The sequence below is a fragment of the Sipha flava genome, unplaced genomic scaffold, assembly GCF_003268045.1.
Source record: "Sipha flava isolate LNK unplaced genomic scaffold, YSA_version1 134_pilon_pilon, whole genome shotgun sequence".
NCBI lineage: Eukaryota > Metazoa > Arthropoda > Insecta > Hemiptera > Aphididae > Sipha > Sipha flava.
The window spans coordinates 2,525,685-2,669,863 of NW_020271760.1; the positions used below are offsets into that span (position 1 = coordinate 2,525,685).

The 144,179-nt window shown below is 28.0% G+C and overlaps 4 protein-coding genes and 1 pseudogene across 7 annotated transcripts in view; 4 read left to right on the forward strand and 1 right to left on the reverse strand.

Moving 5' to 3' along the window:
• The first annotated feature begins 1,263 nt into the window (after positions 1–1,263).
• Positions 1,264–100,855, forward strand: LOC112679383 (GTP-binding protein Rhes-like). 2 transcript variants are annotated; one of them, XM_025549170.1, is made up of 6 exons: positions 1,452–1,500; positions 38,724–38,820; positions 89,022–89,257; positions 99,136–99,311; positions 99,419–99,613; positions 100,664–100,855. In XM_025549170.1, the coding sequence occupies exons 2-6, from the start codon at positions 38,756–38,758 to the stop codon at positions 100,787–100,789; spliced, it is 798 nt and encodes a 265-aa protein (XP_025404955.1). In that variant the 5' UTR covers positions 1,452–1,500; positions 38,724–38,755; the 3' UTR covers positions 100,790–100,855. The 2 variants fall into 2 exon arrangements, with proteins under 2 accessions (XP_025404956.1, XP_025404955.1); XM_025549171.1 differs by lacking the exon at positions 38,724–38,820 and having other exon boundaries at positions 1,264–1,500.
• LOC112679405 (tigger transposable element-derived protein 4-like) lies at positions 22,262–24,013 on the forward strand. The gene is made up of 2 exons (XM_025549194.1): positions 22,262–22,670; positions 23,892–24,013. The coding sequence occupies exons 1-2, from the start codon at positions 22,262–22,264 to the stop codon at positions 23,939–23,941; spliced, it is 459 nt and encodes a 152-aa protein (XP_025404979.1). The 3' UTR covers positions 23,942–24,013.
• Positions 100,856–112,632: 11,777 nt separating the features above from the next.
• On the forward strand, positions 112,633–113,658 carry LOC112679378 (annotated as a pseudogene).
• A 4,566-nt stretch (positions 113,659–118,224) lies between these two features.
• On the forward strand, positions 118,225–135,451 carry LOC112679293 (ATP-binding cassette sub-family D member 3). 3 transcript variants are annotated; one of them, XM_025549040.1, is made up of 13 exons: positions 118,225–118,450; positions 118,566–119,086; positions 119,252–119,291; positions 128,114–128,377; positions 128,449–128,475; positions 128,560–128,630; positions 128,686–128,866; positions 128,930–129,142; positions 130,538–130,607; positions 130,689–130,783; positions 133,926–134,434; positions 134,517–134,832; positions 135,310–135,387. In XM_025549040.1, the coding sequence occupies exons 2-13, from the start codon at positions 118,959–118,961 to the stop codon at positions 135,385–135,387; spliced, it is 1,992 nt and encodes a 663-aa protein (XP_025404825.1). In that variant the 5' UTR covers positions 118,225–118,450; positions 118,566–118,958. The 3 variants fall into 3 exon arrangements, with proteins under 3 accessions (XP_025404825.1, XP_025404826.1, XP_025404824.1); XM_025549041.1 differs by having other exon boundaries at positions 118,956–119,086; XM_025549039.1 differs by lacking the exon at positions 118,225–118,450 and having other exon boundaries at positions 118,959–119,086; positions 135,310–135,451.
• Positions 135,452–136,382: 931 nt separating this feature from the next.
• LOC112679294 overlaps positions 136,383–144,179 on the reverse strand; it is a 32,681-nt gene continuing 24,884 nt past the window's right edge. Inside the window, exons 2-3 of the mRNA XM_025549042.1 lie at positions 140,293–140,752; positions 136,383–136,870 (exon numbers count right to left, since the gene is read on the reverse strand). Of these exons, the coding sequence (XP_025404827.1) occupies positions 136,668–136,870; positions 140,293–140,749 (660 nt within the window). The 5' untranslated portion in view covers positions 140,750–140,752 and the 3' untranslated portion in view covers positions 136,383–136,667. The remainder of the gene's footprint in view (positions 136,871–140,292; positions 140,753–144,179) is intronic.

Here is a 144,179-nt window from a genome sequence, read left to right on the forward strand (position 1 = left end):
CATATGCATAGTTATCTGCTACTACGGATCACGTTTTGCCACACAAAATATGTGATGAGTCATCACAGATGACATTGATTTAAATAATAATATTGGTGATTATGTCAAAGAAAAATGTGCTCAAATATCAGACTACAATAAAACCAAAATATTAGAGCTTTTTAACATACCTGCGAATAATTTTGTATACCTATTTATTAGACACATAAAGAAAGGTAAAGAAGAAAAGTGATACATAAATAGAACTTATGTTGAAACGTACAAATGGCTAGTTTATTCTCTCAAAAACAATGGTTTATATTGTAAATATTGTGTTCTGTTTGCTGGTTTGCTGACAAAGGAGGAAAATGTAATAACGTGGTTTTACAAAAATTTATTGTTATTCCTTTATTTAAATATGCAAACACATCGTGTAAAAAAGGTGACTTGGCATTTCATAATAGCAATCAGTACCATGCAAATGCAATTACAACAGCAGAATATTTTTTATTTAACCATAAACACCCACTAAATGAAATTATTAACATGGTTAGCACCCATAGAAATAAGCAAATTTTAGAGAACCGAAAAAATAATTTAAAGAACTTTAATGTTTATTAACAATAAACCAACTAATTTATAAAGTATAAGATTTAACTCCTCATTTTTTAAGCCTTAGTCATTCTGAAGAACATTAATTTCCCCCAGTATGATAGCCAGGAATCATCCAAAGGAGGGGCTTAAATGCATATAAAAAAAAACTTAAATTATATATAAATTATAATTAAAAATCCTGATATCCTTTTTTTTAGGAAAATTTGGAAGGGGAGGGGGGTAAACTTTTAAACCCTCCCTGGCAATTCCACTGATTGACCCCCTCCCCTCCTCTTGTTTGCGATCGTACGTACGTAATCACCCCCGTCGTACAACGGTTAAGACGACACGCGTATCCGCCGCCTCCACCATCACTACCGCCGCCGAAGCCGCCGTTACGACCCCTACACCAACCTCCTCCCCGTGCGCTACGTCACATCCCCCTTACACGCTTGGCCACTACCATCACGTAATCCAAGGCCGGCCGGGTCGTGGTACGCGCGCGTACACTACGATTTACGTCGAAATGTGTAACGCGTACACGTGCGCGCGCAAGTGAGTAAAAAATAGCCGCCGCAGCGGTCTCCTCTTGGCGCGCGCGCGCGCGCCCGACCGCACAACGTAACGTTTGTTGAGCAGGAGCGTCATCGCGTGGCCAGTGGGCCGAGCGGAATAGGGTTTTCGCCGCCGCCGCCGACGCCGCCACCGCTGCTGCTGCTACTCTCTCGGATTTCCAGTAAATTGGCCGCCGCTACCCGTCAGTAGTATCGCATTCGTTTCGCCCGCGTTCTTTCGCTCACTCGCTCGTTCGTCCGTCCGACTCGCAGAAGCCGCCGCCGACCCTTCGCCACCGCCAACAACCCTTCTGCTACGCTCACCGTCTTATCTACACTCGTGTGCACATCTGCCTCTCGACGTCTTCGACGGGTGAGTATTTTTTTCTCCGTGTGATCCAATGGGCAACGTAAATAATATTAAAATCGTCACGACCGCGAACCGTTTTATAGTAAACCACCGTTTTCCACTGCCCGCGGTGCCTCTGGGGTACGCGAAAAAAAAATTAATGTTTAACGGCAAAAAAATGACGTTGGATTTGATTTCTCTAAAACGGTTCGTTTCCGTAATTTTTGTATACATACGCTTTTAAAAACGGAAAAGCTTTTATCACGCAAACGAAAACCGTTCACATCAACAAGTATTGTTTAATAATATGATAAAGTTAAACGAAAATTTTTAAATTGCTAAAGCGCATCGCTTTTTATTTCTCAACTTTGTGAATAATAACTCGATGAGAGCTTTTAATTCAAAATCGGTCGTACGATACACAAATTATAATACTCCAAATTTTGCGAGTGTTATTTATTTAAATTAGTCATCGTACAATTGTACACAAATAAACATATGTGATTTTTTTCAACTGTTCATACATTATTACAGGTGAATATTATAAAGTAACAAACGAAAAAAAAAATGTCTGGGAAATACCACCGATGAGTGGTCAATGTTAACGTGAATGAAAAAAAGAATAAGAAACACTTATAAAACGAAACCGTTTTCGATGCGAATTTGTAGGGCCGGAATAATGGGAGAGGACAAAAAGGGTATGTTGCTCAAGGTCACAGATTTTAGGAGATTGGCAAATTTTTATATTTTCAATTTGTTTATCCCTACGTACTACCTATTTTTTATTATAATTTTTTTCGTAGCCCTTTCTAAATACAGCTTAACCAATAGCTTCGATCAGTAAGGCTTGGCTCAGTTTTAGTATCAAGAACTTCTTTTGAGACCGTACAGCTACTGCGCAGTATATTATAATAGCTGCTTAAATAACTACATGCACGAAAGAAAAAAGTCGCATTACAGTATTGCATATATACAGCGAGATCTCGTAGTCACAAAGTCTTCCACGAGTTGGATAACAAAAAAAATAAAACGACATTTATGGTAACCTGGCTAAATTCATTCTTCAAAACAATTACCTGATGGTTATAATAAGCATTACATACTTTTATTGTCGTGTATTTGTTTTTGTTCTCTAATAGTGAATCGATTAATGTACATTATTTACCATAAACACCTGCTGTACTACAGAGACGAGGGTAAAATAAACAATGCGAACGCTACATTCGACTTTCGACGCGTTATTACCGTTTCGTGCTAACGTGCTCAATGTCCTTCTAGCGTTGGGTCTTTTACAAATATTCCGTGGACCGTAATAAAACTTCAAAAATAGCACAAACTTCACCTCGCAATAAAATTTATTGGTTTTCGATTGGTTTATCCGTAGTGGGATATAAACTAGTTATGAAACCTCTAACGTCATAATTGGAATTGTCCAGACAAATAATGTAAAACCCTATATTACGCGTATCACTCTGAACCGAAAAGGATATTGACGTGTTTTTAGTAGTATAGTTTTAGATAGATAGCGGTTTATTATTCCATGGAACAACGCAATCACGAAGTGTGTTTAACATCTGAGATGACCGACTTGAGACGAGAAAAATAACTTCCAAACCAATGGATTTCTAGGAAGTCTATGGAATATTTATAAAGTCTATAAAAAGTCTCTTGGAAGTCAAAGAAGTTTCGGAAAAGTCTTTTTAGTAGGAATTTCAGCGTACATATAAGTATCCGTCAATTACTTTGGCTTCCAAATTCCAAAGCGTTTTTGTGGACCTACTTGGCCTATAACAGTGAACAACGTACGATGATGAGAAATGATCTCGAAGAGGAAACGGTGAAAATCGTTTTTCCCACCAACACGAAAGTTTCAAATAATCGGATAAAACCATACTTTGCGGCATCGTAGAATAAGCCGACAGGCGCGAAGACACGTCAATTATAAGTATAATGACGTGGTTAATTTTTGTTCATTCGTATAGTTTTGTAAAATCGATTAATCGGTGCAAATTACTTTTATGGAACTAGTTAAGAGGGGGGGGGGGGGAACACGCTCCGTGACGTACCTGGTGTAAAATTATTATTTAAATTTTTTCCCGACCATTGGTACGGTTTTTATATTAAACAACAAGGACATCTGAATAAACGTACACTCTAAATATGACTATAATTACTTTAATTTGTTTTTCCCATTTTCACATCAATCGTGGTTAGCGTATACTCGTATATATAGGCGTATACCTTGATATTACTTCCACGTCGTAACACAAATACGAAGGAGTTGAACCGAATTAAAAGTAGCTGATTACAAAATAACATTTCCTACAAATACATTGGGTGATTATTGTTTTTCTGACATATTTTCGTTTAACTAACTTTTTCGGTCGCGGGAAAGTGTTTTTCTTAAATGTTCGGTCTATAGAACTAACACGACTCGTTTCGTCCGATCTGACATATTCTTTAAGAGAATGTCAGCTCTCAGAGTGATTGAATCGAATACGTCATTCTACTTTCATTTTGTTGTGGTTTTCCTGCCGAAAAATTATAAAATAATTAAATAGGCTGTACTATATGGTTTTCATAATTATAATTTTATTTTTTTATAATAAAAAATGAATCAGCACGGTTACAACAAATACCACAATATACGAATATTATAAGCTATTGGAAAAAATGATATATTATAATATATGATATAATATAACAGGGAAAATTAACTATCAGGATCAAGTAGTAATAGAGAACATTAAAAGTCCATAGCATATGTCTGTTTTTTTGCAAAATAAATGAATTTATGATAATACGATTGAATGATATAAAATAGGATAAATATTAGATTTCTCATTTAATCAAATAAAAGGCTTTAAATAATACATTTATTTCAAATAAATAAATCGAATTTTTATTTCAATATTATAAAAACAGATTCTTTAGATAAGTTATTTATTCCACTATACTTAAAATATTATAAAATAATAATATCATTATGCAAAGTCGTGAGATTTTTATAAAATCAATTGCATTATATATACTGAATACACTATTATACACTGTTATACTGTACTCTTATTTTTTTTTAGAAAGCTGATGTTTCGATAGAAAATCAGTTTATATAATAACATTTAAAGTTTATTTCAGTAGAAATAAAGAAAATACTCGTCGAATGGCTTTGTGATACTTTATCAAATATTTAAAATTTTTTCTTCAACTTAAACTGTTTTCAGATGTCTCATTGTTTTGAAATTTATTGTTACGAAATTTCCTAACAAATTGCGATAACAATCTTGATTGAAATATTTTCATATTGACTATCCTACCATATTACAAGTTTATTTTGCAAAAATGAAATTATTTCTTTGGAATATTGTCTTTTTCTCGAGATGGAATGTTCTTATATACTCCATAATTAACTTAAGCGTTTTAAATATAAAGAATTTCTCCGGTTTAAGGATTAAGTAATAAAAAATATTCATTAACATGCTCTTTGCATGAATCGACGATTTATCATCAAAAAATATACTGTACAAGAATATTATTTTAAACATTTTTTAATTTCATATTAAGAACAATCGAATATCAATTTAAAATATAATATAAACTTATTCTCAATCTTCGTGTTTAGAAACCATATACTCGCCATAACTGTAGATAGTTTTGTATAAAAATTAAATTAATAAAAATATATCAAGCATCGGACTTATTACTTATTTATTACATTGAAAAAACAATACTCCATTACAATAGTAAAGCGTGTTAAATTTTTAAAAATTTCAAGTAAGTAATCGATTTAATCGTACTTGTATTTTAAATTATAAACCCTGGATTAATTGGTAAACGATTATATTATTTTTCTTTAGACCGTTTGCATTCATACCAATACAATATATTATGAATCAAGAGTTTAATTACTATATACATAGTAATTGTGAAATAATTATCGATTGCAGTTATGTTCTCGTTGTTATTTTATTTGTTTGCTTAATTCGTACGATTTCTAAAGATTACTTGACGATAGACAGTTTGTTCTTTACGATTTACCATTATTATTATTCTGATTATTATTAATTTTCCGAGGTACACATGATTATTCTTAATGCTTCTTTAATCGTACTTCGTTTAGATGGGATTTTTGTAATTTAAGATGTTTATTCATTTATTTATATACCATTGAATCATAATATTTATGTACTATACGTCCTTTAATTTTAGGGTTTTTTCGATCTTACATTTACTCAAAGTATCTCTATATTTGTTTGTATTTATATACTTTGAATATATGTATAAGAACCTTAATCCATATGAAATTTTTGTTATTGATATTCAATTAAAATAGAAGCAAACCATTTAATACAATAAGTAAAAATTAATGTAAATTATTACAAGCGGTTTATTTTAATTTATACGTAAACGTTTATAGAATCTCATTGTAACATTGTATACTCCGCTTCTATATCTATATATATGAATAGGTTTAACGAAAATCAATATTTTTTTTATGTAATCAAATCCTAATCCTATTCAATGTCCGGTATAGTAAGCTCAACTAACCTGTATACGTATCAGCTGATGTCAACTAGTTTTCGTTATAATAGGCCCAAACATTATATATATATGGTTAAAAAGTATACATATATTTTCGTCTTAGTACTTTGTGTTCGTCAACGCGATTCACAGTTACTCCATTTATCGTGTTGTAATAGTATAACTGAAACATGTACGCCTTAACATATTATAATGTTATGTAGTCATGTTTACGACATGCCAACTTTGCCATCTTCTACTCGATCTCGTCACACTTCACATGTGCCCGAAAAATTTTCCCGAACTCAGGATTCCGTTCGTCTGCGCATCTTTGAAGACTTTATACTCGAACATCCGTCCGTTTGGTCGTCCTGCACCTTATGCCAATCCCTAAATTCGCTTTACAAGGATCACATACATGACGAACGCTCTACTTATCTTAACTTGCCATCGCGGTTATTGATTTATCGTATTTTGTATTCATCCCCGACGTCTTTATCGCAATTATATATATATATATATAAGTTGCAACCCGCACCAAAGGAATATCGTGTAACATAAAATTGTTCTTTTTTTCACTTTTCAAACTATAAAATATTTCATGGATCACGGATAATATTCGTCCATCTAGTATAATATTTAAAGATATACACCCGCAGAATAGACGGAGCATAATAATAATATCCCCTTTAATACGTTGTAATTTTAAATTACCTCAGAATTTGACGAAGTAAAAAAGGTTTTTTTTTAGTATTTGAAATCAGTTCTTGATTGTTCAAATAATATCGGAGAATAAAATCATAAGATTATACGTTTATCCTTTCCATTAAAATGTCTATTAAAATAATTGTTCACTGAATATTTGAATACTAAACATTTGCTGATATATGATATTGGAATAGTATGAAATCATTCTCGGTTGATTTAATAACCTTATAGTTTATTCGTTATGATTTAAATACATTTATTATAAAATAACTTGAATTAATATTTGAATGTTTGGATAGTATTTAAAATAATATTTTAGTATTTTTTAGCTTGACCAGAAATGGTTAATGATTTAACATATTTCTTGTTATTTCTTTACAAATCAAAACTAAATTATTAATCTAAATATCTAAATCATATTAAAAATAAAGTAATATTGAAATGATGTAGTATTTAGAATTTTAGGTTAGATTAAATTCACGAAGGTAATATAAATATTTATTAAATATAGGAATATCTATTTGTATAAAGCAATAAAATAAATTATTTTACCAATCAATTTTTATTTTTAGATCATATACGTTCTATATTTTATTTTCATCATTATACTGATGCTTTTTAAAATTTTCAAATAAAATATTTTCTTAAATTATTAATGATTAAATATGTAATGAACTATTTGCTTGATTGGTGAGTAATGTAATGATATTTTTTAGAATGTCTATTTCATACTTATAATTTAATTATATAAACTTTCTAAATAATTAATAATTAATTCGTTAAGTATTTGATTTTAAATCCTTATGATAAATAACGATTCATAATTATAATTGCAGGTAAAATATTTCTTTTTCTCATGACTTTAACTACTATATAATACATTTTTAGAACAATAACACGTAAATCAAACGTAAAAATGTCTAACTTTAAATAAATCATTCTGCACATACTATTATTTATATATGTACAGTTATGAACATAACCAAAAAAGAAGAATAAAATGAATTCTCTTTTCATTTTGGTATAATTTGCTGGTCGGCTGAAATGGGAAATTTAAAATTTATTCAGGTATAATTATTGCCTATTGTTATATTTGTCATTATAATATCAAAATAACGCCAAACGATTGGTCAAAGATATATTTTATTAATTAAAAAAAATAAATAAATAAAATATTATATATATATATATATATATATATATATATATTTTATATGTCTTATTATAATCATTCAACTAATGAAAATGTAATTAAAATTAATAAACATGTAAAATAATAAAACAAAAATTAATTTAGACAAATTTCTGATAAGGAATACTATCAGTTATTTTCCGCAGGCCGTTATTTGGTCACCTTTTTAGTAGAATTTTTAATATCACGGGTCTTTCATTTCAATATATTATTGTATCAAAAGAAATTGTTATTAGAACTAAGTTATTTTATAATATATAAAACTACCCGTGGCAAGATTATCATCAAAATGGTTCATAATATGTTTTGATTCAATAAAATAGTATTGGTACTCAAAAAACGAGTAACATGGCCGCAAAAGAATTTCATGTGAAATCGCATATATTTTTTCATACTTTTGCAATAAGTACAAACTTATATTTCCTTTAATTTGAACACCCGTGATATTTTGTCAAAGTAATAGTTTTTTCGTTTTATTATTAACAATTTGAAACTATTTCAGTAGCGCTCAGTCATACGTACTTGAGAATCCAATAAGTGTAATATACAATCAAATTATTTAAATTTAGTCAAATTAAAATTTTCAATACTATTATAGAACATTTTATTATTATTAAACAGTGAAAATCGTAGTATAAAGTATAAGAATCTGTTCTTAATATGTTCTGTAAGATTGAACAAAAATATCTATACTTGTAGAATTTAATTATTTTTAACGATAAAATTATATGAAAAAGTTCCATGTTGCGATGTTTCTACATCATTGTATTTTATTTGTGTTTTTATGAAAATTACTTGAGGTTTAAATTCATTAGTTATGATAATTCTTCCAAAAAACACAGAACACATGTAGTTATCTAACTAATATAATGAGTATGAGTAGGATTAAGTGATATTATTTTAATAACGTTGAGTTAAGAACAGGATATCGAAATCATATTGGTAAATATCATTAGTACAAGACGTCTTCGTAACTATAGACTACTTATTGTCGGTAATGTAATTATGTTTTGAATCAAGTCAACCCTATCTAAATTCTATCTGTCTAATAAATTCAAGCAATTTCGTTCAAGGATACATCACAAGAGCTTGTTCAATATATTTTATATTAAGATAATTTCGTGATTGATTTAACAGTGCTTAATATTTTTAATTATTTATAACCTTTTCATAGTGATTAATTTATTTAATGTGATTATTTCTTTAATGTACATATTTAGAATATTTTTTTCAACAATCTTATGTACAAAAAATAAAAAAAATCTCTAAAGATTGAAATCTCAAATAACCGTCTGCTAAAAATATTGATTAGTAGTATTCTTTGATTAAATTAAAATTTAACTATCTTTGGCGAACGAAATATATTTTGACAACTCATTAACTTATTAATCATTGAGTAGGTATAATTTAAATGTTAAAATAAATACGAAAACTTATAGGAAGATGTTCTTTGTACTTGTACTATGTAAACAAAGAATGAATATATTTTATTCGATCATATTTTAATTAAATATATCTCATTCTTCCTTCTAAATACTATGCTAATACTGTGAACTCTGTTCATCACTCTCAGCATTGTCTTTTATTAGTTTGCGGATATCCATTGCATCTCATCATCTCATCAGTCCATTCCATCTATGTATGTTTTACTTGGTCATTTCCTTGTTACGCGACCGCATTGATTCTCACATCCATTATGTTATTTCTGAAAGATAGTAAGTATTCTATATTTTTTTTCATTCTTGTACTTATGATACAGTGAGCAATATTCTTTCTCATCTTATTAGTTTGAAAATTAGAGCATTACTCTTATTGTCAGTTATACTATAATAATACCAAATCAACTTTTCCGAATCCACTATCCATTGCTTCTGTGATTTCCTTTCATTTAAATTTTCGGATTTTGATGCTTTAAAACAAAATTCTTTAGATTTAATCCTGATCAAATCTTTATTTGGCTTTTAATTCAAGAATATTGTCAAAGAACAGTTGTCTTTTTTGAGTCGAAATTATTTTTACCGTGGCTATTTGCTGCTGTATTCTGACAAACATTTGCTATTACTAGTTATTATGTGTATGATGTGTTCAATATTACCTTCTATAATTCATAGTAATTGTATTTGATAACTGACTTATGTAAACGTTAACAGGTTTTCTATATCTTAAACCTTGATTATTTAACCCCTATTAATGCAAAACATATTATTATACAAATATAAATATACATTAATTGTAAATATAGTTATACCGAAATCGATTATAATTGATACATGATGACTGGAAAAAGTTGATTTTAAATATACAATGACTTGAGTACAAATAAATTACTCTTATCGTTAAAAAAAAATTATAATTTCTATGTGCATCTGAGAACTGTGTATATGAAAAAATAAAACTATGTGTATAATACGAATAATTATGGATATAAATATTGTTCAATACAAATCAAATTATTCTATTTTATTACCCCCCCCACACACACACACACGCACACACACACACACATACACATACACTCAATTCAGAAGTGTTCTTATTATAGGTCGTAAATTTACCTCAAAGAAAACAAATCTATTGATATAGGTTCTTTTATTAGATTGCATATAATAATATTATAAAATATAAAGAAATAATGCCGTCATTTTTTCGACACTTAAGCTTCTTTTAAATTGTGTTTTATTTTTTGGAATTACATTTTAGTTTGAAAGAAATGATAAAGTGAGCTACATGTATTCGTGTACATATAATTGATACTTTAATTACAACACACTTTTTCAATATTGTTTTTAGTGTATGCCGACTTTACATAATTTCAATTATAAATACAAATTTAACTTGAATGGATAGAAATATTAAATTGACAGATAAAAAAAAAAAAAGGTCAATAATATACAGGGTGCCGATAAAAACCTTTCACTTTTGTTTTTTTTTTTTTTTTATAACTCAAAGAGAAAAACGTTAACGAATTTTTTTTTTTTAACGAAAATAAAGTAGAAACATTCCATTTTCACATGATATATTTGATTTTATATTACATATTATTTTTTAAAAATCATATTTTTGAGATGATTTCCATCATTTTCGATACATTCGCGTAAATGTTTTTTAAAATTTTCGAACATTTTAGCGAGCATTACTCTTTCAATCAGGCCCGATTCATGAATAATACTCTCCCGAAATTGTTTCAGAGTCCTCGGCTTGTCTGCATGCATTTTTGACTTGAAATAAACCCATAAATATATATATATATATATATATATATATATAGTTTTTCACAGCAACATTTCCTAGAGTTATGCTCTCGATATCTTTTAAAATCTTTATTTCGCGCTTCTTGGACTTTTTCAGTTATGCTCTCGATATCTTTTAAAATCTTTATTTCGCGCTTCTTGGGCTTTTTCAGTCAACTGTCCTATTGGAAATAAAGCAGATTCAATTATCTCTAGCCCATGAATAAAAAACGAGTCCATTGTGGGTGACATATTGTATCACGTATACTTCTCAACAAAATATTTCGCAGTTTTATATTTATTTTTTTATTTATATATGTATTCTCGAAGCTCGTTGACTTATATTTCGTGTCCACTAGTTACTAATATCATTACTATATGTATTTTTTTTAATTTATTCATCGTCTAATTTTATAATATTAGCAGAGATTTGTGAATTTTGAAAAAAAAAAGTATAGCTGTGTTACAATCATTAGAATTTCCAAATCCTGGTTTGGGTTTATCTAAAAGTAATCCTAATTTTTCTTTGAATTCATTTTGAGTTCTTAGTTTATTTTCTAAAACTATTTTTTTCCGCATCTCCTCTAGCTTGCCATTTCTTGAGTGGTAATTTGTAAGAAAAATGAAGAAGATATTCGATAAAACGAATCCCCCCATATAAAACTGATCTCCCCAAAGATAAATTATCAGTTTTTACCTTTCGTTTAATCATTTCATCGATTAAATTAAACTGTTTGATATTACATCACACAAGAAACATTTAAGTGTAGATATCATATCTGTGAGTGCATTACATATTTTCCCATCAACCATTGCTAAAATCAAATTGTAAATTACAATAATTTATTTATTATCAAAAATCATAGTATTATTTATTAACTATTTATTTGACTTTGAACTTTTTATTTCTCAGCTATAGATGTCTTTATAGATTTTTTTATAAACTCAATTTTTATAGGCCTACAATAACAAGTTGATGCAGGACGTGGATTTCGACATATCATTTTGTCACCGTTTACCAAGTGTAGTGGAACTATACTTGTAATAAATACAGTCGAATCACTGGCTTCAGGACTACAAAAAGTCTGTCTATATGAACTATGTCCAGATCTGCCATTAAAGCCCCATTTCAAATACAAAATAAACTTATTCAATTAATTTTCTTGGAGTAAGACAATAACTGGATTTTGCACTAATAATAATCTTTCTACTGTGTGATCAAGTAATGTTTGGAAAGAAACTTCTGCATGTGTACACTGCTTTTTACTCTCTTGTCCGACTTTGTATGATGGAAATTTATCCAAGGTACTCATCCGAATAATATTATGCTGATGTCGAGATAGCTTAGCATCTACTAAAACAGCTATAATAATAGCTATAACATCTTCACCCGGTAGTTTTTTTTTTTTTGTGCTTCTGACTGCATAAATACTTTTCTATATTTACTTACACGTGTGGGAGTGAATGTAGTTTTTCCTTCAGTCATTTTGCTACTTCAATTTGTCATGATGCCTTTAAGCTTATCTGTGTTGCACGACTTAACAGATTAACAGGCGTATTTCTTAGTTCTTGAGTTTTCTTACGCTTGTTTCGTTCACTACTCATTTTCAATGGAACAACTGGACGACCACGATTATTCTGTTCACGTAAAGATAAAAATCTAATAGAAGCGTTTAATTAGTTTTTATTTTCTATAAGGAATCATTCTTCCACTCTATGTGCCTTTTTCCAACGAGATTTATATTTAGACTTGAAATAAGACAATTTTTTTTTTCAAATCATTTTTTTCACAATTTTTCACTTGTTTTTCTATTTTTATTTTTATTAAATTAATTTTTTCATCAATAATTTCACATCTAGAACTTTTTATTATATCATATTATATATATTATTTTTGTCTGGATATCAAAACATTGTTCGAATTCATTTCAACATAAATATTTTTAAGCTAATTATGACATTTATATTCATCAATATAATATTTCTATAGGTACTATCAAAATAAGCAATAATTAAAACAGATTTGAAATAGTATATAAACTATGTGTTTAAAAATGTTGGAAATGCTTTAATTACTGTTTGTGTATTTTAATGCATACACAGAGAAATAACATATAACACTGCTACATGTATAAAAGGTAAAATATTTAATAAACTCATTAACTATAATATTATATTAACGTTTATCAGTCCCATCAAGTCTAATTAGGACACTTGACTAATAACTTATTATATTGCTCTTTTATTAAAATATTGTACATTTCCTAAAAATTCTTTAAATAATTAGTTACACTAGACCACACACCCACCCTCCGAAATAAAAAATAAACAATTTATTATATATATTTTTTTCAAGTGAAATTTCTGTACGTTGTCACAGTCAGAAGATTTACATAAAATGGGGCATATATGAGCAACATTTTTTTTATCGAATACTCTGTTGAGTATTATATTTTGAAATTTTTAAAGCTTGGAAAGACTTGGAAGTGAACTTAAATTATATATAATTTTTGTGAAATATATATATTATTATTTGTAGTAGTAGTTATTTATACATAAATATTTTTATATATTATGTACAACTCAGTAAAAATTATGTAAAAAACGTTACGTAATCTGTTCTAATGATTCCATAATAAATTGAATTCAATAAACAAATCACTAAGTTACAGAAAAAAACTAAAATTTAAAATAATATTATACTGTTTGATTTTATACTGTAATATGCGGCGGACTTAATTACAACTGCTGTAACTAAATAAATCTAGGGCATAACACGTGCACGAAATCGGTTTCCAATGCTGTATGAACTCCTTTATTGATATATTATATATATATATATAATAATTCGATAAGATAAGTCAAATTCGATTAATGCTATTTTGGTCAGCTTTCGATGTCATTTGCCCTACTATGGGATGTAGCCAGTGTATTAACAAATACGTGTTTTCTACATGCAATAACGCCAATAAAATTGTATTCGTAAATCATAAATAGTAATCTGGTGTAAAACACTAATATATTTTGAAAAACAGAGTAATAACTTTTTTTTAATTATTTTCTTATTATAAGGAAAAATTAATTTGGCATAATCTTGACTAAATTTTTATCAGTATTTATTAGAATAATTTATGTTTATGAATAACTTAAATGTAAAGAGTATATTGAAAGGAAATTCGTTTGAACATTAAGTAGTAAAACAACTGGCAATTGCAAATATTTAAAACTAATTTATGGCGATAATGTATCGAATTCAACACAAGCCACATATTATAACATCGAAAATTTCAAAACTCAAGAACCAATATTGCGTTATGAATTTTCGATTACGGGTTATAAACTAAATAGTCTCGAGTAACTTCATTACAACCCTTACCTATTACTACTATTATCATAATGAAAAAAAAATACTTGCAAGAAATCATACTTTTCTTATTCTAAATTTTTTTTTAAATATTAAACGATTTTTAAACACCATAGTATAGCAGTTATTTCAGATAAATGAATTACGCAAAAACTACTAGACGGAGAAGAACAAAATATTTATATAATGAATCGATACCTATAAATTATAATCCCTTTGTAAATATTAAATTACACATAATGATAAATAGTGTTGTTATTATTAAATGAAGCGACATAATAATTATTCAGCTCTAGACTGTATGTAGCATTAATTTATTGTAAAATAGAGGCATGTCAAGGAATTCATAATATTATAAAAAATTTTTAACTATGAAAAATATTGAGCATAACTTAAACGATAATTTAAGCAAAATTTGTAATTATTACATATTATAATATGAAAGTGTGGAATATAATGCAAGTTAGACGTTCGACGGAATGTCTGCCGTATGTAGCGAACCGATTAAAGATGAAAGTTTTATATTTTTCATGTAGCTATAGCTTTTGTGATTAATGTGAAATTTTAACACTGCAATACTATTAAGAATTATGAAATTGACACTTTTCAAATAACATTCGTATAAAAAAAACATAAAAATAAAAAATAAATTTCTCATTCAATTTTCAATTAAATTCTATTGCTTAAATGAAACGAATGAGTATTTACTTTCTGGTAGGAAAACTGACATAAAGGGGGGCAATCGATACAGAAAAATATTTTAGCGAAGGCATTAAAGAGCGTTAAAGATGGACATTAAGATGTCATCGTAGCGGTGAAAGGATAACTGAATCGAATTCAATCAAGAACAGCGTAGAAAGTATCGGGCCCAAGGGCAGCCAATAAGAATTGATGAGCTCTATTTATACGTGACTGATGTAGATGTAGTGTAATGAATAATTTGTGGAATTTGAAAAATGTTGACGTGACGTAGTTTAGAAAAGGAATTTAAATTGAAATCTGACTATCGATATTGGTTTTAGGTTATTCATGTTCATTTGAGATTTTTATTTTCTGAACTCACCGCTGTGATTCGCGTCTTGACTGTCTCCGAGCGGAGCACATGTAGTCAGGATATTACGCGGTTATCGGGTGAACGGCGATCTTCTCGATTATAGACGTGTGGTTACATCACTGATAATTGTCCTAAATGGTTTCAAAAATGCTATAAAAACCTTGAAATAATACCAACATTCTTCCGGTGATTTTTTATCAAACTTCTTTTAAGTAGGTTCTAAGTTAGGGTGACCATATTTATGAAAAAATAAACGGGACAAATATGTTCTCTAAAAAAAATATTACATTTTTTTAACTTCTATATTATATGCAATAAAAATAATTTTTAATTAGTTTAATATTTTAATAAAACATTGATTTACATTCTTTTTTTTGCTGTGAGATTGAAAAAAATTACTTAAAATATTCTTTATTTTTATTGAATTGATGTCGATTGTTCATAATTTTCTTCATTACATCCTTTGACATTATATTTTTTTGATGAACTGATTGCATTTAATAGTTTTGGTTGTGTTAACAAAAAACCATAAAAATCATTACTGGAATATTTTTTTAAATAATTTTTAAGAATTATTATTGCTTTGACAGTTGGTACGAGAAAACGATTTTTTTCGTTCGTCCATTAAAATATTTTTTATTGAAAATATTCTTTCTATTACTGCATTAGTTAATCTGCAAAAGTACAGTGAACGTATATTTCTTTTTAGGCATTTTAAAAAAAACAATAGAAGTGATAACACTAACGACTCACAACAATTTAAATAAAAAGAACTGATACACAGTGGTTATAGCATTAATAACACAAGATCGTTGCAATGTACACACGTTACTGCACGACTATGTTCGATTTTTCGATTAATATACCTAATATACCTATTATACCGAATATCGTTGATTATAAATAGTACTGTATATTGGTAAACTATTCGTATTTAATATCGATTTCGTTAGAAGTCTCACACATAAGTTCGTAGTACACATATATATATATATATATATACTATATGACATGTCTTATTATTTTTTATTTTACTCTCGGTTTACAATTTTTTTGGAAGTAACGGGATTAAAACGGGACTTTATTCTAAAAACGGGACGAAAAGTGTCCCGTTTAAAGTTTGTCAGAACAACGGGACATAATAATAAAAAAAGGGACAATCCTATTTTAAACGGAACGTATAGTCACCCTATTCTAAGTATTGCATACACATCTAACAAGTTTATTTTTTATTTTTGAACGATTCCTTGAAAATTTTACCCAAACATTTTTAAACTATTTTTTTCAACCTTATTATAACATACCTTGTTTAGTTCTCCCGATACATCAGGTTAATAACTTTACACTGGGTTTTCTAGCCATATCGTTTTATAAAGATGGAAAAATATCACTGAAGACGTGCAGTAAGACATGTCGTACAGGTTATCGGTCTAAATAATGAGATTAGTAGGCGTTAAAACTGGAAAAAATCGCACTTGGACATCAATCAAGGGTGAGATCTTAGTTTTAGACTGCAATAAGTCATTACGTGTAGGTTTTAGTTAACGAAAACGGCAAGTGGGCGTTGAGACTATATGAAGTCTCAATGATGGGCATGTCTCCGTCAGATCTATTGAACACCTCTAATATTAAATTCAGTGGCAGAATTACCAATTTAATAACATATCCCTCGAGTTCATTACTGACAAACTCGATAATTGTATTTCGAGATGAAAATGACTTATTTTTTTTTTTTCGCACGTGTTCCGTTTATCTGCTTCGTTGATCCACAACGAGCTCTTGATAATAATTGACCCGATGACAATAATTATTGATCGAATAAAGCGAACGACCGAAGGTGGATGGAAATTTTTGAATAAAGTCAGATTGATGAAATACTTATACGCCTTCAATTATTATAAACGGTACGATTAAATTTCTATTTCGATTTTGAAATTGTGATTTGTCACGTGTCATTATTTATTCCAATAAGATCGATTAAATAAAGCTGTTAGGTTTTTTTATTTGGTTTTTCGCACGACCATGATACTTTTACATTGTTGTGAATTCACTATTTAACTTGATATGGTTTTCAACAATATGCTAATACGTGTACCGTTTATTTGTTTATTATCGAATTTAATTATAAATAAGAATTGAAATATAATAAGCATAAAGGAACCAATACTAACGGTAAAAACTACAATTAAAAAAACATTTCGAATACTTATATCGATTACCATTTGTGTTTCATTTTTGATCTAATGAAATGTTATAAATATGACACTATTCGTATTTGTACAATCATCCGGAAAGTATAAGTAAATAAAATAATAGAAATAGAAAACCAATACTACTTCGTAGTTAGCTAAGAATCTTGGAAACTTAAAATAGCAAAAATAAAAATAAAGGTGACCATAATATTATTCTTACATATGGCATCATGGATATCTATTTATCGTGCAGTATCAATATAAATAATGTGAACTATAATGAATCTATTTATTACATCGAATTCCAATTGCTTGGCGAAAGCAACTTTTATGCATGTTGTTGACGTCTGTACTTAGTTTGATCATATAATATTTTTTATTAACCAATTGCCATACAACTGACAAGTACTAATGAAGTGCATAACACACTATTGTAATGTAGATAATTAACGTTCAAAATTTGTATTTGAAAAATATGAATTTCCGGAGATTGCAATGGTTAAACGTGTTTTACTCTGCTGTCGTTATTTTTCATTAGTGGTTTATCAAAATACCAATAATTTTTTTTTTTATTATTATGATTATCTCACCGTCGCGCTAGTGTCGTTTAATATACCTATCTTTCACCACTCTCATCCAATGCCGAGTAAGCGTCGTGCAACACCTGGACCACGTAATTGCACTAAAACCGAATACGATTTTACGACCGGGTTACAAAAACTTGTCTGTCAATGCGAGTTCAGTAACTACTGAACATTGTTACGAGTTGAATTGATGACAAGTTTTAATTAAAATGTATACTCGTACTCCAATGGTAGGGATTTAAAAAATAAATTATTACTTTTTATTTAATTATTTTTGTTTACAATATGCGAATAATGTTTACTACTAAGTGCATAAAACATTTTCTTTAATGTTTACACTTCTACATAAAAATCTAATTCCGATATAGACAGTATAGTGCAGTCTGTCCAGCGAGAAAATATGCTGATTCTGCACATGTAAAATGACGATCGAGCCATCATCGAGATCTCATTTACCCCTCTTGGTTACCCGATCATTTAAAATACAGCTGATCGATAATACGATAACGGTCGGTAAACAACCTATTGATTATTGCCATTCGTATAGAATACAAGTGTGCACACAGAAATTATTATATTGTGTCAATAGTATATTATTATTGTTTATCGTTGACGAAGTGGTTTCAATTGGGAAATCTATGGCTAAGTGCGGGTTGGGGATATGCAAGAATGAACTAATTTTGGTCGTGTCGCGGCATGTTCTCTCGCTGGACTAAGTATCAAAGGGATTGTGGTTTTCTTTCCGCGTAACTTGTTACGTGGGTAAAGTTTATTGTGAAACATTATAAAACGATTTTTTTTTTTTTAAACTCATTACCGTTTCTCAAACACGAAAATTTATCACTACCGCAGAATAATAATACTAATCGGTTTGTACTAAATAAAACGAATCGATTTCACAAAAACTCAGTTGGCCTCAGTACTCTGCTACTATAGTCTTTGTGAAACCCTACTGTACAGGTATAATACCTGTACATTAATTTCTTAAAAATCAATATCGTGTACAGAAATAATTCAATAATTTGATGTTTTCCAGGGACACATTAAGGGTGTCGTTTTAGGAGTTTAAATCTCCTCATCCCAAATAGTCTGGATTTTTTTGCTTTACTGTTTATAGAACTATAACCCTAGTTAAATTCCTTCCCTCCAACGATATGTAGGTTACGTACCTGTGTATTTGCGCGGGTATGTGTACAAATTAATCATATGATGAATATTTAATGCACTGCACGATGAGAAAAATGTTTGCATTTTTCGAAAAACCTAGTATTCCATCAAATTACGGTTACAACTTTTAAAGCGCAACTACGCGATAAAAAAATATTATGAATAATATAATATTACCGGAATCATGATTGATACTCATAAGTTCAAACTTCAAAGAATAAATTTTACAAAGTTCCGTTCGACCACATGAGTCCAAATACCAGTGTACAATAATTTATCAATATCTGATGTGCACTCGTTAGTATTAATATCTTGTTATTATTACTCACGTAGGTATTTTGTTATTGAAATATGTAAATAGTTATAATAAACAAACAAATTGTTATTACATAATATCCACAGATTTTAATCGATCATATTAAAATATTTCGCATCGTGCTACCGAACACATACCGACATTATTTACAGTATTAGAATAAATATTTTTAGAAATAATTTTCACCATCACCATTCTCATAATGACAAGTTTAACATCCTTTTTTTTTGTTTTTAATTTTTCATTAAAATACATTATTTTTTAGTTGTTTTTCGATTTATTTTGACCATGAATATTCATGAATATGAGATTTTTTTTTTCAAACACAACTCGGTTTCAATTCCCAATCTTTTTGGAAAAAAAACCTTTTGAGTCTTATATACTGTCCAAAAGGTGGTGTTTGCTAAAAGTCAAAACTGAAGAACATGAAAAAATGAAAAGAAAACAAACGCGATCATAAAGTCAACAGCTCTCCATCATGCATCGCCGAGAATCAAACGTTATCCTATACAATACTAAGCAATATAATAAATCTATAACATATCTGTAGCATGAATTCGTAAATAAATTTGTAATTTATCTAAAATTCGTCTGGCTCAGAATCAAATTGGTATACAACACGAAACAATTTAATTAATCTAAAATAAATGAATGAACAAATATGTTTAAATAAACGGAGCACCTACATTAAGTGCATTAACGTGGTACGCGGAAATTTATTGCTTTTGACGAATTATAATTTATTCCTACATATTTGTGTTCACACATAAATTATATTAGTCTCGTAGCGTTTTAGAATTCAAAAATGTGCGTATAGCTGAATAGGCAGTAGTTGATCCGGTTATTACTTAGCGAAGTAATGCGATAAAAGTTCTGTCGGTGCTCAACTAAGTTATTTGTAGAAAATATGTGAAATAATCACTATACCTAGGATTTTTAATACGTCCGTACGACACCGCGAGTTAACAATTTGTTTAGTTTCCGCAACTTTTTGGACAACCGTTATTATACCGTTCCGCTAAAATCGGGTTCCGCAGTTTCATTTTAAAGTTTCAATTACAACCAACTACTGACTACTGCTCGTCAAAACATCATTGTCGTAATTCGTAAACGATAATTATACTTCACGCGGTCTGTTTCAGTAGGCGGCTAATTACCCAGGGAGTTGCCGCCTCCGCCGTACTTCGATTAGCATAAAATCGCGTTCGCCGCGTTTAGTGATGCATTCTGGTCCTGCGTCTTGTAAATTGATTTAAGGGAAACGTTAAGCAGCAATAGACACAACTCGTATGATATCGATTACACACATGCTTGCTTGGCGGAAACGATTATTACGTATTGTAATAGAACGATAACGAAAAACGATACTGTACTTTTAATTGCACGAATACATTTCGAAAAAAAAAATTGAACTACGCGAATTCATTATTATAAAATTCATTTTTCATGGATTAAATATAGGTATGCAAAATGTGTGGTGTGATATTAATGAAAGTGATTCTTTTTTAAATAAGATTATGCGTTCTTTTTTTTTAAATTTGAATTTGTAGAAAATGTGTATGCATTAAAAGACTTTATTTTCCAATACTTTAATTTTTGTACCTCTTAGATAATATATTTTTTTAGAGTGAGTATCCAGTGACAATATCAACTTTTGTTTTAAGTAGGAAATTTTTTTTTATTTTTTTACAAAAATAATTAATACGCTCATTTTTCATAATTATTTGCGTAAACCAAATATTATTTCCAACGAAAGTTGATATTGCCACAAAATACTCCTCAAGCGTTTCCCATCCTACGGTTCGTGACCCAAAATTGAGTCGCGAAATATTTTTATTAAAATATAATTATATACATATACATAACACTCACACACACACACATACACATATATATATATATATATATATATACAGTGGAACCTCGATAACTCGAACCTCTACAAATCGAATTTTCGATATCTTAAAGGAATGCCTTGGTCCCTGGCTTCCAACATATGATATATGTGATAAATTTTCTCTATGATTTGAATTTCGCTAACTCGAATTTCTCGATAAGTCGAAGTAATTTTTAGTTGAATTTTAGCTTATAACTCGAAATTATATAATAAAATATAACACGTACGATGAACATACCTCGATAACTCGAAGGTCAAATAACCAAGTACATATGTATATATGTATTATTATAAATAACGATAATCGTAATCGAAAGCCGATTAATATTATCAATCTTATCATTACCTACTTAAAAGGTACAGTTATAGATTCAACGATATATGTAATATGTCTTTATAATACGATATAATGTCTATATCTCCGATAAGTTACATTTATTTACTTTATTAGTGTATTTATTACTGGTAAAATTATACGTCAATTGAAATACCAAATGTATACGTCGATATTTAATATAATGCTGACACAGCAAATGTTCAGTTTATTTTGTCAAGTCAAGATGGAAAAACGCAGTTTAAAGTTTCTAACTATCGGCGACAAAATAAAAATTATTGAAGAAGCCAAAAAAGGAGTGAAACGCAAAAAAGATATTGCGAGTGAATTCGGTATTCCTGCAAGTACCTTATCAACTATATTGAAGGATAAAGACAAAATATTCAGAGCAGTTGAAGAAGTCCCCTGCTTACCACGCCGGAAAAGATTTAATGCATCAAGCTTTTCAGAAATTGAGTATGGTATGACGGAATGGATAAAGCGAGTAAGAGATTATAATTTACCCATTTCAGGACCGTTAATTCAAGATAAAGCAGCAGAGTTCGCAAAGAATTTAGGCCTCACATTTCAAGCTAGTTCGGGATGGCTGGAAAATTTTAAATCGAGGAACGGAATCGTAGAAAAAATCATATCAGGTGAGAGTTCTGCGGTGTCTGAAGTTGACTGTGAACATTACCGAACAAACATACTGCCGAGTTTGTTAAAAGCACTGAAAAAATATTACTAGTAAAATTGACAAACTTAAATTGTAGATTATTAACAAATCGAATCATTGTTATATTAACAATTCTTTATCACAATAATAATCCGCCCTATAACGAACAACTATGCATACTGTTACGGCTCCTTATTGCAAGCGGTTCATAGTTTTTCCGTTTTTCCGTTTTGTTCTTTCTCCATTTTTAGCCAGATTGGTTCGAATATCGAATACATAATTATATGAGGAGATATAGCTCATAACGTCAAAGGAAAATCTTGACACGTAGAACAATAGTTTACGCATTACCATCTTAGCATAAGTAACTTAGGATCAAGTAAGTTTGTTTGTGTTATCTCCGCCTGTCATTCGGACGATCATTGACCAATAATCAGGTGTATACATTTGATCACTATATTTTATATATAAAATATAGTTATGTATATAGAATAATATAAAGTATAATATAATATATAATATAGTATATGTATTCATATATAATATATATCATTATGTCACTTAATTTATATTTATACATTTTACGAGATTGACAATTCCTCGGATTCCCGCAAAAGGACTATAAATATTAATCAGGGAACTTAAGAGTATCTAGTGCAGAAATTGTCTAGCAAGCTATATCTAGGGATTTCACTAAATAACTCAATCGGTGGATATTCGCTATCGTCAAAGAATACCGATTAGTCACATTTATATTTATTACTCGTCCACACACTTACGACAACGGATAACCCGAATATGATATTTACTACATTACCCTTATTAAAAAAAAATTCTCCCGTCTCGCCTCGCCATCCGCGTTGCATTGCTGTAATGCAAAATATTATGCGAGTGCGATGAATTAAACATGGATACATATGCGGTAGAGATTTTTAGTTCGTAGTTCGATATTTTCTCGACGGCGTAAACTGTTCACGTAGTAAATGCAGTACGCACCCCGTAACAAAACACCGACCGTCATGATCATAAAATCCAAATAAACGTTTTGCTTCAACGCTAAACACAATAATAGTTTTTTTTTTTTTGTATTGCCATCGGGGATAAGAAACAGGAATTTAAAATCATCGCTATTGGTGTGTTGTCAAGGTTTCGGTCGGTGGTCAACAGTAAAGGGACGAGCAGTGAGAGGATTTTTTTTTAGTTTCAGCCGTATTGCGTCATACATGTAACCGGGCACAACACAAGCAATAGTCCGTGCGAAGTTTCTACAAGATCAACTCGAACAGAATTACGCTACCATTCGTTCCATGATTGCCATCGGCTGTTTTTTTTCCTCTTCTCAATGCTCATTGTTATATTTGTAATAAAACAATATTAATAATATCGTACAGAATTTTCATTTCTAGGTTATTATATTTATTTTATTATTTTCTGTCTCATCCGTCAGCATTAACCCGGGAACAACAATTTCGTACGTAGTTTTAATATTTTTTTGCGCAGAAAATGTGAATGTTTTTGTTTTTTTTTTTTTTTTTTTTTGGATGTAAGCTCCCAGAAAGAAATTTAATTTAAACACAAACATATATACACATGTTGCGCATCATCGAGGAAAAAATCTTTGATAAATTTTCGGCTGGATAATGATAATTCAAAATTATTTGTTTGCGATTAATTGAATTTCAAGTCAATTGCAAAACGTACACAATTTTATGTATTATCCGCAATATATACAATCACTATAATCTACGGTATAATCCGGTATTTTTTCATTTTTTCATTTATCTCTAATCCGAATGCCTCAATAAGTCCACTAATTACACTCCTGTTCTAAATGCACTTTTCGTCAAAAATACTAACTAAAATTGTTTTCTTTTTTCAATATTATCTTATCTATTTATATTATACTTATAAATAACTATATAATATTCATTATTATTTATTAAAATCGAGTTTTAATTACTACCATAGCATTATAATATACTCGTAATATTTGGTTTTTATGACCTTAACTAGTTATTACTTAATATATCTAGTAATATTAATTACTTAATATATATATATTTAGTATATATACTTAATATATAACACGAATTGTATTATTATCTTATTCATTATATATAATTATTGTTAAACTATCATAATTTATACTGGAAGGTATAAATAAAAAAAATCCTTAATACAATTATAATTTATGAAAATAGTGAGCTTATTTATTAAATTAAGACCCTATCTTAATGAACACTAGAAATTTTAAAAAATATAGGATTTATTTTGTTTTTATAAGATTTTCTATGCTCAATATTCATAAAAAAAAAAAAAATGAGCTGAAATAATTTAAATATATCCTCGTACAAAAAGTAAATAAAAATCGCCTTGCAGTGTCCGATTCATTTAAATGAATATCACATAATTTTTTTGATATAAAACAATTCAAAAATAAGGTTTTCACATATCATTAAAATCAATACTTTCTTTGCTCGGTTCAGAATCGAAAATTGATTTTAGAATCCGAAGAGTTTTAAATTAAAATATGAGCCCAAACTTGTACACACGTATGCCCGTTTTAAAATTCAGGTTTTTTGATACATTTTAGTATAAAATCTATTTGAATTCCAAAACTATAAATACTGATTCTCACAATTATAACATTAAAATATATTCTATCTTCATATCTATTTTAACAAAGTTAAAAAAATATATCATGAAAAAAACATTACACACAGTCTCCACTAAAATTAAATTATTTTGGTGTTAAAAAGTTGAATTATTTGTATTGGTGGAATTTAATTTATAAATTCGTATGATTTTAATATATACCATATTGTACTTATTAACAGATAAGGATTTTTTTACAAAGCTGACATTTTTGATGTGTATAAGTTGGAACACTTATTAAATTTTTGTTTTGCTGTTGCAATAGTAATCAAATTTCTTATGTAAGTATAAGTATAAATAATATTTGTATTGCGTGATACGAGTATATTTGAGCTATATTGGCCTAAAACCGTGTAAGATTGATTAATTATTCAATTTAAAATTATTTCATCGAATTTACTTTGAATTAGTTTTCTGATCACACTGATTTATCATTATTTTAAGATAAATACGAATAATTCAACAAAGAAATAAATTTCGAGGGCAGTGTTTTATTTGCATTTTTTTTTTTTTTATATGGTGCTGCCATATTGCAACTAAGTGAAGATGTTTAAGGTTTTTATTTAATTTAGTTTCGATGAATTATAACTAATTTGTGTTGTTTTTCTCTTGGTAATGTTAATGATAAAAATTAAATATAATGCGAGGTATATTATATTGTACGTACATTTTCTTAAAATGCAATAGGTATACACTGATAAATAACAATTTAACTAATATAAGACTATTGTAAAACAATTAAACAGTTATTCTCCGTGCACTCTACATAAAACCTAGTCTTGTAAACATCGTTCTGCTTTTCCTTCCTTTTATCATCAAAATTCTCTATTTAAATAATAAAAATATTCATCTTTAAATCCAATCGTTATTTTCTTTATCGCAACCAGAAAGATTTTATAATTTCATTATTTTATAATCTTGTAACTATAATGTATAGTGTACTCTAGAACTCGAATTATTACAAATTTAGTAAATAATTTTATTTTACAAAGTTAAGAATAAAAAAAAAAATCCATAATTTTACTAGACTATTTTAGAGTAATTTCATAACGTTGAACAGTTTTTAGTTCAATAGAAACTATTTTTGTTCAATGATTTACTTCAAACAGTATTTTAATTTTAATTTTAGTTGTTTTTACCATTTAAAACCCTCAAAGTCCGTATTATTTTATACCATTAGATTGTAATATTATTCTATACCTTTAGATACTAAGTGAAGCGGAAAATATATTGGTCTAACCATGAATTTTTTATTTTTTTTTTGTGTCCGTCTTCAAGATTTTTAAAATATTCCATGTAGTTTATTATTATGCATTATTAGTTTAAAATTATATTTTCAAATCATAATGTATTATCATGTTATTATTAACACCGATATAGCAAGTAAAATGTACATGAGCCTAGTAAACTACCTAATAAGCTAGGTACATAACTTTTTCAGCAGTATATTAGAATTTTTAGAAAAAATCATTACCAATTAGTGAATAGTAACTAAATTATTTTTAAAATTATCTAATTAGCTACCTACTGTGAAATGTAAATTATGCTCTCATGTTTGGTTTAGGCGCCATTTCAGTTTTCCATCAGCTAAAAAGCCAATTATGATAAAAAAAAAGTATATCAATTTTACGTTTCAATATTTTTATAAGTTTTCCACTGACTTCGAAAAAAAAATAAAAAATAAAAAAAATCGAAAATAATATATCGGAGGGCATGGAAAATATTGCCAAATCTAAAGTTATAATATTCAATAGGTGAAACAATATGTTGTGTGTGTACTATATTAGATATTCGTAATTATTACTCATTCATTTTAGATGTACAAATGTATATTTTTTATACATAAAATATTATTACTAATTTAATGAGTATAAAAAAAGTATTCTTATTTTATAACTAAATATGAACAGAAAAACTTTGGATGTTTAAATTTGTTGAAGCTATTTACATTTTATAAAAGAGTAGTGTACCTATGGTAAACTTGAAAGTATTTTTGTTTCTACTTAACCAAAAATATTTATGTGACCAATATTCTTTCATGAACACGGCCTTCATTTACTCACTCACCGACGCACAGTAAGATAAAATGATAATTAGATCGCCAAAAATGTTTGCATATTAAATATAAATTTTAGATTATTTGAACTTGTTTACTTAATATATAATTAATATTATTAAAAAAATTTTGTTTATCACAATAATCATTTATTTTTCATATATTTCTGATTGGGTTACTAAATCACTTGGACAATCACTGTTTTCTTCACTCATATTTGTTTTAAAAATAAGTAGTGATTTAACATCTTCATTAAAGTTTGATATCCTTTTATTTTCAACATTTTTCATGAATAAAATTTTTTAATGAAAATGATTATGTTTTTCTTTTCACTCCTATTCGAATATTAATATATTGAGTTTTTTATGTTATTGTCAATTATAAAAGCTTCTTCTGGACTATAAGGTATAGGTTTTATAGTTTTCAACGAATCGAAATAAGATTTTCATATTTATTTTTTTTTTTTTTTTTGGGGGGAGTCAAGGACATCTCTTGTATGAGTTTTCCTGAAATTCTTTTACGTGAATTATATATTCTATTTTCTTTTGGTGGCATATTTAATTTCAGGTGAAGTGAATGTAATTTTGGTTTTTTTTCATTTTTGATGAATTAGAATACTCTATAAATGTTTTTTTTGGATGAACAACCATGATCTTTGACTTAGACGTTACTTTTGAATAAATATGTTGGTAATTCAAATTTAGTTCGAAACCAAGATTCATTTAAGTTAAGAAATGCCTTTGATTTTCATTTGCTTTCTTTCCATTTTTTTTAAATTATTCTGAATCAGTTCTTTTTAACTTAAATCCAAATGTCCATTTATATTATTTTTAGTTAAAATATCGTACAATAAATTCTTCAGTTGAACCGTTAAAGACATTAAATTATCATTATCTCACAAAAAAATTCAAAAAATCGTGATATGTGAAATGTTTTGTTTTATTTTTTAGAATTGGATGTACCAATTATAAATTGTAATTAATTCCTTGGCAGGTAAAGGCAAAATAACTAGTTATTGTAAAAAACACTTGAATTTTTACCTTAAATTGTTTTTTTTAAATATTAGTTACTTTTTATACTTTTCTATTTAGACAGTCTTAAACTTAAATAAATGATGGAAAATTATTTGTTTCACTAATATATAATATATATATATATATATTGGTTCTAAAAATAAACTACAATAATTTGCAAGACTTACCTTCAAACTCCAAATTTGTACAAACAATTATAACATTACAAGAATATTCAAATGTTGATTTTTTTTAAAAAATAATATCGACAACGAAATGTCAGCGTGTACTGTACAGGTAAAGTCTCATGCAGTTGATAAATCGTAACGTTTACTGATAAGTATTGTAAAATCTATATTCTTAGTTAATTAACCATCATAAAAACATCTAATATATAATTGTATACTTACTCAGAGAATTTATTAATATCATTTTTACTATTTTTAGTGAACTAAATATCATTATATCCCATTGTGCAGCATTTGAAATATTTAAAAATGTTATGAAACAATGCGTTTGAAATATATGTAATAATATTTGTAGTAATAATATAATATATTTTTAACGCAATTAAAATAATTTATACAAGCTTATGAGTTCTAACAATGGTTTTCTGCTATTGGAACGGCATTGTGATACTCTATTGCAAGAACTACAATTTTTTTTTTTTTTTGTATCTGCATGTTAAAATAAAAATTTAATTTTTCATCTTAGCTGTTGTATTATAATATAATTTCAAAATACATACATTAATATCAACTATTAACTGTGACATTTATACTTTACTTTATTTGATAATAAAATGATTGTAATATAGATAAAACCAGAACGAAAATTCCACAATTTGTCGAAGTTATTCGTATTTTGGATGTTAATTTAGGTTCTAATTAACTTCTGTTGAAACTAATAAACCAGAAATTCAATAGTGATCCCCTGGTGGGAAACTGCAAAGTTCTATTGCAAATCGAAACACTTTAAAGCCAAGAATAGCTGTTGATTGTCGGATATACCGTATTGAGTATCTAATTTAATATTGAAATTCAGCTCAAATGACAAAATCAAAAGGGTTTATAGATTTTGTTTTTAAAAGACTGCTAATAAAGAACGTGAAAAATTAGCGATACATCTGTTTTAATATAAAATCTTTGTCTAATTTTTAAGGATAATTGGTGACGTTCCATTAACGAAGAACTGTTACAATACATGAAAGTCCAATGGTACTCGGTTTTTGCCGAAATCAAAGGCGAATTAAGTTTAATAAAAAATTATTTTCTAAAGAAATAGAAAACAAAATATTCACGGAAAACTATTACTTGAAATTAAATTAAATGTGTAAATGTATGTATTCTATACTACCTCAAACTGAGTCAAAATCCATTTGTATAGCTCAGTATGTTTCAACGTTTTACATACATAGTTATTTCACAATTGGCGACTACCATAAAACATTTTTTATATCATTTATTATACCTCGTAACATACTTAGACTTATCCCTCGATACTAGTATGTAATGTGTGAGATAAACATTGGTATAATTATTGTATATTTAGAATATTTCAATTGCCATCTATCCACATTAAGCACATTATACTGTCAAATTGTCGAAATTACAACGTACTTGATGAAACAAAATTAAAAATTAAAAAACTAATGTGACAATAATATATATACAATACGATCACTTAATATTATAATAACAAGTTGCGAGTTTCCGCCGAAATCCTTTTACTAATATGCATCAAAATAATTATTGTACATTTGGATATGATTTAATATAATTTCCAAGATCTTGATTCGTAAAGTATTTGTATTGTATTTTAATCGTTATCAAGAATATAATATTGTCAGTATTATTATTTTTAACGTTTAAAAACTATTCAAATTTTCATAACAACAATTTGTTGATTATGTTACAACATTTTAATTTTAATAATATTCTAGTAGATACTTAATAAATGATCAATTAAAACACTTTTTAACAATTACGTATTTGAACTTATCAAAATATTAGTATTTTTAGTTCTTATTTCTTTAAATGTAAACACACTACTGGTCAGAAATATGACATCAGGATACTAGATGGTATGGAATTTGACATAATTTATTATAGAGTAAACAGTATACTTGTATGTTCCAATATTGGGACGGGTAAAAAATAGTGTCAAGTCTTAAAACACGGAAATTGCTGATTTTATCAAAATATAAAAGCAAGCTCGAAAAACCTCACATTTTTTTTTCGAATATCATGGTGATGTGACATCATATCATAACAGTAGTTCGGTTTGTAACTTATCACCGGGTTGGCGTACACCGGCAGGTACAAGCAGTTGTTTGTCATTTAATGAAACCATGTGACAGTCGTTGTACCCTCAGAGTTTGTTGCGAGACAATATTTTGTTTTCTCTCGGTCACTATCGCACAATATGAAAAAATTATAATGGTTCGTAGCCTCTTTTTCCGTAGTTTTTCCATAGTTAAGCTCCTCTAAGTAATTCCCCCCTAGTTGCATCTATAAAGAAAACATGGGGGTAAGATCATAAGTCAGTTGATATTATATAAAAGTACTTACTAATAAAGGAATATAAAAGGTCCTTAGTGATGATCATTCTGCTATTGCATAACTAAAACTAAATGTACTAATAAATAATAATAATTCGCTGTTTTTTTTACTTTTTTGTACTTACGTTTATGGATATTCTAACCAATAATATTTGGGTTAAACACTTATCAATTTCATGTTGCGTGTCATTGTTTTATGAATTATAATTATTACTGTAAAAATTTTTTAAAAACAAATTTTATAAGTTCTTGGCTAAATAGGCTTAAATTAAATAAAGTATAATAAATAAGATGCATAGAAAACTGACTTTGCTTAAATTTAAACTCCATAGGTTTCCCAGCAGTTATTTAAAAATATATATATTTTTAATTCTATTTCTGTAATAAGAATATTAAAAATTTACAATATTTAGATTGAGTTAGGTGTGTAGGCGTTTTAAATAATAACTACCTGGGAGAACAGTATTTGTTATAATCCTTAAATAATTAAATAACAGTGAGTTTACGATACAGCCTGCATCGTGCAATTACTATCCACCTTCAGTATATCGTATGTATTTACTTATTTCGATAATTTCTACATAATTAAATAATTATATAAGTTAATTATGATAAAAATAATTGTATTTATAACATTATTCTTCCATCATAATATGGATTGCATACAATATAAGTTCTATGCAATAATCTGTAATTGCAGAAATGAATAATTTTTATACATAAACTCATATTTTAAACGGTCACCAGTTGTTATTCTTGCGGTATTCTGACACGTGACTGTTTGCGTTCAATATACGGAACTCTGTATACAAATCTTATTGTTTTTCCGCTGTATTCTTAACTCCCAATTAATAACATTTAGCACTTGTCTGGAATTGAAAATAGTTTGTATCTAGAATAATCTTCTGATTTTAACATTTATTATTACTATCACTATGCACATTTAAATTTTGAACTGAAAATGTTGTTATGCACTACGTATAATCGTTGTAAAAAAAGTTTGCACTTCACCATAGAAATAGAAAATATGAAACAAAACTTCTGTTGATATCGCATTACAGTTGAATTCTAAACTCGACTTAATTTTATAAGCATTAAGATGTTATTATCACAAAAGTTAAATGAACATTTAAACGGAAAATCATTAAAGATGGTCATTTTAAAATTCAATATTATTATACCAGACATTTCGTGTACGAGTTTCTTTAACGGTAAAATAATGTTTTCCATTAAGTGGAAGTAAGTAGCCAGAAACATCCAGATACTCACGGCGTTATTAGTATTACCATGAATTATTTTTATTATTATTTAAAGCTGGTTACATCATTAAATTGTATTTAATACGGTTGATATAGTTGAATATTACTTTAAATATTCAAAGATACATATAACGTACGAATAAATAACATAGTTTAAATAAAACGAAAATCGAGTAAGTAAAAAAAGATAAATTCAAAGAAATTTCTTGATGTTTTCTGTTGCCTGAAATTAAGGATTGTCACGGTTTCCCTTAGCTTAAGTTTTATATGGTTTTGAAATATTAACTGATTAAAAAACGACTCATTTTTTTCGATTGGCAAGTATAATAATATTTAGCCTGATATAAATAAATCTATAGAATGTGCATAAGTACATGTATATACTATAGCATGTATATACTATAGTAACCTGTATAAACGTGTTGACATATTTACAGTTAACTCATTAAACTTTACAGTTATTGATAAATATATGTGAACAATCAAATTGGTAGGGACACAAAGTTTTACATTTTTCATTTCTCATGCCTAATTTACATTTCCGTTTAATTTCTGTCTAAAAATATTTTTTTTGTCGAAAATAATAATATTAAATGTGGTATGATCATATAAGTAAGTAGGTCCAAATATAAATACAAATGAAAACGTATCATATTTACAGACTGTTAGAATACATTCATTAATAATATGTTGTCAACTATTTTTTCAACCAAAACTGCAGTGAATTGTTAAATTTAATATCGTTTGAAAACATTTATAATATTATTAAATCAATCCAAACATAATATAGTAAATACTTTTATATCTAAGTATATTAGATATTATTATATGATACATTGTGATTAGTAAACAACACATTTCATTTAATCTTGAAGACGAAATAAATTTAATATTTTATACCGAGTGTAAATTATATGAGTATGTCTGAATAAAACGACGAGACGAATATAAAACGTATCCTCTGACAACTGATATCGTTGATCATTTAAAATAGTAGTACAAACGTACCCCGTTGGATTACATATATCTATTCGGATTGTAATATATTTATTTCGTGTGTGACTAAAACGTCTACGATACGAAGCATTTAATTAGAGTATTTTATAATAAGTATTTTCGAATAAAAAAATTTCCGATTACAATTAGCAGTCGTTCTTATAACATTTGTTCCAGTTCTACACAAAAGGACTGCATCAATCTCGTATATATTGAATGTTGAACGAATAAATACCATTCAAGGAATAGAAATTAAATCAACGGTGGATCTTTGACATTCTCGTAAAACGATTTCTGACACATTATTCGGTGATTGCAATGATACGTTTCGTATACATCCGTAGACATAAGTCGAACATGACATCATGTGACATGTTATACACCCGTGCGTTACCCGAGCACTAAAAATTTGCCCAACTTACAACTGTACATGGGAACAACAAACCGATCCGTTTTGTTAAAAAAAAAAAAACCTTTACTAATTACATTATTTTATATACTACTATTATTGTTCTCGTGATAGCAGATATATAGTATAATAATAGATCGGATAAAGGATACTGATATGTATAACTAGACAAAAAGTTGTACAACTGTAATATGAAAATATTACAGTTTTCGTACAGTAGCTATATTTTATTATTCGTTACGGTAATATAAGTATGAGTATCCCAGTAGAACATTTAATTGTGAAAATTAAAACTTTAATAGTAATTGTTAACGATGGTACTATAAATACTCGTTTCGAATAATTATTCTTGTGATACTTTTAAAGCCTATCTAGCGTATTATATGATAATTTAAACACATAACAACAGTCATTTATGGCATATTTTAAAAATATGATGCAAAAGAATTTCAATGAAAACATTTCATAATAAGTAAGTAAAAATAATTTATGATTGGTTGTACAATAATGTTTCAATATTAATCGTGGTTCTACACAAAAGTGTATTTTCATAGATAATATTGTTTCGAACATTATTCAACAATTGTTCATCATATTATAATTATGTATTTTGTTACTATACAAACAATTTAATCTCATAATAAGTTATAATGTAATATTATTAATATTATTCGTCTGATTGTATATTTTAATTAAATGTCAAGCTGTAATAGGCTTAAACTAAAAGTTAAGAAAAAAATTCAATATTGCTTTTTATGGACATTTTTACATAAAATACAAAATATTCATTATTTAGTAACTCTTTGCATTGAGAAATAATGCTGCACGTACATTTTAAGAAATTTTCAATTTTTTCGATTGTCTATAATTAAAAAGAAACAGGAAATACTTCTAAATAATCACTCGTACATTGAATTTGTTGAAAGTGTTATATTTTTATTTATTTTATTGAATAATATTTAATTCTGTTTTGTTGTAGTTATTATGTTTAAAATAATATCAGTGCCTTACATATACTTATTTCAGTAAATTGATTTATATTTTTTACCTATTGATGAACTATTGCTTTCATATTTAAAGAAAACTGTTGAAGCGTTGGCCATTCCAGTTTTTATTTTTTTTTACACTTACTTTGAGTGTTGATTAACAATGATTGACTCACATTTACTTTAAAAATTTTTTAAGTTTCAGCTAATAACAACCATTTACAAAAATAATTTATAAAAGCTAACCAGTAAATTTCTATAAATTTAAATATAAAATCAAACGTAACTATAATATGCATATTTTTCTCAAAGCTGTAAGTTCCTCTTATTATTATGTGCTATGACTAGCATAAATATTATCTTATTTCGATTTATTTATTTAGTATGAACGAGTACAAATACATAATTCAAATTTAACTAATGATCAAATATAATATTCAGACACTTTTTTTTTTTTTCATTAAAATTTAAAATTCAAGCTATTAGTTTCTATTGTCTAGTATGTTTATAAATATTTTAAATATAATCTAATTGTTTTGAGCATAACAAATATTATTGTTCGAACCACTAAATTGCGTAACACTATAAACTTCGAATATTATTTGATAACAATTAATTTTACCTGTATTCATTATTCTATTTAAAAACATTATCCATAATGTATATGATATGCAATATAATTTAATGAAATAAATTTCCGTGGTAATTAGTGATCATTATATATATAGTTGTCTGTTTCCAATATATTTTTATTTTGAGAAAATTAATACATTAAAAAATATTGAATTGTACTTACCTATTTTTTAGAACACAGTTAAAATGATAATTTATATCCGTACTTGAGATGAAATCATAAGAGTCTTAGGATTGAACAACGAAAACGCATAATATTGATTTTATCTTAAGATATAAATAACAGAAGTTGATGAGTCATAAATTATGACGTTTCGTCTTAGTATCTAATACATGTACAACAATAACTACACTGTAATATAATTAGTTGTTCAAATTTCTCGTATTTTATAGCCTAAATAAATTTAAAAAACGAAAAATTATGGAAATTATTACTTTTTATCAGTATTTTATTTTTATTTAACACACCATTTAACGTCAATAATAATAACAGTAAATCTATCAATATAAACTAAAAATAAACACATTTACCAGGTTTATAAACATTTTCAACTGTTTTAATTTTTGCACGAAAACTACTGATTGAAAATATTCTAAGAAACAAAAACTGTCATGAATATTTATGAAAACCGTTCCTGATAAAAATAAACCGCCCGTTTAGCAAGTGATTTGTATACACACTTAGTTTCTTCCAATTTATTTTCACGAAATAAGATAAAAATATTGGCGTTTTAAAATTTTTTATCCATAGAATTATAATTTAAAAAGTTTAATCACATTTCGAATCTCATATTTTTTTCACGTGTTCGCGAATCTCAGAGTTTTTGTGTATTGTATTTGCGATGCGGTAATATGTTTAACTCGAATGATAATGTATTATACATTTTAATATACTCCTTTTTTATAAAACTTAAAGAATTCTTGTTACTTTTGGAGTTTGGTGTGCAATAAGCCTAAGACCATTTACAATTTTATACCATTTAGCACTTAGCGGGCCATCTCCTATATCGTCACGGTTCGTCTAAAATACATACATACATACATATTTACAAAATGGCTTATAATGTTTAAATCAACACTTAGCGTCTGTGAACGGAAACGTAGAAAAATGGTTTAAAGCGTTACAAAAAACATTTCCTATTGATCAAAGCTGATACGAGTACATATATATAGCGATGACGATAACAAATATTAGAAACGTATACGTAAAACAATAACTTCACATAGTTTACTTAGAATGCATAGAGTACTACGATGGCACACGTGTTTGGTTGTGATAGTACTTTTTTTCATATATTTAATAGAATTTCTGTAAGAACGACTTATAAATATTGACTTTTCGTTATGAACAAATATTTGTACATGTTATCACGAAAAAAAGTTTAGGTATAAAAAAAAATTTCTCGTGTGGGAATTTAAACTAACCACAGCATCCACATGATATATGACTAATAGTGTTTTATCATTAATTTATTGGGCCCAGGACACATAAAACTTTTCGACTTTTCAAGCAGTTGTCAACTGAATATCAGTGTATTGTATTACAATAAAAAATAATTTTAATAATGAATCCAGACTTTATTATTTACATATTTTGTTTGATTATCGCTATTTTGCTATTTTATATGAAATTACTCCCTCGTCTTCTATCCTGGATAAAAATTAATTCACTCTGATGTAGTTATTATGCGAACTATACGGTGTGATGGACAAAAATAACACATACTACGTACGGTACGTGTCAACATATTAAACATATGGTATTATTATTATTTCACAAGGTAATTTACGAAACTTGAAGCAAAGGTTTTGTAATTAATTAATGGAATTAAAGTGTTTAAATATACACTCGATTAAACGAGGAAAGATAATTTTACTACAGCTAGAGGTGTTTTATGAAATATTAATCATCCACGGTACTCCAAAGAGAAATATCAGAATTATCAAAAATGTGATTGTTAAATTATGTTCTAAGTTGAAAACTAATAAATAATAAATAATAATGTATGTAATTTTATTATTTTTTCATTTGATTCATTTATTATGCTTTTGTTTAACACATACAGTAAATATTTATATTTAATGATTTTATTTTTAATGTTTTTTTAAGTTTTTTCTTTACCTAAGTTATCTTAAATATTTTCCAAATTAAAAATACCCCTCACAAAAACAGTTTTAACAGAAAATAAATAACGATTGAATCGTTTTCGAAATAATAATAATCCTAGCGTTATGGTTATGTCTTAAATCCCAGAAATAATATTATTTGTTTTTAGTGTATAAAAACCATGTCTGCCGTATAATTAAATAATAATAAGCAGTAAATGATCCAAAATTGTATGATACTTATTGTAAGTATACAAAGTAAAATCAAAAATACCTGCTTTACAGGGTTAATTAATATTTAGTTTATTATTATAATATTATTTTAATATGGATGTAATACATAAAAAAATTTATTTTTATGTTCATTATTCACAACCAAATAAATTCGTTTATTTCGGATAATACTTAAATATTTATATTATTTAAGTTGAATATTTAATGAAAACATCGGTATTATTCTTTTAAGAAAAAAAAAGTGGTGAACCCAAAATTATATGATTACATTACAATAACTTAATTTGAAAACATGATTAAGATCAGTCAAAATTTTAAAGATTTAAATGTGAATTCAAACACAAAAACGAATTTAATTCATTCAAATTAAATTGTTCTACCAACAAATTATCATTTATGAATTGCAATCAATAGTTTAATTTGTTGAGTCGGAAATCTTCTGATGCATAAAGTAATTTAATTTTTTTTTTTTTGTGTTTCCATTGAATGTAACTAACATTTTCTTCCATATCCGAATAAAAATCCAAATTTTATTTAGATAAACAATACATTTTGTGTTTAAACAAATATTAGCTGACTTCAAATAAGACATCCACTTTTTGTTTCTATAAATTAATATTTATCCTATTATGGTTATAACCACTAAAACATCAAAAACTTTCTTCTTTTGACTAATAACACTTAAATTTATATAAAACCCTGGTTTTGATATCAATTCATTGCTACTGTGGACGATAAGTACTGTATAAATAATATGCTTTAACAAATTGTAAGAAATTGTTAGTCTCGATCTTCGAAAGGTCCGCAGTAAGTTAGACCATATAGAAAACATTTAATTCAGCATTATCAATATATAGGATGAAAACGAATATTAAATAATATATTTGATTTGTACGAATAAACATAATTAGCTAAGACATAACCTAAAATATTATAAAATTTTCATGTAAGCTTGATAAACATTTAAATATTCAATAATTTTTAACATTTTAATCCAAATAACGTACGAAAAACATTTGAAAATATATGTTTAGGGGGTATAAATATCATGTGACATATTATACTCAATTGATTTTTCGTAATTGTTTAAAATTGCATTACTTTTTTTTTTTTTTATTATTAACAGCCATCAATCGAATCGAGTAAATAATATCAAATATGTCAGTCACACAATGGACCGATCAGCTACAATCCGATGACCAGTCTATTTTATTGGCTATAAGGTAATTTACGAAATACGTATCAGTATAGAATTTATTCTATAATAGTGAATTGGAAAATAATGTTCACCATACTCTCATGTAGAACTAATCTTCCAATATAAGATCAGTTGATAAATAGATACTATTTTAGGTAAATTTATAAGCATATTACAATTCAATTATTCATAATAAAATCTTATAAATCAAATATACAAATAATTTTTATCAATGGCAAAAAAGTATTGTTTATTTCGAATATATCATTTTTTCAACCCTAAGGTCATTGTCAATAATTATTATTACTTATTAGGAGATACATTTGTAATTTATCTTGCTGTCTGTGAGGAGATACGTGTGTGTACTTTGTCACTTTAAATTGAATAGATACTGAATGGAGAACGATGTAAAGCAACGGTTTGGAAAAATATATAAATAATAATAATAATAATACTTTTTCAGTATATGATTAAATAGTTTATATATGAAAATAAATAAATACTATTAATATAATAAATAATGTACTAAATCAATATTAGTAAAAACGAACTATTGTCTATTTTCCTTAATATAATAAGAAAAATTATGTTACCTATCGAAAATTGGGTATATTTTCATTTCTTTATCCGGGTATAAAATCGCTAAATACAGTCCTGGTTCTAATTCGGTCTATATTTTGATTTGTCTAATAAAAGAGCACAAATTACATACAAAATTCGTACTCATGCGACACCATAACGAACAAGGTGTCTGTAGAAATGTATACTGTTTTTTGTCATATAATAAAATGCATTTTCAAATAATTAAATTATTCTTAAATAGTCAGTCTAACGATAACTAGATAATCGAACAAAGTAAATAGATAATTTTATTCAATTATTGTCATAAAGAATTTAATTACATGTACGGCTAGTAAATCAACTAACCTATTCGAGTTGAACCGTCGTCGACGTTGTATTTCTATAAAAGTTAATACATTATAATAATATTATGAGAGCTGAGCACATTCACCGTGCAATTATAAAGTAAAAGTTTTCCAACAATAAAATATACATCTTTTATAGAGATTTGTTGCGATCGTAAGCATAATTTTTGAATCAATGCTATAATCACAGTTAATAAGAGAATTCTAAAAACTCCGAAGATGCATATAAAAACGTACAACACTTAAGAAATTTGTTAAATTTTTACAATATTTAATAAGATTTGATGTTTAAAATACTTATACAATATCATCATTTCTATGATTGTAAATTATGTTTGCTTTACGTTTTTAGATGCCCGTTAATGAAAACAAATTCAACTCAATAATGAGTTTTTATAATTATCCAACATATTTCATCTTGCATTTTCATTAAGTTTATACATAATATAACGTTAAAAACTTAGTGTAATTAATTTTTTTTTTAAAAAAAATTTCACAGTTTGAATAAAAAATCAATAACTGTATAGCATTAGATAAACCATACGCAATATGATTGATTTCTGCAAAACTTTAATTTCGAGTGGACAATATATTTTGCTGTAAATTATGTTAACGGATCTTGTCACCTTATTATTATCGTTAACCTCATATCATATCATACATAAGTTCTTGTAATTTGTCGATAAAAAAAAAATAATAATAAAGTTTATGCTTCTTCTTCTTCTTATTCTTTTTCTTCTGCTGCTGGCATTTATTACTCTTGTCTCCATTTGTCTCCATTCTTCTTTGTTATGAACTATTGTCTTCCACTCTCGTACTCCTATTTTTTTTTGAGGTCTATCTTGTTAGAAAAAGATGGTTGGATACAGTGGAAAACACTGTATCCAACCATCTTTTTCTAGGCCGTCCGCGAGGCCTCTTTCCCGTAGGTCTCCATTTCAGCACCATTCTAACCGTCTCTTCCTCATTTCTGCGCATTACGTGACCAAGCCATTGTATTCGTTGTCCACTTATGAAGCTAATGACTGGTATCAGTTCCAACTCATCCTGTAATTCTCAATTAAATTTTCTTCTCCACGCATCTGTTCTATTATCATAGACAGGACCACAAATTATTCTCCATATTTTATTTTCAAACATCCTTAGTTTCCTTTCTGTATTACTAGTGGTTGTTCAGGTTTCGCATCCATAGGTTAACGTGGGCCTTATTATAGACGTGTACAACCATGTCTTTGTTTTCTTTGAAAATAATTTTGATTTCAAGAACTTACTTAGTGCTGCCCTTTCAGCCTTTGTCATTCTTATTCCGATCTTTCTTGATCAATCATTTTTGATACTCAACATAGCTCCTAAATAATGTTAACTTTTTCAAAAACTACTGCTCTATCATCATCGTCCGTATTCTCTTCATTCTCTAATAGTTTCATTATCTTCGTTTTTTCCCTATTGATTTTTAATCCTACTTCACCGGTTGCTTGTTCCAAGACTTGGGCTGCTTTTTTGGTGTCGTTTAACGAGCTTCCCAAATTTTTTAAATCGTCCGCAAACCCAAGTACCTACATTTTTCGCTCCCCTATTGTTATACCTGTTGGATCTTTCTGAATTTCTCTAATTGTTTTCTCCAATGCCAAATTAAATAACATTGGAGATAGTGCATCTCCCTGTTTTAGACCAGTATTTACCTCAAATGCTTCCGACAATGTATTATCTATTCTTATTTGATATTGTGTATTCTCCATACACATTTTAGTTAAACCTATTAACTTCTTTGGGATTCCAACTTCATCCATTATATTGTACAGACTTTCCCGATGTATACTGTCATAGGCTTACTTGAAGTCGATAAATAACTGCCAAATGTTTTGCCTGTATTCGTACTTTTTCTCTATTATTTGGCCAATTACTGACAGCTGCTCTATCGTTGATCTCCCTTTCCGAAAACCGCATTAAGTGTATGCTACATTTTACAATGTCAATTCGTTTCTGTCGACGCACTACGGTCAAAGTAGAATCCCATGCTACAAATTCTATAGTAATGTTAAGGTTGCTACTATGAGTAAAAAAAAAAAAAAAGGTTATGTTACTGTTTATGCATTTCCTGGAGTTTAATTTTCACCTGGTGTGTTCTGTAAATTGAACACTATATTATTATAACACATTTAATAAACGAACACTAAATGAGTTAAGTAAATTGATGTAAATCTATGTTCTTAATTCTAATAGAAAAATCATTTAAAATTATTTTTTAAGTGGGAAATATGCCCTGTGATTTTTTTGAACCGTATTACTTGTAATTTTATTTTCTATCCCTCAGAACTTTTATTTTTATTTTCAGAGTAAAATGTGTACTTTTAATAATTATTTCTATAATTAATATTCATTAAATATCTGATTAAATTATATGGTTGATCTCAATAATTATAACTGCGCACTCAAAAAGTAAACAAATAAACAAACAAACTAAAATACTTATATATAAAATTATTTATTTTTCATGGCGTATCACGTTATTATATATGTATTTTATATTATTTATATAATTTATATTTACCATAACTGCCTGTATTTACGAATGTTTTGACTTTTTATATTCGCTGAGATATACGTAATAATTGAGTTTATGTTTAAAAATACAACTGAAAATATGATTCAAAGTTTTTCTAAAAAATGAATGTGTACTTCCAAGGATTTGAGAGATCAATATCATCTATGTTATAGAAATAAATTTAAAGCTAAGTAAAAAGTAATTTGTCATCTATGGCTGTCTGACAAAAATAACAAAATATGTGTCAGTGATTACAATTTATATATATTAACATTTTCAGACTGTAAAGAGTGTAAAGCAGATTTAAAAAAAAATGCAAAAAGATCAAATAAATGTGTTTAAATATATTTAAAAGTGGACAAAAAATGCATACCGTATAAAAAGACATTTGAGTTATATAAAAAAGTAATACAAAATGTAAAATGGAAAATACCCAATCAAAAATTTAGGTCACTGGAACAAGAACAAAGAATGACGAAATTAAAGTTCGAAAATGAATAGGAGGAACTGATCAAGTAATATTGAAAGAAAATTAAAAAATATTTAAAATCATTGTCTGTAGAATATTTAGCATTAAATTCAAAATTCAAAATGTCTGAAAATGAAATAAAGATGTTATCAACAAATGCCAGTTTAGTAAATCAGAAAATGAAAGAATTATTTCGACTAATGTTAGACGAAAATTTGTTTGAAAGTAATGAAGATATTTAGGTATAACAATATTGATGACAAAATGATCATCAACAGATATTTTTTGATACAAATAATGATGATAGGTAGTAATAATGTAATACGACGTGTAAAATAAGAATTTATTAATCTTGTTTAATTTATAGCATTATATACTTTATTATTTTTAATTATAATTTAGAAGATTCTAAACTGTTATGATATATTTGATTTTTTACTATTTAACACAACAAATCTAAACAGTTAATATTATTGGTAGGTAGCAATATTTGACCTTTTCGATTCAGTTGAATAGAAACACAATTTAATAAAAAGAAAATTATTTTATGTACATACTAGCTGAATCGGAAATACTTTGCTATTGCTGCATATCATTATATATTGTTGTCCTACCCGTGTATATACATTTACCTCTGTAACATTATAAATTTATGAATTCTATAATTTGTTGCAGAAAAATGCACATAGTATTAATCATAGGCGTGCGCACGGGAGATGTCGGGTATGCTTGGGCAACCCCTGAAATATTGTAAATAGGCCTTATAATTTAAGTCTTTAATTTAAGTAAGGGGCTTGTATTTTAACTGATCTTGTTCAAACCAAATATAATTTATTCAAAAATATTTGGTAAAAAATAAATGTTAAATATTAAATAAAAAATTGAAATTATGTTACACGTTTTGTTGAGATAGGGCCCAGAAGAATAGCAGGCATCCTCTGAAATACAAGTATTTTACTGACTCTGATTATCACAATGTTCGTACGCTTTTTAAACTAAAAAAATATAATTTAACGAAATTGGACACATGCCAAAAAAAAAATATGTATATATAATAATAATTAATAACTGTATTTTTTTTTTCAGTTGCGATTATTTAACCGACACACACAGACGTACGTTATTAGTTCGCTCGCTTATCTGGATATTGTTAATTTACCTCATTATCGTAATATCGAGTTATTTAGTTATTTAGTTGGTATTGAGGCATTCATTAATTCCAATAACTCCCTGTTTTTATGGTCCCTATATATTCCTCCTTCTTCCAACCCTTCTACGGCTTTACTCAATAGCATCTTTCAGCTTTTGGGCACTAACTCCATTCTAGGTGGTGATGTTAACGGCCATCATCCGACCTGGGACAATAATAATCACCTAAACAGTTATCAGCTGACAGTTGAACAGTGAACATGTTACGGCGTTGCTTATTTTTATTTAAATACAAGTGACTAGTAAAAAACTTATTTTATACCTACTTAATATCTTCGGTTTATTTATTTCAATTTTGATCTAATTCGTGAATTTTATCATTATGTCTAAAGTTAATAAATCTCCTATTCCTAATTTGCCTAGCAAAAATGAACCCACATTAACTGATATTATGAAAATATTAAAATCTCAGGATAATAAACTGAGCACAATATCTTCTAAATTAATTATTAATGAAAATAAAACTGATGTTATCATGATCAAACTAGAGGAACTTACTTCAGATATCGCTAAATTAAGAAAAGAAAACGAGGAACTTAAAACACAAATCGACACCTTGCGTACACGTGTTAACGTTTTGGATACATCTACAAATAATAGAAATGGTAAAGATCTAGATCTACAAACCATACTCCTAGAAGTACATGAACGTACGGAAAAGTCGAATAATATTATTATTTTCAATGTTGAAGAAGAGCTTACTAATAGTGAGACCAATCCTGTTAATCGTGCTGATACTATTCTTAAGGAACTTGATTTAAATATATCAATTGTACATACAGCTCGATTAGGAAAAATGTCTTCGAAACCACGTCCTTTAATGGTTAAATTAAAAAGTACATCGGAAGTTATGTCTGTTCTAAAAGCGAAGAGGAAATTACGTTCAATTGATTCACTTAAACATATATTTATCGGTACTGATTTAACGACACTACAACGCACACATTTCAACGATATCAAACACCAATTAGAGGAAAAGCGTAAATTAGGCGAAGACGGATGGTTCATCAAATACATCAATGGTACCCCCACTCTGGCGAAAAAAACTCAGGAAAGTAGCTGCGTTCGCAGCTATACAACATCGTAATATAGTAAATATCCATCATTATAATAATGTAAATAATTTTAATCATAATTATGTAAATACTTGTCACAAAAAATCCATTAATAATTTAATAGGTTATTACCAAAATGTAAGAAGTCTAAATAATAAACTTCGATGTTTAACGTGTAATGTCCCATACAATAGTTATGATTTTCTAATTTTAACAGAAACTTGGTTAAAAGCCGATGTGTTAGACTCTGAACTTGGTCTCTATAATTATAATACTTTTAGATACGATAGAAATGTTCTTACGAGTAAGAGAGGTCGTGGTGGAGGAGTCTTAATATCTATACATAATAAATATGGCTGTGAATTAATCAGCATTCCATATGAATCAGTCGAACAGGTATTCGTATCTGTCAGTATTAATAATAAGAAACTCATTATCGGTGCTTGTTACATCCCAGAGACCAGTCCTTTATCTGTATACGAAATGCACCTAGATACGGTTAATTGGTTATTTACAAAATTTGGTGATAACCTAGATATAATTATTGGGGGGGACTATAACTTTCCTAATACGTTCTTTTCACATGACCACACCGGTCTAATTGTAAACGGACTTCGATCATCGTCAGTCAACGTTATTTTTAACGGATTTTCAACTTGTAATGTATCTCAGTTTAATAATTTACGTAACTCCTTTGGGAATACATTAGATTTAATTTTTTCTACGTTAGATTTAGTAGCGGTTGATTTATGCTCCAGCCCTCTTGTCCCTGTAGATAAACCTCATCCTCCATTAATTATAACTTGTGAATTTACTGGAATTAAAAATTTGCCTAAACTGCCAATGGTTCAAAAAAAAAAAATTTTAGTAAAGTCAATTTCGAAGGTATTTTATTAGCTTTGAATAATATCGATTGGGAAAAATTATTTTCCGATATAAATATTGATATAGCCGTCGATAAATTTTATAATGTGGTAAATTTAATATTAGACAAGTATGTACCTATAATTAATGTATATAAACCAAATTTTCCTCATTGGTTTGACGGTAATTTACGTAGACTGATAAAAAAAAAAACGTGTAGCACATACGATTTATAAAAAAAACCCTTGTCCAGCGACATATGCATTTTTCTCAGAACTTCGAGCGAAATGTAAATATTTCTCTAAACAATGCTATGATCGATATCTATATAATATTCAAAATAATTTGTCTACCAATCCTAAAAACTTTTGGAGTTTCATTAGGGAAAAAAGACAAACTAATGTGTTACCATCCTCTATGTCTTATAATGAAAAAACTTTTGATAACAACAAAACCATATCTAATGCATTCGCTGATTATTTTTCTTCGGTTTACAAAAAATCACAATTTCCTGCTTCTCAGTCTTCCGAATTTATATCTCAATCAACAGTTAATATTTCATCTATACATATTTCGTTAGCTGAGGTCTTTGAGGGTCTTACAAATATGGGTCTAGATAGCACATATGGGCCAGATGGACTACCCCCTATTGTCTTATCTAAATGTTGTTATTCTTTAGCACGCCCAGTGTTTGCTTTGTTTAATAAATCACTTTCTGTAGGTGTTTTTCCAACTCTATGGAAAACCAGTTTCGTAATACCTGTATTTAAATCCGGAAACCGTAATTCAATAAGTAACTATCGCCCAATCTCAAAATTAAGTTCATTGCCAAAACTTTTTGAAAAGCTAATAGAGCCAAAGTTATCATGTTCATTTATTAACATTTTAATAAATGAGCAACACGGTTTTCGACCACAAAAATCAACTGTTACAAATTTGGTAGTGTACCTTAATAATGTGCTCGGAACAATGAAGAATAGAGGGCAAGTGGATGCAATCTATACGGATCTTAGTAAAGCTTTTGATTCAGTTGATCACGAGGTTTTGTTAGGAAAACTAAAAACTCTTGGTGTTAATGATCCTATATTATCATGGATAAGATCTTTCCTTACTAATAGATTCCAGCAAGTTAAAATAATAGATACAATATCGTCTTCTTATAAGGTTAATTCAAGCGTTCCACAAGGGGGACATCTGTCCCCCCTATTATTTTTATTATTTATGAATGACGTTAAAAGTATATTCCGATATTGTAAATTTTCTCTATTCGCTGATGATTTAAAATTATACCTAACAATAAATTCAATAGATGATTGTGTTAGACTACAAGAAGAGTTTCATCGTTTCTCTAATTGGTGTAAAGAAAACCACTTAAAAATTAATGTAAATAAATGTGCGCAAATTTCATTTACCAGGAAAAATAAACCGATTTTACATAATTATTCATTAGACAACCATAAAATCAAAATAGTCTCTTCTATCAAAGACTTAGGTATCATATTATCATCTGATCTTACATTTTCTGAACATATATCATATATTCATAATAAAGCGATGCGCATGTTAGGGTTTATTAGGAGACAATGTTGGAACTTCAATAATATTCAATGTCTCAGAACTTTGTATTGTTCGCTAGTTCGATCAAATATTGAGTATGGGTCCATATTATGGAACCCATCGCAATCTGGTCATATAAATAGTTTAAATAAAATACAATCCTACTTTTTAAGATATTTGTCAAATAAATTTGCTATTCATTGTACAATTGATGAACTTGCGTCAAATTTAGGTTTAAACACCCTGTCTTCCAGAAGAAAATTTTTTGATATCTCTTTTATTTACAAAATATTAAATAATCAAATTAAATGTCCTGAAATTTTGGGGGAAATAGATTGGTTGGTCCCTACTTTTTACTCAAGATCTAAATTAACTTTCAATGAGCCATTCCACTCACAACTATATTGTTTTAATGGACCTATATGTCGTATGCTTCGAAACTGTAATGAATTTAATTTCGATTTTAATTTTGATAAAGAATCTAAACTTCGGCTTTTATGTCTAAGTTTTAAATAGAAAAATTTGAATATAGAAAAATAACTATTAGATATTATTATTTATTATTTATTATTATCATCATTATCATTATAACTTATATTTATAATTTTTGTAAAATATGTGAAACTCAATTGCTCTATATGGGCGTTAATAAACTATTATTATTATTATTATTATTAAACCATCGCGGCGATATTATTTATACCTCTTTTAGCAACTTTAATTTATATAGCCTTAATTCTGGGGCTGCCACACGCGTCAATCGCCCTCTTTTCGCCAATACCGCAGTCGACATAACCATCACTACCAATACCCTATATTGGTCACTTTCCTGGTACCCTCTCGAGGAGCCCCATGGCAGCGACCACTTTCCACTGATAATCGAACATCATGCTCCTTCAACACTTCCCTCAGCTGTTTCAAATCACGACTCCACACCTCCAAAACTCAACTACTCCAAGACTGATTGGTCTTTATTTTCTTCACATCTTGACTCACTTATTAATCCTTTTGTCTTCTCGGACTCCCCACTAGATAATTACGATAACTTTGTTCATATTTTGAATACTTCTGCGAACATTTCTATCCCAACTAAACGCATTTCTGCTAAATACCTAACAACCTCCCCCATCTGGTGGAACTCCACATGTTCTGAAGCGGTAAAACAACGATCAGCTGCTTTTAAAAAATATAGAACTTCGGGTTCATCACGTGACTTTCTTTCCTACCAAAATGTTTGCGCAAAGACTAAACGTTGTCTTAAATTAGCAAAAAAAAACTCCTGGGAAAATTTCTGCTCTACCCTCAACCACTCAACTCCAATACAACACGTATGGACCACCGTAAAAAAATTCAAAAGGTGCGTTAACCGGACCAATTCCTCCCACAACGAGGAATGGTTTCCAACTTTTTGCGACAAAGTTGCTCCCCCGTACGTTCCCTCCTTACAGGAATCTTGCCCAGCTTCCCTTTCAACCATTAGCAACACCAATCATGGTTCTCAATGTTCACATATGCTTTCCGCACCTTTTAGCTCTAAAGAACTCTCTTCAGCCATTTCCTCCCGGTCCTCAATAGCATCGGGTATAGACGGTATCTCTGTAATCTTACTCCAAAACATCTCCAACAAAGCTTCCGATTATCTATTACGTATTCTTAATGACATATGGATCTCAGGCCTAATCTCACACTCTTGGAAACAATATCATGTCATACCCATCCCTAAACCCAATACTTCTCCCACTGCATTTCGTCCAATCGCCTTATTCTCCGCTTTATGTAAAACTGTTGAATACATAATTAAAATTCGTCTGGACTGGTTTTTAGAAAAAAATAACCTCATCCCAAACAACTTATTTGGTTTTCGGCGCGGCTTGGGAACCATGGAGTGCTTATCATTACTTGTTGGCCCAGTTTATAAAGCATTCTGTAATAAAGAATACTTATGTGCTGCTTTTGTAGATATTAAAGGCGCCTTCGATTCCGTACACATTCCGACTCTCATATCTTGCCTTGCTTCTCTACAAATCCTTTATTCTGTTTGCAATTTTATTTCCTCACTTTTTTTCAAACGATTTCTCAAATTTTCATCTCCTTCGGGTATAATTTCAGATAGATCTACATACAGAGGCCTTCCTCAAGGTAGCTGCCTCAGTCCCTTACTTTTTAACATATATATGTCACCAATCTGCCTATCCTTAGACTCGCCGGATTCCCAGGTCCTATTGTATGCTGATGACATTGTGCTATTTTCCTCAAATAAATCTCTCGAATTATCCGCCTTTACTTTAAATAATGCCTTAAAACAACTTTCCATCTCCTTAACTACAGCGTTCTTTACCATTGCTCCCGAGAAAAGCCACTTTATGATTTTTACTCGTAGACAAATTTTAGCACATCCTAATATGATCCTCAATAATCAAGTTATTCAGCCATCGTCAACTGTCACTTACCTAGGCCTCAAACTCGATCCGAAACTTAGATGGGTTTCACACTTCCAATATTTAAAAGGCATAATCTCTCGATGGTCTAACTTTCTAAGTGCCACATCTGGCACTCACTGGGGCTCGCACCCTTCATGCCTCCTTAAAATTTTTAACGCGGTAATCAGGTCCAGAGCTGATTATGGTTCGTTTCTTTATTCATCCGCTTCTCTCTCACATAGGAAAAAGCTTAACTCCATTCTGTTATCATGCCTCCGCACCACAGTTGGTGCCCTAAGTTCTTCTCCTTTAGCAAGTCTAGAGGTGGAATGCGCCTGCCCTCCTATCGAACTTAGAAGTCGACGCCTGGCAGGTAAATTTTTACTCAAAACGTTATCTTCTTCTAACCAGTCGCTTTTCCAAATGTTTGTCTCCATTAAGTCTTCCTGGACTTACGTGGCTAAAACACTCCCTATCCTTGCTTCTGTTGCCTTCTCATTCTCTGCTTTTTCACCACTTGTTTATCGCCCCAGCCTCCGGCTACAGATTTATGATACGCCTTACGCTGCACTCTCGTTTTTTCCTGAAGTAACTGTTTCTCCCAATTTCCTTAGCTATTCCCCAAAAGAACTACCGCGTCTGCCTCAAACTCTGGTTGATTCTTTGTTTAACGAATATATTTCATATAATTTTCCTAGCTCTGTTCGAATTTTTACTGACGGCTCGGTGTCTCCTAACTCTGCCGGCTTCTCCTTCTTCATCCCCTCGCTCAATATTTCTTTTGCTGACAAATTACATCCCCTGACATCATCATTCTCTGCTGAATGTTATGCTATAATTAGCGCTCTGCAATTCTCTTTCACATTAGAATACAATTCTTTTCTTATCTTATCCGACTCGCAATCATGTCTTCTTGCCATATCCTCTGATTCGTTTTTATCTGCCCTCTCTCCTCTTGTTCTCGTCATCAAATCCTTAGTATATCGTCTTATTCTTGCTTATAAAACAGTTAAGTTTTTCTGGATTCCTAGTCATGTCGGTATAGCCGGTAATGAGCGAGCCGACCACCTAGCTTTTTCAATAAAATCCCTCATCTATTTTTCTCCTTTTAAAACACCTGCTTCTGATTTTTTTCCGATTCACCGCAAACTATTGCGCAATGCCTGGCAAACTAATTGGGACTCTCTACCACCTAACTATGCTACATGGCATAGACACATAGTTTCCTCAATTCCCAAACATCCATGGTTTAAAGACCTCGAGATTTCTAGGCACCTAATCGTATCCTTCACTCGTCTTCGCATTGGTCATAGCTTACTTCCTCACCATTCTTCTAAACTTAATCTAAATTCTTCCCCTCTTTGTACACTGCATCACGACGAATCGATATGCGATCTTGATCACATCCTTTTCAATTGCCCTTCTCTCATACCTAATAGACAACTTCTTTTCTCTTTTCTTTCGTCTTTAGGCTATATTTTTCCCGATTCTAATCTTCTTCTTAACTCCCGTTACATCCCTATCATCCGTTCTCTTATCCAATTCATTCATACCGCTGGCTTCCTCATATAACGCTAATATGTAATTACATTGTCTGTTAATTTTTTTTTTTTTCTCTTTATTTGTTTGTTTTCCTTTTTTGATACATAATTATTTTATAATCGCTTTGCTATAATTATTTTTTAATAAAAGGCAATTTTTTTTTTAAAAAAAAAAAACTGTATTTTTTCATCCGGGTTAACTAGGTTACATTATCTATAAACCGGTTTGGAAGGTTTGTGTATTAAGGGGCAGAGTTGGGCAAAATATTATCTAGAAAATTATTTGAACAATTTTTTTACGATTATTTGAATAAAAATGTATTCGAATAATTTGAAAACGACTACAAACACTATTATTCGAACAATTTTCGACCATAATATTATTCATAACACAATATTATAAAATTATTATTTAAATAAATATATTTAATTCTTCACTTTTTTCTATTAATCTATATTTGTTTTATGTATAATATTTTTAAATTTTTCCAAATAAAATAAGATTTATACCATGTAACTTAAAATACAATACCAACTATTGTTTATAAATTATAATATGTGTGTGTTTTAAATTACGAACCCTATGTTTATCTAAACAAAATGAATAAAAATTATTCGAATAACTTTGTTTGAAAATTATTCGAATAAAATGTTATATTAACAATCATCTAAATGAAATTTTATTCGAATAACGCCAAATCTAGTAATGGGTTAGCGAAGGATTAATGATTAGTTAGGATATCCAGATAACGCGGATCATTTTGCAAAAAACCTACACAAAAATTGATCCAGCAGGTTTTAAGTCTATTAATGTCTAATATACAAACATATATAGGAAAAAAGTCAACTTACACCGAAAAGTTTACTACTGTCTTACTAATGTAATACTGATACATATAATACAAGTATATAGTAAGTATATATTACAACAGAGTATTAAATTTTATTTTATTTTTTCTAGAACAAAAATTTTTACAATCTGTAACTCCGAGTTGTATCGAAAAACCTACAACGGTTTAATACACTCGTCTAGTAAAGCATATTTTTTAACTATAGTTTAATAAATATTTTGATAATTGGTCGATTAGCTAAGTAAAACGATGTGTACATCTAATAAAAAAAACGAAACAGTCGCTACGACTCGTTTTCTAAAATTACTAAAACAAAATGTACTACCGCAAATTAAAAATTATTATAAAATGAAAAAAAATAATAAACATTAAAGAATACAATGAAATGTTCATTTGTGGAAATACGTTAAACACATGGTTTATAATTATATCATTTTGAAGCGCATACATTTAGCGCTACAACGAGGTTAAATATAATTGGAAATATACCATGTAATAATTTTGTTTTACTGGTAATTGTCACCTTTTTTTTTCCTTCTTCCCTTGTAGTAGGTATAAAGATAAACGTATCCTCTTATTTCCGTTAAATATTAAAACGATTCTTTAAAATTATTGTTACCCTTTAAAACTTTGTAACTGATTTTCTCCTCTTTCTCTAATTCGATTACGTGCGACAACCGGACCTAGACCAATCGAACGTAAATATTATTTCGGTTGTGCCCTCGTATCATACAAAACTATGTTATAAGTCATTTTTCTTAAATCAAAATGTTGAAAATTATCGGTCTGAATGTTTTTCCCCGCGTAATTTGAATGACCGAACGTAATAGTTGTCTATCAGGTCTTATTTATTCAAGCGCCGCAGTGTTGAACTTATTCAAATACAATTTGTGTCTATTCGACTACTGTTGTTACTAATTGATACAATAACGCACGCTGTATGTTTTTACATCGATACAACGATGAATATTCAGACCGAACATGTTCAGACGGTACAACCTGGAAATGTTTAACAATCACAGTACAGTAACTAACATGAATATAATACCGTTTATATTCATGTCACCGTTATGGTCGCTGCACATCTCTAAGGAGCCGCGTGATGTAGAAATATATCTAATATCGAGTATACACATTTTTTAGGCCCGATACGCATCTCTATTCTGTGACTGCGCGCGGTACTTAAGCGTATGATACACACGTTTCTTCGCCACCTACTAACATGGGTTAAATGTAATACGATTTACGTTTACGTCGCAATATTATATGCTCACTGAACATCTCTAAAGGGCCGTGGTATAAATTATATCTAATATCAAATATGAATTATCTAGACCCAATACGCATCTCTGTTCTGTGACTGCGCGCTGTACGCATATCGTAATCACTTAAACCTGCAGGCCGTTTACCGATTACTCGAACACGTACTTCTGATTAACATCATACCGGTAGCAATATAATTAGTCCTGGATTTTGCGTACAACACGTTTTTTATAACATTTTTTTTTTTTTTTTTGTCACGGTATCGAATAGAACACAATATTTATGTATAACATTTATCCGGTTCATTTGAGTTTAATTTTATCAAATAAGAGGTCCTATTAACGATCTGAGAATCCGCGCAGCCGAAGTAAATCGTTTTATAAAGCATAAAATACCATAGTGCTTGTTTCAACGTAATGAATTTATAATGAACCCAGAGGAATCAAAAACTTTTCACCTTGAAAACAATAGGCGAGATATTTATTACAATTACTGTGGTTACTATCGATGTTTTAATTAACGCTTAAAAATTAAATATGTATTTTTCCGCTTACAACTAAAATAACATCAAATGGTTTCGTAGATACTGAGTCGAAAAATTTAGGGTAGAAAAATATTTATTTCGATTATAGTAATTTATAATCTATAGTAATTAAACATTGTATATTATATGTATATCAGAAGTTTTTTTTTTTTAATATTTAAACATATTTTTTATTTCTAAGTGTTTTATAAGCTATTCTTTACCGTTACAATTGTTGTTTTAATAGGATTGTAGTCATAATTTTCTGTCTCTGTCCATCACATGCGCAATGTAGGAATTTAGGCGTCTTTCTAAAGTGCCTATCCATCAATTAATAAGATATTGATTTTAAAAACTGATAAAAATTGGTTATTCTCAACCAATAATTTTTACACTCGGCAATCTATTTAAAATATATTAATTATTTACATATATTTATTTAATATATTTTATATATATTTTTTTTTTTTAAAGTACCTATCCGTTTCAAAAATTTAATAACTTTTCGTGTAAATTCAATATATTTTAAAAATATATAACGTTTTTTAGACACTTTTTGGTATGCTTGTTATGAAAAGCTAAGAATAACGTTGTTAAAAAAACTTTTATTTTTTTTTATAATTTATGATAAACTATTATTCATGAATTACCGAGCAGGGCTTAATATTATTTTTAAGTAATATTATATGGTTTGTTGTTTGTTGAAGATATCCCGATTAAAAAAAGCACTCAATAGGTTATAATAAAGACACAAAAAACTGTATAAGATTTAGAACATTAAATGCTAATGAAATCAAATATTTCAACAAATTTAGATTAAATGAATGATTTTTTTTTATTGTATTTAAAATGCTCAAGAATATTTAATCTATATTAATCATGAGACTTCGGTATCTCGTCCTTTTTTTAAAAAAATTAATTATTTAATTTATAATTTAATTTGAAAATGTATATACATAGTATATTAATAATGCATTATATTTATTATTTACACTTTATTATTACATCATATTGTTATTGTCTATTATTAATTATGTGTTTGTATATTATTAGAGCTATTTGAAAATATTTAATTATTGGAAAATATAATGTAGGCATAAGTAGTTGCTCATATTATGTATGTAATACGAATATAATTGGTTTAGTTCACTAAAATAATATATTTTTACATCTTATTATTTATTTTTTAGGTTTTAAGTAATTGAGATATATTGGTTTCTTATAATACTATTTTTTGATTTAATTTCAGTATATTCTTTTTTTTTTTTTTTAATAAAATATAGGGAAGTAAAATTGGTCGGAAAAGTCTGTAAAACATCTCATAAAGACTAGAAACTTGATAAAGAAAATATTTTGAAAATCTCACATTTATGTCTTGATTTCTAATGTGAAAGCATTGAAAAAATGTAATATTTTGTAAAGAAAATATGAAAATAAATAAAAACTCAAAAATTTAAATGATAACATTACTTCTACTATTGATTTTTATAATTTATAGTCAACTGATTCATGTATTAAATTTAATTTCTTTTATTCAGAGTTAAAATTAGAAATGTATTATTATTAAATAGGAATTTTACAGTATTAGTATAATTAGTATTATAATATTTTAATTTTGTCGAAAAGAAAACGATTTTTCAATAAAACATACGCATATATCTCAATGTTCTTGTAACATGATTAAAATCTTAAATAATTGCTTGCATTTAATAAATCGGCTACACTTTAAAAAAGCGGTACCAGTTGATCAAGAACAATATCATGTTTATATCATCTGTTCAAATATTTCAAGTTACTAAAATTAATATTTTTCAGAAGAACAATAACACAATTTATTTCGTTGAGATACCAAATTTCGTCAAAATCAAATGTCTAATGCTTTTATTAATGTTTAAAAGTTTTTGAAATTTTTTATTTTTATTATTGACTGCAAAGAGAAACTTATGGGATATCTTATATTAAATATTCAAGAATAAAGTATTAAAATTTAAAGTCCTATAGTGTTAAAAATATTACAGATTTTCATCGAGTTTTGTTAAAATTTTTAAAATTAAAACGCATGCAAAAAAATAATAATAATAAAAGTCTTAAATCGGGTAAGACTTCTCGCTCGGGAGTGATACAAGAATGGGTGAATGGCATTGCTATATTGAACTTCTAAACTTGAAACTCGTGTATTGTTCGAAAATTGAAACACATTGCTTTCAAAGAAAATTCTGAGCAAAAGAAGTTTTTTATAGTTTCTTAATATGGGAGGTTGAACTTTAAGTGTTATAATTTATACATAAAAAAAGACATCTAAAATTTGAATTAATCGAAAATTTCAAGTGTTATAACTAACACTAATTTCCTTAAATTAATACGAAACTACAGGTATTAAATGTTTTTAACTAATTAACTAATATCATTTGATAGAAATTCTTTGAAAAAGCTGATTTTTTTTTTTCAAAATTTCATTTTATATTTATAAATACTTTTTGTAGCTCTTCAGTAATTTTTTTTTTCTAGCTACAAATAAAATCATCAATAATTAAGAGTTTTTAAAGCTTAAGTATAAAAATTGAAAAGGCTATGGGTTTTCAACTATAATAATGTAGCGGATTTTCATAATTTAGTGAATGTGTGCGTTCCTTGAAACACAGATAAACGCTGGAAATGAAACGAATACACTGAAAATATTACTATATGAGTATTCAGTTACGGAAGTTTCGCCAAATATTTCCGTAACAATAAGTCAAGGTTACTATAAGTAACTTTAGTTGCTACTTTAAAGGACGACGAAAGATTTATCTGAAACCACAATTAAAACCATATTAGCTTATTATCATTACTATTAATATACATATTTATAATTTAATAATATATGTAAGTGTATGTCTTTTCACAACAACTATAAAGTAATGACTACGTCTACTTTCTTCTGAATCCACGGTATACTCATATACTACCTATATGGGTACTTATATTCGTGACGATTAATTGTTCTACGTAGCTCATATACTGAAATACAATCGAACCCTACTTACGAACATATAAGTATTACATTTTAAGATACGTAATGGATAAACCTCGGAGACTACTGTTAAGCAGATCTTTCACAATTGATAAATAACCTAAGAAAATAAAAATTAAAAAAATCCTAAACGAAATGCGATTACCTTGCGTTTCAACTATGTGTACCACGGTAGATCCAATCTCGCTTCGGTGGCCGGACTATAAATTCCGAAAACCATCAAAGGATCAGATAGAAATAATAGAATATTGAATAATGACAATTATTCGAAAAACCACATAAAATCAAAAGCGTAACTAACAAAGCAAAAGAGTAATATGCATTATTTTTAAATTAAATATTTACGAACACCCACCGTTGTATCCATAAATTATAATATATGTTTACTTTGTGCACGTATTCAGATTGATTAAAACGCGCTATACTAATAATATACCTTAATATACCTCAAAATACCTTTAAAATATAAATCCTAGGATCGACCCTGACGATTTTTCTCTAGCATTCCATATAAACCACATATTATATACAGTCAGCGGTGTTACCATATGGTATACTACATAAACGCTATATACTCTCAACATTATTTTCAAAATTCAAGGATGTACCACAAATACTATCAAGTCTCGAGCACTTTTATATTGTCGGACGATTAGTGTATTACTATAATTGTTTTGTAATTATTGACGGTGTTCTATAATCGTATTAATTTATTTAAATAATTTTAATTTATATTTTTACAAAAATTTAAAAATGTATGAATTTCAGTTTTTCGTTAATATTTACAACCCTTTTCTATCACCACCGCCACCACCGTCTAAATAATAAAACTTTCCATATTCAGACACTCGTCGACATAGTATACTGTCAACAAAATGGATGGGAACTTCACTATACACAGTTAAACGTCACCTTGAATTATTATTTGGATACATTAGTGCTAGGTACTTACTAGTAGATAAACAGATAATCGATAAAATTAAAAAAAACTAAAAGCTGATTTATAAGTGTAACGAAAATTGTATTTGTACATATTTTTATGTTCGGCGAATAAACACCCAATAATACTGTAGAACTATTATTGTTCTCGTCGGTTATAAAAACACACTAATCGCCTATTATTATGTTTTATTTAATCACAACAGCTTGTTTCAGATTTTTGAACGAGAATATTATATTTAAGTACACCAAGAATATTTGTGCTACTAAGAATCTTAATTTTTTTTTTATTCATATCTAATTTTTACAACCTATAGCAATTTATTTAAAATAAGTAAAATTGATATAATTTATTTATTATGTAGCATGGTTAACTTGAGTTAGGAAGCAAAGCTTGTCAAGTTAGTAATTTTTTCAATTAGTTAAGTTACCTTAATATAAAAACTAAGTTGAAATGTAGGTCGGTTTCTGAATGTTTTTTAATTTATAATTTAATTAGTTGCAATTATTTTTTTTATGTAAAGGTTAAGTAACTTTTTTTTACAGGTAAGAATATAAATGAAAAAAATTGTCTGTTAAAATATAAATAATAAGTTATCTAACTTAAATTATTGATGACAATTGAAAAATGTAATTAAACACCTAGTAATTTAATCAAATATTCCAATTATGTACCTAGGTAAATAAAAAAATATACTACAGTATGACAACATATATATTAAATAATAAACAATAGTACATAAATAAATAATAATATAATACATTACATAGTATACATTACAGTCATTATTTTAGAATATCTTATTCAAAATATTTATTAAACTTTAGCAAAAGTACCACTTCAGAGTTGTCATTTAATATAGATCCACGCCTTTCATCGAACAATTGGCCACCTGCACTAAAAAGTTTCACGAGAGCACTAGAGGGAATACTTGTATTATAATTAATATAGAAATTGTATATATTTTTTAAAAATGCTATGAATGGTAATTTAGAAGAGTTTGAATATTCATTAAATACATTTTAAAGTTCATTTGTTTCTGGATTATGAATAGAATCGAAATGTAAAAAATCATCGTTTGTGATTTAATCATTAAAAATACTGTGAAATTTCTGAATGATAAGTTCAGATAATTTTGCTTTTAAACAATCTTTTGGCTTTTTAATTATTTTTTCTTCAGTCCAATTCCATTTAAGCTTTGGTTCTAAAATATCTTTCCGTGTAGTTCAATACACGTGTAATCGTGACCTCTAATTTAAACCAAACATCTAGAAATTGTGATTTTTTTATTTTTATTTACTTAGATGTGCTTATATTTTTATTTTAAATTTTAATTCAAAAATCAAATTTTGAACCATAACACCTTAATATTCCCCTAAAAAATTTAAAAAATGAATTGAAAATCAAAATTGATAAAAAGTGCAAAACTATGCAAAATTAACTTTCTTATTTTTACTATCGCGTGAAAAGCTTTGAAAACAATTAACTAAATGCATCGAAATTCCAGCCCTACTATAGTAGTATTATAATCATACACCACTCTTAAGTATAATATTATAAACATCGATAAGCCGTAGACCCGATACTGTTTCAGCAAGTTTTTTTCATTCACTTGCAATGTTAAGCCCAGATAAATACATTTAATCTAGATAATGATACAAAAAATACCAAAAAACTATTTAGAAAAAGATAAAAATAACCTCAAGTAAAATTATCTTTATAGAAGTTAATGATATTTATAATTTATCTAGATAAAAAGCAGATACATTTTTAAATAAAAATTATTATATATTAAACGATCAACAAAATTATATGGCCAATCATTAATAATATATTGTATTTTGTATTTGTTTGAGTCGTTTAAAATGTATCCTTATTTTAAAGTTTTTAAAGTATTTCTAAGTTTTTATTTGTTTCGAACAAAACAATTTAGCTTAAAATTTGAAATATATACATTTATTTTCTATATAAAATCTATAGATTGTATATAAAATTCATATATTGTACATATATTTATTTCAAAATCTCATTTAAGTGTTGACACTTTCTATGGTAAGACCAATCGCGTGGGAAAAACGATAGCGAACAGTTATTGGTAGTGGATGGGCAATATATTTACGCATTTGGCCATTTAGTACGTCACGATACTTTACAATTTAAAAATATAAAAATATAAAAATGGACGAAAAGGAAACTACTCCTTGTGGATCAAAGGATTTATTTTCAAGACAATTTTAGTAGTTTTTATCAAAATACGATAGATGGCGTGAAGATGATTGTTAATTAATTAATAATTGTTATCCGTTGCCCAAAAAACTATAATTGCCGCTATTATATATGGTTATTCATGGTGAAGCCCACAGATATATAATACAACTACATTTAGTCAATACTCAGTTGGGTATAAAATTTTTGTTCATCGTAATTAAAGAAAACATATAGGTATTTTTTCAATCATATTCATTTTAAATACTCATTTTCATTATTTTAAATAATTTTATCGCATTTACACTGGAGATGTGCAGCAAAATGTCAAAATTACTCAAACTATTAATTAAATATTTTACATAAAAAAAATATCTAAATTACTAAATAGTAGATAACTAAGATAGATAAAAAGTTGATATTTATTTTAGATAAAATAATAGATAATTAATATTTTTGCCTAGATAAATCTCAACACTGAACACTTGTGAGTTGTTTTGCCCGCGTGTGACTTTTGATGCGAAACGAACATCACGAAACATTGCAGCACTGTATATGTATATGCACATATAGCTGTAAAATTTTTTGTGAAGAATATTTATTATTTTAAGATACTTAAATTTTACAAAAAAAATGTGGACTATTTAAATGTAATAAAAAATAAAATTCTTTTAATATAATAATATTTATATGTAATTTATTAATTGTCTATAGTTGAATACAAACATTTTTTTTTTTTTGAGATCAAAAACAAAAGAGCGGAAATTTTGATTTTGCCTATGTATACATATTGAAATACCAATTTACTGCAAATCCTTCGGACCTTTCATCCTGTCCTGTCAATTCCCTGTCGATCCACTTTATCTAAAACGGTTTCTTTAATATGCAAATCCAACACAACACAGTATGCTGCGATAACATAGGCGCTCACTAAGAGAATGAGAACCCATGTTAAATTACCTTTGTGCACATTTAACGTGCTGCATGATAAAAGCACACGTCATACATATAGAATATAAATCGCGGCACTTATGTTAGTTTGAGCGTATGTATAACGACTGACAAAGGAGTTGCGACTATATGAGAAATCTATAGCTGAAATTCTCGTGACTTTATTAGTCAGTCAAAATAAACAAAAAAGAAACGTGTCGTGCTCTCAAGCCTATAATCTCCTTAAAGTTGCATGACATGTGTTTAAATAGACACCACAATTTATACTTTCTGCGTAACGTGTGACATTACTATGCTACACATTAGATGTAAACAAAGACAACCGAAATTGAACTCACATCATCCTTTTTCGTTTGTTAAAAGTGTAGTTTCGCAATAGATGTGTAGTTTTAATGTTTTACTATTCATAATGAATGTAAAAAATAACTATCCTTTACAAAGAACATTATTAAATGTTTATGTGATGAAGACATTCTAAGATTAACCATTAAACATACTTATGTACGGCAAAATAAATCGATCAACTGCCATTATCCCCGCGGAACCGAGCAAGAACAAAAATATACTGTCGGAAGGATAACGTAAATCTTACCGTACTCAAAAGTTCGTCTTCGGAGTAATACTAAAACAAAATTCCACCAGATAGCTGCTTTGTTAATAAAATATTTTGTTGTGTGTTAATTATTATTTCAAGGATGCCAGAACAACAGGTATGAAGGAGGAAATTTCGCTCATGTGAAAAATGTCTTTGGAGGGGTGGCAAAGAGACCACCATAGCAAAATAAGAAATTTGAATAAAATTCGGATTTATCTTCATAAATTATGAGAATAAAAAAAATAAACAGTCGTGATCCTATTTACCCATTTGACTTTTTCTGTAATATCAATTCATTGAAAATGTATTTTCATATATTTTAATAGTAGTATTAAGTGTTATCAATAAAATAACACTTGTTATAATTAGTGTTAAAATAGTTATAATTTGTTCAGAAAGAATCAATTAGAATATCTAATTCTACTTTTATATACAATACCTGCTATTTCAGCAACACCAGAACGGACTTTTAGTGGATTTCATCGATTGATAACATACTTAAAATCAACTATGAGTCAGAAACGCTTGACACATTTGTTTGCATATCTTAAACCTAAATCCAACTGTACTGTAAGAAGTCTTTTTAGATGACATTGTAAAAGAATTTTTGTGTCTTGCTACAGAAAGAAAATGTGTTTTTGGAATAGTTTAAATTCTTATGAGCTTACAATTTTTTTGAATATAATTATTAATTTTAAGTATTGTTTTATAAATGAAAATATTAAAGATAGTGAGCATTTATAAAAAATACAAAAAACTTATAAAATCAAAATTTAATTAAATTAATGGTTTTTCTAATATATATCCACTTTATTTACCAAAATTTATGCTTCCAATGAAATAATATAAAATAATATTTTTTCATTTGAACTATAACGTCCCTGTATTATTTGTAGATCATACAGATACACTTGTATAATAATAGTTAAAGCCTACGCACAGTGAGACTAATTTATAGACTAAACTGAAGCGCGATCGAGACTCGACTGCCAACTTGGGTCGACAGTTCGACAAGCATTTTCGAGAAATCCTCGGAAACGGCTAAAAATGCTCAAATTTAACAACGGCTCCTAACAGTTTGCATAGTTAGCGTATACTGTGCATTAGTTAGTCGTATATCATGTGTTTGCGCATTTAGTAGTATGTCATATATTGACCTCATAAATGAGAAATGGATTTATATTCTAATGCAAATATTTTTTAGAATAAAATTATTGAAATCTGATGACAAATACTCTTATGCATAATTTAAAAATGTTCTACTAAAATAACACCAATTTATTATTAAAATATTGTTTTACATATTTTTAACTTATTACATTTTTCTTGCGCTTATTTAATTTGTAATTTGATAGCGCATATTTTTGCTCGAATCTTCATATAACAATAAATTAAACTGATAAATATGAATTTAATAGCGAATAAAAAATTTTCTATTTCACATTTTTAAATGACGGTTAACTTTTTATAGACTTACTCAGACCGATATTGTAATTGAAAACAATTTAGAATATTATCGGTAAATATGATTACATAAAAACTATAAATAATGAAGTTTTCGTGCACTTTTTTCCGTATATGCACTTGTGTGCAACAAAGAGTTAATATCTAATAAGTTCAATAATTAAATTATTGTTAAATAATTGTTTTCAATTAGACGTAAGACTTATGCATATTCAATTATAAATGTGTATTTTGTTGCTCCTTTAATTATTTTCAGTTCTTCTTTATGCATGTATCCCTGCTAATGAGTGAGTTGGAGTATTTCATACAAATATAGTGCTCCGGATGTGTAGTAAGATGCTTATAAATATATGTCAGAAAACATTTTCCAAGAAAGGATCAATTCATCCCCCCCCCACTTCAGCACATGTGCTCGTTTGACGATTAAATCATTATCGTAAGTATTATATGAGTATAGTATGCAAAGTTTTGCGGTCGGAAACTTTTATATTTTACATTTATTTATTATTATGTACCTACTATAATATTTGTATACGACACAGTGCATCTTATAATTAACTTATACCATTGGACAAATTAGGTTAGAATCCATTGCTCCTTGGACTGTTATATTAATTTTACATATTATTATTATTATTATTATGACTTACGGACGGAAATATTGTACTTTACATACGCTGTCTACGTTACGAGTCTGTCATAGAATTGCATTCTATGTGTATTTCGTTTTTCATTATATTTTTCGAATGTTTTTTTTTTCTTTAATGGAATACTTTTAATTGACTTCTCGCAATATGCTTTCTCCGTATTTGTCATGTCGACACCTCAGTTCAAGACTGCAATAACTTAAATTATGAAACTACTGGTTCTAGAAATAAACGACCTCTAGAGGTGAACAATGTAACTAAAAATTATTACGTTATAGCAGCAGTTCCCAAACTATGCACCGTGGTGCCCTAGGGGCACCACGACCACTTTCTAATAGCACCACCGTCTACGGTTCATAACAAATAATTTAAAATGTATAAAATTGTTTTTCCTTATTGTTTTCGTAAAAACTTTATAGGAAATAATGTAATATTTTCTATTATATAATCGGATATTCTCATTTTAACCTTATAATATTTTTATATAATAATTATAATCATAATAACAATAATTTTTATTTATCTATTTTTTAAATTTAAAAATGCAATAATTTATAACTAAGTTAAATTTTATTAAAATTAATAAAATCGGTTATCAATAGATATTCTGTTGTTTCTGTCTTTAATCTTATTAAAATCCACGGTGCCAAGGCACCGTGGATAAATTAGGTCCAAAAAAAGGCACCGCGGAAAAAAAATTTAGGAACCGCTGCGTTATAGAATCAAAATCGTCATAATTTTGTAAATAATATTACGTAGATAACTCAATTCTGAATATTTTCAAGGTATTGCAGTGTTGAACTGAAGCGACGATATACATATATAGATATATATATCTTTTATACTCGTTCGCATCAATTTCATGCGAATCTGTTGTTTTCTAAAATACGTTCTTCGGTAAATACCACCGCGATATACTACGTACTTAATAACCATTTTTTCCTTCGTCTATAGAGCGTAAATGTTGTTAAGAAAATCGTGAATGCTTTAAATAAACAAAAAAACATATTTATCTTTGAATTTTGAACATTTTGAATCAGGAAAAAAAACCGTCGATTCAACAATTCTACCAGAAAGACATGATAAAACTTTCAAAGAAAACCACCACTTTTAGTTACTTAATTTAACTAACAAATGGGTAACAATTGACTTGTGTTTATAAAACTGAAATAAGCATTTATATTTATCATATAAGGCAAATACAATCCGATTAGGATTTATTTAAAATAGTAAACGTAGAATTCTATTAATTATTCGATAATTCGAATAAATCGAGTATTGGAATCTAGTAATTTTCCGGCAGCAGCGACACCTTTGATGTAATATTTATGTATACAAATTAATTTTTTAGAACTAATTCTAGGTAAAGATATTTAACAAAATTTAAATTATTATGGAATAAAACAAACTCTTACAAATAACAATACATATGTTAATACAAATCCCGACGAATTTTCAAAAATATGTAAATACATGCATTTATGAAGAAATATGTAAAACAAACCTCAACAAATTTCATTTAGGATCTCTGGAAACCAATTTAACCCTTGTCAATGTTTGTAATTGTACTTGAAAAAATATATATTTACATACAAATCCAAATTCCTACTATCTAATCAACTATTTGTGCATGTTAAAACTTTCAGGTTAAAAATATTTTTGTGAAATCTTTGTAAAAATTACGATTAGTTTTTATTTCAAAATTTTTTCATTCAATGTATAATTGTGTTCCGTTGTTGTGAGTATTAAAAAACTTTTTTACCACAAAAATTTAATTTATTTGAAGGACATCCCTCCAAACACACAAACGAAGAGAGTTGTTTTGAAGGGTGTCAAAAATATGATATCATTAAATCTGATTTATAATGAATAATAAATATATATATATATATATATATATATATAAGAGTAGTCCTTATTTTTCAACTTTAAAAATTTCAAGCCAGATACCCGCCATTTTGTTCGTTATAATCAGTAAGTAATTGGAACTATATTTGCTCATGTGACTTACTCCCTTCCCGTGCCTTAAGAGAGTTAAAAATTTGTCATAGAGGGTAGTTTTGTAGTTTTGTGAATTTAATTAAAAAACTATTGTACTTAGCGAAAAAATGAATAAAAGGTTAATTATATATTTTTATGTTGCTCATAAAATATATATTTAAAAAATCTGTCGAAGTCTGTAATTTTCCAATAAAAATAGTAAAATACGAAATATTTTATTTATTTTGCAAAATAGATTTTTTTATATTTAATCAAATGTATTTGATAAAATATTAAAAATACGATAAAATGTCTTACATAAAAATTTAACAAAATGTAATATCCTAAAGAAGGTGATTGTTAAATTTTCAGTGGATTAACCATTGTATTGTAGTAATATTTGGATTATACAAAATAATAATTTCGGAAATAATTAGCTTAAGCAAATACATATAAGATATATAAGATTTATTCATTTTCAGTAATAAGAATATTTGTTTGACGATAACCATGTGTTGAAAACTATTTATGACTACTATACTTATCATTATCAATATTAGTGTCATTAAATACCTAGGATCACTAAAATGAAATTAGCCAACATGTTTAATTTTCTGTTATTCACCTAGTGTACGGTTATGTGGCTAGACAAATAGTGATTGTAGTGGTATTTATTATAAAATATTGTTTAATATTGTTCTTATATAAAGTATAAGTTTTAATTTACATATTTAATTATGTCAAGACAGTTAATTTTCTTGGTTGGTGTTATGAAAAATCAAAAAACTGGTAGTAAGCTTCCATTAAAAGGAGATATTTTGAGCGTTCTTTTTTACATTATGTATTAAATTAAACTAACATTACACGATAGTAGTAGTTTTGTGTTTGATGAATGTCAAATTTATTGGATAAAAGCGTGTACACCTATTCAAGATCGATCAAATTGCGTAACAAAAATGAAAAAACTTTATGGCCGATTGCACACCAAAAGAGCAAAACTATGTTAAACAGTGTTAGTCATTTTCGTGTGAGTCAACTAAAAACAATTTGTTTTTATAAAGTGTACACTGTTTGGACAAAACACCATTTGACAAAACAAAAATCAGTTGTCATCTTGTCATCTGATGAAGATGTTGCAATTTGCATGTATTAAACGTTACAAGATTTAGAACAGAATCATAAAAAAATTGGTCCTTGTCTTCAAAATGATAAATGGATGGTCTTACATACTAGTATTTCCTCATCACAAGCCATTATGTGATAAGTTTATAATAAATATTATTAAAAATATCTACGAAATATAAAATACACACGAATAATAATTAATAATGATTCTTTCTTATCTAGTTGTGATTAACGAAAAATATGGATACTCAGACAGTATCAGTCATGAATAATTGTGTTTTAAAGCAAAAACGTTTTGTTTTTACTATGTCTTATCAGTAATGCTTTAAATATAAACATTCACGCATATAAACTATTGATAATAAAACATTGTGAAAAAGGATATCATGGATGCATGATAGGTAAAGATTCGAAATTAACCGGTCTTGAATTTCGAAAATTGTCTTTAGAAAAACAAAAAGGTAGACAAAGAAAAACACAAAATCGTATCGAAATAAACAGTTAGTTTATATAATTTAAAAAAATTAGTTGATTATACAAAACATAATAAAAAAAAATAGGAGAAATAGCAATAAAAAAAATGTATTAACCATTTGTGGTACTTAAATGATGAGTGTGCCGTATTTTATATATTTGGTGATAATAAAAAAATCTAAAATGGAAAAACGAATAATGGAAATAAATGAAGAAGAAATCAATGAAAACGACCAAAAAAAACTTTCAAAAAAAAATTGTTTTACATTTTGATGACGTTCAACATTTTTTATGTAATGATCTTCCATTTGAATTAATATTCAATAAATTAATACAGTTTTTTCAAAGATTTCGTATATCTCCGGATTTTTTACATAAGGATCCAAAGTTTATGGAAAACTACCACCGAAAAAAAGAAGCCAAGAATATTATAGGTACATTAAAATTTGTCAATGATAGTGAAAAAAAAGTTGTGAAATTGATGGAGGAGTTTTAACGACAAATATACGAAAAAAGAGGAATAAAAACAATACGTGTACAGGTACAACAATACAGGTAATTTTTTAGTATTTTATGCTCATGGGATAATTAGGAATTTATTAAAATTTATCATTTATAATTTTAGATTGTTCAAGATTATAGGAAGCAATACCCGGGGTTTAGTCGTTAAGTTTTAAAACAAACTTATAATAAATAATTCAAATACATTTAGATATAGAAAATATGTTGTATAATAAAATGGGATTATTAAAATACAATTTTATCATAACTGCTATAATATTAGCATAATTTACAAAAATCCGGCTATTATGAATTATATTTTTTTCAGGAAATTAAATTTTAGACTAATTTTAAAAAATTACAGACTTACGACAAATTTTTCAAATATATATTTTATGAGCAACATAAAAATATATAATTAACCTTTTATACATTTTTTCGCTAAGTAGGTACTATAGTTTTTGAGTTAAATTCACTAAACTACAAAACTACCCTCTATGACAAATTTTCAACCCTCTTGAAGGCACGAGAGGGGGGTGAATTATCATGACCAAATTTAGTCCGAATTACTTACTGATTATAATGAACAAAATGGCAGGTACCTGACTAAAGAATATTTTTAAAAAAATGTCTTCTTCTATCACTAAGGTTCACCCTAATATATATATATTTTTCGTACACTTATATTGTCTTACGGAAAAAATATTTTTCTACATATACATAGCAATATTTAATATATTTTACTGACATTTTATGAATTTTAATACTTTATTCTAATGTGACATTAGGCGGTCGATAAATACAATCTTATTACGCAAATTTTTCATAAACGTTATGGATGCGATGTATAACATTGAGTAAAATGTAAAAATCCCTCGAGCTATTCAAACCATTGATCCAAATTGATTATATTTTTTTTATTAGCAAGTGTGAATAATCAACAAGTTTAATTACTATCGAAAAATGTAATTTTTTCGTTATTATTTTTGTCCTGTAAATTATTTTAATTTATTATATAGTTACTAAATAGATTTGTGTTTTTCCAAACTTTGAATAAAATTTATTACACAAAAATAACTAATCTGTAAATAGATTAGGTACTAATGACAACTCTATATATATATATAATCCCAAAAACTAAATCAACATAACATAATGTACCTAGTAACTTATATAATTGTTATATAATCAGTTTTAAGAAAAATAGTTTAACAGTTTCAATTTATTTATTTAAAAATTTTATTCGTAAGGCTTTAGTCCCAAAAAATATCCCAGACAATATGTACTTGTCTACATTATTCAGTATTCCACATTACGTGCAAGCACAAAATCTATTATTCTGATATTTGATACCAAACACTTGAATATTATAATAACTATAAAATACTTTATAAGATATTTTTCAAAATTGTTTTTTGTACAAATCAAACAAGTATAGTACAACCTTCAAACATTTTTCAGCAAACAATTAAAATACACCTGTCTAAGGAGAAAGTCGACGAAGAACAAGTTTTGATTTCATTGGCCAATCTAAGACTTACGTCCCAAAGCTTTATCAAATACCGAATTTAAAAAAATCCTTAATAATATAGTATATAATATGTTTTATGTAGATTATTATATCTTTATAGTTCTACGAACAGTTCTAATATGTCCCATAATTCTTTAGGAACACTGGCGGCATTTTAGTACATTTTACAAACTAAATTAAACTATTATTATTAGACTTTCAGATGTTTATGCTTATAGAACTGTAAACGTTGGTTTTATAATTTCCATTTTTTTTTTCAAATTTAAAATTATAATCAATAAAATAATTAACATACGACCGATTGAAAATAATCAATATATATTGGACTTATTTCGTGATAAATGAAATTAAACGACGATAAGCTCGATACTTAATCATTGTCATATATTTTCTACGTTTTTATTTTTTTTATGAACCAGCAACGCCAAGATAACTTTTTTTACGGTACAATGCCGGGTGAATATTATTAAAGAAATAAACATTTTTGGTTGTAAATAAACGATTACCATTAAAATAATGGGAACATTTGCGGTGACTTAAAATTAACGTATCCGAATAAAACTTAAAAAAGAAAAAATAATAATAAGTACTTAATCATAAGAGATATATAGGCCGAATCGATCGAATGGCGAGTGTATTATTCAAATCAAGTTTCCTATTCGAGTCGATATCTGCAATGAACACGCGAAGGACTAATGGAAACCATTAGCAACCTACCAATTAATATTTACTCCTCATCGCTGTAGAATATCAGTGCATGTACATAAAAAACTATTGGATCACTGATTTAAGATTGAATCAAAGGGATGGACTTAAACCAATATAACGGAAGCAAAAGAGGAGTTTAAAACTCAGCATATTTAAGATATCGCATTCCCGATCTGTACCATATGGTTTCAAATATATTTTAATTATACGTTTAATTAATATTAATATTAATATATTTTAAATCATTTCAGGTATACTTAGACAGGGCTGCCACTTAGTCACTTTTTCAACTAGAAGTCACTTTTAGTCACTTTTATAAAATTTGATTGATAGTTTTCCTAAAATCCGTGTTTTATAAATATATTATGTATATATGATAATTTTTATTTTTTATATTTTATATCGCTTATTTTAAACTAAGGTGTTTTATAAATGTATTATTGTCAATCACGATTAATGATATAATACCTTAAATCATATTGCCAATCAACAATAGTTATAGATAATAAAAGATAAATTAATGATAAGACATTTAACCAGTAACCACAAAATACATTGTTATCCTGACAACAGTGGAATATTGTTATCAAATATCACTCATTATATTTATTATATTATACTTAACAATGGGCAAGTGTAAATTTCAACATTCGTGGCTTCAAAAAATTGATTCATTGGGATACAAAATATCTGAGTGATGCAAAAATAAAGATGATGATTATGGCTATTGTATTCCATGTGAGAACACTTTAATGTCAATAATGGATTTCAAGCAGTCATGCAACATGTGAAATCCGGAAAATATGAAAAATAAGTAAACACTAAAATGTCGCCACTTCACCTGCGATTGACATCTAGTAGCGAAACCAACGCTGATTCAACTATAAGTAACATAGAAAATGATATACTAATGTACAGAGTGTTTGATTCAACAACAAAATCTGAATTCCTTTGGACAATAAAATCTGTAATTCATAATTACTCTGCGTATTCAGCAGATCAAATTTCAGAAGTATTTAAGGCTATGTTTCAACAAAATTTTCCAAAGTAATTCTCTTTGTCGCTCACTAAGTAAGTTACTTGACTAATGAAGCTTTAAGGTCATATTTCAAGGACATCGTGATAAAAGACGCTCATAAGTGTCTTTATTCTATTCTTTTTGATGAAACTACAAATGCTGAAAACGAAAAAGAACTTCAAATTTGTATAAGATATTAGTCTGAAAAAAAAAAATTACAGTTAAACATTTAGAAACATTTTTTTTTTTTTTAAGACGTGCAACAGGAGAAATATCGTCTGAACATATTCTTAAAGCATTAACTAATACCAATATACCTTTGATAAATATGTTAACGATTGACCATGATGACCCTAATGTTAACAAAACAGTAAAACCAATAATAAATAAAAAAATTTTAAGTGCTACCAGTGCCGGCCCTAGAGGAGGGCAAGCCGTGTGATCGCACTGGGCCCCGCACTTATATGGGGCCCCACAAATTTTGTATTTCGAATATCACTTTATCTATAAATAAAAATAATATAGTCCAGGTACACAAATCGCAACCCGTGTGGTCTTGTGGTTTTCTCAGAAAACGGGTTATTATCGACGAAAATTAAGACGGTACTAATTACGCATAGTTTTGAAGTATTGCACGCGCATGCACTTGTAAAATTGTTTATCGTCGACGACGGTTCGAAATATTAGTTATATAATAACACGAACAAACATAGATTTTTATAAACAATTAATAAATTAATAAATTAATATATATATATATGGGGCTCCGCAAAATTTTGCACCGGGCCCCAAAAACCGGCACTGAGTGCTACCAACTATAATTTTTTAGATATAGGTAGTTGTAATATACATACAGTACATAATGCGTTCCTAAAGGGATTAGAAAAGTTTGGAAAAGAGTCATCTAATCTCTGTATATTCATTTTTCACTATTTTGATGGATTTCTAAGTAGAGTGGAAGATTATGTAAATATTCAAGTTAAATTAAATGTTCCTGAGAAAAAGTTTATAAAACATGTACCGTCTACAATGTAGACAATGTTAGACTCTACATACATGGTTAACACTAAATGATTCTTGTAATAGGTTTATATGATTTATATGACTCTTGTAATAGGTTATATGAACAATTTGCAGCTGTGGAAGAATATTTCTTAAAATTTGTTCCAATGAAACGTCCATCCTAGGATAAGACATCATTTCAAAAAATTCGTTCTATATTGAGCTCTCCGATCTACAAAATACAGTTATTATTTGTACTAAGTAGCACAGAAATTTTTAGTAATTTTAATAAAAATTTTCAAAAATCTAAACCTCTTATCCACCTACTATACGATGAATTAAAGTTGTTAATTCTTACACTCGTCAGTAGAGTATGCAAAAACAGCATTTTGCAAAAATTAAGTAGTTTAGCTTATAATATGGACATTGTGTTCGAAAAAGACAATCTCTTGCCATTAACAGATATTGTTCTAAACGATTCAATAAGAATTCACTTAAATAAACTTATGAAAATAGAAAGATTGGAATTTCTTAATTTTGTGCAAAACCATGTTTTTTGTGCTTGTTGTAAACACTTAGTCAATAACTCTTCATTTTTATTTAATAATTCATTATTAAAACATATGCGATATCTACAACCAGCTGAGCAAAAAAAAAGAACAGTTGTTTAGACATAATAAAAATTGCTCGAGCACTTCCATTTGATGTGCCAATCGATTACTTTTTAGATGAATGGAAATTACTTCAATTAGAGCCCATGGAAAATATAATTGAAACATTTAGAACTGATCATTATTGGAGACAATTTATATATATTGAAGATAATTCAAAAAATTTAAAATATCCTATCATTGCTAAAGTTATAAAAGCATCACTTTCTTTAACACATGGAAATGCTGACGTTGAACATGAGTTTTCTAACTCTGGTAAAGTTCTAACTGAAGACAAAACTTGCATATCATTAAAAATGTTAAATGCTCAATTATTCATTAAAGATTCATTAAAATTTTATTCTAATAAACCAGAATTAGTGCCTTTTACAAAAGAACTTTTATCACTGGCAAAGGCAGCAAATTCTTCATATAAAAATTATTTAGAAAAAGAAAAAAAAGAAAAACTTGAAAAAGAAACTAAAAAAAAAATGAAGATGAAAATAAGTTGAGACTAGAAAAGGAAATACAATTGAACAATAAGAATAAAAAAAGAAATTTGGAAGAAATGGAGGAGAATTTAAAGTTACATAAAAAAGCATATATAGAAAAAATGGTTTACTATTTAAGAATAAATTATAAACATCGCAGTTGAATAATAATTTAAATTACTATTTGTTCCTGTTCATATGTGATACAACAATTTAAAAAAGAATGTTACTAAGAATAAATATAAAATATGTTATTTGTTTGTTGTTTTAACTATTTAAGACTAAATTGTAAATATTACAGTTGAATAATAATATGTCTTATAGTCTTTTTTTAGATTACATACATATTTTATTAGTGCTTATACCTATAAATATATTTACTAATACATCACTGGCCTAGGGATTCTCACCTGCTCTAATGAATGATATCAAAAATTAAATAATAATTTAATAAATTAAAATAATAAACAATTATAATTAAAAAATAATGGTCACATTGTTGTCACTTTTTTTTATTTTATAGTCACTTTTTCAACTATTTTAAATTTAAAATCTAGTGGCAGCCCTGCGTACGGCTAAAAAGGTCCAAATGCTATTGGGTTTTTTCTTTTTTTTGAAAGCTCGAAAGGAAAGGCAATCACCTCGATCACTCTTTCCCGTATCTACCCCTGCATTTAACTGCCGAATATATTTTTGTTCCAGACGACGTACATGCGTTTTAACGGCCGCGTCAAAATCACGAAACCATAGTCGTACGAACCGTCATTGCGACAGACCACGACAGTATAATATATTATAATATCATTATCGTGTTGATGAACTAAAACTTTCCTTTATACAACCGTGGTAATTCATAAACCATTCGAGCCTGTCTACATATTGCGCATCTCAAAGCTTTTTGAAGTAATCCGATCTTCTGAGGAAAAAAATATTTCAATTCAACGTTGCGGAACCAATCGATTCCCAACTCGTTCAGGAGCACTTCCTGTCAAACAACGACAAATTTTTCGCAAATCGAATCCATTTCTCACACGAGTACAATCATGAAGTTCGTATTTACGATGGCATAGTATCTTTCAACCGAATACTTATGTTTTTGTCGAAATTAATATTATAGAGTGCCAATATATTGTTTTTTCGTCATACTCCGCAAACTTTTATTTTTTTTATTTTTGTATATTGTATTGTGTTGCTTTTAAGAACATTTTTATAAACAATAAACAAACATCCATCCAAATGTTACACACATTTTTTTAAAAATAAAATGGGAAAAAAATATTTTTTCCAAATTTATACAAAGTATCTGAAGCGTTAAAAAGACATAAAATATAGAAATTTGTATTATAGCAAATCTTAAGATATGAAATTTATTAACTTTATTAAATTTATTTTATTATATAAAAAATTATTTGAAGTAAAAACCAAGATCTTTCAAAGCTTTTTTACAATATTTTATTCGGATATAAAATAATTTATTAAAAAAACTACTTTTACATCACATACTTAATGAAAATCTGCATGAAACTCAATATTATCACTAGTTACACAAATATTAAAAAATAAAAATATTATAAAACCAACAAAGATATGTTCAATTAAAATTCTAAAATCTAGATGGTAGGTATTTTAAAAGTAAATTTGTGACATTTATTTATGTTGGTCGACGTAATTGGCTTCTTCATTTTTAGAAAGAAGAATATAGTACAATATCATTTATAATAATGCCATTAAAACATGAAATTATAACCAAAAAATTACTTTGAAATAATTTTTATTTATACAAAATTGTTAATTTATATAAGAGATATATTTTCTATGGTTTTATATTGTAATTAAAACAAGATGGTATTTATTTGTTACTTAATACTTTTTTTATTCTGCAAATGCGTTTTCAAGGGTTAGAAATTTAACAATTTACATGCAGTATACATTGATGAGAAATATAACACAAAATGTAGTTCATTTAAAAATTTTAATAATATTTTTTCTCATCGCTTTTGATAAACGAAGAAAAATATTTTAATTTTATATTAATATTTTTTTAAACATTAATCTACGTTCGTTTATTTTATATTATTAGTGATTTCGAGTTGGACGACGTATTTTTTTTTTTACTAGAACTTAATTATAGACAAATTATTGCGGATTAACGCTATCGCACGTGTAGCCATACTTTGCTCAAAATGGTTTCGCATATGAAACGGAATTTTTCGCTTTTATATTCGAAGACATGCGTTCCAGTCATTCACGCACCACTCACCGGATAGCTTTTGAATTTATAAATAAATTCATTGCGCCATATAACCCATATATTTTTCACATTTTTCATTTGTCATTGATCATGATCATTGTCATCTCTATAGATCGAGTGCATAGTTTGCTACCATCAGACGTTAATAGTCGTTTAAAAAGCATACAACTCTTAATACACGAAACACTTCTTTTATATATTATAAATATTATATATGATTTCATTACGAACATTGCAAATCTTATCCAACAATTTCTTACAAATCAATTGATATCTTGGACTTTGATGTTAACCTTAAGGTTTAAGCATTTAATTGTTTTCTAACAGAAATGGTCCACAACTATATTGTATCTTAACAAATACAAATACTATTCATTTATTGAAAAATCAAAATCATGTTCTCGATATTGAATTTGATTTTGGTTGTTAAAAAATCGGACGAGGAGGGGAAATAAGAATAATTGACATCGTAAAATATTTGCTTTTATATAAAATTGAAATGGTACCCCTGCAATTAGGACGATATATCGTTATAAGCCGCTTGAAAATACACGAACATAACTGCTGACGGTTGGACAACAGCTCGTAAGTACACGTCATAGCTATAAATTGGACACCGGTAATTTCGATATCCAAAATTGGTCACTAACAGATTCAAATTTTTAAGTTAATTTATTTAACTAAGTTACCTAATGAGCTATTTTTTTCTATGATATGCAGATATTTGCAATTCATTTATTTCATAATAGTTAAATGAAATAATTGTTTTTTCTAATTTAAATTCCGGTGTTTGAAAATATCAAAATTAATATGTTTCAATTAACAATTTATTCGTAAATTTTGTAATTAAAATTATTATTGTAGAAGTGTTGAATAAATTTTTTTCCGAATTTCAATAGGGGTGATCGAAATAACGTACATAAATTTGGCCGTATTATAATATTTTTCAGTAAACAAAAAACAATTTATTTATAATCAAGTTAAATTACTTTTTTCTATATAACTTGTAATATTTTTAACTTGGTAAAAATAGAAGTATCTTTTAACTTCAAATTCAACCGAAACCTCGCTTAATTAACTTAACGAGTTGGAAAATAAACTAACCGGCCAAGCAATGACAATTTCATAATTTCGATTCACCATTGCAGGACTACAAAATGACACATGTGATGTATTTCAATCCCCTCTGGAAGTGATGAAATCGGCAAACTGTTAACTACACCGATAAAACTTTTTAGCTGACAGCTGTTGGTCGACGTGGGTTGAACCATATGCCGTATATCATTTTGTATTAGTGGGTCGCAGTGTGAATCTTAATGCATATTTTAATTCATTTAAAAAAAAAAATTAATATTTTTAGACGAAACATTTTTAATGGTCCGAATATAGACAATATTCTATACGTCCATTTAAAGTGCTATTTGTTCATGGTAACAATGTATTAGTGCGATGAAAGTCCAAAAAGTGGGGGAAAAAATTCGCCCGGTACCAAATGCCCGACTTTATATTTGAAAATATTCTCAAGTTAACAGTTTTTTTCCGTAGTTTTATTGCACAAAGATTATCGATTAGTAGTATGTTATTTATTTAGCTTACTACCAATTAAAATTTTCTTTATTTTCCGAAATTCATTTTCACTGTAGCGTTTTTTTTAAAAAAAAAATTAATTTTCACCATAATACACACAATAAGCGAACAACTTCGAATAATGTTTTCAAAATTAAAATTAGGCATCCGGTAGTATAGTTTTTTTTCCGTTTGCTTGCCGTTACCGGAACGCATGGAAAGACGGCCAGCATTCAACAGTCTTGTTCATCTGTCTATTATACCATAAATATTGCAATCGTCTTTGTCGAACTTCCGATCGACTCAACCACCGTTTAATGTTGTAATGTACGGGAAACTGTTCAAGGCCAAACTTCAAATCCATTACAATACGCGGCAATCGAATTCAGCGCTCCTCGGGGATGATATTAAATGCATTATACGGCCCGATAAACAATCGCGTTTTCACGTTTTACATCAGCAATGCGACAAGTGTAACGCGGCGATGATTGGTAACGGTTTATTCCGTACACTCGTATTTTCAGCAGTCTTTTGACAGTGAATTTCGTTAAAATTCCTTGTAAGTATTAACTCGATACAAGATCTCTAATCATAAAAACTGTTATAGGTGAGTTACGAACCTTATTTACTAATATTAAGACTTAGGTTAATGAATCGATGCATTTCTCATTTCACTTAAAAATTAAAAATTATTTGTACATAAAATATATTTCAAAACCGAATCTTATTTATAATAGAAATTATTTTTTACGTGATACCTTTACGTTGATTTTTAAAGTGATTTCGTGAATATGATCTTGACCATATAAGACAAAATAAGAAATACTTACACATTGATCTTTTTCATTTCCATTAATTTTTTTGTGTTTCAGCGTAGCATAAACAATAATAAAAATGAAATTATGTCGGATATCGACTTGTGTGGAAGAATTAAATTAGAATCTTTTGTATCGGCAATCATAAATATACATTGGTACAGAATAAAAAGCACTAATTACCGCGTTAATTTATATATACATAGATTTCAATCATTTCGATCTAGAAATTTCTGAAAAAACCAACAGTCTTCAGTCGGTACTTCGAATTTAAATTAGAATTCTTCAATTTAAAAAATGGATGGTGGCTCTTTTGTGGAGAATTTATCTCTACAGTAGAGAATTAAATTGTTATGTGAAGTAAGAAAAATCGATCTGTTAACAACAAAATAATTACCATCTAGTTATTTTCCATTGCCGTTCGATGCAGTCTTTTAAAAAAACGTTGAGATTTTTATAAATAACTCCTCAAAACAAACATGACAGGACTACGATAATTTCTGATTAAAAAAAAAAAAAAAAAACTAAACAGTTTTAACTAGACTTATAGCTTACATCAAATGTAGTTTACATTCAATTATACCAATGAAATAAATACATACATTTTTCTCCAGACATAAGATTATTCAACAATGCGTATTACTGATAAATTCAAAATAAAGGTATATACTATTGTACTATTGTACTATTGTACTATTGTTATATTTAATTTGTTCACGTGAATATTAACAACAGTAAGACTGATACGTGTAAAAAATATATAACTAGAATTTTTCGACATCATTAAAATATGATAGTTTACAAAAATTTAAAAATCATTTTCTCAAATTCTTTAAAAGTCTGATTAGCAAATTTATGATGGATCTGGTTGTTTGATGTATGACTGAATAGTATAATAGAAATAAAAACTCCATTTTAATGATTTAAAAATAGACTGTAATCTCAGTGGGTTTCAAGTTACATTGATATCCTAGGTAATGAAACAGCTAATCGAATAGCCACATCTATCAAAAACATAACTATTCCTTCTTCATCAAAAATACCCACGTATGATTTCCTTCCCATTTTTCAAAAAACTCTAAAAAAAGCATGGACTGACCTTTGGTCTTCCCTTTTCCAAAACTTCGTTACTTGGCACAGATCTATATCCACTTGTATACCTAACTCTCCATGGTTCCGCGGTCTGGACCTACCCCGATCCACAATCTTCTCTTTTTCTCGTCTTCGCTTTGGTCATAATCTTCTCCCTCCTCATTAATTTCTTCTTTCACTTAATTCCTCATCCTTTTGTACCCTCCACAACCATGAAGTTCTTTGTGATCTTCATCACATTCTCTTCTCTTGCCCATCTCTTACTCATCTCCGCAATTCATTACTCTCAGAGCTCTCTTCCTTAGGTTCCACCTTTCCTGATGTAATCCTTTTCCTCAATTCTCGATCTCTCTCCATCATCACTCTCATCATCCATTTTATCTCCGACGCTGATTTCCACATTTAAAATACTTTACTTACCATTAATTGTTGTTATCTAAATAGTATGGTATTAATCATTTATGTTAGTACTACTACTATTTTATTTTAATTGTAATATTTTTTTTTCTTCGTATCTAAATTCTAATAATTGTTATGTTATAATATCGTTAAGATAAAAGCAATTAAAAAATAAAACAAAAATCCAACATAAACCTCACAGACATATTATATTACTAATATAGATATTGTTGCATTTTAAGTAAGTAGTTTTTATATGTTATATTGTACTGTTAAAAACATTATATAAAAAATAAAAAATAAATACTTACCTAAATCTAATAATCTGATACTGTTATATAATTTAGTAATTTATAATTTACCCAGTACCTATATATAGATTATTTATTTTAATGAATTTATAACAGAAGGTATTCACAAGCCACAACAATATAAGTATAGGTAATACAAATTCATACAAATTGTGTTAAATATTTTCGCGAAGGTTAATTTATATAAAAATAAGTGCTGATTTGTTTTGGTTAGATCTACATGTGTATGAAAAAAATGGGGAGAAACTTTCCAAAATTTTTCTGAGTTTGTCCTCAATGTTTTGTCATAACCTCAATTAAATTGTGTTTGCAAACGACTGTTCTTTAAAGTAAATCTTATAAAAACCAAATTAAGAAATAAACTAATGACCAAAACAATTAATGGATTAATAAATACCAGTGAATGTGTAAAAAACACAACTTGTGTAAAACTCAAACCTACTAATAACATGTATGCTTGTATGAATAACGAAATGTATGATTAACCGAAAGAAGACTTGAATAATGAGACATTAACCGATGAAATTGTTTTTGAATTGTTAGCTGTTTTTACCGAATATAAAACGTTATTTTTAAATTGTTATTTTTTATTATTGTTATACTTATTAGTTTTGTTACTGGTTTGTTATTGCTTCAGTACCAAGGATTGATTTTTTTTTATTAATTATCAGTTTAACACGTTATATTTATTATGTGTAAGTCATTATATTAAATTCTTTAAAAATGTTATTTATTATTATTTTTATATTAGGTTTATTAGTGGTTTGTTATCACCTCAGTACCAAGGATTGTCATTTTTATTAATTAGATACCTATCATTAAAATGTACAGTATTATATGCCTACCGTGTTATATTTGTACTCTGTAAGTTATTTCATTAAGTTGTATGAAAGAATTTTTGTTTATAAAAATGTTTGTATATAAAATAATGACATGAAAAAAGTGACTAAATCAATTAAAACTTAAAACATTTTGTCAATCAGATTTTAACTCAGTTGTTTTGAATAGAAATAAGCGATAAACTGATAACCAAACGTAATCAAGTTCAGATTATTAGATAACCTAACTTACAACCTATAAGGGATATCGTGTATTTATCTATTTAATGTGATCAATAGTATTTGTATGATATTTAGTTCAATTCCTTGCGTTCATCAAATTACAGTTTTCAGTTTTGTTCGCTCATTTTAAATTACATGATAGAGATAAAAAAATCAATTACGAAAAATCAGCTGACAAGATGTTATTATCATCCGTCGGCAAACCGTATCATATAATACCATCATAAATATTAAATTAGGCCAACCACTTATCTTTTCAATTTGAACCCAATTAAAATGACCACTATAATACCATAACATGATTTTAGTTTTTAGGCTGTACAAACGAGATTAGCTAGTTTATTCATATATAGTATATATTATATACAAGTGACTATATATGTGAAATTGTAGAAAAGTATTACGGATATTCGAATCCGGAAACAATTGTGTTTGATAAAGATTTCATCTTCATTTTAGTAGTGGTATTAATAACAAACTAAACGTTTTATAAATAAATAAGATTTAATTCAAAATATATTTTCGATTTCGTTATTTTTTGCTCTCGATTCAATTAAATATTAAAAGAGTGATCCATTAATTTATCACAGTAAATTTTAGTGTTACAATCATATTTGTATTGTATTTTTAAAATTTGATTGCATTAATTAATAATATACCTGTACAAAAGATAATGTAATCTGTTGTTGTACAATGAAAAACATAATTGCCTACACTATGTGTCCATAATTTTTTGGCGAATGATTAAAATCTTTTTTTTTTTTTTTTAAATAAAAATTGAATAAAAAAATTGTAGTTATACTAATTCAGCAGGCGCATACACAAAAAAATATTTTGGGAGGAGTTTTAGGTTGTACATTTTCATAAAAATATAATTTATATACCAATTTTACTATATAAAAACATATTTAATCATTTTCCTGAATTTCATGAGGGGTTTGAACCCCTAAAACCTTCCCTTGTGTAGATGCCTGTAATTCAGTACAAATTCTGGATGCATATTCTTATATCTAATATGATAAATTGAAAACTAATAAGTCGGACAGAAAAATATATTAGAAATACTTACCTATATTTTAATTTTTTTTAAATGGACAGAGAAATCAAATAATATAGTTATTTTCATCGCGATTTTTATCATGTAGTAAGTTCATTATACATCATCATTTAAATATTATTACATAAATTAAATTAATTTAATTTTTTTTTTTTAAATTTTCAGTACATTTTTTTCTATTTAATATAAAATGTTGAAGAAAATTTTAACAATTGCAATAGTAGGTAATTCTTATTGTACTATTGGTGTGTACTAAGTGTTCAACTGACTATATTCTTTCTTTAAATTTGTGTGCACAGTTGAAAGGTTTTATCGAAATATTTCATAATATTTTACTTAATTGCATAAAAACTGATATAGAACTTAAATAAATGTTAATATAACTTTCATTCATGAGCAAAACATATTTTTTCAATTCTTAGCGAAATCTATGTTATTTTTCCTTTCGGAAAACGTTTTTTGGCTTACTATAAATGTGCTTCAAAAGTCTTATACAATCCTCATGTCAATCGAAAAATGTAAACAGATACTACGAATGGTACGCGCCACAAGGCGCATTGTTGCAAATCATCAATATTGTCTTTAGTTTTCGAGAAAATAATCAAAAATCAGAAAAATTCCCGGTAAAATGTCCATATACAACCTTGAAAATGGTGGTATATAGTATACAACAAATATTTAGTACCTAAAAGAATATTTTATGTGTACAATAAAAAATGAAAATGTTTAACAAGATACATACTTAATACTTCGATGATTTATTTAGTTATAAGTATCTTTTTGTATTAATATAATATATGAAACTGTTATTTTATAATTACTATTATAATCGTAAGTTCAACGTATAATTAAGTATAATTAATTATCTTCCAAATAATTAATATTATTAATTTGGATATCATTGCATTAAGCAGTTTCTGAACAAGAGTAATATTATGAGGAAAGTAATAAAAGTGATTTTCATTGCTTTAAACTGAATTAAAGAATAAAACAACAACAAATTGTACATAACATATTATTCGAATAAACTTAAGTACAACATATGTGTATATGCGAGTATAGTAATTAATTATATTATTCAAACAATCGTTGTACGTAAACAAAATATGCATACCACTTTAGTAAATGTACATGGCTATATTTTTCCTCACCTAATGACAAAAGTTGAGTGATTAATATTATCGCCCCAAGTTAAAAAAATCTTAGTTAATTTATTAGCAAAACAATAATCTTCTCATAGGATATAGTTTAGCGATCAAAATGTGGCTTTGAACATAAATTATTAACAGAATATATTAATATATTAATAGATTGCAAGAATTTACCTAAAAAAATTTTAAAATATTAAAATTTATCATTAAGTTCTTCGCGTGTTCACGCTAAATCCTATACTTTTTGAATTGAATATAAAATCAAGATAACTACCCTATTTTACTATATTTTAATCTTAATGCGGCACCAGAAGTAGTTGAATGAGACCTTCCAAATTTCACCCAAATTATTAACATACACGACGTAATGAATTAGTCAGTTAGTTAGGGGGTACCTACTGTAAATATAAATTAAAAACATAAGAATCATCCTAATATATATATGTATAATTTAAACATAAAGGCCTGTTAGTCCTATGGGAGTAAAAAATATTTATTTAAAAACCAAATATTCGCAATTTGACGTTCCAAGTTTTAAAAAATCCTACAATTTTTTAAAACTCTGAAATTATGAGTATAATTCTAATCTGATATTTTAGTAACAAATCTTTATTTTTGTTTTTTTCATGCAGCATTTAATATTATATAAATATACCAAAGAAGTGTATTACAGTTTTGCTATACTAGTTTATATTATTTTTGTATATTGTATTATTTATTTTTGTAACAACTGCCATATGTTAAAACCAGATAATTAATGTATCTTCACTATATGATTGTAATGTAATATTTATCGTAGCTAATTAATTTTTTTTAAATACTGTTTAAATACTTTACAAATCTAATGAGGTTTTCAGAGATATTGTAGTAAACGGTACATCTTAAGATGTCTACAAGACTGCACCAACTTAAATCATAACAAAAAGAATAAGTTTTTACTAAACATAATTCATGGAAGCATTTTCAAATGTCTTTATACATGTGTATCTGTGTATCTTGTTAAAAGAAAAATTATGTCTCTTCTATGTACATTTTACCCTTACACATATAGTTTTCCTATAATAGACGATATAAAATATGTTTTGTCATTTGCTCACCAATTTGAATTGGAATGAAAACCATGAATCACATGCTTAGCTTATATTTATGCTTTGTTCACGCAGAATTTTAAGGAATACACAAATGAAATTGAAAATAAAGAATTTGTTATTAATATGTTTTCTTCGTAGTTCCACCGAATATAAATTATTTACATAGTTAAATACAAGTATGTACGTATTTTTTATGAAGATTTAAATGTATATGATCCATTAGACATTCATTCAGGAATACAAAACCTGGAACGTACCAATTAACTTTATATCATTTTTATACATTTGTGAATAGATTGATACCAATCTCATTACCAGAATATATGTAATCATTGGTACATAATTTTACTACTATTTATTTCATACTATTTGTTAATAGTTAATATAAAATATTAATATTCATATTTAATGTTAGTTTAAAAAATAAATGTTTCATAGATTTACATGACATTAAATGGTATGATTTATTCGACCACTGATCTCGAGGGATATCTTATTACCTATATTTTTAATATCTGATGCTGTGAAACGATTTTTACTATTTAAAATTATAGAAAACATATACTCTATACAACAAATGGCTGATGAATTACAAATATTTTTTAATTTATTCGATATAACAGCTTAATACTAGGAATAAATAATGTAGCCACTTTAAATTATAAACGCGCAAATAAGCTTTAGTCATGAAATAACTGATCGTAGACATTTTCCACTAAAAATAAATCGTGGTCAATTGTAAGCTCATAGGATTTTTATTATCCAAGCTTTTTACAATAATGTGTCAACAAATAGTTTCAATATTTCTGGGTAGAAATTATTATATTGTTAATTGTAGAATAAATCTTTTTATATAATAATATTCGATTCTAATAATAATTATAATAATATCATGATACTACGTTACTTGCATAACTGCACCATTGACTCTTGTTGTAGCTTAAGGGACTACACCTACATGTGTTGTCTCCGTCTAATACACGAACAACTATTGGTTTTAGAATATATATTCTAAAATCTACAAAATAGCAAATTTGCATTTAGTAGTTCAAATGTAGTGGTATTAACTTTAATACTACAGTAAACGTACATACAATCAAACACCAAAAAATAAATATTATCTATGTTTTGTTGGTGGATTTTTCCGATATTTTAATTATAAAGGCAGTTATGAATTTTTTAATTGTTATATTTTACATAGGTACTCATAACTCGCTTAAAAATTAAAATACCGAAAAAGTCGACTAACAAAACATAGATAATGTTATAATGTTATCCCTTAAAGCTTAATTATAGGTCAATTTACTCTAGTATTAAAGCTAACATCGTTACGTTTGAACTACTAGACGCAAATTTATTATGTTGTACGTGTGTCAGATGGAGACTACACATCCGGAAGTGTGATGTCCTTTTAAAGATTTGACCACCAAATTCTCTTTTGTATTAAAAGAATCAACTAATATTTACGATCTCTCCAATCTGCAAATTCTCAAAACTCATAATTTGTAAACATAAACCGTTTGTTATTTTTCAAAATTTTATTTTTTAGCGTTTTTGAAATTATTGGTTTTATGAATGATTTTATCGCAGCAATAAAATCATCTAAAATTAAAAAAGTTCAGATTTTATAAAATAAAAATAATTCTCTTATGGATATAATTGATTACCACTGCTAGTTATAGGCATATGAACTGGATTACTGCAGGATAGTATAAATATAGAAACACGTCATTGCAAATCAAAAATAAATGTATTTCTTTTCCGTGAAGTTGATAAAATATTTTGAGAATTCTTCTAGAACACAATGAAAGGGACTAGAAGTTGCGATAAAAAATATTAAGTGTTACGTCAGTATTCATAAAGATAGTATAGCGGGATCACGATTTCTTTTTACTTGGGTCATAAAATGGTAATACGGATGGTATCAAAAAATGAGAATTGGTAGTGGAAATAAAAATCATCGAAAAATCCGGGTAACCCAAAATTCCAAACGATACAATCATGCATAAATATATGTATTGAAAATGTTTCCAAGCCTTTTGTACGAGTATATGTACACATATATAATATATATGTATAGATAATATACTCTAATCTAAGATTTTCAGCCCTCTGTTTTCTTTTTCTACGCGAAATGATAAATAAAATTATCTCCAGAAGCTGCTTATCGTCGTTGTCCCTTTTCTGTTCAAGACCTACAGAGAATTCGATTTGCACGTCATTCCTCGCGGACAGTGAGAGGTCTATTCTTGAATATAAAAGAAAATTATTCGAATAAAAATACAAAAATACAACTATATTTTTGAATATTTTCGAAACATTTTATCTTAAGTATTAGAATAATATATTATAAGACAATATATTATTATAACTAATTAGTATTAATATTAGATTTTTAAACAATTTCGAGCCGTTTATAATCATTAAAAATAGCGATAGAAATGATAATAATTATCATATCATCATAATAATTACCATAAACAATTATTGTACATCAATATAAAGATTAAGGATTCTATTGTTGGATCTCACATGTATACGTTCACCGAATACGAATCTGATGGTAAAATAGAATCTATTCTTATCCGAATACCGTTTGAGAATATGTTTCTGCCGAATTAGAAGAAAAAGTTCGATTTTTGGTATACCTGAACAGTATACTACTTATTCTATTACGTTCAAGAATAGATGCCACATTAATTCATCTGTAGCATTATTTTGATACCTATTAAATTTATTTCGGTTAAATTTACCAATGCTGCAGTTACTTTTATATGCTAATTATAAGGATAAACATCGTTATAATTTTATGTTGATGGTCTCCAAGTAAAAGAAACAATGTTGTTAAAAATACTTTTCAGAAGTATTTCACATAGGTATTTAAATAATTTAGTTAAAAAGTATTAAAATATTTATATAAATACTTTTGCTAATAAGTATTTAAATACAAATACCAATATATTCAAAAAATATTTCAAATACTTTTAAATACATTTTTTTAAGCTTTGTTGTTGATTCTTATTTCTTAAAACATTACGACAAAATTATATTAATTTTTGAGTGAATAGTGACTAGTGACTAACGTAATAAATTAATTTTAACGATTGTTAATGAAAAACGAGTGTCAAAAAAATGCGAATATGTGGGATACCGGAATTCGGGATGTCACCGTGCTAAGATACTATAAAATATAAATAGCCAAATAGGTATGCGATATACGTGAAATATAATTTTCCCTGTAATATTTTTAAATATTTTTTGTCAATAGCAACATTTATAATCGTCACTTCGTCTCTATATTTTTAAATTTACCAGACGTTCATTCTGTTGATCAAGCTAAAATTAACTTATCACTTTATAAACAAATCTTAATAGTGGTAAAAAGGAATAACTACACTTGTCTCATTTTACTCAAATATTTTTGTTCTCATCTCATATTACTTTAAACTTCATATTGTTGATGAAAATGAGGTATTCCATTTTACCCATGTATAAAAAATGATAAATCCAGTCCATATTATAAAAAAATTGTCATTTTCACCAATAATCGACTTAATCCTTTTTACTCAAAGAACGTCGGTATGTTTTGTTATTTTTAGTTAAAATTACTAAAAATCATCAAATCTGTATGCTTGAAGAAAACAAATAACGTTTCCGGTGTCAGTTTTCCTGTATTCAGTATACCTGAATTTAATGGAGTAAAATTATTCGGAAACCTGAGCTTACACTGTATTGTCATTTTGGCCGTTCCGTGTATTTATTCTTCTTTATCACTACGGTTTTTTTACGGATAATTCTATAATGCATAAACCATGGCTAAATCACATTATATTTTTGTTGGATATAAATTAAAATATTTTATCATTTTGAATAAACAATGCATTTAAATATCATTGTAATATATAGAAAGATATACTTAATATTAAATTACATGTGTCTAGACGAATTTTGAAATACTGGAATATTGGAAATATGTCCAATATCGAGTATACCAAATAAAATACATGATATAACCAAAAGAATGTCGTAAGTTAATCACATCCAATAACCCGAATACAAATATTCTATTATTCTACTTATATTGAAAACAATAACGTTTTGAATTCTCTAAAGAAACGTAATAAATTGATTTGTATACATTTATATACATAGACAACTGATTTTATACAAATACTCGTATTATTATTTTAAACCCTGGACGTTCCCAAACCACATTTTTTGAGTGAGCCTTATAGGTTTGGCATCATGATTTCTATATATTTAATTAAAAAAATCTACCCATTAACAATATTACTAATGCATATTAATATTAATTTAGTTTACATTTTTCGATTAAATTAACATATTTTAAAGTAATGCATTTATTAAAAATTAAATTCTAATTATTTTAATGGTTTTTATTATATATCAGCAATTTAACTTTTTAATCATTTAATGAACCGCTAAAAGTATTGACCAGAAATAAAATTATACCGCAAAAGTCTAACGTAATCAATTCAACCCGGCATATTTCGTATTCGTGGAACATGTCGGTTAACGCAGCGGTGACATAGGATCCGGTAACCCATATTTCCATCGAAATTTGAGCATCTTAATTAATGCTAATCATAAAAATATAATGTATCCATGTGATGAAAACTTTTTTCACGCGTAATATCAAAATGTAGAATATCGACACGAAATCCAACACTAATTTATATAAACGTGTATATATAAACGTGTGTATATAAACGTGTGTATATAAACGCAAATTAGGTTAGGATGTGAGCTTATATTAACAATGTTCATATCATCTTCGTGGGACGTACTGCTTACCGTTATTATGCTTTTAATGCCTTTAAATGCGTTAAATACGACATGACGTGGTAGAAAGTTTTTGAAATTTGTTGATTTTCGTCGTGTGTACGTTTCCAGAGAGAGAAAAACAATGCCGGGCCAACAGCAAGAACGCATAAGGCTGTCCTCGATGGGCGGCGAGTCAACCTGCAGTAACAGTAGTAACGGGGCTAGTGGCAGCACAATTATGAAAATCAGGAGACGCGTGGTTATGATGGGAGCAGCCAGAGTGGGCAAAACATCCATTATCAAACAGTTCCTGTACGACCAGTTCCCCGACCGATACAAGGAGACTATTGAGGAATTGCATCGGGGTGAGTATATAAGTAGTTGAATTCGTTTTTTAATTTTATTTATAATCACCCGAAAACTCAAAGTATTATAAAGTAAAAAACGTCTGCAAATATGTGTGGAACGATTTTGTAAAACAATACGATAGTGAAAAAAGAGAAAAAATGTATCTTAATAAAGAAAAATAATACAATATAACATTTAAAAAAATCATGATAAAGTATAAAAATTACCTATAGGTAAGGTTGAACTTTTCATTATAATAAATAGAGTAACGGATTATATAATATATAATATATTAAATTTATTATATTATAATATCAAACTTAAGATTATTCGTTATCTAAATGGACCTGTTGATTGGAGAGTGAATTTGATCGATGCTGTTCGGACCAGATGCATAAATTATTATTATATGCGCTCGGAAACTTAAACTATTTGATATACAGCACTGTAGCACCACCTACCGATCGATGTATAATGTGTAATGGTGTTATAGCACTGAACAGAAAATGGGCAGGTTTTCGAGCAAATCCTGTTAGTGCTAGTACGTCAGTTGTCGTGTATGTCAGTGTATGTGTGTGTGTGTGTATGTATAATATGCATGTGACATGTACTCGTATGATGAGTGTGTACTTAAAAATTAAAGAAAATTGGAATTGGGATAACGGTATTATAATTATGATAACATTAAAAATATACTTATAAATAAAATAATAAAGTGTCATAAAATAAGGTAAGTATAATATTATTATTTTGATGTATAACAACTGTAATACACAAAATTAATTAACATCGCTGTATAAATATAAATATTATGTATTCAAATATCACATATAAATAGAAAAAGTACAATAGTTTAATAATAATGAATAAGTAATTAAATATAGTAATAACAGAATATTTATAAACGTACATATAATACTTACATACTCGTACTATGTCGGCGTACAGATTTCTGGATAGATGTTGTCGTCTATAATCTAAATAATATAATTCAACGTGCAAAACCAAGTGGTAGACGAATGAGAAAAATGTATTGATTTTGTGTCGTAATAATAACAATAATAATAACTAGGGCTCGGATTTATATGTATTTATTTAACAAAAGTATGTATTTATACAACAAAAATATGTACATAAATATGTGCTAAAAAATGAATAATATGTATTATCAAAAAAAAAATAATAATAATAATAATAATAATAATTAAATGAATAATTAAATGAAATGTAATAAAAAAAATATATATTTATCTAACTATCTAATTATTTTGAGTACAATTAATAACAACATGCATTTTTAAATTCTCGAATTCGAAAGATCGCTGATTCCGTTGTAAAATTGCTTTATATCGACTGAAAGATCTCTCAACTTCGACTGATGTTATAGGACAATACTGCACGTTGACTATGTCTGAAGGAGAAAGTTCTACATCCAATGAAGCTTCAGTCGAAGTACCAGTCAGAATACTTTTAATAGCTTTCATTTCTGCTATACCGGAATTTTTTTGTAATCAATTTTTAACTTTAGCGTTTACAATATCGCCAATTGGTCCTTGGACTTTTTCAAGTCTTTTTACCGCTTCCTCTACTACATTTAAACTTTCTACTAAAGTTAAGTCTTGAGTTTCTTTTTTCGTAATGACATCAACCAAAAAATAATAATTAACAGAAATGTTTATTATTTCATTTTTTAAATCATTATTTTCTAAAAGAATTTCAGCTTTTTCAATATACATTGAAGTAGTCGCATCGAGTTCCGCAACAACATTTTTGATTTCTTGGAAGTTTTGGCAATAATAATTAGTGGCATTCAACCAAGTGCCTCATCTAGTTACAATTGGTTGTGGAGGAAGGCTTAGATCTGGGTACATATTTTTAAATATTTCGACACGGCTAGGAGCTTTTAGAAATATCTTTTTGACTGAAGATATTAACTCGTCAACTTTTGTAAATTTTGATCTTATAGTTTCTGCTATTCGGTGAAATGCGTGTGCTAAACACGTTAAGTGGATCATTTTCGGGAAAAAAACATTTAATGCTTTACCGGCTTTTACCATATATGGCGCGGCATCAGATACAAATAATAATACATTCTCGTACATAATTATATTGGGCCATAATATACTCATAGAATTATTAAAAAATCTTGCAACAGTTTGGTGGTTGCATTTATCTAATTGTTCACAGTTTAACAAAAAAGGATTGGATTTACTGTCATTTAATTTTCCGACAATAATATTTGCAATGAATCTACCATCTACATCGGTTGTTTCATCGATTGATACCCATATGGGTCCATCACCAATTAAATTTCTTATAGAAACAAGAGTTTCTTTGTAAATTGGTTAAATATAATTTTTTCTTAGAGTGCTTTCATCGGGAATCGATTATGCAGTATATTTTTCCAAGAATGATTTTAAATTAGAATTTTGAAGTTTTGCTAGCGGAATATCAGCTTTAATAAAAGCTTGACATAAATCGATGTTGAATATATTAGAAACTGAGGAAAACGTAGATGACAAAAAATTTTGTTTAAATTTCAGCTTTCTATTTTTGTCCTCTTTGTGCTTATTAGTTTGTAAATTTTGTGTTACTTGAAATCGTTGTTCAATTGCTATCAATTTTTCACAAGCAGCACATTATAAAATTTAACCGTCACTTTGTAAATGTTCATTTGGAAATTCAGAAACATATTTTATTGCTTTGCAAGTTTTAGACGATCGTACTTTCGGCATCATTGGTAATTTACACGTAAATATAAAATAACGAACAACGAACGCAGATTAAATCCACGAAATTAAAACACGGCCCGTTCGTTACTGTAAGTATACTGACCCACTGTCAGTACTTCAAACACAAACATGTCTTAATAAATCGTAATCGAACATATGTCGACAGTAGATTAGATTAAATTTAATAATTGGTATTATTTTGTTATTATTTTGTAATTTTGGAAACATGGGGAAAGTCTGTATTAATAAATAATAAATCGTAAATGAACAAATTGTCGAAATATGTAGGAAAAATGGAATTATTGAGAAATATGTAAAAATATGTAAAATAAAATATAGTTCATTTGATTGGAAATTCCTTGAAACGAATTTATCACTTACCTAAATTAATTTATCAAGTTACAGTAAAAATATGTATTTACATATAAATCCGAGCCCTAATAATAACATTTGAGCTATGGCTATGGCTCAACGTAAATGTAAAAACAATAAGCTTGGCTTGTTGCTGCGCTACAAATGTAAAAATAAAAACAACAAGAATTTAACCTTTGGTGACAATACTATGTACGAATTATGCATGCCTACAACGGCTATTGAATAACAAAAATTAGTCTGTGACAAAAAAAAAACTGACGATGTGTGCTCAGCGACAGTTCGTGCGACACACAACGACTGGACAATCGTCATAAATTATATCACGGGCTCTTAACATAACTCGCACACATAACTGATACAAAATAATATTAAAAATAATGTATCTACGCCGGCAACCGTGAAAGTTCGGTTACAGTAGCAGGAACGATAGACTATGCGTCAGGGTGTTATGGATCCAGGGGATCCATAAAATATATATATCCAGGTTATAGATCACTATCGCGTCACCGCTGATATAATGGTATGCTATGCTTGTACTGTCTTGATCAGATCCTATTTTTCATATTTGAACACTACCACTGATGATAATAATATTATCATATTATGATGATTTAGGAGAATGAATACTCAAAAATCAATGTGGAATACGCTAAGAGGTTTTCTCGGGGGACCAAGTGTTTAGTTAGGTCTGTATCAGGTTAAGTCTGATCAAAACTCAGATAATCATAGAAACCGGTTTAAGTATTTTTCAAAATTATAGTTTGTTAATTCCATGGCAGCAGCGTCAAAACATCACCGTCGGTCAATAACTACTCATAACGATAAGACCGTTGACCATTTTTTTCTGCCATTGGTCTGTTCCAACCGCATATGAAACTATTCGACGGTTATTTTCCGACAGTTTGTACTCGAGTGGTTACAATTACCGATATCAATTCAAGCTGCTCAAATCTGCTCAAAGCTTTGCTTTTCGCATTTAAAGTTCGTTAAGCTAGAATGTTATTTCCGGTGATAAAGAAACGTACCCGGATGGCAACGCATCTCACTCCGAGTACACTACAGTTTGTGATGCAGATCCTATGCACTTTATCAACATCGATGTAAACACTATATTTATTCAAAATATCGCTTCATCTTCGTTGAATGGGTTTTTATTCTTAACAATTCAATGTACGATGTACCTCGTATAAATTTATCGGCTCAATCTTTTGATTGTTTTTGTTCCAAACTGTTGACACAATACGCTTCAAAACTTTCTCAACTATGTATACTGAAATTATCAATAAAAAAATGCTTTCAATATTTAATTCCTTGCCGTGTACGGGTGGAAATATTCTTTTTATTTTCGATTTATTGACGAATTTTACGTGCTACACCAATAAACCTTTTCGTATTAAAATAATACACCGTGTCACGAATATATATTTCATAATTTCACGTTTCAGAAAAGTTATGACTGATTTTAAAAAATGTATTATTGTTTTATCATGTATATTTTTTTTAAGAAGTTTGAATTAATGACTCAAATATATCTTTTAGCAAATTATATTTGAATGTTTTCATATTTTTCCCTTACTTCTTAGTAGTGAGTTATGATCTTCAGGATTCAAAGTTAGTTTCAATTGTAACCAGAGCATTTTTATTTTTATATTTTCTAGTTTAATATTACCATCATTGAATCGAAACAATTTCCCTATAAAAACATATGATAATATGTATTTTTTTATCTCACACAATACATTTCATAGAAGTCTTTTTTTTCTTCATATTTTATGGTCGAAAAAAAATACATTTTATGAATTTCTGCGATTTTCTGATTTTTTGGTTCAACATCTTTTTCCACATTCTCAGTTTCACAGATTATACTATAAAAACTTTTATAAAATATATTTTCTATGGAACACCTTTAAAAAAATGTATATATAAATATATGCATTACTCAATTATTTTTCATAACCGTATAATACTTGAAATAAAGTAAATAAATGGTAATTTTAAATTAAATTTTTTTTTGTTCAGTATCTAGTTCTTATAATTACCTTTTATGAAATATAAATAGTGATTGTCTATTTTGAATAGTATAATTATTTATCAAGATAAATCGATTAATTAAATCTTTATCGATACTAGTTACTATATTTCTACAAACAATTACTTTTGTTATTACATTTAATATTATGATTAATAATTTATTATAATAGAATAAAATAATCCTAAAATATCAAATTAAATTGTACTATATTTTTTATTTATTTATTAATTTTTCATTTGTAAACTTTTGATATCACTATTATGAGTGATATTACTGACTCGATAGAAATCGTGAGAAATATTTGATGTAACACACTTGTATTTTATGTACTCAGAACTCGATATCATATCATCAATTGTTAACTGGAGGGTTTCAATGTCACCTAAAATTACAATTGAAATAATGACAATTGAACATAGCTTTTGTGGTAAATGGCTTTTAAATCTCGCGTCCACAAGTCGAATTTTATGCCAATATTAGGTACTTGAAGAGTTTAAATTTTAATGTCGATCGTTCTTTAAAAATCAGTGACAAAAAACACCGAAAAATATTTTGTCTAAAGATAAAACAATCAAAAAAACAAATTACACATTACGTACGACCGTTTTTCCTCTTCGGTTTCATAGGTATGCGTAATTATCGAGTCTAAAATAAAAAATATCAATGGTGATTTACGTTGTTACAAACGAACAAATGCAATATAGTCCCCGATTATAATTACTAAATCGGCCATTGATTGCGTGATTTATATAGTACCACGGTATCGCGTAAAATATAATTATAAACTGAATTTGTTTGATATGAATAAAAAATAAAATAAAATTGCGTTAAAATACACTGCCGTAAATCATGTATCGAAAATTCATCGGTAATTTTCAACGTTTCACCTCCAAGTCACTATAGACGAGTAGAAAATGTAATCAATCATCAATCAATAACACGCCGCCGTCACAACTGTAAGCTATCAAACTAATCAATTTATCAATTTATTTATTTCCTTTTTTCTTTCGGCTAATTCGAACATGTAAAATGCGTATAGTCAATACAGTGTACGTCGGTGTATCTAAACTATTATACTTTAAATCTGTAATTGCATTGGTGTTTTATCTCTCTGATCCTTTCCATTCTACCGTTAATTTGCTTAACTATGTTATGGTTTACAATCCCTCTTAAAAACAAAAAATGTATGCAAGTATTGGTTTATGTAAGTGTTTAACGCCTACCATCTACCACAGCACGTAATTATCAATTTAAAATATCTTTTAAAATGTATAAGTAAATAATAGAAATAAGTATAAAAACGAGTTACCTACAGTATATCTTTAATAAGAATTGCGCTGTGGATAAAATATTATACCGTTAAATAATAATCATAAACAACCAAAAATAGTATCGGTAATCATGGAAACGAGAGTTATTATAGATGGACGGACAATCGAGTACACTAGCACGTGAAGTCTTTTGCATATGTATATAATATATACATATTATGTATATGTTACGGGCAAAGTATACATTTTGGATAATATAGAAAACGGATGATATGATTTAATGAATAATGACATATTATTAGAAAATATAATAAGTTTTTTTAATTTTATTATCACTTATTGTTGCATGTACTGCTTCCGTGACATATTGATGAACATAGCCGCTCCGCTGCTTTACACTTGCACTTCCGTGTTTTACATTTTTGTACACATATACATCGATCGTAGCCCTGATCACCCAAATTTGAAGATTTCCGTGCTGCCCTCGGAGTGAAATTTTGGTATGCGGCACATCATCAACTTCCAGAAATCTTTCTTTGCAAATTACAAATTGGTTTCTACTGTACATAGTTGAAAGGCGGCCTTCCTTGGTCCCGATTTCGTACATATTATTGTTAACTGTAAAAACAGAATAAATACAATTTTATAATTTTATCTGGAATAATAATAATGTAAGTAAAATATTTTTGAGTACCTGAAAGAATAACTCCAATAATGTTTCTAAAATCACTACGGGTCCTATCAAAGTTTGGAATTTTAACCGTTACTGACTGACCAACTTCGCCGGGACAATAACGATTCTCAGAAGCTTGCTTCATTTTTATAGCTTGAACTTTCAAATTTTTAAGTGATTCGGTTCTATTTTCACGAATAGCTTTTATTCTTAAAGGTACAGCTAAAATAACATAAATATATTGATTAATTTTATTTAAGTATATAACATAATTATTACTCAAAAACGGAAATTAAAAATCTAAAATTATAATTAAAAGGTATTATTATTATTATTGTTATTATTATTATTATTATTATTATTACTACTACATAGATATAGGTACCTTCTTTGTTTTCGATGTCATTATTACATTTCGATACAGTAGAAATAGAATTCAGAGCTTCTTCGAGGTCTTCTTCAGTTCTTAAATTAATTATTATATTTACTAACTTTATTTTAACTATGTTTTACGATTTATCATATTTTATTAACTCATTAATTTTCTATATTGCCCAAATTGTATACTTTGCCCGTAACATATATATACTTAAATCCTTAAATTGTTGTATTTCTAAAGTAATTCTTTTTATATATCATTACTACAGTTCTATTACGATTTTTTAACTACGAGGAGATCAACATAATGCATATAATGTGTGTTAAATATAATTATTGTTATAATTATTATAGCTGTGGAAAATAGTGCCATACAAGATTTAAATAATGCATTAGTAGTAAGTTACTAACTACTAGTGACCAAAATTGTTCACATTTTTTTATCACTGAAGGCTCATTTAAAAAGTATTTAATACATTTAAAATAAATTTATTATACGAAGATAATGATACAGATATATTGTAAGAACAACATGGGTCTGATCGTTTAAAAATAACTGAAATTATACATAATAATTATTATAATATAATAAAGGATCTAAAAAAATACGTGGAAAATTATTTGATGGCAACGAAGTTGCTTGATTTGCAGGGATTTTATTAGCAATGAAAAAATAATAATATTTAGATTTTTATAATGTCATGTTGAAATGTTTAAGATACATCAAACCAGCCTATAAAATTTTTCAATCAAGAGAAATTAGTTTAAACTCTGCATTTCCAATTATTCATAGGTAGTGTAATTAATAGTTTAAAACAATCAAAAATGAAGATATTTTCAAAAAAGTTATAAATGATTGTGAAAGTTAACTACCCAAATAAAAAACTGAATCTCCAAAACGTTAGAAAAAAACTAAAAAAACTTTTAAATGAATTATCTAATTTAAATGGTTAGATTAGTTGTAAAATATAAATAAAATAAAATAAAAACTCAAATAAGTATGAATGTGAAGTAATGTACTTATACACAAAACAATATTAACATTTCGTTATAACGTACATTTTATCATGTTATTAACATAATAAAATCGGAAATGGAATTCGTTTTTTAAAACAATGATGAATTTATTAAAGATGTTTTTAATACATACGAATTACATTATGATGAATTTTAAATACTTTATAACCATAATATTAATATTTCATCAAAAGAAAAAGCAATTTGTATAAAAAATTATATGAAAGAAAATATATTTAAATGGGATTTTGATGCAAATGCGTCTTTTTTTTCTGATTTCCCAACACATAGGTTATAACATGCAAATTATAAAATAAATTAAATTTAAATAAAGTTAAATAAAATGTTAATAATATTAAAAATAAGAACCTATTTTGTTATTATTATGTAATATAATTAAATATGTTTGGTTACATGATTTTTATATTATAATTTTTAAACTATAATAAATATTTTTAACATTTTTTCATGATTTTTAGAAAATATTTGCTATTTTTAGAACATTTCAATCCCAGCCCTATTAATAAAGATATTTTTTTAGAACTTTACCTACAAAGTATAGCATTTATAATTAAATTTAAAATGATAGAAGCAGTTGAAGTATTTGGATGTAGCTCAGCAGCTTACAAATCGATATTTTCCTGCTTAATCTGATTTGGAAATTCTCAAAGGCAATCAATAAAACATAACCGGCTTTCCAACTTGAGTTTATTGGCGTTTGAGTCCAAATGAACTGAAAACTTAAATTATTATTAATGGATTACAATTAGCAAAGAGATACAATTTTGCAACTGTGTTAATTTAAAAAACAAAACATTTTTATTATTTATTATTTTTTTATTTAATATTTTAATTTAAAATATCTAGTTTGTATTTATAAAACAAAATTCTTATAGAAAGCCTTAAAAAAATATTCAAAGTTTAGTTATTTTGATTTACGATGAGAATGTTTTTAATGGATATCAAATAGAAATTTAGAGCAAAATAAATAAATTAAAAATCGTATTAATATTGTTTTTTACTAATATCACCCTAAAACTTAGTTCACCCTACCTGATGATTTGATATGGCTATGGGCCTTCGAGGAGTGTTTACTTTATAACACTAAGTACTAAGTACTCACCGTAGAATCTATAACATTCATTTTTATATAATAATAAGCTCGTAAAAAATGATACAAGTAAAATTCGTATTTTTAAATGCGTATGTTTAAGAGCTTTAGAACACAGCTTGACCTCAACTTGATCGAAGCCGTAATAATATTAATTATATGTATTTTAAAGATAAAAATATATATACTTTTACATTAAAACAAAAAATCATATAATTGTCGATTACATTAATACGAAAGGAAAAGCATTTTTCTGAGCTATCAAATAAACAACTGTAATATACAATTGTAAAACTTTATTTGTAGGAGACTATGAATTACCAGATGGTGCAAGGTTAACTTTGGATATTCTGGACACATCGGGAGCTTATCAATTTCCGGCAATGAGAGAGTTATCTATATCTACTGCGGATGCATTTCTTTTAGTGTTTTGCGTAGACCGAGAAGACACCTGGGATCAAGTTAAACACTTCAAAGAACAAGTAAATGTGGACCATTTACTTTTATATAAAATATTATATTACATTCATCGTTACGTGGTTTTAAAATAGTTTTTCTTACTATTTTATTTTGTAATTAATTATTACAGATAATCGAGAGGCGAGGACCAAAAATTCCAATAGTTATTGTAGGCAATAAGTGTGAACTTCCTGAAAGATTTTTACCTACGGAAATTACCGAAGCAATATCCAGATACGATTGGGAATGCGGCTACGTTGAATGTTCAGCCAAAGAGAATAGCAACATAGTACAGGTGTTCAAGGAGCTCCTCGCTCAAGCAAAGGTAAACAGATTAATTCCATTCGAATTCGTAAAAAAGTTTTTGGATCTGTACTCCAATTTTTTTTCTTTATTCGGAAACATAATTTTTCTTAAGTCTGTGTGAATTGTGTGGTTTGCTATTCAATTAAAAACTTTCTCTTATTGGTTCGGCAAATATAAATGATTAACCATAGTTTTATGTCAACAATAAATTTATTTTTAAATGTTTCAAAACTTCATTACACAAACAATTATAAACTTTTATTTAATGTACTTCCATTTAAGTTGACCAATTATGTCCACACACTTGAATTATCTAACCTGTAGTTTAACTCAGTTATAGTTTGTCTGTTTCATTAAACTCATACAATTCACTCATACGAGTATGTTAAGAAATATTTTTAATGATTACAGTATTTTATTTTCTTCAATTTAAAGCAAAAACATATTTTAAACAGTAATTTGGTTTATTTGCATTTTATAACAATCATTATGTTGAAATTGAATAATTATATACATACACTTAAATTTGTAAAGTAAATAAATTATATTTAATCGTAATAGGATTAAAATATGAAATACATATTTGTGTTATTTTAAACAGTATTGTTGTTTTATTGAGCATTGCAATTAATATTTTATGAACAACGATTATAATTATACATATAATAATAACAATAAAATAGGTACTTATATTTTTTTCTTTTTTTAGCCAAAATAAATAATAAAAATTTTGTGTCTGCTATTTTGTGTTTAAATATTACAAAATAAATTAATTTAATTTTTTTAATATTTATTATTAAATATAATAAAATATATAAACACTATAAATATAGTAATTTTAATAATTACTTATAAAAAAATAATTCGAGTATTAATGATTTTATTAAGATTCTATTTTTATAAAAAAATTCAACTTGTACACATTCTCGATTTCCTAAAATTTATAAGAAATTAAATATAGTTTTCTCGAAAATAAATTTCAATGAAATTGAAACAAATTAAAAATAATTCACTTTACAGAATTGTCCATGATAAAAATTTAAAAAAAAAACATATTTAATGCTTTTAGGTCCAATATAACTTAAGTCCGGCTGTAAGAAGAAGGCGTATGTCTCTACCGAGTTACGTGGAAAATCGTTCGGGATCGACCAAAGGACGATACATGCTCAAAAGAAATTCATGTACTGTAGCCTGAAAAATAGAAGATCCATAGTTTATTATTGTTTATAAAACGTAATTTAAAATAAAACAAATAATCTAATTTCGATTATTTTAAATGTTATGGTGTGAACTGGAAATGAGTGTGAGACTTGGTTTTAAAGTTCTTGAATGTTGATATAACATACTTGTATAATGTGGATACAAAAGACTCAAGATCCAAACATTATTTAAGCATTACAATATTATAACGTTACATAATTTGGCTTCAAGAAACTCTCGCTTTTTATAATGATTTTTGTACTGCAATTTAAATTTAAGAACGATAGTACTATTTTAAAATACATTATAAGATTGTGATTTGCTATTTAAACAGTATAATATAATACGAGAACCAAAATTATTTTTTGCTTATAATCAATGATGCTATTTAATATTTCATACATAATATCACCCTGTTGAAATAAATTGAGATCTGTGAGAATGATTTAAAGCAATTTGGTATGATTACATAGTAATAATGGTTAATTAAAAACCAAAAACTATTATTATTACATTTAGTATTGGTTGAGTAAACATTTGTAACAGTATTATGAGATCGAAAAATTCAAGAAAAAAAACAAAATTACAATAAACATAATAGTAACTAAGTACTAATAACAAATTACACAATATGGAATGAAAATTAAAGTGTGTATACTATTAATCAACACATTAATATAATTAAATATAATATTTACTAACATACACTTAATAATGAAGTTATAAATAAGCTAGTTTTGCATTTATATTAAAATATATATAATCAAATGAAACCAATTATTATGGACCACAACTAGTCCTTTAACAAACTAATATGAAACTAAACTATTATTATAATATTAAACAAAACAAACAAAAAACTCTTTTTTTAAAAAAAAAAAAATTGCGTATATATTATAAGCGTAAAAAAGATAATGTAGAATAGTTTAAACGTAAGTTACTTTTTTACATCTAAGCATAAGTACCAAACTATATATATAATTTAGTATAGTAGTTGTTTTATTTTAATTGTAATATTTTAATCAAAATTATATATATATAGTTTATTAATTCAAACTAGTTCAAAAATATAATTTATATAAATCCAATAACTGTTAATTAATAAAAACATTTTAAACTTATAATAAAACTGTTTTTTGTGTATAGTAATTATTATAATATTAGTAATTGATATCCTCGTGAACTCTAGATATGTATAAACAATAAATATATCATATATCCGTATACTATGTTCTTTTATACTTATACCGCTTATTTATCTTAGTTTTAGTAATCCCAATATTATATGGAACCCATTTTTAATTTTTTTTTTTTTTTTATTCAATAAACAGTTATTAATAGTATATTTAGATATACCTGAAAAACTGTTTTGTACTCGTATTATACGTATATTTATATTTTATATCTAACCTTTCAATAATCTTCTTAATAAAGTTATGTACTCCCATCTAATTTTAATATCACCACAGAATGTTATGTATGTGAAGTATTTATAATCATTTTGGAAAATAATTTTAAAATAAACCTATTACTTGTCATATTATGATAATTATTATATTTTGATAGAATTACTCTTTTAAATTTAAGTAAAAATGTAAACATTAAGATTAAACTACAATTTATAAAATATCTTAAGATCCATCATTTTTAAGTATTTTATATATTGTATATTTGATAGGAACTTATACAGCTATCTATACAACTTAAGTTGAATTTATAATAGTACAAAATAGATTATATTTCATCATATTATAGTACACAATATATATTGAATATTTTTCATGAGATTATAAAAATAAATCATGCAAAATACATATTATGTTTAATAAAATTATTATTTATAAAGAGTTACAAATTTTAGTCATGATATAATTATTATAACTTACCGACAGTGAATGTATTATGGTACCTACAGTGACTTATCAATAGTAAAAATCTTTTATGATGGAGAAATACAAAATATATCAATTTTGATGTATGCATTTCAGTAGTTTTTTCTTATTACCATAAAATATATTTTAAATGACGTACTTACCTATTAGAAATATAATTACCTTTATAATCATAACTTCAGAAGACATCAAGAAAAAATAATCGAAAATCTTGTTAATGTAAATTACCATTAAAATTAATAATTTTAATATTTTTTTTAATTATATTAAATATATTTATACTTTGTAAATGTGCAAAATAAATATAATTGATAGGTACAGTCCAAAAGGCATTTCGCTTGTTGCAATAGCTACCTCATCATTTTTTATTATTTGTTAATTTTAATTAACATTACAATACCTATAATATAAATTTTTGCGTCCACCCTCTTCTTTTATCTTAATATATTTTAATCCTACAGTTTAACTGGATGTATTTATACTAAAGTTAGACAATACTCCAAACAGTTCAACAAAATCCAGAGTCAAAGGTATTAACCAATTCCCAACAAATTGCCACTGAACAATTTTGTTATATTGTACAAAGAACGAGTGTTCACTGTTACCAAATTTGAATCCAATCTGAACTTAAACCAGATGTTCGATTGGGTCGTTATTCGCTTATAAAAAGTAGTTTAAAGTTTTTAATCATTTAAATAAATTTATAGTCATTAATCTCGAACTGTCAGGGTTTTAATATAATTTTAATTCTTAAAATTATTATAGCATTAAACAAGTGATACACATCGTTAAGACAAAAGTCATCACCGTGTACAAAGTATAAACAAATAAGTTACTATATTTTACAAGTAAACGCCACCGATACATAGCTATAACCCACTAAATTTTTTCTGTCTATTTATTATTATTTTTAATTATATTTTAAGGAAAAATTGGTAGATCATTTTTATTAATTAATTTCGACGAGTCTTTTACAACTTTTGAGAAAAAATAAAATTTCAACCAACGAAATTTATATTTAATTTAAAATTAAAATCTAAAAATGTTCGCATGTTTCTATAATTTATTTATTAACTTAATTTTTTTCATTATTCTTAAATTGTTCTTATTGTTCTATTGTGTAATAAAAAACCATTTTAAAAACAAAATTAAATAAGTAATAATAATAAAATAATATGAAATAAACTTACGTACACTGAATAGTTAATATTTGTTTTAAATTTTAATTAAACTGTCAAAGGATCTGAAGTTCTTCGAATCATTTGACATCAAATTAAATATTTTGAATACAATTATATCACAGCGTAAACATTGAACAAAATGATAAAACCGACGGTTTCGACGGAGTATGGGTTAAAGTTTTTAGTAACTGAATGCCTAATATAAAAAGCCTTAACGCATATATGCTTAACATGTATTTATACAACAACTCGAGTGTTAAAAAAATTACTTTTTGGGACAAATTTTAACTACTATTTATTACACCTTTTTCAACACTTGGTTTAACAAGCCAATATTTGAAATTTTTTCAAAACTCGAGTAATAATATAAATATAATTAATACCGACTAGCGCACGCAATGTGTTACCGCATACACATGTATTTAAAACACTCACGCTTATTTATTATTATATCTGTGTCACCAACTATGATTCTTTTTTTTCATACATCATATCGAAGAGGAAAAAGCCTTTAAAAAACCCTTTAAAAAAATTTCGAAACTTTGGGGTCCAATGACCCCACGGTAAGTTTTACAAACATTTTAATTAATCTGAATACTCGCTCCGTGTAATATCATTATGCAACGTAACCAAATACCTATCCGAACTGAAATAAAATACCTATGTATAACACTCAACAAAAATCAACATGGGGACCGCATTTAAAGGAAAAACGAAAATCAGCAAACTTCATCTTTATAGATCGCCCTCTCCTAAACTCAAAAATATCACTCCAAAATAAACTACTCATTTATAAAACAATTATAAGGCCAGTTTGGTCCTATGGAATAGTAATGTGGGATCCTGCAAAACCATCTAACATAAGACCAATCCAGGCATTTCAGTCAAACTCTTTGAGGCTACAAACACATGTACCCCCCTTGTACGTTTCAAATCTTTCCTTACACTTAAAAATAACAATTACCACCGAACTAGCTAAAACAATGTATAAGCGCTTCCATCAATATTTAAGCACATATAGTAACTTACTCATATCACAAATGTCTACCTAAAAACTTTTCACTCTACCTTAAAAACCCATCTCACAGACTTAAACCAAAATTATGTCGAGATCAATTAAATTAAAGAGGTATTACCAATGGGTTGCTTCCTCAACATGTTATTCTTGTCAATTTAATCTCTGTTTGTAATCAATTTTGGTCATTGCTAATTTATTTGTTTGTACAGATTGTAAATTTTTCTTTAAATAAATAAAAAAAATAATGATTTTTTCAGACGCAATGAGATTCCAGTTAATTAATGTTCGCTTTGCTTTTGTTTATCATGGCCAATTCGTAAACGCTTAATATACCTAACTATGATATCTCATGCGTCCGACCAATTTTAATTTAAAAATTGTTGAAACGGGTGCATAATTGCACCAATAAATACGAGTAAGTAATTACGGCTCACGCAGTGGGTGTTCCTGGAAAATAAGAAAGCAGGGGTAAAAATATTTGTGATAGTAAATAATATTTGTCGATAATCTATACGAGCGGCGCATCGTCGGCCGCAGGATATTATTGCACGTACATCCACCCAGTTTGGATGGGGTATTATATTATTTTATCAATAAATTCTTGTGGGAATACGATAACTTTCACGCGTAATACCTTCGCTATAAACTTACACCATAGCAATCGACGTGTATTCTAATCAAGAATTTTAATAATTTTCGCGTGTTTTTTTACATTCTGTTGTATAATAAAACACATATGTTAATATTATAATATGTCTATAAATTTTAAATGTATAACGTTTGCGGTATTGCTATGCGCACGTTTTACCTTATCGGCGCGCGTAATATTCAAAAGCCAATTACCATTCGATATTGTGTTGCGGTTAATTCGAATCAGTCGAGCGATAAAAATGGTGGAACGTGAAAAAGTGCTATGGATTGTTATTTTTTTTTTTTAGGTACAATATAACTTTATATTATTGATAATGAAATTACGTAATTGTGTGTTTTTCATTATTAGAATGTCATAAAGAATCTGGGAAACATTTAATTTTACACAAGAAAAATATATTAGATTTACATAAAATGCATAAACAGTTTATGCATTAAAAATGATAAAAATAAAACCATTCACGAGTTTTCTTAAAATGAACAATTAATTTATTATTAAAAACTAAAACTATTAGAATAACAAATGTAATTTCTAATCGGAAGCAACCTTTTATGGTATATTGCCTTTTTAGGATGCGTTTTACTGTGGATACAACTTATTTATAAAAGTAGCGATGTAGGACACAAATTCCAAGTACGTAGTATTCCTAACATAAAAAGGAATAGTATGGTTTTATCTCTACCTTGTAATGTTGTCATAGTTCCGTTATTTAGTAATTCTCAACAGTCAACAATACCAGCAGCTTCTTTCTCCATTCGGCAATAATGAAAAAAACAACGTTTGCGAAAAAACCTAGTACCTATTTACTAACAGCTAGTCATCGAGCAGTTTATTTTTACTTCCCTAACATTATACGTATAATTGAACTAAAAAAATATGTATATTTATCACATCGAAAAAAAATCAATATGAGAAAATAAATGTACCAATAAATAAACTGGAATATCAAAAATAAATTAGGTCAAAACATCTTTAGGTTTCTATATTACATGAAATATTATGCTTAATCGTTTTAAATGTGTATCTTAAAAAAAAGTTGAACAGTAATATAGAGATACAAAATAATAGAAAAAACTCAGTGTAATATAAAATAAAAACGCGAGAGAAAGAGATATAATCCGAATAACTGAGAACAAAACAGAAAAGGTGTGGGAGAGAAGATTTAACGAGACTAAATTTTAAACGACTTTATCACGACATCAGATACATGATTTATGTACATTTATGTATAAGATACATGAAGACCATGTATAATGTTAAACAAACGAAAAGCAAGGAAGAAACGATTATGCGGCCTAATGTGAATACAAAGCGAGTAAGTGACTATTCGACTTTTATTTATATGTATAAATATATGTAATTAGATATAAATGTTAAGGGTAATACTCACATATGTGATTATGTGCTTATATGGCTTATGTGATATTTTTTGAGTATGAAGTTAAAAATTTTAATTAAAGTTTTGAATCCGAAAATGTACATTAGCATTGTGTACTCGAGTTATATTTATAATCATTCGAATTTCCTAAAAAAGGAATTCATTTTTGGACATACAGTTACTTTGAAAGTTGAAAAAATTGCATTTTTATTAATTTCAATGGTTACAACGGAAGATAAAGTTCTAATGACTTGAAAGCTAAATAACTCATCATAAATAGTTAATTAACAGCGTATTTGGAAAATAAACACTTAACATTTCATTAAGAATTTAGTATAATATGGTAGCATAGTATAATATAATATAGTATAGTGTGTATTGTTAATATTTAGCAACGGGAGTTTTAGATTACTTTATCAAACTATAATTGTCGGTGCGGAATAACAAAGATTTATTTTAAGCAACCATACTATACTATACTAAACTATTCTAAGCTATAATATTCTATGTATACTGAATTCTTAATAAAATGCTGAGCGTTTATCTTCCAAATGCGCTGTTATTGACGTATTTACGAAAAATTATTTAGCTTTCACGTCATTGAAACTTTTTTCTTCTGTTTCAACCTTAGAAATAAATAAAAATACAAGTTTTTCAATTTTCAAAGTAATGACATAGGCCAAAAAATAAATTATTTATGGAAATTCGAACGATTTTGGAAAGGTAGAATTTTCGAAAACACCGTGATAATGTTAGTTTTCGGATTCAAAAATTTTAATGAAGGTCTAAGCTCGGTATATTTAAAAAAAAACACGAAAATGCCGTATTTGAGGCACATGTGCGTATTTTGATTCCAAAATTTCAAAAAGCAAAATTATCAGCGTCTCAAAAACTATAAATTTTTCGTATGCATAACATCTTTTTTTCTGACAATACATACTAATACTTTAATTGCTTACTATCCCACAATTGTCCCAACGTAAACGAACAAACAGGGTAGCAGTATTACGATGTATTTCTGCATCATAAAGATAAGCTATAATGAGGTGAAGATCCTTTGGTTGTACTATCCCATCGTCCTGACAGATTTTTTTCTTATGACAAATGTGGGTTATAACGGAATCTATGTACGAAATCTTGAGTACACAGGAATAACAGAAATGCTTGCTGAGTGAATCGCATGATACTTTCAACCAGTGGCGTACCGAATATAGGTTTAAATGATGCCCAGGCATCAAATTAAAAAGGGATGAGAGGTTGTTGGATAATAATATGTAAATCACATAATTATCGTATGTATTTAGGTAGAGTTCTGAATGAGATGAATTTAAATATGGGTGGGTGGGTGGTAAACTAGACTTTGCAATTGACATCAAAAACATTTTTATCTCGACATGCCACTGCTTTCAACTTTGTTTGATTATAACTACTATGAAATACTTTTCATCGCAACTATCGTTTACCATTGTTAATAGGAAGTGCCGGTTTTAGCTCTTTCAGCGCCCAGTGCACGAATTATTTTAATGCTCTTCCCTCTTAAATGACTTAAACATAAACTTAAACAGACAAAATCTGAAGAGCTGGAGAGGCCCATTCATGATCAAACAATTTTTAAATTTGTCTGTAGTTTTAATAAGTTAAGTACACTATCGGAACCCACGCAAATATCGTCTACATATGTTTGACGTTGCAGAGCGTTCTGTACATGTGGGTAGTCCCAACATGCATGATCAGCGATATCCTTTAACACTCTCAGGACAAGAAAGGGTGCGCAATTAACTCCATATGTGACCGTATTAAATTCGTATTCCTTTAACTGATCTGAAGGAGATGATCGCCACAAAATATGTTGGTAGCGACGATATTTTGGAAGCACTAAAATTTGTCGATATATTTTACAAACGTCCTCGGTAAATGCATATTTGAAGATCCGGAAGCGTAATAAAATATCCACGAATTCCTGCTGCAACTTGAGACCTGTATGCAAACACTGATGAGACTTCGACAAGGCAGAAGCATCAAACACTACGCGTATCTTCCCAGGCATGGGGGACCCTTTAAATACAGGATGATGAAGAATGAAGTAATCACCAAGAGTGGATGCGATTGACATATATTCTAAACATTTATACTCCAACATGAACTCGTGGTACGCTTGAGAGCTAATGCTGGATCTTTAATAAATTTCTGTTCCAAATTTTGAAAACGCCGCAGGTCTACTTGTTTGGAGCGCACAAAAGAAGGTAACTGGTCATAGATAAAAGACAAAAGGCCAGATAGTGGCCAGTAGAGTCTCGAACACGCTCAGAAATATACGTTTGTTCGCAGCGTCCGTCAATAAAAAGGGTTTGAGGTGCGACATCCGGCTCTTCCAGCGTCCAAAACTGTTACACTATTTCCTCAAGAGATACAGCAAGAGACATGACAATGACAATCACATGACAGTGGACACTAGATGGTGACTCGGCGACTGGGCCAATAATAATCCAACCGAACAAAGAACCGAAGGCGGTAGGAGAAAAGTTGTTAATAGTTACTCGTTTGCCGTCCAAGACTTGATTAAACACATCGGCTCTGAATAACAAATCAATAGGCGCTGGACAGTCAAAAGATAGGTCGGTAAGTGCCAGATGCGAAAATCTTTCCTTGATCCCAGGTGGTAAGTGAATGGAAGACATGTTTTCAATGATTAGGGAAAGAATTCAGGCCTTGATCGAAAAACTTTCATTATCATTATATCGAAAGTTGACAATACAATTTACCACACCGCTGACACTCGGAACAAGGACACCAGACAAGCCGGTTAGCGAAACAGTCCATTGTTTTATTGTTAATTGTTTTAAGCCGAGCCTGTTGATACATGAAGTTGTGATGGTACTTACTTGAGAAGCAGAGTCAATCAAGGCATGCACGACATGCTTACATCCTAAGTTATCACAGACGTGCACCAATGCCATGCCCAATAGCACCGTTAGGGTGGTTAAAGGAACTGACGAGAGAGGTTCCCGGTTCGTTAGACATCTGGTTCAACGCTATCTAACGTATCAACGTATCTAGTCTATCTATATCTTCTAATTCTAAAACATCATCGGTTTGAGGTTCATTCTTTGAAAAGGATTATAAAATTTTGAAACAATCAAAAATAAAATGTATTATTATTTTTATAAATATACAAATTCACTTAGATAATTCTAAGAGTATGAACAATATATTTACTTTTTTCCAATAGTAATAGAAATTTAAAACATTATAAATTAAAATTAGATTCTCTAGAGTTTAAGATTTAAGAAAGAAAGATAATTGATATAATGTGCATAATACAATTATTATACAAATCAATGTATTTTTAATAATCAATATTGTAAAAAAAAGTGATAATAATAGTTTTATGATCCAAATTTTTATTTCTAAAAAGTATGATAAATTAGGTAATACAGTACCTAACATATCTTTAATTTTTGATATTAAGTATTTATTCAAATTAAAATTAACCGTAAAATTGAAAAATATAATTATTTTAACAGGTTGACTGCCACAATGATTTTTGATACTTTTTACCCGGTGCAGTGTATACAAAATTGTGTACACTCCTTTACTTACCATTTTTCTTTTCGTGTACATTATATTGTACACGAGTTTTTTTTTCAAACTAATTTCGTGTACAGAAATGTGTACACGTCTGTACTGATTTAACATTGGAATTAAATATTGAGGCCCCTAGGACCAGTTTTGTCTACTCAGTGAAGATAGGAAATGGGTATTTCTTATTTAAATCAAGTTTTTATTTTGAAAAAGTTTTTGCAAATTATCGTTTAAAATTTGTTGGACAATATAAAAATATTTGCATATACAAGTATGGACATTTGTCCGTGTACAAAAAAATGTACACGTGGCAGTCAACCTGTTAAAAAGTCTTTGGTTGGAATTTTAATAAATTCTAATAGAATGTATATTGTAGGATAATGATTAATTTAATAAGTGAAATTGAGTTCAATACAATTTTCAAAAGATATGTATAACTATGTAATTATAATTTTTAATATTTTTTAGCTATAATCGTTATTATTAGATATTAACTACATTACTAACCGGCTTCCTTCTTTATTTTTTTCAACGGGTGTTACAAAATTTATATTTTCGTCTTCACCATTTTTCTTTTTTTTCTTGAAAAAATTTAAAAGAGTTGTGTCTTTTAATTTTCTTTTATTATCACTCATGTTAATAATGTTGTATAAAACGTCACAGAAGTATTAAGTAAGTATTATAGTTGATTGATGATTGCCAGTCTAATCGTCGATCGGTTATTACTAGGGCTCGGAAGTTGTTGCATTTGCATGATTTTTTTGAACCATTAGATTTATTGCTAAGTAAGCTAGAAATTCATTCCAAGACACTACGAAATACATATCAAAAGTTTTTAGTGCATATTTTTGCATATTTAGTGATTTTTAGATTTTAGAGCATATTTCTTAATTTTACAATTTTTTAAAGCATATTTTATAATTTATGGAGATTAGGAGATTCAACATGAAAATTTGTAAATAAAAAAATAAATACATTCATATTCAGAAACCTTAATAGATATTCTTGTATCGTATTATTCAAATTTCCATTTGGCATTAAAAACTGTTTTTCCCTATCGGTTAATATGATATAATATTAATATATATACATAAATTACAACTACAGATAGCTTTATCTAAAATAGAATATTATACAAATCTAAAATAGAAACAGCTGCTATCGAAGTACGACGATTTTCTATAAATAATTTTATAAGAAAATAACTCAATGATTATTGACTATTGTTAATGGCATTTATAGACCTACCGCCAGTGGTTGAATTGGGGGGGACGCAGAGGGTCTGAGCTACTCTTCATTTTTCTTCATATTATAGCGTACCCCTTAATTTAATTCATCAAGGAACGCAGGGGACGCAGCGTCCTTCAACAATTATATGAATATGAATTTGTTTCTAAGAAAAATTAAATAAATATGAAAAAAAATTGGAAACGATTAATATTTTATTTAATTTTTGGTATTAGTTCGTAATCTGTTCATTATTATTAGCACATATGTATATTAGGAACGCAATAATAAAATATATAATAATGTTATATAATTTATGTAACACGTTTCAAGTGTTTCCACTGCGTATTCGTGGTATAAGCTGCTAAATTGCTAAAAATATAATTATTACGAAAACTTCCCTGGGTGTACCGATATAACGATCCTTAGTAAACCATTGACAATAATAATATATTGACTCCGTATTTTGAGAATCCGTCCGTTGTTTTAGTTATCGACGATTAACAAATGGTGATCCTTTTCAAGGAAAATTAAATATTATTTATATTTTATTTGGAAACGAGGTGCGCCACGAATGAGTAATCAGTATTATGTTTACATTACAAAATAAGTAATCCTCAATTAAAATCATTTTTAGAAAAGTATACGTCAAGAGAAATTCCTAGTGACTCGACACTACGCAAAACTTATGTCGACGACATATACGAAGAAACTATAAAAAATATAAGAGAACAAATTAAAGGAAATAAAATATGGGTGTCTATCGACGAAACAACAGACTCTGAAGGCAGATATGTAGCTCACGTTATAATAGGAACTTTAAATACTGACGCACCGGGAAAAACTTATTTGCTAACAACCGAAGTTTTGGAAAAAACAAATAATTCAACGATAGTTAAACTTTTTGATCATTCAATGTTCGTCCTCTGGCCAAACGGAATTCGTCATGATGACGTCCTATTGTTTGTGACCGATACCGCACCATACATGGTGAAAGCTGGGCGAATACTTCAATCACTGTACTCTAAAATGATACACTTAACATGTCTCGCACACGGTATCCATAGAGTAGCCGAAAGTATACGGGAAAAGTTTAAGAAAGTTGATAAACTTATTTCCATGGTTAAACAGGTGTTCTTAAAAGCGCCTTCACGTGTTTTAGTGTTTAAAAGTGAAGCACCAGCCATACCACTTCCACCAGAGCCAATACTAACTAGATGGGGTACATGGATAATGGCAGCTTCCTATTACTGCAAATATTACAAGGATATACGTAGAGTATTACTAAGTATAAATTCTGAAGATGCAATTTCTATTAAAGAAGCTCAACAGTTAATTCAAGATCCCAATATGGAAGCTAATTTAGTATACATACATTCAAATTTTGGATTTATACCGGAATATATTACGAAACTTGAAACACAATATATTTCACTATCCGAAGCATTATCTGCAGTTAAATATGTCCAAAATAAATTAAATGACTGTGAGGGTGAAATTGGTGTTGCGGTATTTCAAAAATTCAATAATGTATTGGAGAAAAATTGTGGATTTAAAACGATACTTAATATTTCAAAAATATTAAGTGGACAAGAAAGTTCAATGGAAGGTCTTCTGATGATTTGACCGATGACAATATTACTTACTTCAAATATGCGCCGATTACGTTAACTGATGTTGAACGTAGTTTTTCAAGGTACAAAACTTTGCTCGTGGATAATCGGCGATCTTTCAATTTTGAAAACATTAAAAAAAGTTTAGTGGTCCAATGTAACACTTTGGAAGGTAAGAACAAAATTATATCCAATGCATTTTAATTATTAATTAAAATACTTTTAAATTAGGCATGTACCTGGTGGTTTTTCTAATTTAGTAATTTGTGTTATGTATTTCAGGTATATAAATATAACTCGACAGAAGTGCATTTTTTTACTCAAGGAACATTTTTAATTTTTAAAGCGATTTTTTTATTATTTTTTTGTTTAAATTATGATTAAAAAATATAAATAAAAATAACTTTTATTACTTTGCTTTTTTTTTTATTAACAAATTTAAAAAAATATTTGTGCTAATGAAAATGTTGTGTAAAATAATTAAATATAAGTGCATATTTTTAGAGCATATTTGTACTTTTTTAAGCGCATAAGTGCATACATATTTAGTACTTTTTAAGTGCATTAAGTTCCAAGCCCTAATTATTACTTATCTGTTATCGGTTTTTTTAAAATTATTTAAAACCAAATTGTTTAAAAATAGATCTGTGTACGCGTGAACAAATTACGCTTATCTTTTTTTTTCTCACTGAATCTAATTTAATAAAATAATTAATATTCCCAATACAAATAAAAATATAATTTTCTGAGTAACGCGATTTTTGTTACACAAAGGGTACACGTATAAATATAAAATTAGGACGCGGCGTTTCCACTACATGGTATTAATATTTAAAGTACCAAAAAACCAGGGGGAACAGGTTCCCCTCTTGCCACCACCCTCTCCCAATGGACGCCCATGCGCCTTTCTGATTTTGGCACCCTGTGCCGTCGCACGCGTTGATAATTTCTAAAGCCGACCCTGTTTACAGGTTATGGCGTGCACCGAGTTAGTCGATCTATTTCGTCCAGTAACAATTTTTACAATAAATCATGACCAATATAATATCATCCTTACGTGTCAAAGAGACAAATCCAAAAGTATCTGTATCCAGAGGCAGTTATAGGATTCAAATTTTGAACGGACATAAACTAATTTATAAATAAGCTATTGAGTCAATGTTAATCCTTAATCGTCAATTTTTTTCCTTAAAAATGAATACATAAAAAAAAATTAATGCCTATTCAAAAATGTATAAGTATATTTTCTTTATTCGTTAAATAAAATGTAGTTTAATATATAATGTAATTATAAACTATATATTTTTACTCTTAATTACAAAAAAATATATACGTATTTAAAAAAAAAGAACTAATATAAAATTTGAAATTGTAATCTTCTATTTTTAATTTTCCCAAATACTTCTAGAATCGGAGTCAGATTTTTTAACCGTTTTTCAAAATTATCTTTATTTGTAGATAATAAATATAAGTTACTTAATCTTGGACTTTATTTTTGTACTATAATTTTTTGAATTTAAGCCATATAGCACTAATCATCCCAAGTTAATTTTTATATAACATCGTACAAATGGCAAATCACCCCATGATTACTATTTATTATCGTCGTTGTTTGACATTATTATTATTATTATTATTGTTATAACTATTATAACATGTTAATTATTTGCTGTTTGTATATATTATATCACCACAAACAAATTTCCCTTGGCGCAAAAAATTATTCTGTATGATAGTTATTAAAGTTAATCAGAATTTTCTGTTCTGTTTGTAGGTACATGAGTATGTAATTTTTTTTTTTCATAACACGATGAAAAAATGAATTAACTTTGATTTTCCGAACGCATCGCCTACTTCATTTAACGTACATCAGTTATAGCCTTTGGTGCATTATATATATTTATTATCTTCAATAGTGAACACTATAGCCATTATAAAGTACTAAGTCCAGGGATAAACTTGCATACCACAATAACAATAATGGATCACTGGGTGTATCGGTATTGCGTTTTATTTTTATACGTATATCAATCATAATATATTTAAAAATCTTACCAATGTCACGATGTTATTATATTCAGATAAATTTTAATTAATCATAATAATTTTTACATATTTATAGTTTGTAGTACACACACGAGTATACAGCTACCCACGTGATTCAACAAAAATATTTGTATTTAATTATTTTCATGTACATAACCATTATTGCTCAGTAAAATCTAAACGAGCTAGTATTATTTGATACATGATAGACTTATTATCATGTTGATTCATCGGATGATCGTATATATATATGATACTGCTAGCAAAGCAAAATATAATTGGTTGACGTGTAATAGAGAAGGCATGAATCGTGAATGTCACAAAACGTGAAATACTATTTCGCTTCGACGTTTCGCATTAAAAACGATTGACAATTTAGCTGATGTTTTCTTTAATGTACTTTTACTCGAACTTAACTTACTTTACGCTATATATATATATATATATGTATGTATAACATACATCGTTTCTACATCGATTTTTCTGAATTTCTTTTTCAACAGATATCGTTTAATCGCCGGTAACTGCAAGTGTTGTAAATTTGCAATGTGATCAATAATGATTTATTTATAAATATACTAGAAATATAAGAGTATATATATTAATGCCTGAAATTCAAAAAATTGTATTTTTAAATCGTCTATATTTTGCTTATAATATTTTCAATAGTATGTCGAACAATAATTAGGAAAAAATTGTTAATGATTAAAATAAATTTTTTAGTTAGCTTTGCGCGAGTTATTTTATGATATATATTTTTAAGGTTCAGTTAGTGGCACGCAATGACAGAGGCGTATTTATGGGATGGTGTTGGGGGTTTCCACCCCCTCCTCCCAAAAAATATTTGAAAATGTCAAATTTATAACATCAGTATTATAATAATTTTAGTTTGTTTATTCTATAAAGTATAATAAAAAAATATGTATATAAAAATAAATATTAATAATAATAATAATAATAATAATAATAATAACAAAAATTGACCACACAGCATTCACACACACATAGTATATAAATAATCTGATGTGAGGAAATAATTGGTTAATAAGAATATCAAAATCTTGGTCCGAGACTGTCACTTTTCAGTATGCACTACGTCATTACCTATGCATCTATGTCCAAAATAAAATAATATAAAATACAATTAATACAATCATACGTTTAATTTCGATATCGATTTCATAAATTTATTTTCATTTAATTGTTGAGTATTGAAAGTGTACTGAAATGCATTAAATAAAAGTATGTAAAAAATAATAACCGTTCTTCTTGAACGTGATAACACGGAATTTTTGGTATTTTTGTTTTTTTTGTAGAAAAATATAATTATTAAATTTACGGTATAGCCTAGTATACCCGTATACCTGCGCATCATAAATTATATTGCAAGTATACCAGGAATATACCCATGGTAGAGAGGTTGGGTCCGGACCCCCATTGAAATTTCTACTTACTCAATGGTTTAATAGTAAATAACATAGTAATAGGTATATAGTGCATTTTAATTTCCCATTATCTTCAATATACGAAGTTTATAGATTATATAATATACCTATAATTCATAAACCATACTATAATTATTAACAGTAATTCTTTGGTATTGAATTAAGCTATAATTATAATTAGAGAACAGATAAAATAAAAATGTTGGATCCTCTCCCCCATAAAAAAATCCTATGTACTCCTCTGAAATATACGCATCAATCAGTGATGTTCCATGTAGAAAATTGATTTCAATCCGAGCACCGAGTATTAACCGAGTAAAAAAATGTCAACATTGTAACCGCGTACCTGGTAATGGCCGAGGGGAAATTTAGTGTTACGCCGAGTAAGGGCCAAGTCTTAATATTATTGCATCGAGTGCATCGGATCATCTCTAGCGTCGACCAAAAAAAATGGACATGTCCGTTATACGCCGTATACCCGTGTACACGTTCCACCAGTGGTGAATTTAGGATTTTCTCATAGGGGGGAGGGATGTAAAATATTTTCGTATGTAATATGTATAGATGTATAAGCTTTATTCTACTAAATTTATAAAACAAGATTTAATTTTCTTGATGAATGTGCCATTACATCAAATTACTTTATCGGGTTTTACTTGTATTGTCCTATGAACAGACAACATGGCAAGCCCATTCAGTCGCTTCTACATGAAAAAAAAAATAGAAAATCAAATTATGTTAAAATGTAATTAATATATACTATAAAGCAACCTGGCCCATAGAATTTCTCAAATAAGTTTTTAGTCTTTTTAATGTTGAGAACGTTAGCTCAGCTGTATCCATAAAGCAATAGTACTCTATTTCATATATTAATATGGTACCAATTACTCTATGGCTGTATCCCGGGTCATGGTATAAGTACGAGATGTATATCTGTAATCTGATATGAAATTAAATACGTGTATCCTTTTTGATTACGAAATAATAGAAACAAAATATTAAATAAAATAGTTTTTATTTAAATTGTGCACGCAAATATTACATTGGTTGTAAAAAAAATGGTTTAATCGACGGCCCACGGGGGGGGGTTCTATCCTCTATATCCCCCTCCCGTAGATCAGCCCCTGCCTCCCACTGCACCACTGAAAAAAATTAAATCGTACTGTTGACTACACGGTTTAACGGCGCTTCGAATAGGCAATGTGTACGGCGAAACGAATAGTACGCGGTATTATTTTCCAGTGACGGATCGTCGCAACTATAGTGTACGGCCTTATCACTATTCCGTATTCAAATCGTCTCCCCGAGCCGTGAAGATACGGAACGTTACGTTATCAGTCCGCGTTCACTCCACCGATTGATAACACCAATTGATAACCGTGGTAGATAACGAAAGTTATCGTCCGACGACGTATACTTACCTAATAATAATAATGTTACTCGTTTGATGTATTATTTTTCCATCGACAACCTTCACATTTGTGTGCGCGGAATGCTACGTTTTTTGTTTCGCACACGCGGAGAATAAATTATCGAAATACTTGCCGATTTCGTGACAACCACCGCTCAATAATCAGCAGGTTGCGTACACCGCGCCGCAGAAGTACGACAACGACTTACAGGTTGTTTTCGTTATTCTTTTGTCTCTTTTTCCGCTCTCCCTCTCTCTCAATCTCTCTCTCACACTCTCTCGTCCCTCTCTTTCTCGAATGATATTTTTTTCCTCTTCTCCGGCAGCCGTAGTGGTGGAATGGAATAACAGACCGTCAATCGTGAATCGTTTTCTTCGCGGTTCAACAAGTCAGCGACCACCGCAAACATGACGGTTATGGGTCATCAGCGCGGTCCGTGTGCATAACGACTTCGTGGTGGATGCATCGCGTCAATCAGCAATCTCTTGCTCTCCGTCAGCCTTCCAATAACGATAATTACGATTCCGATCGACATGCACGGCAGCAAGTAGTGCCAATCCTATTATCCTACCACTTCGTTTTTCGGATTCATTTCGTTCATTTTCCTTTCGATTTCGTGAACTTTCACAAGGTTTTTCTCCTCATCTCTCTCTTTTCGTTGCATGGCGTTATCTCTTTTACCGTGACTCAACTAGTTTAGTGTGTGTTTGTGCAGACCATGGCGCCCGTTTTGAGCAAATACGTGTCTCAAAAGAATGCCCTCATCGGTGGAGCTGTGGCCGGAGTGCCTTTGGTTGTTTTTCTGTTAAAGAAATACGCTTTTCAAAAGAAAAAATTCGTTAAAAGGTAGCTCATATTATATTACATAAGAGATCATTCATTCGTTCATTTTTTCGTGTATTACTTTCTATACATTTTATTATAGTTCATTAAAATATTTTATAATATATTAATTCCTATTTACATTTATATGTTATTTAGTATTTATTTTTTGATTTTTTTGTTTCGTAGGAAAGCTCCTGAAAATGATATCAAGTACCTTATAGTTGATGTAAGTTGTTTAAATTTTTCTACGACCATAACATATTATTTATTCTTTAAGGTTCAAATCCTTTTAACTTTTTTTCATTTTAAAAAATACTGCTTTAAAATTAAAAATTTAAGTTCTATGAATATTTTATTTTCTTAATAGGCAAATAATCTATTGAAATGAGTTAACTATTTTAAGAAATAAATTATTACATTGGTACATTTAGAAAAATTATTTATCTTAACAAAGAATAAATTTAAAATTAATCTATACATAAATATTCATTCTCATTAAACTAAATAATAAAAATATTTTTTACAAGAGTGTTTTTTTATTTTAATACACAATCACCAGAAGAAATATTTAATACAGGATATTTTACTTTAAACAGAGTTAGGTTATTGAGTTTATACTAAGATTGCCTACAGTTTTATTAATATTTTAAAAACTTCTGAATAAAATAAATATTAGATCTTTGAGTAACATCAGTATTTAAAATGTAATCAACTATATGATAACCCTACATTATATTTCTAAAAAATGTTTACTGTTAAATTATATATATATATATATGGAAAAAATCATAAGTATACATTTTAAAGTTTTTAATAAGTATCTCATCTTTTGCATAAAATATGTATTTTTAATTTTGTTTATTAGTACTTATTAATATTTACTTTACCTACATTACAATGTATTTCAATAAAATAATTTAGAAAATATTTTATTTTTTAGGTATTAGTACCTAATATTTTAAAACAAAATGGTATTGTTAACATTGATATTTTTTTAGCTCACTGAATAAATTTAGGATTGTATGAATTAAAAGTGTTTGGTTAATGTCTTAGTAAATTTGCATTCTCAGAGAAAGAATAACTTACTAACACTTGTTATAGCATATACTATTATTTCAAATGTTAATTTATTCATGTTTTACTAAATTTACTAATATGTTGAATTAATTAACAGGTGTTGAAATAAGGTCATCCACATTATATATTTATATACTTATACCAAATAATAAAGACAATGACATTTAGTTCAGTAAAATCACTGAAACATCAAATAGATATTATTTAAACTTAAAACTTTGAATGATATTTTATATATAATAATAAATTTTGAAATATAATTTCATCTTTTAGGGTTAATTTTCTTTTTATTTTATAAATCATAATAATAACTTATTTTAATTACTTTCAAAGTAATTTCAATTTATTTGTTTATAACTTGCTGAAATTTGTAAAACGATAAGTATTTTTGAAATGTTTTAAGAAAAAACCTAAAATTTAACATAAATATGTTTATATTAAGTTCCATAGAAACAATAATGCTTTAAAAAGTGTTGTGAGTCATGAATGACTGAATGTAATATTTTTACAATAATCTTAAGCATACAATTAAATATAAATAGGTTTATTTCTGTTATTATAATTAGTGTTTGTTAAAAAATAAAAAAACTTAATTTAATATTTTTTTATAACACATTAGAAAACTAGATTTATAAAATCTTTATTTACAATTTTAATAAAACTATATTTTTAACCAAAACATTATTAATAAATAACTGAATAAATAAATAAAATTAGTAATAAACTATTTTATCTCATTCCAACGTTTATAAAATTTATAAATATTGTCATTCCATGCCAAATTTTTAATTTTTAAGGTTTGAGGGTTATAGTAAGGTAAATTTTATACTTAGTAGTTTAATTTATAAAATAAATATGAATAAAGGAAATAAAGTTTCCTGACCTTATTTAATGACCTTATCACTATAAAATATAATTAGTGGATTGAAATTTTAAGTACAAAAAAGTTATAGTGCTATTAGGGCATGAAAATTTGTGAGTTTCATTATTATTAATTTTTACTTATTTGGCTGATTATCCAAATATTTTAATAATACCTATGAAAGCTAATTTTAAAAAATGGTAATATAATGAAACTGAATGATTCGCAGTCTTAAAATAGTTTTGTTATTTAAATGTTATTCAAATCAAAAAATGTTATAATAATAATAATAATAAAATAACTATTTCTAAATTACAAAAAACTTACTTATTTTTGTAATTTGTAAATTATTGATTTATATAAACTCTCATTAAAGCCATTCAGTATATCCCATTGTATTGTTAATTTTTCATAATCAAAAATATATAAGCAATTGTTATGACAAGTGATTTATCAATCATGCTTTTTTATGTATAAGTAATTGTCTTGTGATTACGCATTAGCAAAAAAGATAAGTTAGCATAAGTTAAAGCCAAAGAAAGCTACTACCTACTTGTTTAAAATAATAAAAAAAAAAAAATGTAATTATAGTATCTTTAAAACTTAACCGTAAAAAGTAATTTTATTACTTATTCAAATCACAGTGATCATATAATATTTAATTATATTATTTTTATACTATATTTCTTTCTATTATTTATATTCTGCTATTATTTTTCTTTCTTAACTAACTGTATAACTTCTTATTTTTATACTTACTATTACCTTTTAATCTATAATAGTATACACAAATGTTTTCCAATTAGTGTGAAGCCACAGACCCCTAGCTACAACTTTAATTGGTCTGGGGACCCCTTTTTTGTGAATAATTACCTTTCAATTTTATTTAACATAAAATTGAAAAAAAAATGTACGATTTATTTTAATTTGATGATAGCGATAATATAGTTTCAGTATTCCAAAAATACCCGGAATTTCGGACTACAAAGTTAATAATTTCACTAAAATAAAATAAAAAAATCATTTCAGTGCTACACAGCTGCGGACCCCCTAAAATCAACACACAGACCACCAATTGGGAAGCACTGGTGTACACTGAAAGCTAACACAAAATAAATTAAAAAGCTATTAATATACCTACTATACAATCTATTTTATAATATATTTCCATTTCAAAATTCAAATTTGTAATATAAATAAAAAAAAGTAATGTATTAATATATAACCAAAACTTAAAACCAATTCTTTTAGTACCATATTATTTTTTTCATGATTTTGATAAACGGTTGGCATATTAAATTTTTTAGGGCCATTAAATACTTATTTTTAATATGTATAAAAAAAAAAATATTAAACTTCTAATCAACCAAAATTTAATTAATTTTTTCAATTATAAATAGTAAAATTAATGTTATTTTTAAAACCAAATGTTTATAAATATTTTAATTTTAGATAATTAATTTTAAATTAATCAAATAAAAATACTGATAATAGTGCATACATATTTTTTTTTTATTATTATTCATGGTACAGCATCAACTGCTAAGGTTATTAGCATGCAAACAAACAAAAATAAAAAAAGATGGTATTAGGTTATATAAACGGTATAATAGTTTCTTAAATTAATTTAACATATGAATTTGTTTTTGTTACATATAAATTTACAGTAGGTCCTTAAATTAGGTTGTACATATGAGTTTGTTTGAGGAATAAAATTATTTTGTTGGTATTGTCATGGGTTGGGCTGAGGACTTCCAAGAGGTTATCGGGCATTTCTAGTATTTTCCTGGTGTCTGAATGGTTACGGCATTGGATAAGAAGGTGCTTGACTGTGAACGGTTCTTTGTTGATAACTACTTTATCTTTCCAATTGGAGATATGGGATTTGGGCTAGTATGTGGTAGTATTTTTTATTTCTTTGAGCTTATTATTGGAAGGACGACGCCATTTGGATTCCCATAGATTGGTACAAAAACTGCTGACATTGCTATAGATGTCAATGAGTGAGGAGTATTTGCATGTTTTAGTGAGAGGGTTATTTACTGCTTCACGAGCTACTTTGTCGGCACTCTCGTTGCCATCTATTCCACAATAGCCTGGTGTCCATATAAATCATATGCTCTTGTTGGCTTTTTCAATAATGTTGCTTATTTTAATTGCTAGGGTGCTTGAATGCAAGTTATACTTCAGGTTGTTAGGAGCGCTAAGCAAATCTGTACAAATTTGAGTGGTCGGATCAGGCAATTGAATGGCTAGTTGGACCCCCTCCAGGAGAGCTAAGTATTCCAACCTATAAATGCTGTTATGGTCTATTAGTTTGAACGATATATATTGATTGCCGTTTATGATAGCGATCGCAACACCTGAGTTGATTTTGGAAGCGTTTGTATAGATTTGTGGGTTAAATGGAAAAGAGTCCATGATTTCATTGAATAGATTTTTATAAATAATATTAAATGTTTCTTTCTTGCTATAATCTGCTAGACTGGTGTCCACATGAAAGGATGGAGCCCTCCAAGGAGGCACCACACTGCATTCTCGTTTGATAATTAAATTTAGATCAATATTAGTGAGCGACATTTCATTCAACAGTCTTAAACCCAGAAGTTTTTTTTGATTAAAATTGGAGCAAAATATATTTGCAAAACGATTTTGAATTAAAAATGGTAATGTTGAGTTTTCTGGGGAGGATAGAATGCAAGCAATATTAAAATATGACTTTCCTATAAAATATAATTTTAAATATAAAATACCTTGTTTATTTCTATTTATAACAGGTCTAACCTGTTTGTACTTCTTAGACAAAAAATCTCTATAAGTGGATAACCTTTATAACTTAAATGGATTATATAACTTAAAATATTGTAAACATTCAGTCATAATGCACTTTGTAATATTTTTTCAAAATATAATTTTTTCTATTAACAGTTACAGATTATCAATGTAACACATTTTTAATAAACTACCATTAATTAAATAAAATTATAGTAACAAACCAAGTGTTTAATACTTGGTAACATGGTAAATTATATAAAAAAAAAAATTGTTCATACCAATTTTGAATGAATACCTTTAAAAAACATTTTGAATTTATTCTTGACACTGATTCTTGAAAAATATTTAAATTATTCATATATTAATTAATTAAAATATATCTATCTTCACCTTAGATGTATATAATAGATTTATGATATACTTTAAATGTGTACTTTTCTAGTTTTTGATGTTGTCATTGACTTATTCGTTAATTTAATTAACATTCATATATATTTTATTAAAAAATAACCGGAAAATATCACGAGTAACCCTCAGAAGATGTGAAAACATATATATGAGCTTAGAAATATAGATTTATTATGTAGAATTTGAAGAAAATATTCTAAATTTAAACACGTTTTTTAATATTATTTGTAGGATAGGATTGAACATTTTTAAGAAGTGTATATGTTCAAAGAGAGAACGCATTTCTATGCCACCATTCTATCTTTGTTTAGTTGAATCATGCGATGGGTTATCTAATGGTGGTGAGGTTCGGGGTACGACAATGACCAGGCGGGTTATGTGTATGTGGCTCAGAGGCGGCTGGTCACAAAACGGTCCAGAAAAATTTGATAATCTAGTGATCCGTTTTATTATTCAAAAATCAAACAGACTTCTAAAAACATATAATTTATAAATTAACCTTAATTCTATACAACTTTTAAAAACTGAATCAATAATTTTTACTTATGTCTGCATGTTAACTTCTGGTAGATCCACCCCGGCCTTGAACAACGTCATACAATGCTACTCGTATCTTTAATTATCACCTAATACAATATTACTGAATAAATAAACTTGATTTTCAGCACGTATTTTTAGTATAATATTAAAATGTACCTAACAATTAGACATTTACATAATATAATATGATTCATATTGTATGTGCCAGATCTATTTTCATATACAAAATGATGTATAATAGTATTAAAATAATAATAATAAAATTTGTCATAAATACCACTGTTTCATATTCCATAGTATAAGACAGACAAATGAAGCAAATGAGTTGGAGTAGCAATTTGTAAAATTATATTTAAGAACGTGAATACCGTAATAATAGGGCAATGCGAGCTTTAGATCGGGGAGCGTATATATGTTTACGGATATCCGGTCAAAATAGCGAAATAATAACCACGAAAGTAAAAATTGCGAATTGATAATGGCGAAAATAAAAACAACGAATTTTAAAAAAGAGGGAAAATATACAATAGGCATTTAGTGATAATAATTTTGAAAAAAAAAATTAGGAATTTAGTGAAAAATTATATACTGTACAATTTACAAAGTTAATATTATCGTTAGTATTATAATTTGTAATTAACAAATTAAATCTTTTAGCGCAGTCCTTGAACTTTTTTTCTTCTCTTGTTCTCCAAAATTATACTGTTCTCGTTTTAATTTTTCTAAATTTCGAATTTTCTCTATTACATCAATAAATTTCCATATAGTAGGGAGACTTCCTCTTAAAGAATATTTATTATATTATTAAAAATATTAATTATTAATAAAATAAGTTATAGTTTTATAAGTTTTGAAACTTACTCAAGTACTATATTAAAATATATAGTATTAAAAATAGAAATTACAAAAAACTGCAATTCCGCTATTATGTATGATCGTTTATTTTAAAATTCGTTATTGTCAATTCGCGATTTTCATATTAGCAGTTAATTATTTAGCTATTTTGGCCTACAAACCATGTTTATGTATCGGAGACACGAGGTTTTTTATGTTTGTTTCGTCAAAAGCAATTTCCTAGGAAAATAAACCAAGTTTTGCTATAATGCTATAAATAGTCGAAAACAAGACCCAATATATATAGTATAATATAGTTATTATAGTAATATGTTAACCACTGTACTCATTTCATTAATATTAATGATTATAATAAGAACTTTTAGATTATATAATAAATAATTGATAAATAACTAACATTAATATTTGTTTTAGAAAAAATTTCAATGTTTCACGTTTTTGTGAAATATTGCATGCTTTAAGCACTAAACAAGAGTGGTAAATTGTAGATTTATCAATTATATATTATATTTTTACTCTGAGCTATACAATTTTCAATTTTCTTGTCATATTTTATAATTGTTGAACTATCGTAGTTTTATATTAGTAAAATAAAAAAAATCTCAACTATGATAATATCCATGTATTCTTATTTCTTATCTTAAAATCTTTTAAAGCTTAGTGCTTACGGAGATTTAATTATAATTATTCTTAAAAAAAGCGTCTGGAGGGGGATATATCTCCATATCCCCCCCCCCAAAATTACGCCACTGGTATTTAGTGTAAATTATTGTTTTATTTTTGTGTAGCCATAATACTAAGTTTTATTCCTCTGTCCGATCTATAACCGGTTAATTTATGTTCGTTTGAGTTCTCAAGTAGAGGTATACCATCGAAATATAGGTATACGATAATATTATTATTATAAAATTAGAATAAATATTAAATATTTCCTATTAATTTAACAATTGCCTAATTTATATTATTATATAATTAATTATTACTTTCCTTTTATTATAATAAGCATAATTATAATGTCAGATGCAAAATAAATTTTATTATTCTAATGCTTCTAGCTAACACATAATATAATAATTGTCACCGGCCCAGGGAAATAAATTTCCTCAACTCCCCTGGCCAGTCCGCCTCTGATGTGACCGCCCAAACTTTCCCTCCGTGTTGCTGTTTCGTGCCACCACGCCGCGCCGCAGTCTTGTTGCCGAACCTATATAAATTTAACATTTCTAATAACTATTTAATTGATTACATTTATGAATTTTTATCATTAGATGGCTCATCTCCATACAAAATAATCACGTTTTAAATAATAATTATGCAAATCGGTCCGGTAGAACTTCAGATATAACTGTCATAAAAATTGCCTCTCCTATTAATAATATAATAGGTATCGAGCGTTAAGCGAAAAAGGTAATACTCGAAAATGGTTACTGCCCAAGAGGAAAAATCTGAATGAAATCCGTATAGAATATTTTCACATAAAAAAAAAAATTGAAAAGGGATTATGATTAATAATACATAGACATTTATAATTTTACAAATAAACCATTAAATTGTTATATTCTATACTATACAATTTGTAAATACAGATTAATCTAAATTTCATAAGACTTTATTAATAATTTTCTCATTTCTAGTCTTATTAATTATCTTAAATAATTTGAATATTTTGTTCTTAATAAAACTATTACTAGTAATAATATTTATAATATTAATATACATAATAGTATTATTACTATTAATTATTAGATATTATATTAGTAATAGGTAACTTCTAATTAAAATTAAAAATATAATAGGCTTTTGATGATATACTTTATTTTTATAAATCTGTACATATTTTTTTTTGAAGTAGGTGCATTTCAAAAATGTTATGCTATGTCTATCAAAAAGTCATGCTTAAAAAATTATTTTTTTAAATTCCTATAAGTTCAAAAAAAAAACTAATAATGTATAAAAATGTGTGTAACAAAGTTAATTACTGTATAAGTACAAAATTTGTTTCAAAAGAATATAAAAAGAAAGAAAACTGTTATAACAATTTTTGCCGTTATTACATTATTAAAGCTAAAAATTTATATTGATAACTGATAAGAAATAATTATATCCTTGTGTTCAATTTTCAGATTTTTGAAATAAATTTTTTCTTTTTTTAAGTATTAAATAACAAACAGGAAACAAAATAATGTGCTTAAAGTTAGGGTGCAATTTTTTCAACTAAATTAATATTTCCAGATAAAAAAAAAATTCAAAACCAATATACTTGCCTTACTCAAATCTGAAGCATTCAATATGTTTACCTCCATAAATTACTCCAATATGTTTGAAGCTATTTTAAATGACTTCTCAAACTATGACTCAACTAATTTGAACACAATAGGATTTATTTTTTTATAATGAATAACTCAGCTATTTTAATTATTAGTAAAAAATATTTCATTTCTGAGTAGAACTGAATTTTTAATTAATATTGTATTATAATTACCAATAATAATCAAATTTTAATTAAAAAATTTTTTTATTATTTTATACAGAAATCAACTGAAGGGAAAAATAACAAGGCTCATGTAAATGCCCGTTTCATTAAGCAACTCTTTCAAATATTAAAAATTGTTATTCCTGGTTTTGCATCTCCGGAATTTGGGTTCCTCCTACTTGTTGCTGCATCACTAATAGCCAGATCTTATAGTGACATATGGATGATACAGACTGGAACTGTTGTTGAAACAGCAATTATTAGTATGAATACAGATTTGTTTAAAAAACAATTGTTATACTTTTTTGCTGGAATGCCTATTGTAAGTACAGTTTAATTTAATTTAAACTTTGTATTGTTTATATTTCATAATATTTTAATTATGCTTTGCAGATTTCTTTGGTTAATAATGTGTTAAAGGTAAATATAAATCAAAGTTGATTGATAAGAATTAATAACAGTTGAGTGAATAATATTATTAATTCATAATACTACGTTTTACAGTGGAGTATTGGAGAATTGAAATTACGACTTAGAACGAGACTAACCCATCATTTATATAATGATTATTTGAGGTAGTTGTATACTTAACTTATTTGAAATCAACAATTATCAATTTTTAATGTTTAGAGGGTATACATATTATAAGATTAACAATTTGGACAACCGAATATCCAACCCTGACCAATTATTAACAGCTGATGTTGATAAGTTCTGTGATTCATTTACTGATTTATATTCCAATATCTGTAAACCTTATTTAGACATTGTGATATATGTTTACCAATTAACAACTACACTAGGATTCAAAGTATGTTTAAAAAAAATATTCCATTCTTAATTTTAAAATATATTTAACTACAAATATTTTCAGACACCTTCTGTAATGTTGGGATATTTGATGGTGTCTGGTTTTATTCTTACTTATTTGCGTCGACCAACTGGAAGAATGACTGTTACGGAACAAAAATTAGAAGGGGAATACCGTTATATTAACTCTAGATTAATCACTAATTCTGAAGAAATAGCTTTTTATAATGGTAATAACAGGGAAAAGCTTACTATGTTAGCTTCATTTAATAAATTAGTAAGTATTATTTATATGATATTGGTATTTATTAAGTTTTATTATTTAGAGCATTTATTGTTATTAAAATATTTTCTCTTAGTCTTTTTGTTATACAATTTTATTATTATTTATATTAAAATAATAAACTGCTTCAATTAATAAGACTTAATTCTGTATATTATTAAAAACTAAACAGTAGTAAGATTTTCATTATTCTAACTTAGCAGAACTATTAAGTGTACATCCCCTATAAAACGCAAGTCAAATATTAATTTATTACATTACCATATATTTATTTTTAGATCAACAATAATTTACTTTTATTTAAATAATGAAAAATATTGAATTATTTATTCATAGGAGGTATAATTAAATTAATTTTTATTTTGGAAATATGTGACCCAAAAAAGTTAAGGAACTGCTGTTCTTACTAATTAAGTACAGGAGATTTTAATTTGTGTTTATATTCCATTTAAATTCTAAGTATTAGTCACTAACAATTGATAACCAAATTCTAACTACTAGTTCTTATTTTATTATCCATAATTTTTTCAAAACTTAAATTATCTTATGTATTAAGCAATAGTTTGTTAGTTTATAGTAAAATTTCTATACTTAACTTTTTATTTAAGATTTTTGATTTTAATATACAACTATAAAAGCAAACAAATAACACCTTGCATTTTTATTTTTATTTATCTACATAATACACATTTATTAGTTTTATCTAAGTTAGTCATCAGTATAATCAATTGTTTTTTGTTTTTTCAAATTTTATTTATTGAATATTTTATTATTTATTATGAGAATTCTTGTGATTCGTTCATTATATAAAAAGTGGAATTAATTGTATGCTTATTGTTAATTTTCAAAATCATTTTCATACATATTTCCAGCAATTATGTAAACAAAATTATTTTTTTCTTTTTATTATTATTCTAGTTAATACATTACATTGAGTCTTAATTCTTAATTTAATAATAAAAATATTTTCATCAATGCTACCCAATTTTTTAAATAATTATCCTTTCTTTTCATATTACTTAACTCAATATGGTAATTTTATTTTGGTTTGTGCCCTTGAATTTTGTCATTGATAAATCCATTTAATATTTGTATATATTTAAATTTCAAATAATATAATTATTTCCTTAAATTTGAATATTGTAAACATTTTGTGTAGAAACACTCTTGGTATGATAATAGGATAAAATAGTTGAGGTTGTACATTTATATAAAAACCTAAATGTATACAATTACAGTCTATTCTATAAATCTGAACATTTTTGATATTTGATGAACACCGAACTATGAATGTGAATTATAAACAACCAAATTTAATACTAGTTTATAATAGTTATTTGCTTTTAAATAATATTTCTTGTTTTAATGATGTACTTTAAATATTTTTAGACTACACATTTAAGGAAATTCCTCGAATTTAGAGTGTATGTTGGTTTTATTGATAATATTGTAGGAAAATGTGAGTTAAAATTTTATACATTTTTACAACACAAGACTATTTTTTAATTTACTTCTTATTTTATTTTTTTTTTTTTTTTAGATATTGCTACTGTTGTAGGATTTTATGCTGTTAGTATACCTTTTATGACTACCAGTTCACCTTTGGCCCATGTCTCACAAAATGAACGTTTTCGAGTAAGTATAATATTAAAACAATAATTATTTCTCGAAGGAATTCAACACAAACACTATATTCTTACATTATGTAACATATTTAACCTTAAAGCAAAGCCTATTACCAGAACCTTTTAAATATTTTTAAACTGGAACCCTTATTTGAATTTATCAAAACCCAAATTCAATAAATAATTACTAAAAACACTTATTACTCTTATATTTCTACAAATAAAATACATTTTTTAAATATTTTTACATTAATTTTTACAGAGTATTATGGAAAAAAAATATCTCTATACAGACCAACTTTGATTTAAAATATGTATTTTGTTTGATTATGTTGTATACGCCACGCAAAGGCTTGACGTATATAACAGATACATTTTTGGTTTATTGAGTCTTAGATCATCAATGTGAGTTTCTAGGGTTAGATCTCTTTAACTTAGACTAAATTGTACTCTTTCTCAACTCCCTACTATAACAAGTACTGGATGAGAAAGTAAATACAGAAATGTCTTGCAACTTAACAAAAGTGTTTTTTCGCCACAAACATTTCAAATATATACACTAGAAATTTGATATTCGTAATTCATTAAAAAATAGAAATGAAACACGAGTATTTTGTTTAAAATAAAAATGGATTAGAATAAACTTCAAATAAAAATTAAACAATCAAAACTTGTCATTAGCCACAACACCCTGCGACTGCTCGATCACCGTTGCTGTTGCCTTATATTGGTTTTGAAATGTCGATGACTAGGCATTCATTTATTCTGCCTTGTATGGAATAATATTTAATAGTTTTAAATTTTGCAAATATTCATATGTAGGGTGTAGGGCATTTCAACAATTATTTCCTAATGTCACTTTGAACAATCTTCCACATTGTTTCAAAAAACATTAATCTTAAGACCTTTTTAAATAATTGCTTAAACTAATAAAACAATTATTTTTATATTGTATAATTCTATCAACTGACAGTATTTTTTATCATGTAATTTTGTTCATATTCATCATGTTTACTTTTTGTGTTAATAAATACTGATTAAGTTTCTAAAACAAATATTTAAAAAAAAATGTATTTAAATTAAAATTTAAAAATTAATTCCTCTAATTTGCTCAATTTTTACTCACTTTGTAAATTTTTATTTTTATTTATTTATTTATTTTCTATTTTTTGATTAAATTAAAAATTGGACTAATTAAATAACAATTTCAAAAATATAATAATAAAATAAATTATGATATTTATTTTTGGACTTGTGAAATTATGTATGTGTATGATATACTATATGTATATATTACATTTAAATAATAATTAATACTTATTTAATAATATATATTCTTTAAATAAGTTTTTATACAAATATTTTCATTAATGACTTTTATCCAAACATTTTATATAATTAAATTGAATTTTTTAATAATTTGTTCCTGATTTAATGTTCTTTGTGTGAGTTAATGATTTCATTCTAAGTAAAATGTATTGTATATAACATATAAGAAGCTACTTATACTCAATTGCTAGTGATAGGTCAAACCTGATTTTTCAGTGTTAAACCGAACCCAAACTATTAAAATTTTTTATCAAATCAAAACATGAACCATCATTTTTTTTTCCTTTTATAAATAGATTGAAATTATAAAAATGTTACATTGTACAATATTTAATACGCTTACGAATATATAATGTCATTGTTAAGTTTTTCTAATGTGAAATGCTTTCTCAGTGTTCACTTTTAATTACTGCCTCACTTTTTCCACACATTTACTTAATGTACTTTGTATAGATTGTAAATATTCATCAAATTAACGATATTTATTAAAAAGAAAAAAAATATAATAAATTATAATAATTATTTATTAACATCCAATACTATTATTTCTGATACAATTTTTAAAAATTTAGAGTAAAAACCGCATTTATATTTTTCCTTTTCACTTTTCCTAAAAAATATTTATGGTTCTGATCATATTATCACATATATGAAGTATAATCTGTGATAATATTACCTATAGATATTTACAAAAATAATCTCATGCTTCAACATGGATTTATTTTATTTTATCATACCTAATCGTTATAATATCTTCTTCTTTGGCTTTTTACAGACCTTTAAGGCCCATTGCCGCAACAACATATTTTCTCCAATCTTCTCTATCTTGTGCGTTTCTTCAGCATTCCTTACTCCCAATATCTTCAGGTCTTCTTTTATTCTATCTAACCATCCTTGTCTTGGTCGCCCTCTGGGTCTTTTTGCGTTTGGTTTTCATGCAGTTATTTGTCCGATTAGTCCTTTTGATCCCTATACAAGTCCAGCCCAGCCTATTTGTGCGCTTTTCAAGGTCCCAATAATATTGGTTTCGTTATATAATTCTTCTAAATTTTTATTGCTACGTATTTCATATTCTCCTTCATTGTTTTTCTTTGGCCAAATATCTTCTTTAATATCTTTCTCTCAAACACTTCTAACTTTTTTTCATCTGACTTTGTCGTCACCCAAGTACTGCTTGCATACAAAGCTACTGGTCTGACTAGGACTTTATATATTATTACTTTGGATTTCCTTGATAATATTTTCGACCTGAACAATGGTAATAGTCCATAGTAACACCTGTTTATTGCAATGAACCATCTTTTCACTTCTTTGTGGCATCTTCATTAATATCTGCACCTAAGTATTTAAAATTTTCTACCCTTTCAAATGTGTACTCATTTACTTTCAAGGAATCTGATCTGTCATTTTGTCTAGATATTATCATGTGTTTTGTCTTTGTCTCATTAATTTTTAAGCCAATTTTTTTTCCCTCCTTTAGCAGTATATCTGTTATGTTTTTTAGGTCATTATCTGTTTCGGCTAATAAGACTATGTCATCCGCGTAAGCAACTGCTATTAGATGTTGATTGTCTTTTATTTCTATGCCCTTTGCTTGGGATATAATAAATAAATACAATTAAATATAATTTAATAATATAAAAAATAATAATAATTAATACTACTATGATATTTACTATAAACTATAAAGTATAGAAAATTAATTTTAGATTATTTAATTAAGAATATATTCAAATTCGAATTACGAACTGAATCCAACACTAGGTGTTGGATCTAATGTTTTAATTTTTAACTATAAATTAATATAAATTAATTAATTACAGAATTATTATACAATGGGCCGCATGTTAGTAAAATTAGCTGAAGCCATTGGTCGTTTGGTATTAGCTGGTCGTGACATGACACGTTTAGCTGGATTCACTGCCAGAGTGACTGAGATAATGACTGTACTGGATGATCTCAACAAAGGACACTATATACGGACCATGTTAACAGATAATAATACTTTAAAAGAAAAGAAACTGATACCAAATTCTGGTCGTATTATAACCAAAGATAATATGATTAAGTTTGACAAAGTACCACTTGTAACTCCAAATGGCGATGTATTAGTTGAAGAATTATCATTTGAAGTTAAATCTGGCATGAATGTGTTAGTTTGTGGACCAAATGGTTGTGGAAAATCATCCTTGTTCAGAATTCTTGGCGAATTATGGCCTCTATTTGGTGGAACCTTGACAAAACCTCCTAAAGGCAAACTTTTTTACATTCCACAAAAACCATATATGACATTAGGTACATTGAGAGACCAAGTTTCTTATCCTCATACTAAGTATGTGTATATGACATATATTCATAGGTGAAATTAAATAATATATGATTAATTTTATTGTACATAATTTTTTTCTATTAAGGGAAGAAATGCAACGTCGTCGAAAGACTGATTTAGACATAGCCCAACATCTCGAACGTGTACAACTATCATATTTACTACAGAGAGATCAAGGTTGGGATACCGTTGCAGATTGGATGGATGTTTTGTCTGGTGGTGAAAAACAACGTATTGCCATGGCTAGATTATTCTATCATCAACCACAATTTGCAATATTAGATGAATGTACTAGTGCTGTTAGTGTAGATGTAGAGGGCTCTATGTATCAATATTGTCGTGATGTGGGTATTACACTTTTTACTGTTAGCCATCGTAAATCTTTGTGGAAACATCATGACGTAAGTATATTATTTTAAATGATTAGTTCTTTAAAAAAAAAGCATCATTATTTATAAATTAAAATATATTACAAAATCAGTAGATTTATATAACAGTAAAATATCTTGATAAATATTACTAAAATGTAATTCTTTTAAGTTGTATAGTTGAAAAGAAAACTTGGGTACGATAGAATATTGATGATCTGGCATTCTCAGTTATTCAACATATTTTGACCTTATTTAGCTAATTTAGCTTTTTAGAAAATTAAGTTTCACAGTCAAATAATAAAATGAATGTTAATATTTAAATATTTTATTTTATTTTTTTTTTTTTTTTAGTAGACTAGTAGTGTTATGTAGTCTCGTATATGTTGGATCATTTATAATAATAATATAACTACTCTATTATAATTTTATACTAATTTTTTTTAAACTTTATAAGTCTAATAATTTTTTTTACTGTTCTAATGATTTTCATATTCTTATTCATTTCAGTATTACTTGCAAATGGATGGCAGAGGATCTTTTGAATTTAGCAAAATTGATTCAGATACTGAAGAATTTGGTTCATAAATTGATATATGATATTATAATTATAAAAATAATTATGTAAATAAAATATATATATGTTAGAATATTCTTGCCTGGTACTTATTCACGTACCTCTTTGTTTTTTTTTTTTTTTTTTTGGTGTTTACAGATCAAATTTTTTTATACTTTTAAATTTTAATAATTGTATTATTGTCAAGGTATTTTTATATAGATTTTATAATGATGATTTATATCAATGGATTAGACCAATGTAATGGTTTTGATTTGATTTGTTGTATCGTACAAAATAAACAATTTAGTACATGTGTTATGTCTGTTGTTGTATGTTATTTTATAGTTTATTAAAATTCTAAGAAATATGTTTAATGTATTGCTACAATTATTAAATTAAAAATGAACTTATACTTGTTACTATAAAAATTTAAATATAAAATATTTTAATTTGGAACATCAAGTTCAGGTTTAACGACGACCATCTTAACACAACAAGAAATTGCATAAAATATGTTTTTAATTAATGATATTTAATTTTATGATTTTATTTAATGCTAGATTATGAGCATAATCTTGAGTTTATAATAAGAATACAATATAAAGATCACTTATACTTAGAAGTAATAGTCCTATCCCAAAATAAAATTAAAACAAAACGTATGCTAGTAAATTATTTTTACATAAAAAAGTTATGTAAAGAAACTTGCTATAAACATAATGGTAGAGAGTAAATTATTTACAATCTTTTAGATTTTTTCGAAACATTTAATTATCGGCCTTAGCGCATAGAATATATTTTAGATTCGATAACCTATTAAATTGCATATAATTATATATCACAATTTTACATTGAGAACTCTTAAATAATAATACGTTTAACTCCTTAAAAACAATATAGGTAATAATGATTATACTATACTGATGTATATATTGTGTACCTAATTTTAAGATTACTATATTTTAATGAAGTAAAAATACAATATTTTTTTTTAACTATATACTTTAATGTATAATATATATATATATATATTACAATACATGTGATTATGTACCCAAATACATCATAGCATATTGTTAAAAATATAAATAAGACCCCGGTGTAGTAAATCAATAGTTGTAAAAAAAAATAAAACCATAGATTCCCTTTACAGACTCTCCTTCTTATGATCAAAGAACGGGTTAGCGAAAAAAAAAAGCCGTACACGCACTGATATTCGCAATATTAAAAATATTTTATAATAATAAAATAATAATAGTTATTTTGGGATCACAGAGTTGACTTATGCGCGCGCATACGGTACTCTCGCCTACCGCTTGTTCTTCGCACCTTTGATGGTAAAACGTCTCCAAAAGCTCGGCTTGCGTATCGACGGCTCATCGTCATCCAATTCTCTAGTCGGCGACCCGTGTCCCGAATCGCTTTCGTCCGCGTTGTACCGACGGCCGGTCATCGCTGAATCATTGCCGCCTCGTAGGAAATCAAGGAAATTCGATTCCGACTTCATTTTACCTGAAACCGAACATTATAAAAAACTTGAGCACGTTCAAAAACACGAGTCGTATATTTTACATCAAAATTGAACGGGAAATTATCATCGTTAATATCTCGTTAAATAGGTTCTCCTTTTCGTGTACATATCGTTAAGGATTGAGATATAACACGTTCAAGCGTAAACGATAAATAATGGGTGGATTGGACCAGTTCTAACGCGTGATCGCTACACAGTTCTGAGAGAAGAACCGCCACCGACCGACCGACTTGTTCCAAAACACGAGTTTCAACATGATTTAACCTCATTGTACCCCCTTATACAATACACCATAAACAGTTTATGGGGGGGAGGACTAATGATATTAGTTTTCCCATAAAATATCAATTGAGAAATATATTCTTGACATCAAAAGGTTGATAAATTACAAATCTTTCATTTATTCGATACACTAGCAATCAGTGGCGTAACTGGGAAAAAACCTAGGGGTGGGGCAATATAATATATTTATTATTACCAAAACCCTGACACCCCTTCCCCTCACCAGTTAAAACATATTTTTATTGTATGTATTTTATACACAATATCTAATTGTTTGATTTTACATAAGTCTTTTAACTCATTTTATGATTTAGATAAACATAAATTGTAGGTAGCATGTACTAGATACCAATATTGTTAAATAATATCCATAAGAGTTTATTAATAAAAGGTACTATTTGTACTATTGGATTATCTGGGGAGGGGGCAAAATTATAACTTTATCTCTCAAAAAATGGTCAGAGGGGCATTTTCCCCCCCCCCCACTATTACGCCACTGCTAGCAATGAATGATTTTGCCACTTTAATTTGCAAACACACGCGCGCGCGTGTTACTATACAGCAGGGATGGCGAACCTATGGCACGCGTGCCAAAAATGGTACGTTGACCAAATTTTAATAACACGCTTAAAAAATTGAAATTATATAAAACTGAAAAATTGTACAAAAAAATTTTTTACTATTTATAAAAGGTGGTTGTAAGAAATTAAAATAAACAAACTACATATGTTTTAAAAATTACAATATTCCTTATGCTTTCATAATTTTCGTCATAATTCGTGAAAGCTTATTCGCCATACAAAATGTAATTAAATCGAAGGAAAGAAAGGTTTTGACCAACGAAACAATTGCTACTTGTGTTTCACAAAGAATAACTAAAATTTAATAAAAATAATATAATAAATCTGTAATTTTGTTTATAGTCTTTTCTGCACATTGCATAAAACAGCATGTACCTCTACATCATAGTTAAAACACTATAGCCTTTTAATGTCGATTTAAATACAATATTAAAAATAAACGAGTCGCCCTGATTTCATCATTACATTTGATAAATACCAATAATTTAAGTAACAATATTATTAATCACACATTTATTACAAACCACACGGCTAATATTAACCATTAATTAATAAAGTTAATCTTGATGCTCAAGAATAAAATGTCGTGTTTCTCGGCGTAATTTTAGTACTACAAAGTAAGCACGACACATGCCTTGCCGACTCTGTTATTCCATTAATACTTATGTTGTAGTAAGTATAGGGCCTATCGAATTTTGATAAAACTATATCTTGACCGTGCAGTGACGTTATTAGGGGGGGAGCAGCTCATGCGTTTGCCACGGTCTAGAGTTGAGCTATTCCGAAATCGACTCATTATTATAAATATAAATACGTTTTTTATAGATCCATTGACATGTTATAAATCAGATACTTATGTAAGTATAAAGCATAAATTATCATTATATTTTTGGACTGTACTGATGTCGCCCTATCCACACATTAATCAGTACTTTGGTAAAATGAGCCGCTGAGTCGGCAATTAATAAGAGCATACCGCTGCCCAACACTAGAAAAAAACTGAAATTACGACACTGTAACCGTGTGAAGCATTACGTTTGCGTATAAGTATTTACTCTTCTGAGTACGTCCCTTATATTTTAACGATTATCATTGTTTCGATTTCTCTCCCAAATAAACTGATGAAATATTAAAAAATAATATCGTTTATAAAAGAGATGGTACCTATATGTTCTGTATAAAAACGTTGCTGCCTAAGACTTTTAGTTACAGCGCAAAAAAGTAAAAAATTTAAATCATCGTACATTTATTGCATACCTATTTCATGTTTTCTCGAAGGTTTGTACACATTTTTAGTTTATTTGTTTATTTTATGGTCTTGGATCCCTATTACGTATTATTAACCTATTTCTTGTACAGCGATGGTACCACGGTACTACGCACGATAGTTCTCTATAACGATGAACATTTTTTAAGTTTCTATTACGGATTGTCAACACTATAAGGTAGGTGTAAACGGCGAAAAAAAAACTGAAAAAGGAAAGAAAACCGTCGTTGCGAAACGCGAATGTCGCGTGCACCCATAAAAATTATCGTCGAATCGACCGCGGCGGTTAACGAGACAGTATGGAATTCAGTCGAAATGTCAAGTTCAACGGGTGAAAAAAAAATCCAACACCATGGCCGGTATAACGCGATATTGTGGCCGAAAGAGAATGGGTCGTTGCACAAAATGTTTTTTTTTTTTTATTAGAAAGACGTATTTGCGCACGGCGACAACAGTCGTTATTAATGCGCGTACGCGCTGTACGTATAGGCGTATCGGCGCGAATCGATCGCGAGTAAATTGATTCGAAAAGACGATTACAATAATAATACTATCTTCGTTCGCGCACGCGATTATCGTTCATCAGGTAGGCGTCGTGGTTACCGACTAAGGCGGGACCGGGAGTGGAAAAACGTCTCGAAAATCGCGTACCCCACGCGTCATGACACTTGTCTAAACAAACAACGCACGCGGTACAACGACCGTAGAGTGGTTTCGGGACTCGCGTCCCGGTCGGGTTATGCCAGTCTCGGGGGAGGAGGGGGGGGGGGCGTTTAAGTTCGTGCGGGCGAAACACAGTGCCGTAGCAACAGGGTGGCGAGAGGTGCCTACGCCCCGGGCGCAATTCCTGGGAGAGTGCAAAAATGAAAGTCTTGTATTTAACGTTAAAAATTACAACGGTCAATGTCGCATGTTTAGTTTACAAAATCATTAACATCCTTCGTGTTAATAAAAGCTATCATTGAAAATAATATCTAATAAGCATAATGTTTTTAAATTAAAAATACATAAGAGCGCATTTTGAAGTTTCGCACCGGGCGCAATGTTTGGTTGCTACGGCACTGGCGAAACGCGATTAGCCAGGGCACACGAACGTCACCCGAAACGACGCAACAACTCGTACCGTACAATATATTACGGCGAACTCTATAAAGCGGCAGTCGCTCGTTTAAAAATTATCCGATTCGTACCAGCGTGGCCAAAATTGTAATCGCGCCGCATCAAACACCTTTAAACTCGTCCGCTAGCGATGTTCTGCGAAATTCTTACGTACCTTTTTTCTTGCCGGGCGTGCCGAAACTCAGGCTCCTGCAGTTGAGCTCGGCCTTGAGTTGCTCCGGCGGTATGTCCTCCACCTTGAACTCGTCCGGGTCCTCGACGAACGCCTGCTGCAGGTCCCGCATGATCTTCTTCCTGATGGTCTTCTTCATGGATAGATGCCGTTCCAGGTGTTTGACGTCGTCCTCGAACGTGGACGCGTTCTTCGTCTGCCGGCCACCGCCGTTCTTCTGCCGTTTCTTCTTGGTCCCTTTGGCCGGCAACAGGTCCTCCTCGCTAGCCGAGCCCACTGATATGGCGCTGTCGGTGCCGCCCGCGCTCACGCCGCCCAACGAGTTCCGGTCGTCGCCCTTCACGTCCAGCCGCTGCAGCTCGTCCGACAAACCGTGATCTTCACCGGCACCGCTGCCGAATATGTCTCTCAGGTGAGGTATATTCCTTTCGCTCGTCATATTCTGCGTCAATTGAAAACAAAATATTTATGCTCCGTCAAAACGGTCGAGTGTTTCATAACTATGTATCTACACGCATATACATAACATACCTATGGTCTTTTAGTGTGAGAGAAAGGTATCCAGAGATGTATGGAGAACCCTTTAAAAGTTTCTTTTTTTCATTTATATAATCTTTTAGAATATTTTATTTTATTTATCTCGATTGAACTACGTTATAATAAGACATATGTAGATGTTGTTACTAAAACAATCAGTAAGTATGATGCCCTTTCAGCAAAATCTTAAATACACCAGTGACATAATGGCGTATACAAGCCCTGTCAGTCGAATAAACCTAAACTAATCTGACACCCAACATCACTATTTACTCTACGAAATATCTTATGTTCAGATACCTACCTTGAATATACGTATTGCCCGTCCATAGCATTCGCATTTGCACAAACATCATTTTACGATTTCCTACATAATTATAATCAGTTTTTAGAGTAATATTTGCTATGACTTTTATCTATTAAAATACGACGTTAATTAACTTTTAGTTACCTAGTCGACTTGATTAAAATGTGCATTGTAATAATCGTTCGTGACAAAAATCAACAGATCTATTATTTATGATTTAACACTAATAAATTACAATAAGCCATTTTTTAATCGTAAGTGGCTTATTTTCTTCTTTTTTTAAGTGGGCTTAGTGAGTAAATTACAATTTATACAGTTCATAAAGATACCATATATTTCTATGATGATAATAATATGATTCAGATAGTTACTGCGGTATTGACAATGGATAACGTGCGCGAATTTAATAGGTAAGACGTGTCATGTATTCATACGGCAACCAAAGATACTATAATAGTTCCAAGTGAATAGTAACCAGATTTGATTATTTATCACATCACTTCCTGCTTGCTGTTTATGTTTAAAATAATCGATACAGCAGGGGGTTGTTTTAAAAAAGTGAAACCCATAACGAATGCCGTTGAATGTATTTATTATATTTTGGAGAGTAGAAGCTGTGAAATGATTGAGATGGTTTATAGGGGGTCTGTAAAATCGATTCGAATGGATTAAATGCTGTAGTAAACGGCATAGGTGGAATTTCACTAAAATCATAGAAAATATTTTTCCGTGATCTCGCATTTAAAATGAGATCGATTAAAAATGGATAACCAATAAACTGTTACTGACTGTAACTCTTAATATTTTTTATTAATACGTTTCATCATCGTATCAATATCACTGTAATTATTAATGTTTGAGTATGTTTAATTTATTGAACGGCTTTATTTTTAATTATTTCTTGCCGACAGTTGAATGGGTCCAAAAATAAGTATTACGGTACGCGCGTATTGTTTATCGAAATAAACTCGTTCGATCATACAAAACACATAATATATCTATTTAAATGTGTAACCGAGGCAGATGAGTGTCGTATTTTCCATAACGGTAAACCATCGCGACCCGATTCCGACGAGGACAACGTTGATTACGTGAACCGTAAAGACGTTCGTAGAAATGCGCGTTACTATTATTTTCGCATTACGCGTTCGTCCCTTAAAACTTAGTCAATCGAAACTATTGTAAAACAATAAGCACGATCGTTAATGTCGCAAAATGCCGTTCGATATTATTGTTAGACGACTGGGCGGTACGCGTGGTAACGCTTCGAACCACGCGATCGTACGATTTTAATTATTGTAATTTCCGATGATCTTATGGTACAAGAAGCACGTATGGAAACGTCTCAAGATGTCGTTGAACATTTACCAATCACCGCCTGGTTTATTACGAGCAAACGGGTCAACGGGTTTTGTTCCCCTTAATGTTTACGACGTCTAAAACGCGGCCACCCTCACGACCTATTTAGTTAAACTCAACCTCCAGTCTCTAATCTGTATATGTTTATTGTTGTTATATCATTTTGTATTAGTTATTGTAATCAATTAAATTAAACAATTACTTAGTTCACTTATTTGTATACATCTGTTCATTTACTAATATTTTATTTATATTCAACTATCCTTTTAAAATAGCCACAAACTTATGTTCTTTATTATCCATAGATGTAAATAGCCATAGGCTAGGAATGTCTTATTTATTAAATAAAAAAATAAGAATAAAAAAAAAGTTCTCCTTAATTTTTACATTTTTTTTTTTTTTTTTTTGTTTTATTCGTTTTCATAACACGTTCTTACCACGACTGTCCGACGGTTGGCCGCAAATTTAACAATATTCCGGCAGGATATAACGACCTACTGCATAGTGTATTGGTTGCGCGCACTTTTATGCGCGTTGGTTTGTTATTATTATACAACGTAAAAAGACGAAAAAACGTAACATCCCGAGTACATTACCGTATACATCATCACGTATACCGTACATGCATCTTGGGGTGGGGGGGGTAGTGAAAAAATATCCCAATGCCGTGGAAAGCATACACTTATAACGTTACGGACCAACGGTAATGACGTGCTCACGGTTGGCGACAAAAAATTAAAATAAAAAAAATAAAAAAACCATAATATTTTTCCTTCACGGTCCAAAGCACAACGATCCAGGGCGTACGATAAATCCCACTAGCCAGTACGCGCGATACGGTTGTGTGCACGAATTCGTCGTCGTCGTCGTCGTTTTTTTCCCTTCCGACTGTAACGACGACTGGACGAAATCGTCACTCTCGACGCGCGTCTACACACCAGCTGCAGTTGCTACCGGACGGTCGCCGTGCAATAGACCGGCTGCTCTATACATCTGGCCGCTTTGATTTTTTTTTTCCCCCTTGCTCTTACTATTATTACGACGTTGTTCCGTCTTTAATGAGTTGCGGAATTCGCGGCTGAGAACGTTTCCGAAAAAAAGAATAAAAAGAAAATTAACGAAACAATAGCCATGCGGTGCGCGTATTATACGTTCTGCGATCGCTGCCGTCGCGTCGTCGTCACCTCCGTGATGTGCCACCGGCGGTATATGGTTCATACGTATTTACGCGCGGTTGGACACAAGACTGCTACGGAAAAGCTCGATTTCTTAACATATTGGAGTGTGCGTGTGCGTGTGCGTCGGTTAACAAGTGAAACAGTTACATGATGAATCTCACGGAAGTCGTGGGGCGTACCCGAAATAAATAGGGGAACTAACCTTGCTGCAATGATTGCACTGCGATTGTGTTATTATTTTGATTTCTCGTTTTACCAAATTTTATTTTTGCATCTTAACAAAGAAACAATGTCTGCATTTAACGCGTACAGTTTATTAAATATGTTCACTCGAGTATATCTTAAAAAACAAAAAGAAACAAATCGTAATCGAAGCAACGTAACGTCGAGATTTCTATCACGATATAATATTTAATTCCAATTGGTTCTAAATATGTTTAATCAGTTTTCAATTATTTTTCATCGCGTAATACAAGTGATTAGCTATA

Excerpts from the sequence above, each read along its gene's own strand:
- LOC112679405 (XM_025549194.1), top strand. The coding sequence starts at position 22,262 with ATGGAAAAACGCAGTTTAAAGTTTCTAACTATCGGCGACAAAATAAAA. Across the intron at positions 22,671-23,891 it reads CGTAGAAAAAATCATATCAG|TTTCAGCCGTATTGCGTCAT; the intron begins GTGAGAGTTCTG and ends ATTTTTTTTTAG.
- LOC112679383 (XM_025549170.1), top strand. The coding sequence starts at position 38,756 with ATGTCAGTCACACAATGGACCGATCAGCTACAATCCGATGACCAGTCT. Across the intron at positions 38,821-89,021 it reads TCTATTTTATTGGCTATAAG|AGAGAGAAAAACAATGCCGG; the intron begins GTAATTTACGAA and ends GTACGTTTCCAG. Across the intron at positions 89,258-99,135 it reads TATTGAGGAATTGCATCGGG|GAGACTATGAATTACCAGAT; the intron begins GTGAGTATATAA and ends CTTTATTTGTAG.
- LOC112679293 (XM_025549040.1), top strand. The coding sequence starts at position 118,959 with ATGGCGCCCGTTTTGAGCAAATACGTGTCTCAAAAGAATGCCCTCATC. Across the intron at positions 128,476-128,559 it reads TGGTTAATAATGTGTTAAAG|TGGAGTATTGGAGAATTGAA; the intron begins GTAAATATAAAT and ends TACGTTTTACAG. Across the intron at positions 129,143-130,537 it reads TAGCTTCATTTAATAAATTA|ACTACACATTTAAGGAAATT; the intron begins GTAAGTATTATT and ends AAATATTTTTAG.